General features: G+C 46.5%; 4 protein-coding genes across 10 annotated transcripts; 1 reads left to right on the plus strand and 3 right to left on the minus strand.

Moving 5' to 3' along the window:
• The first annotated feature begins 13,379 nt into the window (after positions 1-13,379).
• Positions 13,380-39,119, plus strand: SUMF2 (sulfatase modifying factor 2). 2 transcript variants are annotated; one of them, XM_029612290.1, is made up of 9 exons: positions 13,380-13,537; positions 19,673-19,829; positions 21,090-21,204; positions 21,639-21,683; positions 23,717-23,867; positions 25,093-25,148; positions 30,374-30,458; positions 35,568-35,733; positions 37,981-39,119. In XM_029612290.1, the coding sequence occupies exons 1-9, from the start codon at positions 13,477-13,479 to the stop codon at positions 38,063-38,065; spliced, it is 921 nt and encodes a 306-aa protein (XP_029468150.1). In that variant the 5' UTR covers positions 13,380-13,476; the 3' UTR covers positions 38,066-39,119. The 2 variants fall into 2 exon arrangements, with proteins under 2 accessions (XP_029468150.1, XP_029468151.1); XM_029612291.1 differs by lacking the exon at positions 13,380-13,537 and adding an exon at positions 18,582-18,834.
• Positions 39,120-39,227: 108 nt separating this feature from the next.
• Positions 39,228-82,354, minus strand: PHKG1 (phosphorylase kinase catalytic subunit gamma 1). 6 transcript variants are annotated; one of them, XM_029612289.1, is made up of 11 exons: positions 82,153-82,351; positions 81,557-81,847; positions 74,255-74,384; positions 72,109-72,284; positions 68,990-69,044; positions 64,313-64,378; positions 63,448-63,611; positions 61,085-61,175; positions 43,221-43,374; positions 42,593-42,718; positions 39,228-40,097 (listed from the first exon to the last, which is right to left on the minus strand). In XM_029612289.1, exons 3-11 carry the CDS (start codon positions 74,335-74,337, stop codon positions 39,846-39,848), a joined length of 1,167 nt encoding a protein of 388 aa, XP_029468149.1. In that variant the 5' UTR covers positions 74,338-74,384; positions 81,557-81,847; positions 82,153-82,351; the 3' UTR covers positions 39,228-39,845. The 6 variants fall into 6 exon arrangements, with proteins under 6 accessions (XP_029468149.1, XP_029468145.1, XP_029468144.1 ...); XM_029612285.1 differs by having other exon boundaries at positions 39,846-40,097; positions 82,283-82,354; XM_029612284.1 differs by having other exon boundaries at positions 39,846-40,097; positions 81,557-81,715.
• Positions 82,355-98,003: 15,649 nt separating this feature from the next.
• Positions 98,004-116,073, minus strand: CHCHD2 (coiled-coil-helix-coiled-coil-helix domain containing 2). Its single transcript, XM_029612422.1, has 4 exons — positions 115,834-116,073; positions 108,264-108,513; positions 99,003-99,159; positions 98,004-98,266 (listed from the first exon to the last, which is right to left on the minus strand). Exons 1-4 carry the CDS (start codon positions 115,881-115,883, stop codon positions 98,256-98,258), a joined length of 468 nt encoding a protein of 155 aa, XP_029468282.1. The 5' UTR covers positions 115,884-116,073; the 3' UTR covers positions 98,004-98,255.
• Positions 116,074-125,578: 9,505 nt separating this feature from the next.
• On the minus strand, positions 125,579-128,319 carry NUPR2 (nuclear protein 2, transcriptional regulator). The gene is made up of 2 exons (XM_029613750.1): positions 127,946-128,319; positions 125,579-126,047 (listed from the first exon to the last, which is right to left on the minus strand). The coding sequence occupies exon 1, from the start codon at positions 128,194-128,196 to the stop codon at positions 127,966-127,968; it is 231 nt and encodes a 76-aa protein (XP_029469610.1). The 5' UTR covers positions 128,197-128,319; the 3' UTR covers positions 125,579-126,047; positions 127,946-127,965.
• Positions 128,320-143,110: the final 14,791 nt, after the last annotated feature.

Raw genomic sequence — 143,110 nt, forward strand, 5'->3', positions numbered from 1 at the left:
CTGCTTCATCTGACCATCCTTTGTCTCTCTCCTCGTCCAGACCTCAGCCTTGCTTGCCACTGCTTCCAGACTGCCGCCAGTCCTGATCCCAGCTTGCTTCAAGAAGCCTTTTCAGCCTTTGTCCTGGACGTGGTCCATTCAGGCTTCGGCCTGCTCTCGGGCGCCCTCTGTCAGACTGTGTTCCTATTGGCGCCCGAGTCTCCAGGACTCCATCTCGTCCAGTACAGACTGAAAACTACATTAGTTGCTGCTTCTGGGCTGACTTTGAGCCACCCATCGATGACCACTGATGGAGGCCACTTAAGTCCAGCCGGCCCCGGCACCCAAAGGCTCAACCCGCAGGGAATGAGGGTTGGTATTGGTGAAGTACCAGCCGGCCTCCATCCATCAGCCCTCTCTGCCTACCGATGGTGGGGACCCCTAGGATCCCTCCTATGGGTAGCATCAACCCCACCTTGGCCCAAGGGTCCACCTCTGGCACAACACATCAGGGACCTCTGGAGATGAGGACATCAGGAACGTCTAGAACATGAAGCATGGAACATCGGGTACTTCTGGACCAGGAACATCCGGAGACTGGAGCATCTGAAGATAGGAACATCTTGAAGACAGGGCAGATGAGGAAGCAGGAATCGACGAGAGCCCAGGACATGGAACGAAGATGAAGACGAAGGATCAGGAACCACAGAAGAAGACAAGGGAATTCCCATAAAGAACAGAGTGCCTTGAAGAAGCGAGGAAGGATCATGGAAGTCTCCTGGATTGACGAGTTGGAACAGAGAATCCAGGAGGTGACTAGCTCCTTGCGAAGGCAAAGACAGACTGACAGGCTGAAGAGGAGAAGCCTCAGGAAGGACTGCCCACCATGGGCCCTTTAAATGAGGAAGAGAGGCGCAGCTGCGCACCTAGGAAGGAGGCAGGACCTTGGAGAGCGGCATCCATGCCGAGAGGGAAGGAGCAGGCCCAGACATCAGCAGCTCCCTGCCGTGAGAAGAGGAGCTCTGCGGCGGCCTCTGGGCTGCAGAAGAGGATGTTGGTGGGGGCCTCCCGGCCGCGGAGAGACGGCGGCGGCCTCCAGGCCGCATGAAAGATTGGCAGCAGCTCCCAGGCTGCATGGAAGGCAGAGGTGTTGGCGGCTGGCCTACTGTGGACACCGGAAGCAGAGGAAATGGCGGTGGCATCCAGGCCACGAGAGAGTGGCTAGTTCGGCGGCAGCCTCCAGGCCGCGAGAGGAACGGCAGTCAGCACTGATGACAACAGCAGCCTCTGGGCCATGCTGCAAGGTGAGAGGCTGCTTGTGGGCCTAGCCCGCAACAGCATCGTAACAGAAATACTATAGTTAAAAGCCTTCCAGGATCATCGGCCGGTAGAAATGCTATTCAGATAGTCAAGGCGATCATAGAAGAAAGAAAAGACTCTAACGTTGATGTTATCATCCAATTGGGAAGCAACAACCTTGCTAGAAACAGCATCCAAGTGGTACAGAGAGATTTCCAGACTCTGGCGAAGCAGATTAGTCACATGGAGAAGACTATTGCCTTTTCAGAAGTGCTACCTGTTCAGGGAAAGAGAAGCTAAGCCAATCAGATAAGGAAGAAAGTTTTGGATATATTGGGGGCTGGGGCCATGTATAGAACAGTAAAAGGCTCTATGTCAAAGATGGCTTACATCTGTCTGTGGCATGAAACAAGATCCTAAGAGATAAATTCAAATCCTATGCAATAAGGCCTTTAAACTAGATAATGGAGGTAGTAGAAGGAAATTAGAATGTCACCCCCACAAATACAAATACAAAGGAAATGGGTGAAGGGGATAATAAAAGGCATCTGAATAAGACCCAAAACAAGTCCAAGAAAAGCATTAACCTCAGCAAGAAAAGCTGGAAAGGTATAAGCACAAATGCTCATAGTCTGGGCAATAAAATCCCAGACCTGCAAGCCCTAATGGCAGAGGCGGACTTGGACATGGTTGCTGTCATGGAGACATGGTTCACGGAATCTCCTGATTGGGATAGGGCCATACCGGGCTATAACTTGTTAAGGAAGGACAGAGAGGACAGAAAGGGGGGAGGAGTAGCTCTTTATGTCAAAAACAATATCCAAGCAACTGAGCTGCAAGGAAGATGGAGTAAAAAAGAAGCATTATGGGCCGTCCTAAAAAAGATGATGGTGCATCCATTTGTACTGAAGGGGTTTACATGCCTCCGAATCAAACGGAAGAACTAGACAGAGATCTGGTTGAATACATACAAAAGGTGGGAAAGAATGGAGAAGTGGTGAATGTTGGAGATTTTAATCTGCTGGATGAAGACTGAAGAATCCCTTCTGCTCAATCTAACAGAATTAGAGAGATAGTGGATGCCCTGCAAGGGGCTGTGTTCAAACAAATGGTAATGGAACCCACGAGAGAGGGAGCTGTACTCGATTTAGTGCTCACTAACAGAGATAAGGTCTCTAATGTCTGTTCAAGAAATATAAAGGATCCTAATAAGAGGAACATAAGGAAGAATATCTAATGCAACTGAGGAAGGCAAAGAAAGTAATCAAAAAAGCAAAAGGTCAAGCGGAAGAAAGGATTGCCAAAGAGGTAAAGTGAGGTGACAAAACATTTTTCAGACACATCAGAGAAATGTCCAAAATAGTATAGTGAAACTGAAAGATGAAAAGGATCAATATGTGGAGAGAGATGAAGAAATGGTGGAAATATTAAACAAATACTTCAGTTCGGTGGAGAAGGACCATCGCTAGTTAACAAGAAAATGGAGGGGTTGGAATAGACAAAACTCCATTTACAGTGGAGAATGTATGGGAAGAGCTAGGAAAACTGAAAGTGGACAAAGCCATGAGGCCTGATGAGGTTCATCCCAGGATACTGAGGGAGCTCAGATATGTGCTGGGGGGTCTGCTGTGTGACCTGTTCAATAGATCCCTGGAACTGGGCATGGTGCTGAGTGATTGGAGAAGAGCGGTGGTGGTCCCGCTTCACAAGAGTGGGAGCAGAGAGGAGGCTGGAAACTAAAGGCCGGTTAGCCTCACCGCGGTGGTGGGAAAAGTAATGGAGACATTGCTGAAGGAAAGGATAGTGAACTATCCACAGTCAGAAGAATTGCTGGACCTGAGGCAGCATGGATTCACCAAAGGAAGGTCCTGTCAGACAAATCTGATTGACTTTTTTGATTGGGTGACTAAGGAATTGGATCGAGGAAGAGCGCTTGATGTGATTTACTTGGATTTCAGCAAAGCTTTTGATACGGTCCCACATAGGAGGCTTGTGAATAAAATGAGAAACTTGGGAGTGAGTGCCAAGGTGGTGATATGGATTATAAACTGGTTGACAGATAGAAGACAGCATGTGATGGTAAATGGAATCTACTCTGAAGAGAGAACGGTGTTAAGTGGAGTGCCGCAAGGATCGGTGTTGGGACCGGTTCTGTTCAATATCTTTGTGAGCGACATTGCAGAAGGGGATAAAAAGTAAAGTTTGTCTATTTGTGGATGATACTAAGATCTGCAACAGAGTGGACACGCTAGAAGGAGTAGAGAGAATGAGATGTGATTTAAAGAAGCTTGAACGATGGATGAAGATATGGCAGCTGGGATTCAATGCCAAGAAGTGCAGAGTCCTGCATCTGGGGGTGCGGTAATCCAAAAGAGCTGTATGTGATGGCGGCGAAGGGCTGTTGTGCACGGAGCAAGAGAGAGACCTTGGGGTGATAGTGTCTCGCGATCTAAAGACGGTGAAGTAATGTGACAAGGTGATAGCTGAAGCTAGAAGAATGCTGGGCTGCATAGAGGAAGAGTAACCAGTAAGAAAAAGGAGGTGGTGATGCCCTTGTACAGGTCCTTAGTGAGATCTCACCTGGAATACTGTCTTCAGTTCTGGAGACCGTGTCTCAAAAGGAACAGAAAAAGGTTGGAGGCGGTCCAGAGAAGGCTGATAAAAATGGTGGGTGGTCTCCATCGAATGACTTATGAGGAGAGGTTGAAGAACCTGAATATGTATACCCTGGAGGAGAGGAGGTGCAGGGGGGATATGATACAGACCTTCAGATACCTGAAAGGTTTTAATGATGCACAATCAACAACAAACCTTTTCTGTTGGAAAGAAATCAGTAGAACTAGAGGTCACGAAATGAAACTCCAGAAGGACGACTCAGAATCAAAGTCAGAAAATATTTCTCCACAGAGAGGATGGTAGATGCCTGAAATGCTCTTCCGGAGGAGGTGGTGTAGACAAAATGGTGAAAGATTTCAAAGGGGCATGGGATAAACACTGTGGATCCCTAAAGGCTTCAGGATGGAAATGAGGAAAAGAGTGCATGGGGGTAACTTGCTGGCGTGGCGGTTACTACCCTTACCCAATAAACCTTCGTACTGTTGATGCAACTTCATTATTGCTCTCTGCTTTTACAGCAGGGGGAAGAGGAAAAGGGGAATTAGATTAAGACAGCAACCAACAAGGCCACTGGATTTTACGGTCGGTGAAAACAAATAAGCATGGGGGTAACTTGCTGATGTGGCTGTTACTACCTTTAACCAATAAGCCTGATACTTTTGATGCAACTTATGTTCTTATGTTCTGCCATCATTTTCTATGTTTCTAAAGAAACAGCCACCCGAGCAACCCAGAAAAAAAACCCCAAAAAGAAAGGTCTACTTTCCTGTTTCTGGGTGCTCCTGGATGCTGCATATGGCCGGAATGGGTGAGAGGGCCTCAGGGGAAGTGAGGGAGCCAGGGCCCCTGGCTTTCCCTCTCCCTGGAATCAAGGGTCGAGCCTAGCAAGGGATCTCTTACCCCCTGCTTGCCCTGCTCAACCACAGGGATGGCCCATGAAGCAGCCTAACACCTCTGGGAGCACTGTCTTCACTTCTTCTGTCTTCTCTCTAAATCTATTCTATCCTAAAACTATAACTTCTTCTGTATTTTGTTTGTTTTTTTTAAATTAAGATCAGACTGCAGGTTTGCACACCTGCCATCTGCTGGAGGCAGAGAAATACTGAGGCACTGCAGGTGGCACTCTCGGTTAAGTAGCAGTGCCTGAAACGTTGTTATTGTTTGCCTCTACCTGCTGGTAGGGATGCAAACCCCACTTGTCTGGACTGATCTGGGATATGATTAGGAACTGGGAATGGGCATCTGTGTGGGGCTTTCAGGTCCTAGGGTTCTGGATCCTGCCTGGACCACTAAGGCCCAGGGTACTTATTCTGGGGCTTTTGGGAACAGATGTTGTTGAATTTCAACTTTCTATGGTCTTTGGGGTCTGGGAAACTGGGGCAGGGGCAAAGGGTGCAAAGACCAGGGCTCAGTCTTTCTGTTCTAGCTCATGTTTCTATACCACCTTCCTCACAGGAGACCCAAAGTGGTTTACAACACATCATGTAATAGCACTAAAACCGATACAGCGGAACAGAATAAAAATAACATCACAGTGTAAGACAAACAATACTATAAAAGCCCGAATCTCCAACCACCCCCTTCTTCATTCCAGCAACACCCTCCTAACTCAGCTTTGCCCAGCTCCTTACAAACATAAAATAAGAAAACAACTCCAACCTACACCGAGGAATAATTCCTCCTGGTCACTCCCAAAGAGCTAACACACTGGCAGCTTTTCATCAATAACAAGAAAGCAGCAGGGTTTTTGTTTTTTTTTTCAGAAAATGATGCAAACAAAAGGAAAAATATAATGACCACTTCCTTAAAATAAATCAACAGTTAAAATATTAGGAACAGAAAAACGAGAACAAAAAGTCTGCTATAGGCAGAAGTCTTTTCAGACGTGGCTGTCTCCAACCGGTGCTTTCTACAAAGGGAAAAAGAAAACAAAGTTTGGGTCAGGGACGAGAGCCTTTGGGTGTGTTTTAGAAAGGGTGGGCATCGGTTTGTAAAAACGTACAAGAGGAAAATTCCTCGATCACCCTGCTGCGGACTGCCTTTCCTGACGCAGACCAAACCTAGCCTGTGCCCCCTTCATCTGTACTCCTCTGCCTCATGTCCTCATGTTATTTATTACTTATCTCTCCTATTCTCCTCTTCCGGCCCTCCATTCCCTTCCTTCACCCTCCTCTCCCCCCCCTCCCTGTCGCCACGTCCAAAATGTATAATTTTATTGTATGCGACACTTAATCTCTTGAGTTAACACATGCAAAATTGGTTTTTCCTCCCTACTTACAAGTTTGCTCCAAAATGTATAATTTTATTACACAAGTTTGCTGTACATTGCACTTATAATAATTTTACTGCTTGCTATCCACTAATCTCCTCAGAGTTTTTTTCATGTAAAAATTGTTTGCGACTTCTTATCCCCCCCCCCGAGTAAACTCTCTGTAAAATTGGTTTTCCCCCTACTCCGGCATGATGTTCCGATGAATGTCCGTATATAAAAATCAATAAATACCCTTACAATTTTGCATTATTCCTTTTTCAAAAACTCATTGATCGCTATCTATATCCTCCAGAGTTTTTCTCATGTAAAAATGTTTTTTTTTCCTATTGTGCATATAAGTTGGCTATTTATTTATTTATTTATTTAACAGTTTTTTATACCGACCTTCATAGTAAATTACCATATCGGATCGGTTTACAGATTAACAAAAGGGAAAAACAACAAGAGTAACAAATCCACGTAAACGAAAGATAACAATGAGTAGGAATAAGTCAAAAATTACAATCAACAAGGGGAGAGAACTTGGAAGCTTGCAACAAGCTGGAAGGAAGATAGGCCGGTAAAAGAAATTTTACCATAGAAAGTACAAGTTAAAAACTTAGACGGTGTTTTAACCTTAATGACTCAGAGTCCATTTATTCCTTCATTGAAAAATGGAGTGCCAGACCGAGTAGCAATGAAGGCCAACTATTGATTGTCTGGTTCAGGGAAGGCTTGTTGAAAGAGCCAGGTCTTAAGTCCTTTTCTGAAAGTTAAAAGGCATGGCTCCATTCTGAGGTTTAATGGGATACTGTTCCAGATCGATGGGCCTGCTATTGAAAAGGCTCTGTCTTTGGTCATAGCGAGGCGTGAGGCTTTAGTGGGGGGAACATTCAGAGTGCCTTTGTACATGTCTCTAGTTGGTCTGATAGAAGAATAGAGTTTAAGAGGTATTTCCAGGTCAAGTTGAAGTTGATGATGTATAGTTTTATGGATTAAGGTGATTGATTTGTAAAGAATTCTGTAATTTACTGGTAACCAATGTAGATTCCTGAGAATGGGTGATATGTGATCGTGGCAGCTGGTACTGGTTAACAATCTTGCTGCCGCATTTTGAATCATCTGCAGCGGTTTAGTAGAGGATTTGGGAAGTCCTAGTAGCAGGGCGCTGCAGTAGTCTATTTTGGAGAACAGTAACGCTTGGAGGACTGTCCTGAAGTCGTGGAAGAATAAGAGAGGTTTAAGTCGTTTTAGGACCTGTAATCTGTAAAAGCAATCTTTCGTTGTTGTGTTGACCATTTTCCTGAGGTTTAGTCGGTTGTCTAGAATCACCCCAAGATCTCTCACCTGTTTACATGTGATGTTAGCGTTGAATGATGTTGGTTGATGGATATTATCATTTGAGGAGATGAGGAGAAGCTCTGTCTTAGAAGCGTTAAGGACCAAGTTTAAGCTATTGAGTAGATTGGTGATGGAAAGTAGGCAGTTATTCCAATGGGTGAGCGCTTTTGCTATTGAATCTGTTATGGGGATTAGAATCTGTACGTCGTCTGCGTACAGATAATGAATTAGATTGAGATCTGTTAACATTTGGCAGAGGGGGAGGAGGTATATGTTGAAGAGGGTTGGGGATAAAGAAGATCCTTGTGGTACGCCAAGATTAGATTTTGTTAGGGGAGACTCTTTATTATTGATTTTGACTTTGTAAGTCCTATTACTGAGGAAGGACTTGAACCAGTTGTACGCAGATCCCGAGATGCTGATATCTGCTAGACGATCCAACAGGATGGTGTGATTGACGGTGTCGAAAGCCGCCGAAATGTCTAACAAGACTAGTAAAAAGGAATGTCCTTTATCTAACCCCATAATAATATGGTCTGTTAGTGAGATGAGGAGGGTTTCCGTGTTGCGTGATTTCCGGAAACCATATTGCGAAGGGTGTAGGATCTTGTGGTCTTCCAGGTAGTCAGAAAGCTGTGTGTTTACCAATTTCTCCGTTAATTTAGCGACGAAAGGGAGGTTAGAGATGGGTCTGAAATTTGCTGGAACATTTGGGTCTAAATTGTGTTTCTTGAGGAGGGGCTTGAGTGAAGCGGTTTTTAGGATGTCTGGGTAGCTTCCTTGGGATAGGAGGCTATTTATTATACTGGTCAGAGGTCCTGAGATCAAGTTAGGGATTAGAAGCAGGAGTCTCGATGGGATGTTGTCAGCTGGATGGCTAGCAGGTTTCAGTTTATTTAGAAGGGATTCAATCTCTTTGGTGGAGATTGATTCGAAACAGTCAAATTTGGGTCTATTTAGAGAATTGGAATTCTCACCTGACTTTAGGGGGGTTGTATTTGTAGGAAGGAGGGCGAGGGTATTTAAGATCTTCTGTTGGAAGTAAGAAGCGAGTTCTATAGCTTTTGAGAGAGCTTGTTCATCTGGAATAGGTGGTGAGGTTGATTTAGTGATTTGTGATACGTAGGCGAATAAGGCCTGGGCATCGTATTGAAAATGGTGAATTTTGTTTGCGTAGTATTCCTTCTTTTTCTGTAGAATGGCGATCCTGTATTGATTTAAGAGTCCCTTGTATGATGAGAGGGTTGTTTTATTTGGGGTTTTGCGCCATCTATTTTCTTTCTGGCGTAAATCCTGTTTCATTCGTTTCAGTTCCGAGCAGAACCAAGGTTGGTTTCCCTTTTTTATTGGGTTGAGTGATTTGGAGATTATTGGACACCATTTATTTGCGACTATTTCCGTAATCTTTTGCCAAGAGGATAGTGCTGAGTCCGGATTAGCTAGGTCTAGGTTGGAGAGTTCTTTGGATAGCTGATCGCCGAGTATGTCAGAAGGACATGTTTTCCTGAATTGAATGGTAGAAGTGTATGGAGAAGCGTGTGTCTGTTTGTGTGTGGAAAAGGAAGATTCTATTAGGAAATGATCTGACCAAGGGATTGGTGTACAGGACGGTTCTATTGTGCAAGTGAAATTAGAATTGATGAATATTTGATCCAGGGTGTGACCAGCTTTATGTGTGGGGCTGTTGATGGTCTGAGTGAATCCCATCACGCCGAGGGTGGTGAGGAGAGCTTCACAATTGGTAGAGCGAGGTATTGCATTTGTTTGAAGGTTGAAGTCCCCCATAATTATTGTTGGGATGTCTGCATTAATATATTTCACGATGGATTCTACGAGGGGTGATGGGTCCGTTTCTAGAACTCCCGGGGGAGCGTAGACTAACAGAATTTGTAGTTGTTTAGATTTGACTAGACCCAATTCTAATTTGGATTCTGTCTTGATAGTATGCGCAGTCAATCTGAGTTCTTTCTTCGTGGCTAGAAGAAGTCCGCCTCCTCTTTTATTGAGTCTATGGAAGGTGAAGATGTCGTATGTCTGAATTGGTAGTTGATTGGTTAAGGCAATGTCCGAGTTTTTTAACCAGGTTTCTGTGATGCACAGATGTCTGGGTTGCTATCCAAGAGGTAATCATTGAGGATATGTGTCTTCTTCGTTAAAGATTGCGCATTGATGAGAGTTACTGAGAGTAGCGTGAGGCCTAATAGTTGGTTCAATGGTGATGTCGTAATAGGGATGATTCTTTTTTGTAAGCTGTTGGTGATGTTAGTTAAGGGGGTTCGCCTTTTGTTGTGGATGATAGGGATATTAAAAGTGAGCATGGTGAGAGTGGTTCTGGTAGGTTTGTTTTGAGATACGGATTAATTGGGTCCGGGTTTGGAGGCCCAAAGGAGTGAGTCTGTAGAAATTCAAGAGGTGTCTGAGGGTGGGTGAGAGAGAGGTGTCTGTCTGTAAGGGTAGATGTTTGGATGAGAATGCTGAAGGTATTTGTAAGTTAGTGGGTTTGGCTGGTAGAGTGCTCTGTCCTCTGTAAGCTTGAGTGGTTGCCTGACTGGTTGCTGGGATGATTCTGGTCACAAGCAGTTACATCGAAGACTATTATATTCCGGCCTCCGATGATTAGGTTGATAGATAACATGCTAGAATGGTAGTTGGGTAGCTTCGGTTCCTTTGCTCTATTAAAAGGCCTCCTATTGGGAGGGATGGGTCTCGGGCTGGTCCCACTAATAGGGAGTGCACTAAGGAGCGCACAAAGGAGCAGGCTCCTTTGTCGAGCTCCTTAGGCGCGCGACGCTAGGCGTCTCTCAATTTAAATTAGGAGGCCAAATCAGGGCTGTCCCCTGATTGGCTGAAGGTGGTCGGCGTGCCCCTCGGAGGCGGAGGGAGGTGAGACGGATGTCGTCAGCGTCTCGGATTCGACGGAGGCCGGCGGGGGCTGCCTCGTGGTCGGGGTCGGAGGCGGCCGTGGGTAAGTGAGAAATCAGGCCTTACCCCGGCGGGTCTCCGGCGCCGATCGCGCAGGCCCTGCTTCACTGCTCCGCCGTGCTGCGTGCTGTGTCCGGAGGAAGAGGGCTCGGCGTTTCAGAAGAGGGCTCAGCATCCGGAGGAAGAGGGCTCAGGCGTCTCGGTTCGACGGAAGCCGGCAGGGGCTGCCTCGTGGTCGGGGTCGGAGGCGGCCGTGGGTAAGTGAAAAATCAGGCCTTACCCCGGCGGGTCTCCGGCGGGTCTCCGGCTATATATATTGCCCTCCGAATTTTACTATATACCTGCCTGTACCCCCTTCCGGTACTGTTCCTTTTGCCTCATTCTGCCTCTTTTCGCTGCTGTCTCTCCCTCTCTTATCTTCCTCGCTGCTCCCCTTTCCCCTTCCCTGTTTTTTGTACTTTTCCGCCTTTTTCAGTTATGATGTAAACCGGCGTGATGTTTCCTACGAATGTCGGTATAAAAAAGTTAATAAATAAATAAATAAATAACCGTGGTGTCAGCAGCACAGGCAGAGGGGCATGGAGGACCAGGCCCCAGATTCGCGTTCTCCTCTCCTCGGACACCGTTCTTCAATGCTACCTTGTGCAGCGTGCAGCACACTCTCACGATGTCTGTCTCGGGGGGGGAGGTGCACTGCAAGGCCTCCCCTCCTGCCATCCAGACAGCGGAAGCGACTTTTCAGCGCCATGAATGTTTTCTCGATTGCGTGTGCCTCGGTATTCTCCTTCCGCCGCCAAACGTGGCTTACGTGGTACAGGGGTCAGAAGCCAGGGCTTACAGCCGTAGCCAGCATGTCCTAAGGAACAAAATAAAAGCACAGCAATAAAGTGCCTGCGCTCACTTTATTCAGGCCCATCGCTAGGCCAGCCATCACCCTGGATAGTCTGCAAGCTAGCGGCCAGGTAAGAACTCCAGGGAGCTCCTGCCGCCACTGCGGCGAGATGTAGCGCCAGTGACCCACCCATCGCCCGCCCACTTCCCATACCCTAGCTGTGAGATGTGCTGGGCTCCTGGGAGGCAGAGTTGTTGGTACTCAAGGGAAAAGGGGTCTCCACACCACCGCCACAAAGTATCTCGAAGACACGGCACCCATTCATGTGCAGTACTTACCCAGCAGCCAATCCACTGCCGTACTCGCAATTCGGCAAATTCTTTTGCCAGTGCCAACTGTGCAAAGATAAAGGCATCACTGAAATTCCGGGGAACGTGGAAACCACATTCAGGATCTTCATGTGGGCATCACCCACAACTTGAATGTTCATGGAGTAAAAATGACTGCGCTTCTGGAAGCCAATTTCCCGCCCTTCTGGGGCTAGCAGAGCCACAGGGGTGCAGTCCATAGTTCCCAACACGGGCATGCGAGCAAGGTCAAAGAAAGGCACCCTTACCTGACGCAATTCCATCACTTGCCAAGGGTAGCAAATGTGGCGCTGCATCTTCTTGCTCGTCGCCCACGGAATTTGCTGAAGGTGACGGGAGGAGACGCGCGGCTCCGCAGTATTCTGCTAAGGAGCCGGAGACAAGAAAATGCAGGACCCCCCAAAAGCTTGAGCAGGCCCGGAACATCGGGTCGGTGAGCCAGGGGAAGATGTAAGTCGGCCCTCAGCACCTGGTACAGGTCCAAGGTCAGCTTTCCGCTGAGCCCGTAATGGCACGCTACTTCCGCTTCTCGGATCCCGGGGGGCACACCGCACGGGCGGAATATCTGTCTGCCCTGCTCGCGGCCCCAGCCCAGATCCGAGTCCCTTCCAGCTTCCTCATTGGCTTCTCTCTCGCTTGCAGCCCGAGCCTCTTCCATGTACCCCCTTTGCGCCTCTTCTCACTTCCTGGCCTCCAATTTCAGGCACATCAGAAGTACAAAGATGGAAAAATAGTTCATGTTCCCCCACAAACAGGCCGATTCTGTACAGTGCGCTCAGGCTGAGCGCACCATTAGCCCCATTTGGACAGGTGTTTTCAATGCGCTAGCTTTACCCCTTATACAGTAAGGGGTAATAGCGCAAGGCGCGTCCAACCACCCCAAAACTAATAGCGGCCTCAATGAGCCTATTAGTAAGTCCCATGCATACAGAAAGTAAAATGTGTAGCCAAGCCGCACATTTTACTCTCAGAAATTAACGCCTGCCCAAAGGCAGGCGTTAATTAACGAAAATTAACAAAATTAACAAGGCAGGCGTTACTTAACGAAAATTAACGAAATTAACGCCCAAAGGCAGGCGTTAATTTCGGCCAGCACCAGGAAAGTGTACAGAAAAGCAGAAAAAACTGCTTTTCTGTACACCTTCCGACTTAATATCATAGCAATATTAAGTCGGAGGCAAATCTGCCCACGGCCTACGGGTTGGAAAACAGACACTCACTTGAACCGGTGGCTGTCAGCGGGTTCAAAAGCCAACACCCAGGGGCTGATTGGCCAAAGTGGCCTGGGTGCACGTTGGGAAAGCGGGCACTCGCCTCAGAGTGCCGACTTCTCCCACACATTTTACTGAATCGCCCGAAAAGCAGAAGATCCAGCAGAGTGGTCACAGCAGCAGTTCTGACTCACGCACACTAGGCACAACTTGGTGGAATGTGCGATTAACTTCACCTTCCAGCCCCTGAAGTAAAACATCTGCGTTAAAGTTAACGCCATCTCCTACCCCGGAGTAAACGCGCGTTAAAATCCACCTTACAACCAGTACTTATGTCGTGCATAGCCTTTTGGGTTTTTCTTACATATGCTAAAGTCTGCTAAACCTTATTAACATATTCATTAATATACGGAGAAAGTGTGCGCTATTTCACAGCAGTTGCCGGAATTTGGGCTTAGCGCACGTGCGCCAAAACCCGAAGTCATATGGAAGAACGCACTAAACCTGCGTCCTCCACACACGCCCCTGCCCCGGAGGTGGAGCCTATTTTTAAGGCCGGGTTTCCCCGGCGCTGCCGAAGTTGGGAAGGCGGAAGCTGTAGGGCGGATTGGTGCTTTTAGTTCCGGATGTCCTCCTCCTTTGTGGTTGGAGGTGACCATGCTGGCTGGGCTACTGCTCGTCCTCTGCTGGTCTGTGCCCTCGGCTCCGGCTCAGCGAGGTCAGTGCCGGGCGATCGCCTCTCTCTCCCGATTCCTACCAGAATCATCCTCGGCTTTCCTCCCCCACTTTTCGAAACGGCCCGGTCCAGCCCAGGATGGCTCCTCCGCAGGGATACAGGGTGTTTGGCAGAACCGTAACCCAGAGCCGGCGAGGCTAAAGCTGAAAAGTTCCCTTCCGATCTGTCCCGACCCCGACCTTCCCCTCCCCCGAGGGAGCGGAGACCTGATCTTGGATTTTGTGAAGCATCTGCGCCCTACCCCAGTATCCAGGGAGCCCCCGGATCGGCTCTGTTATTACTCTCCAGGGCTGTGACTCCGACCTGAGAATTAGTGAAATCGCTCCGACGGTTTCAACATCTGTAAAATGGTCGGAGAAAAAGAGAAGCAGGATTGGGACTTAGAAGATTAGTGTAAAATGCTGGCACTCTTGTTTTTCTGCACAAGCTCCCCGATTTATCTTGCTTAGTTCACTTGTAGTTCCTCCAAATTGGTTATGGGGATAACTGCTTAACACATGGGTTAACGCCATATCGCATGCGATAATAGCATTAGCACACTGGCGAACGCCCGCTGCCTCGGCATGCGCACAGGCCACTCTCCTGGGCGCGCGATTCAGGAGGGTGGCCTGTACAAATTAGGGCCCGCGGTAAAAAGAGGCGCTAGGGACACTAGTGCGTCCCTAGCGCCTCTTTTTTGACGGAAGCAGCGGCTGTCAGCGAGTTTGACAGCTGATGCTCAATTTTGCCGGTGTCGGTTCTCAAACCCGCTGATAGCCACCGGTTCGGAAACTGGACCCCGGCAAAATTTTTTAAAATTATTTTAAACTTTTAGGACCTCCGACTTAATATTGCCATGATATTAAGTCAGAGGGTGCACAACTGCTTTTCTGTACACTTCCCCGGCGCTGGCAGAAATTAACACCTACCTTTGGGTAGGCGCTAATTTCTGAAAGTAAAATGTGCGGCTTGGCTGCACATTTTACTTTCTGTATCACGCGGGAATAACTAATAGGGCCATCAACATGCATTTGCATGTTGCGGGCACTATTAATTTTGAGGGGGTTGGATGCGCGTTTTCGACGTGCTATTACCCCTTACTGAATAAAGGGTAGAGCTAGCACGTCGAAAACGTGTGTCGAAAAGCAGGGTAACAGTGCGCTCCACTGTACTGTATCGGCCCGTGTGTGAATGCAAATTTTGGGAAGGGGTGGGATTAGGGAAGAGTTTGGTTGGGATTTATGAAAATGAGGGGCAATATCGCACTGTGCGATAGCATAACGCATGCTATTGCATGGTTTTAATGCCATATATAACCACACCTTTTTTTCCTGGTGTTAAGTTGTGCAATTTATTTTATTTATTTATTAAGGCTTTTATATACCGAATTTCTTGATACAAATCAAATCAATTCGGTTTACAATGAACTAAGTAGAATATACAATTAACCAATCAACAAGAGATACAGAGCATACAGTTACATTATAACAAGGAAGCCTTAACTTGGAGTAGGAAAATAAAGAAGGGGTGAACGGAGCAATAAATATATAAAGTGTAATAAAATAGAATAAATACTATATACAGTGGAGGGGGCTAGGAGCCAACCTCTCTTTAATGGATATTAGGCATGAAAAATTTGGAAAAGTTTTGTTTACAGAGATGTGTGGTGAACAATTCTAGATCAGGCAATGGAGTTTGTGGTGGGGAAGGCTTGGCTGAACAGCCATGTCTTTAGTTTCTTTTTAAAAGTTGTTAGACAAGTCTCCAGTCTGAGGTCCGGAGGCATGGCGTTCCACATGGAAGGGCCTGCGGTAGAAAAAGACCGGTCTCTGATGTTTGCGTGGTGCACTAATTTGATTGTAGGAACGTGTAAAGATCCCTTGTAAGCATCCCTTAAAGGCCTGGCTGTCAAGTGCAGTCTGAGAGGATGAGACAGATCAAGCGGGGTTTGATGGTGGATATTTTTATGAATGATTGTGAGAGATTTATGGAGGATCCGGAAGTTTACTGGGAGCCAGTGGAGATCTTTTAGAATAGGAGAAATATGCTCTCTCCGATTGGTATTTGTCAAAATCCTTGCCGCTGCATTTTGTAGCAGCTGGAGCGGTTTAATGGTAGAGGCTGGAAGACCATGCAGGATGGAGTTGCAATAGTCGATCTTAGAGAACAGAATGGCTTGGAGGACGGATCTGAAATCGTAGTGGAATAGGAGCGGTTTGAGTTTTTTGAGTACTTGTAACTTGTAAAAGCACTCCTTAGTAGTGTGTTTTATAAAATGCTTTAGGTTAAGGTGACTGTCGATTAAGACTCCAAGATCTCTGGCGTGTGATATATGTGGAATATTTTGTGATTGGAGAAGTATGGGACTACCTTCTGGAGTAATTAGTAAGAGTTCGGTTTTAGAAGTGTTGAGCACAAGGTTGAGGCTGGATAAGTAGTGGTTTATAGTTTGTAGATGAGCGTTCCATAACTTGAGTGTTGAGTCCAATGATTTGGATATAGGGATTAAAATTTGAAGGTCATCTGCGTAAATATAAAATTTGAGTTTGAGGTTTGAAAGTAGGTGGCAGAGGGGGAGAATGTAGATATTAAACAGGGTGGGTGATAGGGAGGAGCCCTGGGGGACGCCAAAAGGAGCATTAGTATGAGGTGATTCCATGTTTTTAATTTTTACCTTATAGCCTCTATTACTGAGGAAAGATTCGAACCATCTGAGGGCTGAGCCTGTAATTCCTATGTCTGAGAGTCGGTTTAGGAGGATGTTGTGATTTACCGTATCAAAAGCCGCAGAGATGTCGAGGAGGGCTAAGAGAAATGACTGTCCTTTATCAAAACCAATATATAGTTGATCCAGGAGGGAGGTGAGGAGGGTTTCCGTATTGTGTTCTTTTCGGAAACCATATTGTGACGTGTGAAGTATATTGTGGTCTTCTAGGTAATTTGAAAGTTGCTTATTTACAATTTTCTCCATGATCTTAGATACAAATGGGAGATTTGATATGGGACGGTAATTGTTGAGGTCTTCCGGGTCCAGGTTGGATTTTTTGAGTATGGGTTTGAGCGTGGCCAATTTGAGTGCGTCCGGGAATGTTCCTTGTGTAAGGGAACAATTGATGATATCAGCTAGATATTTGGATATGTATTCTGGGATGAGGATCAGTAACTTGGAGGGTATTTGGTCCAGTGGGTGGGTCGAAGGTTTCATTCTTTTTATCAGCGATTCTACCTCTAAGGTGTGGGTTGAATCAAAGGAATCCAATCTTATGTCTGAGTTTGGTAGGAGAACTGTGTCCGGAAGAGTAGGATTTGTGTTGACAGGTAATCTGGCCAGGGTATTGGTGATTTTATTTTGAAAGAATAAGGCCAGGTCATTGGCCTTTGATTGAGCTGTATCGTCAGGGATGTTAGGAAGAGCTGTTTTGGTCAGTTCCGAAACATAGGAGAAGAGGGCCCTCGCATCATACAGCATATCGTGGATGCGGTGAGCATAGAAATCTCTTTTTGTTCGAAGTATTGCTGATCTGTACTGGTGGAGAGTAGTTTTGTATATGGAAAGAGTGAGGGGATTAGAGTTCTTCCTCCATTCTTTTTCTTTCCGTCTTAGATTTTGCTTCTGAGTGCGGAGTTCATTAGAGAACCACGGTTGCTTATTTTTATGGGAGGGGTTTATAATTTTTTTGACATTGGGCATAGTTCGTTAGCTATCATTTCAGTGATGTTTTGCCATGAGGTGATAGCTGAATTGGGATTTGAAAGATCCAAGTTTGGGAGATTTCTGATCAGGGATTTGCCAAGATCTTCTGAAGAACAAGTTTTCCTGTAGTATAGAGTTGTAGGCTGATGAGGTGTGGTCAATCCTGTCAATGACCTGAAGGTGCCCGACATGTGCCCGACAATGTGCCCGACATGACCATAATGCAATTCATGTTCAATTTTTTTTAATTGCATTCCGGCCTTTTCTAGATTTGAGAGGCGAGAAGGAGTAGAGAGCGAGCGAGCGCGCGCACGCACCTTTGGGAAGGTCGTCACAGAATGCAATTATTTATATGCCTATAGGAGGGGCAATTAATAGCTGAAGGTGAGGTGTTGGTGAGATTTCTACTATGTTCTCTCGCTTCATGGACTCTTAACAGGGTACCATCAAGTTAGGGCAAGAAAGCATAATACAAAACTTCATCTTTGTGAGACTTTTCTCACTCCAAATAAACGTCAAATCTTCACTGAGGTGTACTGCGCTGTTCATGAAAAACTGGCTCCTAAACCACCACTAACACCTTACCTTGAGCTATTAGCTGCCCCCTTCTGTAGAGATCTAAATACTTGGCTACTACGAGGGCCTTATAGATAGTCTCTCTCTCTTATCGTGAGATGTGAAATAGGAAGTATGGTGGGGTGCAAAACATTTACTGCACCATGTGATACTACCTATGTGAAGCACTATGTTACTGTATGGCACAGTAATTCTAAAAATTACCCTAAACACTCCCCTTTTCCTTATCGTGGGTGTTAGGCCTGCGATATTACTGCATTTTGATGAAGCTAGGGGTTGGACTTTTAGAAAAAGTCCTGGTACTGCTGTTGTGATGAACAAATACGGCTGTGCATATTATTGTGTCAGCCAGAAGCATCGATGCATAGAGGCTGTACTTTCTATATCTTTTAATCTAAATATATTTTCTTGCATCATAGCACAACAATTAAAAAAAAAATGTTAGAGCTATAGCGATATAATGGAAGGCCAGGTCTGTGAATGCCAAGTACAAAAAGTGAAGCAGACATAGTGTGAGATCTTTTAAAAATAAGAAACAATTCATATTGATCGGGAACAAATATGTACAATTGCTTCCTCACGTGGCTAGAAGTATGGTGCTTAACTATCCTTGATTTACTATGTTGCAGAATGTTTGCTCAGAGAAGAAACCATTATTAATATTGTGTAATTTTTAGATACTCCTTGCTGTACATTTTTTTTCCCTTGAGGGGTAAGGGGGTTTGTGGGAGATGGGATATGCAAAGGTGGGGGTGGGGGGTGATGAAAACGAAGCAAGTCACTGTTAGCTCGCACAGTTCTGGTGCACGTCAGAGTCACAAGTGCACCGGTGTTGGATGTATTATTCTTGCTTACAGTAAAACATTTTAAAATAAACACCACCACCACAGAAATGAAGCAGAGATCCATAGAAAAAGGCAGATGTTGAAGACGGGGGCCCAAGGCAGAAACTAAGGAATGTGCCCCGCCAGTGCCAGGCACCCTGAAGCCCTGCCTCAGTGATCGCTCAGCTTCACCAAGGGCACCCTGGGTAATTGCCCCGCTTGCCCCCCTCCCCCAAAAAAAGGGTCAACCTTGATCGCAGATCATCTCTGCTGTTCATGTCTCTGTGCCTGCCTCCTTTTTCAAATTTGGATGTGCTTTTTGACCCCCATCACTTCCACTCAGGGCCCTGTGCCATGTGTGAAGATTTACATTGTATGGTACTCCCCAGTCTCCCCCCCCCCCCCCCCCACCCCTCGAGCCTCCTAGCATGACTCCCTCTTGTTCTAGAACCTCTTTCTACCCCCAGATTCTTGCCCCTTGTGCTTTATTTATGTCCTTGAGGTGTTTGAAATGCCTTTAATGTCCCTCCCCACATACACCTTGCAGGGCCTCTCAGGGACTTTGCACAGTTCTGGTGATCCTCTCCGGTCTGCTTGTGCTCAGCCACCCGAGGACATGGACTCCTGAACTGGATGCTCCCGTTCCAGGCCAGGCCTCGCCGATGACTTGTTCAGATCTTGCTGCAGGTGGGGGAGCTGCCTCCTTCCTAACTTGCCCTATTCCACAGACCAAGCTTACACTGGAGCAGCAAAACCTGATAAGTCTATCAACCCCCATCCTCAAGTTAAGCCACTCAGTTTTTTAATCTATCAGGACCCCTAGGCTCTGGAATTCTGACAGGGACCTGGTGCCGTTCAGGGGTATCTCGGAGGCGCCTGGTTTCCCTTTAACACATCCCTTCTCTCCCTCCCCAAACCGCTTGCAGTTCTGAACCTGCCGGCGAGTTTTGCACGAGTGCCTGCTGTGAAGTTCTCTCCCCGTTGGCCCGTGTATTTTAATTCTCAGGCCTCTGCTTTGTTGTCTGCATGTGCCGCGTCCTGCAGCTCTCGAGCAGGATGAGAACACGGTGCGGCTGCCTGGCGGCACTTTCCAGATGGGGACCGATTCTCCTGATGCAAAGGACAGAGAAGGGCCCGTCAGGAGGGTGACGGTGAAGGATTTTTCTATCGACAAGTTTCCCGTCACCAACAAGGATTTCAGGTGAGGACCATGCCTCCAGCCCGTTTGGCTTTCAGCAACCGGTACAAACCTCAGGGCTGTTTCAGCACACGTAAACGGAGGATTAGCAGGTCACCGGGGACAAGCTGAGCCACCCCCTATTTCCCCCCTACCCCCCTTGGATTTCTAGACGACTTTGGACTCTCTGAGAAACACAAGGCCACAGATCCATGGTGTAAAACCAGGCCCTGCCCCTGATACCTTGTGGCTGGCAGCTGGGTGGTCAAAAGCTAATGGTTCACTGTGAGACCACAGTCCGGGGGTCTGGAATATTACTGAGCCGCTTAACTGGCAGAATATCTGTAGATAGGAAGGTTCGGGATGTGCGGGGCTAGGGGCAAGTGGTCAGTGTGGCGCTTCTGGGGGAAGGAGGCCAGCGGCAGAAGGCAAGCTGCTGCCCTAAGGAGGTTGTCATGTGGGGCCTCCCCATGCACCGGCCCCACCTTTCATTTTTCATTCAGTGAGGCAAGCAGAGAGCTGCTTTGAGCATGGAGCCTGGGGTGCTCGCGCTGGCCACGCCCCCCTCCCTTTCCAGGCACCCTTGCTTAACCTGTGGCACTATTTCTGCAGGAGAAATAAATATCCCCCCAACTGATCTGAACGTCTTAACTGCATCCTGTAGAGTTTAGTCCCATGTGTGATTATTTTTTTCTTTGGTTTTTTTTTTTTTGCACACTTGGTGAATGATAGCAGCAAGCAGGGGCTCCCCAATGTTTTTGCAAAGGCTACCGTTTATTTCCTTGCTAGAGTAGTAGAGGTTTGGTTTGGGCATCCAAACATTTGAGAGAAGTACACAGTCCGAAAATGGGTCCCATGACAATACAAAGTCATGAAAAACCGGGCACCTACAGCTGTCTGACATTAGCTTTAATTGTTAACAACATTCATTATTAATTTTGAAGACCAGTGTTGAAAGCAAGACTGGTTCTTGGAAGAAATACATGGAATTTTATCTTCATGTATGTCATTGGAGAAAGAGATTAAATTGGGATCCCAGCTGAGATACTACTGGGGAGAGCCAAAAATAAAGAGCAGGAGAAATCGCTTACCTGTAGGTATTGTTCTCTAATAACAGCACGGCTGTGCCTGTGTTGGATGCTGTCATGTGACCGCCCTGTTGGTTATGAAAGAAACATTTTGTTACAACCCTTGGATCCCGGCACAGGTAAAACACGGGTGTCCTTGTAATCTGGAGAGCTCAACTTCATATATTTGCGCCCCCCCCCCCCTCCCCCACCTTAGGGAGTTTGTGAGGGCGACGAAATACAAAACGGAAGCCGAGGCGTTCGGGTGGAGTTTCGTCTTCCAGGACTTTGTGTCAGAGGAGCTGAAAAAAAAAGTCTCCCGAAAACTTGAGGTAAGGGTGGTCTTCAGTTTCCAACTAACCCTAGAGGTAATGTGGCAGGGATATGATGAAATCTTTTTCCAAACCAATTAGCCACCTCTGACCGGCGTTGGCTCTAGCTTTGAAAGTACAAGTTGGAAAGAATCGAAGCGATGTGCAAGGGATTCTGTTAAATTATCCCAGGTTCCCACCGGGGATTTGACAGGTCTGTGTGCGAGGTGGGATGTGTTCGGTGGCAGAACCTGGTCGAGCGGCGGCCGTGCTGTCTGACTCTGCAAAAAAAAAACCGCCTTCCAGTCTGGCCTTAGCTTCTCCTTGTTTACCAAGGGTGTTGATTATTTAATCCTGCAACTCAAATCTCTTAAAAAAAAAAAAAAGTACAAAGTGTTTTGTTTTTAATGAGGTAATAATTCTCTTTTTTTGGGGGCATGGGGGTTGATTTTTAGTCCGCTCCATGGTGGCTGGCTGTCGAGAGAGCTTTTTGGCGTCAGGTGAGTGGAGTGGAGATTGTGATCTTATCATAATTGCAAAATAATAAAAGAATTGGAAACTAAATTACAATTCGGCGCCGTCTGTCCAGACGGGGGTATTCCGGTAATGGATTTTTCCCAGATAATGGGAGTTTTCTGGTAAGAGAGAAAAATGACAGAGATGGGGTGGAACCTAAGAGTGTCCAATTTATCAAGGCCCGAGCTTCGAGGACCACAGTCCACGTTGTCAGATGCATAAAGTGCAGTGCAGGAGATAGGTGAATTTATATGGCAATGGGTGGGAGAGTGGGATACAGAACAGAGAGAGGGCGCACTGAATAAGGCAGGGCAGGATGTGAACAGGGAATGTGGATAGTCCAGCCTAATGATAACTGAGCTAAATGTGAAAAGACAGAATGATCTGAGAACTGTTAATTTCATAGGTAGTTGTAGTGAGCCAGACCTAGGGTGATGGTGTTAAGTTTTATTGGATGAATTCCAATTCTGCAGTTCTGGCTGGAGTGTCCCTTTTTTAAATTCCTTTGAAGGAGCACTGCAACCTTAAAATTCAGAAAGAGAATGCCCTGGGAAGGTTGATGTGTTCTCATTTACCCCAGTTGTCAGTAGGCTGAACTATAATCTGGTTAACACAACCTTTCCACGCCCTGTCTTCTTCGGTGTCTTCTCTCTGTTCTGTATCCTTGCCCCTCCCCAGCCCCTGTACTGTCATGCATCTGACAGAGTGGACTGTGCCCTTGAAAGCTCAGGCCTCAGTACATTGACCACTTTCAGGCCAATACAGTACAGTGCGCTCCGGTGGAGCGCACTGTTAACCCGCGTTTGGACCCGCGTTTTCGACATGCTAGCTTAATAGTGCGTCGAAAACGCGCGCCCAACCCCCCCCAAAACTAATAGCACCCGCAACATGCAAATGCATGTTGATGGCCCTATTAGTTATTCCCATGCAATTCAGTAAGTAAAATGTGCAGCCAAGCCACACATTTTACTTTCAGAAATTAGCGCCTACCCAAAGGTAGGCGTTAATTTCTGCCGGCACTGGGAAAGTGCACAGAAAAGATGTAAAAACTGCTTTTCTGTACACCCTCCGACTTAATATCATGGCGATTATTAAGTCAGAAGTTTCAAAAGTTAAAAATTAATTAAAAATAAAAAAAAATAAATTTAAAAGTGGCTCACGGGTTGAAAACCGGATGCTCAATTTTGCCGGCGTCCGGTTTCCAAACCCGTGGCTGTCAGCGGGTCTGAGAACCGACACCGGCAAAATTGAGCATTGGCTGTCAAACTCACCGACAGCCGCTGCTCCTGTCAAAAAAGAGGCGCTAGGGACGCGCTAGTGTCCCTAGCACCTCTTTTTACCGCGGGCCCTAATTTGAATAATTTGTTTTATTGAATCGCGCGCACAGGAGAGCGGGCACTCGCCCGCTCTCCTGTGAACTTTACTGTATCGGCCTGTTTATAAGGTGCCACCTGCTCTGTCATTTTTACTACCCCTCTGAAAATTCTGGTAAGAGAATTTCAGATAATGAGGTTTTTTTTTCCCAAATAACAGACCAGGGCCTGGGGATCCGGTGAGTGGATCTTTGAATAAACCATGCTTTGCTGTTTTGAATCAGTTTTTATGTTGGTTGCCTGTAAATTGTAACCACACCGTCTGCACAAGCTCAATTTCAGCTTCTCTTAATATGCTATGCAGGCCTGAAGTAATTCTCTATGTCTCTGGCTGCAGGCTGCATGGTCCAGATCAATCCTTATTCTGCAGCGTTTCTCAGAAAATTACTTTAAAAATTGTCATTTTTAAGGAGCCACTGTTTTTACATTCATAGCCACGTGTCTTCCTCCGTGGCATTATAGCACGGGGAGTTTCTTCGCCTCGTGCGGTTGCTACAAGTGCAGAGCTTTCTACCACAGACCAGAGCCCGCTGAAATTTTAAAAAACGGGGAAAGCAAATATGATTAGAAGGCGTTTTTAACAGCTCTAATTAGTAACTGTAGAAACATTGGCTGATAATCTGTAATTGGCACTGCGTCCTTAGCCCACAGGCCCTGGATCCGGTATAAAGGACCGGCTGGAGTATCCCGCGCTGCAGGTCAGCTGGAACGACGCGCAGGCCTTCTGCCGCTGGCGGGGTCGGAGATTGCCAAGCGAGGAGGAGTGGGAGTATGCGGCCAGAGGCGGGCTCCAGAGTACGAAAGAAAATATATGTCTTGCATTTGCTTTTACCTAATCCGGAAACAAAACCTGTTAATGTCAGTTTAGCGCAGGTTTTCAAAATAAATATTTAAACGCAGTCTTTCCAACTTTTTTTTTTTTCTTCATGAAGTTTTCTAGGCCTGTTTCAGGTGTTCGGGTGCCTCTGACGACTGGAGAAGGGCCCTCTGAGATTCCAGAAGCACCTGCACGAGAGCAGACGGGGCGAGCTTTGATTTTTCTTGCTTGGTTCAGTAAAAGATATCACAGTGTCCTGTCTGTCCTAGGTGTTAGGGTGTATGGAGGGAAGACGTAAATTGTACAAAAATCACAAGTCAAGTGAGGTCACTTATGAAACCAGCACCTTGGCGGGGAAGCTCTTGTACAGGCAGAGGCCTCAGACTTCTATGGCCAGGTTCAATGGTAAACTGTAATCCAAATTTGATTCATGAACTTGTGACCTGATGCTTTCATTTGTAGACTGATGTGGCTGGATTCAGATTTGCTTTAATTTAACAACCCTCCACCCCCCCCCCCCCCCCCCCCCCCCAATTTGTGTCAGCGAGAACAGAAACATTGTGTGTGTAGAAATGTATTCAAGCACTGCTCGGAGCTCTGATGTCAACGTCCAACCTAACATGAAGCCTCAGGCTGATGGCCGTAGGGGCTATGCACAGCCATAACCAGTCAAAAACAGCTTCAAAATGGGATTTTTATGTTACAAAATTAGCAAAAAAGTATCTTTGGAGATAATAACCTACTAGATGTATTTATTTATAATGTAAGTGTCTAGTGTTACATTGTGTAAGTGAGGCAAAGCTATATGGATTTTTTTTTTTTTTTTTTTTTATCATCTGAGGTTCTGTTACTTGATGATCCATTTCCATGATTTTATGTTTGTATTTTTATATTTGATTTACTTGTACATTGAATTTGCTTTTCTTTACTTAGAAAGGCAATCATTCAAGTTAATAAACTAAATTGTATGTGATTTCTAATTGATCGTAAACTAAAAATACTGAAAGGCTTTGATTACTCGTGCACTGGCACCCTCTGGTCTCTGAGCCAGGCCCTTCTGTGATCAGCATTTAGATCTTCGGCTGATCTTCTAGGTCAGTTCAGGGAGAAGGATGCAAAAACTGGAAGAGATTAACACCTAGAAATGTAACTTTTTCTGACATTCCTCTCTTTTTTTTTTTTTTTTTCTTTCTTTCTTTACAGATAGGATATATCCCTGGGGAAGCAAGTATCAGCTGAATCGCACAAACCTGTGGCAGGTAACATTCTTCACAATGCAGGCGGCTGTTCCCATCCAGCACAGACCGACTTTCAGCACAAGTGTGTTTTGTGCACATACTGATCCGAAATCAGATCTGATTGGCTGATTCCAAGCTTCAGTGTAAACATCATATCCTTCATGTTTTATTTTATTTTCCTTCACTGGGGCTTTAAGGGAGAGAGCTCTCAGCTGATCTTAAGTGGTAAGGCTTTTGAGTAGCCTTTCCAGGGACAGGGGCTGAAAGTACTGATCTCCAGTTGCCATTTGTAAGTAGAAGCTATTGAAGCAGGCTTTCGTGCTGACCTGTGAGTAAAGCTTCAGATCCTCTGATGGTCCCTGTAGTTGAGTCCCATAGTTAATACAAGTTGTAGAGTGTCTGTGTGTGTTATGGTAGATGACTTGGCAGAAAAGAATCTGAGTTTCCTAGCGTGTAGCTAGATGGACTCAGGACCAATAGGTTATGCTTCCCTGCCAGCAGATGGAGACTGAGTCAGGTTTAAAAGCTAATGTCACCCTATATACATCTCTGCAGTGACCTCAGCCCCTCAGTATTTCTCCGTCTCCAACAAATGTGGACGTACTTTCTCTTTGGGGATCGCTGTACCTTTTGGAAGAAGAAATTCGACTTTTAAATTGAAGAGAAAATTGAGCCCCACACTCCTGCGGTGATACCTAAAGGTCCCGTCCCCCCCCCAGTTGAGAATTCCTGAGCTAATTTCCAAGATCCCTCAAGAGTTGCGCCAGTTCCCTGTGTGGACTTTGCTGCTTAAGCAGCTGAAAGGCAGAAGGTACAGGAAGCCAAGCGGATTGGTGATGGCTAAAGCCCTCTCCCCCTGCAGCTGGAGACAGACTCCTGTACTCAGCTGGTAAGCACTGAGCCCAGATACATAAAAAAAAAAAAGATGGATTTACCTCCCGATTCAGAGACGTTTGGAGGGGTTTTGGTAAGACTTCCTCCAGCCTCCTTGCTCGGCATGCCATACCAATGTTGTTCCTGATCCCATTGGAGTAAGGGGAAGTGAGCTTCCGAGTGGGTTGAGTGGCCTCCCGGTTTAGAACCATATCAGACCATCTTACATTTTTTCCATAGAGACGAATTGCCTGTCCTGGTTTCCCAGACCCTAAAGATGCTGGGAGTTCCTGGGGCAGACTCTGTGTCGGAACCAAAGAAGAACCCCATTCTGATTTCCCTATGGAAAGTCTCTTGCTTCTTTCCAGTACTGGAAGCCATCCAGGAGTTGATTGATCTGGAATGGGATGCCCCAGAAGCAAGTTTTAAAGGTGGACTAGCATTAGAAGCTCTATACCCACTGGACCCGGCAGCGAGAAAACACTTGCGTTTCCCTAGAGTGGATGCACTGGTCTGTGCCATCTCTAAGCGAACTATCCCAGTGGAGGGAGGAGCGGCCTTAAAGGATGCGCACGATAGATGGATGGACTCGCCCTTAAACAGGCCTTTGGTGCAATAGCAATGACCTTACAGATTGCTTCTTGTTGTGCTCTTGTAACTCATTTGTGCCTGCTCCTCTCTCTTGGGGGTGAATTCGAGAGCAGTTATGGAACCCGCCGTCTTAGCTGATACAGGTTAGGACCTATTCTGTACATTGGCCAGAGGAGTGGCCTCAGTGGTGGCAGCCAGAAGACAGCTATGGCTGCAGAATTGGTCAGCAGACGCAACCTCCAAGGCAAATCTCACAAAGATGCCCTTTTACGAATTGCTGCTCTTCGGAAACAAATTGGAAAAGCTGGCCAGTAAATGGAGTGAATCTCCAATTTCCCAGCTACCAGAAGATAAGAGAAAGCAGTTACAGTGCCCCTCACCTATGAGGGGCTGATCCAAGGGCTTCCAGCGCTTTCACCCCTACAGAAACTAGACATTTCATAGGTCTCAGTCCTTTTGGAGCCGACATCCCAAGATCGGGGCAGGCACGGGTTCAAGTTCACCCTGACCCCCCCCCCCCCCCCCCCGCCAAAAGAAATTTTGACTGACCCTCAGAACAAGGAGTTAGGGGGTCAACTGTCCCTCTTCTACCAATGGTGAGTCGAGATCACTTTGGACAAATGGCTACTGGAGGTCATATGAGAAGGATATGCGCTGGAATTTCACAGCATTCCTTGGGACAAATTCATTATATCTCCATGCCACTCCCAGCTCAAGAAACAGGCAATGGAGATTGCCTTATTAAGGCCCCTCAGTATAAGGGCTATAATCCCAGTACCTGTCCCCCAGGAAAATATGGGATGTTATTCCATCTATTTCATTGTACCCAAGAAGACAGGTTCCTTTCATCCTATCCTGGACTTCAAGAGCATCAACAGACATCTACAAGTGATTCATTTCCGCATGGAAACCCTATGCTCTGTGATAATGGCTGCACAATAGGGTGAGTTCTTAACTTCCCTGGACCTATCCGAGGCCTACCTTACATATTCCAGTTCTTCAAGAACATCAACGTTTCCTATGCTTTGCAGTACTAGATCACCATTATCAGTTTCGGGCACTGCCCTTTGGCCTGGCCACTGCCCCCAGAACATTTTCCAAGATTATGGTAGTTGTAGCAGCAGCATTGAGAAAAGAGGGAATCCTGGTGCACCCGTACTGGTTGATCCGAGTAAAGTCCATGGAAGAGTCTCGGGTGACCTCCTTGCTTCAGGAACTTGGTTGGGTCGTAAACCTGGACAAAAACAGCCTCTAACCCTCCCAGTCCTTGGAACATCTGGGAGTCCAATTCGACACCAAGCAGGGCAAGGTCTTCCTTCCCACTTCAGGGATAAGGAAATTGATGTCCCAAGTGAGTTGATTGAGGAGCACGATACGACCGATGGTGTAGACCTACCTTCACGTTCTCGGTTTAATAGCAGCAACCCTGGAAGTAGTGCTGAGGGCGAGGGCACACAAGCGACCACTTCACTCCCTGCTGTCATGCTGGAACCCGCAGTCTCAGGTTTCTACTTACCAATGGAAATATGCTCTCGGCTTCAGTGGTGGCTGCAGGATGCTCATCTGGACAGGGGTGTCCTGTCCTCTTCGAACTGGCAGGTCCTCATGATAGCCATGAGCCTCTGGGGCTGGGGAGTTCACTGTCAGGAACTGATAGCCCAGGGATGTTAGACCAAGGAGGAAGCCCTCTGGAACATAACCCGCCTGGAAGCCCAGGCAGTCAGATTGGCGTGTCTACAATTCAGTCTCATACTCCAAGGTCGGACAACGCAAAAACAGTAGCCTACATTAAATAATTAAATAATTACGCTGTCTGTTAAACAATTACGCTGACAAGTCCATTACAGAGAACGTTTAACTCTCTATTATTATTTATAATGGTGATATTCAATATTTAATCGCAGGCTTAATTGGCGTCGATATTTGAAGTTGGCTATAAACAACTCGGTACCGGTGTCATAATCCAACTATAGCTTTTACCTTCCCCGTTACACTGTTTTATTCCAGATATTACTTAAATCGGAATATGTGCCATAACTTGTCTCACGATGTTATATAAGTTGATAAAAGTTATATAAGTTGATCCATATCTTATTTTTTCCTTAACCTTGTAATTTACTATGGATAGCAGTTGCTTCCTTAATTGTAATATGTTGTTTTACCTGTAAACCGGAGTGAAGGCATCTAGCTAAACTTAGGTATATAAAAGCAAATAAATAAATAGATAAAAATAAAATACATTAATCACCAGGGTGGAACCAAAAGCCAGCAAGTGTCACAGGAGATAGACCTTCTTATGGAATGGGCGGAAATACATTTCCAGATGATCTCAGCCTCCCACATCGCAGGAAAAGACAACGTCAGAGTAGACTTTCTAAGCAGGGAGAGTCTGGATCCAGGAGAGTGGGTGTTGTTGGCCAAAACCTTTCAGCTGGTAGTAGATCTCTGGGGTCTCCTGTCCATCGACTTGCTGGCTGCACCTCACAACGCGAAGGTTCTCCGGTTCATCAGTAGCAGCAGAGATCAGTGGTCCCTGGGGATCGATGGTCTCATTCAGACCTGGCCGGAAGAGGATTTGCTGTACATCTTTCCTCTCTGGCCCCTGCTGGGCAGGTTCATTCGCAGAATCAAGCACCACAGGGGATTAGTCGTACTAATAGCTCCAGTTTGGCCCAGGCATCCATAGTGTGCAGACATGCGGAGACTCCAGGTGGAGACCCCCCCCCCCCCCCCATGCCTCCCACCACACAGGGACTTGCTACAGCAGGGACCGGACCTTCACAAGGATCCCACTCTATTCTGTCTTACGATCTGTCCCTTGAAAGGGCTCGCCTGATGAAGTGAGGATATTTGGCGGAAGCAGGAGGGTAGGGATGGTTTGCTTGCAACTTTCTCCTCTCTCTTTCACACTGGCTCTCAATCACACACACATACACATGCTCTTTCTCACTTATATAGGCTCTTAATTACACATTTACACACATGTCTGTCATTTCACACACACATGCTGTCTCAAACAAACTCATTCACATACATGCTCTTTTTCTCGCACACAGGCTCGTTCTCTCTTATACACACATGTTCTTGATCATACATACACATGATCTCACACACAAAGGATCTCAGTCACACAAACACACACTTTCACACAAACAGGTTTTCAGTCACACACATACAGGCTCTCAAATCACTCACTTACATACACGCTGTCTCTCTCACACAAACACACACACAATCTAAAACACATATGCTTGCTCACTCACTCTCTCTCCCTCTACTGAACTAGCAGCAGCAGCCACTTCCTCCACTTCCAGCCCTCATGGTCTCGAGAAAGGAGTCCTAGCGGCCACAGGGGCTGATGTTGCTCTTCTTTTGCTCTGCCTTGCACTGCTCATTCTTCAGGCCACGCCTCTCTTCTAGGGGCCGATGCCCGCACTAGCATGGTCTCTTCTTCCCATGCTCGCAGCTGCTGCATACCACTTCCCTTCTGGGCCGCCGCACGGGGCAGGAAGAAGAGACCATGCTGGTGCCGCTGACTGCAGCTCTCCTGCCACGTTCCGCCCTGGCTATCATCATTTTAAGCCCGGGTGGAGGATGAGCTCTTATTTCGCTGGGGCAGGGGGAGCAGCTGGGCCAGCAGGGGACCGGGAAGTGTGGCGACACACCGGTTGAGAACCGCTGCTGTAAAGGATTTGGCGGTTGCATGTTGTGTCCTGTTGGGATAGGTCTTTGTGTCTGTCCTGTTGTTCCATACAGTAACACTTGTGCCTGTCACATCCCAGGGGACCTTCCCGGAACAGGACACTGCAGACGACGGATACCACGGAATATCTCCCGTGACGGCTTACTCCCCGCAGAATAACTACGGTAAAGATTTCCTGCCCTTGCCACAACAATTGCAGACTTTAGGCAGGAGCTGAAGATATGTGGACCTATCAGTTTTTTGTTTTTTTTTAAAGAATTTGAGAGGAAAAATCGTGTACTGTTGTGTAGGGCTGATCACCTACTCAGGGCTTGTTGAACTTGTTTTGCTGTTCTGCTTTTTCAAGGTTTCCTTTCCATTGAACAAGACCTGCCTCCTGTGCATTTATTACCTGGAGGTATTTAAATGTCTCATCATATTTCCTCCAAGGCAGTCTCTCAACCTAGTCTCTCACCTAGCCACTCGGGTTTTCAGGATGTCCAGAGTGAATAGGCAGGAGAGAGATTTACGTGCATTTCGGTTGTTATCTCGGGCATATTCATTGTGGATCTCCTGAAAACCTGAGTGGCCAGGTGTGTCCTGAGAGGCTGAACTGAGAACCCCAGCGCCAGGGTTATACATGTCTAGTTCTTTATGATGAAGGCGGCTGACCCTTTCAGTAGCTGCCCTCTGGTCCGACTCTCTCTGGTTTATACTGGTTTGAGGGTGCAATCTGTAGAAGTGTACACAGTATTCCAGATGAGGTCTCACCAGATGCTTATACAGGAGCAGTAGCATCTCTTTTTTTTTTTTTTTCCCTGTTGGCTATTCCTCTCCATTTCCATCCTAAGTGTCCTCCTGACTTTTGCCATTGCCTTATTCCACCTTAAAATCATTAGATAAGATCATCCCCAGATCCTGCTCTTGTTTTATGCACCGAGGAGCTTCACCTCCCCTATACTGTACTGCAATCACGTAACCAGTTAGGTTTTCAGGATATCCATAATGAACATGCATGAGGGATTTCCATACACTGGATCTCATGCATATTCATTGTGGCGATCCTGAAAACCCAACTAGATAGGTGTGCCTCTAGGAGAAATTTCGGAAACAGCTGTTCTGCTCCCTTGGGGTTTTGTAACCCAAATGCTTGACCCTGCATTTTCTAGTATTAAATCTTTAGCTGTCAGACCACCATTTCTCAAGTGGCAATAGATCCCCCTTCATGTTTTCCTCACTTTCCAGGGTGGCAGATTTTGGTATTGTCCACAAAAATGCAAACCTTCTTGATACCCCTTTCCCGATATCGCTTATGAAAATATTGAACAGAACCGGACCAAGGAGTGAGCACTGCAGCACATCACTGGTAATCCTCCCCATCTCCTTTCCTCGGTGTGAACTCCATTTCCCACTACCCTTTGTAACCTCCCACTCAACGAGTTTCTAACCTTATCAATCACTTCGGGGCCCATACCGAGGGTGCTTGGTTTGTTTATAAGTTGCCAATGCAAACTTGTGGCCTCACTGCAACCCAAATACACTACATCTAGTGCTCTCCGCGAGCCAACTCTGTCACTGAGTCAAAGAAACTGATAAGATTTGTCTGACGAGATCTCTCTCTAGTAAAGTCATGCTGCCTTGGCTCTTGTAACCCTTTGGATTCCAGAAACGGCATTATCCTCTGTTTTTAGCAGGAACTCCATTCATTTACTCATCACAGAGGTCAGATTTAACCGACCTGTAGTTCCCAGCCGCCTCCTTACTTCCACTGTTACAAAGAGGAACCACCTGGCCCTGTCTCCAGTCCTCTGGAACCACTGCTGACTCTAAAAGGTCACTGGAAAGATTAGCAAAAAATGCAAGAACTTCCCTAAGGTCCCCCAATACTCTCTCATGCATCCTGTCTGGCCCCGTCGCTCTGTCTTTTCGTGGTGCTCGCTCCTTCAAAGCACAGTCTTGGACTGTAATGGTATTGGCCAAGCTCAGTCCTTCAGACATGCACCTTACGCTCATGCATGTACACATTCGGGCCGATCTAATAAAGCAGCGCGGGACAGTGTTGAGCGCCCACTTTCCTGTTGCTGCCCAGACACCTCTCCTGGGCACGTGATCAAATACTTAAATGAGGGGTCACACTGCCAAGGAGGCACTAGAGACAAGGGTGCGCCCCTAGCATCTCCTCGGCAGCGGGCGCCCAGGAGAGGTGGCTGTCAGCAGGTTAGGACAATGGACGCTCAATTTTACGAGCGTCCCTTTTCCTAACCTGGCTGCCGGGACACTTTTCATTTTTTTGCTTTCTGTCCTTTTTGTTCTTCTGACTTAATCTCGCCATGATATTAAATCGGAGGAAGGTCAGAAAAGCAGTGTTTTCTGCTTTTCTGTACACTTTTGGGCTGCTCAGAAATTAACACCTGCTCTGGGCAGGCGTTAATTTCTGAGAGTAAAAATGTGCAGGCCGGGCACACATTTTTTTTGGATCGAGGGAGAATAGCCAATAGCCTCATCAATATGCATTTGTATGTGATGAGTGCTATTAGTTTTGTGGGGGGATCGGACGTGCGTTTTGGACACGCTAATCCCCTGATAGAATAAGGAGTTGTGGGCATGCGTCCAGACGCTGGGCGCACTGCATTGGATCGGCCTGTTTGAGTATAGACATCACTCCAAAAGCAGGGAGCTTGGTCTTTGGGCAGCCATTTAGAGACCCACGTTTGTCTGTGGCAGCTCAAAAAGTTAACAAGGACGTTCCCTGTCCATACCCGGATCAGTCCAGACTCCTGGGTTTGCCTGCCTCCCAGCAGATGGAGTCAGAAAGTTTCACAGGCACCACCTCATAACCCGGTGTGCCACCTGCAGCTCCTCAGTATTTCTCTGTCTCCAGCAGATGGAGGTGAGGCAAAAACTGCGGTTCTGAACCAACCCCCCTGGTTGTAGGTTAAAGGGACGAGGAGGGGACCAACCCCCCTGGTTGTAGGTTAAAGGACGAGCAGGGGTTGGGAACCCCAGTTTTGCTCCTTGAGGCACCGGGGGTGACAGCGGGTAGTCCAGCTCACTCCCCTTCAGCGAGGGTTTTGAGCAGCCTCTCATTTCTTCAGGGAAGTATCCTTTATTTTCTGGTTTGGTTTTCTTCCCTCTCTTGTGCCTTTGTTTTAATAAAGTTTAAGAAAAAAAAAAGGAGGAGGGGGCCGCTTAGCAGGCTGCCTGCCCGGATGAGGGATTCGGCGGAAGGCTGCAAGTTAAATCTTTTCCCTCCTGTTTTTACCCTCTCTGCGCTCTTCCCTCCTTCCCCGCGGTTACCGGCTCCTGCCACTCGGCCCGCATCTGCCATGCCATGCCTCGTGCAAGCCATTGTTCATGTTGTGGTGGGCGTCTCTCGAGCCTCGCGTAGGCCAGCTGGTGTGTCCACTGCCTCCCCAGGGGCGGACGGATCTTTAGGGGACGCCGTGGCAGCAGCAGTGAGGCAGTGCAGCCCTGGACGGTTGCCAGCTGCTTCAGAGCATCAGGCCGACCCATTCCCTCTCAGCGTGGGAACGGTGGCCATTTTGAGCTCGTTTCAAGCAGCAGAGGAAAGGGCAGCTGGGGACGGGGATCTCCCGCCTGCCAATTTAAACCTGGGGAAGGGGGGGGGGCCTTTGGGGACCAGTCTGGAGAGGATTCTGATTTCCAGTAAAGGGATTTTGGGGGGTCCTTCCGGTTTTTCCCCAGACTTCATGCTCTTGATGCACCAGGCTTTTTGGCTAGTAGGGCTAATAGGAGGGGGGGCTCCCAGGCGCAGTGTGTCTGGAGGACCACCTAAGAAAGTGCCCAGGGGGGGGCGGATGCGCTGGTGGCTCTGAGGATTCGTAAGGTGCAAGCCCCTGTGGTACAGGGGGTTGTGCAGGATGTTTCCTCGGAGGCGTCTGACCTTGGAGATGGTCCTTGTGATGTTTCCCCTCCCTCAGATAGTCTGCATCAAGAGGATGAGGCTGGCCAACTTTCTTCTGTGGAGGGGAATAAACGAACCCACCTTGGGGGATCCCAAGGTGGTTTCGTTTATTCCAGCATGAGGAATTAGCAAGGGACGGGCCCCTGAGATTGGGTCATCTACCAAATCTTCTGCAGCAGAGCCCTATATTTTTTGATCAAGCGGATCGCTTTTGTCTAGCAGCTTGGCTTTTGAAAGGAGGCAGTTGAAGAAAGGCTATCTGGAGGATATTTCTACTCTGCTGCAAGCTCGTAAGGCCTCTACTTCCTTGGCGTATGTGAGGGTTTGGAGGGTCTTTGAGTCTTGGTGTAAGGCACAAGGATCTGATCCTCGCTGAGCTTCGGTTGCCATGATTTTGTCTTTCTTGCAAAATGGCCTCAAGAAGGATTTATCCTTTAATTCCCTAAGGGCCCAGGTCTCGGCCCTAGGATGTTTGAGGGGCAAGATCCATGGTTCTGCTCTGGCTGCTCATCTGGATGTGGTGCATTTTCTCCGAGGAGTGAAACATTTGCGACCCCTGGAATATCAGTTGTGCCCTTCCTGGAGCCTAAATTTGCTTCTCAAGGGCTTGTGCGAAGCGCCGTTTGAGCCACTTAAGAAGGCCACTATGAAGGAGCTAACCTTAAAGGTGGATTTTTTGGTGGCGATTTGTTCAGCCAGGCGAGTGTCTGAACTTCAAGCGTTGTGCCTGTGAAACTTTCTCTGTCTCCATCTGCTGGAAGGGAGGCAAAACCCAGGAGTCTGGACTGATCCGTGGTACTACAGGAACGAAAATTAGCAGGTAAGAACCAATTTTCCATTTCAGTCCAAGCCATCCCCCATCCTCACGAAATGAAAACCTCATGTAGAAAGCAATCACACAATCCAGAAAATGACAAACTAATGGTGACTGTATTGCTACGGCTTCGCTCCTGTAGGAGGCGCGACTAACCCTCACCCCAAAAGGTCATTCTTACAGTGACTAATGCTGGAAGGTGGGCCAGAGGGGAGAAGAATGTCCTTTTTGGGGAGGTGGGGGTGGGGGGGGGGGATACAGCAGTGCAGCCACCGTTAGTTTTGTCATTTTCAGTCATTTGGGCTCTTTTCCTGCTGAACGGAAGCAGGACTGAAATGTTAACTTTTTTGACCCGCCACAGACAAAAGCTGCTCTTTCGTTGGCTGCCCAAAGACCAACTTTCCCCGGGCCGATGACCTCCTTACCACGTACAGGGGGGGGGGAGGGGGGGGGAGGACTGCCGGAGTCTGGCAGTGGAGCAGGGCTCTTGGCCGTTCTTTTGCGGAGGAACGGATCCCGTGCTGTAATAATAATAATTTTGGCCGTGTTTCGCAGGCCTCTACGACATGCTGGGCAACGCCTGGGAGTGGACGTCGTCGGAATACATCACTCCGGGGCGTGTACAGAGGCAGGGCGCCCAGAAGATGTACGTGCTGCGGGGAGCGTCTTGGATTGACACAGTGGATGGATCTGCAAATCATAAAGCTCGAGTCACTACTAGGTGAGTAAAGGAATCCCTTTCAAGTTGTTACTCGGAAGAAGGGTTCGGGTGCCAGCCACCCCCATGCAACAGTGGCCCCTTAATGGATGTTACATACCCGTTCCACTTTAATTCAGTCTGTGTTTTATGGGCAGCAGGGATGTGCCTATTTTTCCTCATAAAGCCCATAATGACCTTCCCTTCCCCCTCCCCCGTTGTGATATACTTAAAGGGCTGTCATAGTTTGAATATAAATAATGGTAGCTTTTGTTCTTACCTTTGAAAAGGCCAAGGATTCCCATCAATCCTTGTTTTCCAGGGAATATAGTTGGGGGGGGGGGAGGGGAGAAGCACATTTAATAAAGGGTCCTGCAGCCAGTCAGATGGCCTGAAGCCTGCAGCCCAGGCCCAAGGTTAAGATGTTTGGGGAGTCTGGTCTGCACCCTACTTTCTGGAAGAATATGTGGCAGCTTCTCTCGCTCTCCCTTTGTGTGCATCCACCACAGTCTGCCGACGTGCATATCTCAATGCCCGAGAGTTAGCCTCGGCAAAATCCGGGACCTGACTTCAGTGCCAGGAAAAATAGTGGAAAGTGTTCTAGACATCAAAATCACAGAACATATAGAAAGACATGGTTTAATGGAACAAAGTCAGCATGGCTTTACCCAGGGCAAGTCTTGCCTCACAAATCTGCTTCACTTTTTTGAAGGGGTTAATAAACATGTGGATAAAGGTGAACCAGTAAATGTAGTATATTTGGATTTTCAGAAGGCCTTTGATAAAGTCCCTCATGAGAGGCTTCTAGGAAAAGTAAAAAGTCATGGGCTAGGTGGCGATGTCCTTTCATGGATTACAAACTGGCTAAAAGACAGGAAACAGAGAGTAGGATTAAATGGGCAATTTTCTCAGTGGAAAAGGGTAAACAGTGGAGTGCCTCAGGGATCTGTTTTGGGACCCTTACTTTTCAATATATTTACAAATGATCTGGAAAGAAATACGACGATTGAGATAATCAAATTTGCAGATGACACAAAATTGTTCAGAGTAGTTAAATCACAAGCAGATTGTGATAAATTGCAGGAAGACCTTCTGAGACTGGAAAATTGGGCATCCAAATGGCAGATGCAAACAGAATGTTAGGAATTATTAGGAAGGGAATGGTGAATAAAACTGGAAATGTCATAATGCCTCTGTATCGCTCCATGGTGAGACCACACCTTGAATACTGTGTACAATTTTGGTCGCCGCACCTCAAAAAAGATATAGTTGCGATGGAGAAGGTACAGAGAAGGGCAACCAAAATGATAAGGGGAATGGAACAGCTGCCCTATGAAGAAAGACTAAAGAGGTTAGGACTATTCAGCTTGGAGAAGAGACTGCTGAGGGGGGATATGATAGAGGTGTTTAAAATCACGAGAGGTCTAGAACGGGTAAATGTGAATCGGTTATTTTCTCTTTTGGATAATAGAAGGACTAGGGGGCACTCCATGAAGTTAGCATGTGGCACATTTAAAACTAATCGGAGAATGTTCTTTTTCACTCAGTGCACAATTAAACTCTGGAATTTGTTGCCAGAGGATGTGGTTAGTGTAGCTGGATTCAAAAAAGGTTTGGATAAGTTCTTGGAGAAGAAGTCCATTAACTGCTATTAATCAAGTTTACTTAGGGAATAGCCACTGCTATTAATTGCATCAGTAGCATGGGATCTTCTTAGTGTTTGGGTAATTGCCAGGTACTTGTAGCCTGGTTTGGCCTCTGTTGGAAACAGGATGCTGGGCTTGATGATGGACCCTTGGTCTGACCCAGTAGGGCATGTTCTTGTAGGGGTTGTCCTTCATCAATGTGCAGGCCCAAAGGGGTTTGTGTGGTCCGCAGGTCTGTGATGTGATGGAGCATCCCCATTTTGCCACGTCGGGTCTTGACCTGCCAACTTGGGTACAGAGGTGATTTAGGGCATCCTTGTCTCCAAGCCTGCAGGAAGTGGCTCAATCACTCTCACACCCTGTCTAATCCCAGCAACAATAATGCACTTGTCATTTGGTTTACAATCCTTTTCATCTTCTTTGATCTTTCTATAGCTGAGGGTGGGATAATTTTAACATGAATGATACTGTGGAAAATTTTGTAGAAGTATTTTGGATTTCCCTGACCTGCATACCTCACACAAAAAGCAGAGATGATATTGGTCAGTCCCAGGAGCTCTAAACTGGAAAACATTTATCTTACCCTTAATGCTGAATATTTTGTTGTCCGCACCCTTTTGTGTAGGATGGGGAACACGCCAGATTCAGCGTCGGATAACTTGAGCTTCCGCTGTGCTGGCCACTGGCAGGAGCCCAGAACGGACCTATGAAGCAGAGAGTTGCCGGCCACATCCTCCTTCTCCTGTGGAGATGAGAAGTAATATTTGCACTGCCGTGTTTTCTCAGCTGTTTGAGACTGTAGCCCTGAGCAATAAAAGGCACAACTTGTAAGGCTCTTAACAATGATCACAGAATACAGCAGTGTTTAGATCTGTTAATTCCGTTTTCCTGTTTTTCCACTGTTCCCTGGGTGCCTGGAACGTCTCTCACCACACAGAAGCTCCAAGGGTCATGGTGTATAGGGAGAAATTTGCAGCAGTGCCCTAACCTGAAAAACTGCCTGTGCCGCTTTTAAGTCCGTACAAAACAGCCTGATCCCTTCATTGCTTCTCTGGTGTGGGATTGTCACCACTTTTGGGAGCAGGTTGCAAGGGGGTGGACCTAGCTGGAGCCTGGCCATCGCTCAATCTTTGCCCCCTCTCACTTCCTGCAAGCTGGTACTTCTAAGAAAATAATGTAACCCTGAGAATAAAGCCTCAGGCCCTTCAGCGGTCCCTGCACAGGCTTTGGGTAGGGGGGTCCTGTAGATAATTATTAAAATGTATATCCCCCACACTCCACCTTTTCACTGCAAGTTTCAGTGCGTGTGTTGCCATAAAAGAAATCCAAGCAGATAGCTGCGTTAGCTTGACCGTACAGAAAAAGCAGGACAAAGAGAGACATCAGTGGGGGACTTACATTTTATAATAACTGCCACCATACTGAGACCAAACAGCACATTCTGTACTTACCCGAGCCATTGACCAGATGGGTGATTTATAAATGCAAGTTTTTAACTACATTTGAAAGCGCTTTTCAACTGCTTGTGAGTAAAGTGTAATAAAACTATATTTTCCACCTTGAAATTCTGATGCTAATGAGAAAGAAACTGGTTTATTGTGTGACCAGGGGTAATCGAGTTTCAGAGCTGCAGCTGTTTCGTAATCCAAACGAGGCAGTGATATCTGGACTTTATCTGAGCCATCCTAAGGAATAGAAATGTTGCTGGAAAATCAGTGCAAAAAAAAAAAAAGGTATACAAAACACATTAATTTATCTGTCAAAGGTTTTACTGCTTGCAAAATCTGATCATGGTACAGGCCAGGTATTTGTTCTGCGATTCTTGTAGGTCTGTACAATGCAGTAACTTTATAATCAAACTCGCGTGCCACCAAGAAAAAAGAAATAAGATTTTAAGAACTGGAACGAGTTGATTGGCTCACAGTTTTCTTTTACTTTTATAAATGCAAATGCAATTTGAGGGGAAAAGGTAAAGGTTAAGGGTAGCACTGGGAGGTGGAGGGTGCGAGTAAGCGAGCTGCATGCACCCAGCCAATCAGGGTCAAGGAACAATCTTGCCCAGCCAATTAGCATCTGCCCCTGCTTTCAAAAAATAATTTGTCATTTTCAGTAAGGGGGTGCGGAGCAATTTTCAAAGTGAAACTCCCCACAGACTTTCCCTTTGAAAATTCCAACAGTAGCAGGTATTCTTTACCCCACATACTTTACAGGCCCTAAACCCACCCCCAGTGCCACACCTTTTCCCTCAGTGTGTATACCTTTACCTACAGCCAGAAGCAGGGCAAATTTTAGAGGAGATTTTCCATAGAAAAACACCCATGCCTCCATAGAAATTGCTGTGCAGATTGCCCCCATTAATCTTCGTTTAAACAAGTATCTTATTCTTTAAATAAAATTTCAGTATGAAGGTCAGGCAGTGGCTTTTGTCCTAACCCATTTTCTCCTAGGCTGAAAGGCCGAGCTTGGGTAGAGTTTGGCTGTAGAGCAAAGTTAGAATAGCTCCCCTTCCTTGGCCAAGGAAAGCAGGATGGCCTTGGGTGTGTTCTCGAAGAGCGCGGCCCGGTTCTGCTGCTCTCCCTTCTTGACCCAGTGGCCGTAGATGCGGAAGGCGCAGGCGTCGATCAGCTTGCGGATGGGCTTCATGGCATAGGGGTCTCGGATGACGATCTCCTTGGTGACGGGTTTCACTCGCCGGTAGTATTGGTAAATGCGCACGGAGGCGAGCACAGTCAGGCAGACCACCTGAAACAGAGAGGGGGGATCTCTGATGGACTGTGGGTTTAAAAGGAACCTTCTTTTGAAGCAAAATCAAAATGGCAGCTGCACAACACATACCGCTAATAAGTATTTCATTCAGTCCTTTACCAATTAAAACCCCGGCACTTCCATCTTTCCTGCCATCACTGCATCGATGATAGCACAGCTTTTCGATTTGTTCTCAGATAGGTGAAGAGCAGTGGCCTTGGAGCAGTTGGAGTAAGGGACTGGAAAGCGGGGCTGAAATCTCACTTGCCCCATGGACACTCCTTGAGACCTTGGACAAGTTGTTTTATCAGGTACAAATTTAGGCCTAGATTGTTCATTCCCCTATAAATATTAGCGGAATGAAGAGCCGTGGCCAGAAAAGGGCCGGGGGGGGGGGGTGGGTGTGTGGGCGATAGTGTGCACTCGGCCGCATCGTGGTGGTGCGTTTTCTCCCGCCGTAATTGCAGCTACGGCCCTCACTATCTCCCCCATCGCGACCCTGCAAAAGGTGTAGCTATTTCCGGCGCTACTGCCAGCGATAATGTGTAAAACATTATCGCCCACCGCGCTTCGGGACCAAAATTTTGTTAACCCTGCCCTAACCCCTTTTTTACTTCCCTCATTTTAATTTTAATGTCGCAATGCGGTCGTCATTGCGTGCGTTAGGGCGGTGTCACACGCAATAACAGCCCATTGCGTTTTGTTAGCTTTTTGGGGCGGGGACGTGTAGCTGAATTTATAATCAGGGCTGCTGGTTTTTCGAGGCCATGGGAAGGGCCACAAAAATTGGCCCCTCCTATGGAATTGGCCAAGCCTGGCCAAATTGCTACAGGAGACCTGGTACTCTCTCAAAACAAAAGCTCTGGCGGCAGCGGACAGGGCGTTTTCCTCTCTCGCGCCCATCCGCCCCGGAGGAGAAACATTGGTGGCAGTGGGACAGCACAATCTACCGCCCAGCCTCGCATCCCATCACTCGCAGGATCCTGCTGTGAACCGGGAGGACCAGGACGGCAGCCTTGCTTCACTCTGGGCTCGTCTTCTTCCCTTCCAGGCCCAAGCATCACGCTTTGAACCGTGTGCTTCAAAGTGCGTCGCTTGGGCCTAGCAGGGAGGAAGAGGAGGTGCTGCAAGGCTACTGCCCTCTGCTTCCTGTTTCACTGCAGGAGTGAGTGAGTGAGTGAAGGGATCCTGGGGCGGAGGGAAGGAGGGAGTATTGTGATGGGGGGGGGGAGGATGAACCAGGGTAAATGAGGGGCTCATGGGAGGGAGTGAAGCAGTACGAGAGATTTGGGGGAGGATGTAAAAGCAGAAGAATGAGGGAATTAAAGGGGGCTTTGGAAGGGGGAGGGGCAAGGGAAAGAGGAATGGGGTGCGATTGTGGGGGCTGTGGCTTCTTCACCTCATCCCCAATACTATTCCTTTCTTCCCACCTCCCCATCCATGAGCCTTCCTCCTCCTCTCCCAATCCTCCCTCTTCACATTCCCCTTCCTTATCTTCCCTCTCCCGCTGCTCCCCCATCCCTTATCTCCCCACCCCTTCTGCCTAAGATTCCATCTTCATTTCCCTCCTCTTACCATTCCCAGATCCCTTTCCCTCCTTTCCCAGCCCTCGTTACTAAGACCCCATTTTTTCTAATAAAGAACTAAATAAATGAACTGACAGCTAAATTCCAGTAGGCTATTAAGCTAGCCTGCTAAATTGGGGGCCTAACTGGGAGGAGTGGAGTTAGCTGATGATCCGATATTCAGAGTTAGCTGGGTTTCTTATCCGGCTAAGTCTGTTCAGGCCAAGAGCTGTCTTCTCCTTAGCTGGCTAACTTTAAGATAGACTGCACTACTGAATATACCTCCAAAGTTAGAAGAATAAGTTTATCTGGCTAACTCTGCTATCTGGACTGTCTAGATCTGTACTTCATAAATACTACAGAATATTGAAAAATCTGCCACCCGTTAGCTTCATTTGAAAAGGTGAGCTAAAAAAATCCCAAAACTTGAAATGAAAAATGATCTCATTGGTATGTGGCGGTTTGATTTTGCAGGGGGTGGTTTTGATAGCATTTTTTTTTTTTTAATGAAGGTGGCCATACTCTCTCAGTATATCTGGATTGCTCAAAATAGCATCTTGTTCACTTCATTACTCATCTCTCCTAGAATGTGTTTAGTTTAGTTTTTTTTTTTAATTCCATCTCATTTGGAGATAAAAGGTTTACATCCCCCTCCCTCTGTTTTGTTTTTAAATGCCCTTCATTGCGTCCCTCCTCCAAGCCTGCTTTGGGTATATCAGGTTTGACACTTGAGGAGCAGCACCTCGGGTAAAAAAGACTTTAAGATAACAGGAAAGGGTAATATCTCCTCAGACACTAAATACAAGTCAGAACACAAAGGGGACCTAGCGATGGATTTTGATGTAATTAGCATCTGCATTGCTACCACAGCGTTTCTAAATATAGTCTGAGGGGAAGGGGAGAGAGACCTGGAAGCATTTAGGGTACCTTAAATTTCCGGTAAGGACTGAAGTGCCGCACTTCCTCCACCACGTACTGCTGGAAGAAGGGATGTGCCAGAGCCTCCTCGGCTGTGTACCTCCTGTCCGGATTCACCACCAGCAGCCGCGCTATCTGCGGAGAAGGAAATCCATTAACATGCACAGCCCCCACCCCCCCCTCTTTATGACCTTAGATCAGTGGTACCAAAACTGGTCCTCATACTCTCTTTCTCATCCCACCCCCCCCCACCCCCCATATCGTTGGGCTTTCAAGATATCCGTAACAAATATGCATGAGATATTTGCCGGCCCTAATTTAAATATTTTAGTTTACTGAATCGCGCGCACAGGACACTATATCGGCCTGAAAAGGAGCCAGGAGGAAACGGCCCCCACCCCTCCCCCACCCCTCCCCCAACATTCCCACCAAAACCAAAAATTTTTTTTTGTTTCCTAGCATTCAGCTTTCTTTGGGCTTTTAGGTCTTTGCCAACTTGCGACACTTCTGTGCCGCAGGCTGGCAGCCTCTCCCCCGCCACGGCATCTGAATCCTAAGAGAGGTACTTGGGGGCAGGGGGAGTGCGCTATGGAAAGCCAGGTGACCTTAGGTATAGGGCGCGGTGCCGGTTGCCTACCAGATCCTTGACGGTGTCCGACCTGTCGTCCCACTCCGGAGAGCCGAACTGGTAGTCTCCGCTCATAATCATGCGTAGCATTAGCATCTGCTTTCTGTGCCAGAAGGGAGGGGAGCCAGCCAGCAGGGTGTACATGATCACGCCAGAGCTCCACCTGCACTCCAGAGAACAAAGCCGGCATGTGACTAGGCCTTACCAGGACGCACGTAAAAGATAGCTCGGATCTTCAGAATACCAAATTCTCCGGCTACTTGCTTCAGTTGTGCCCTTCTTGGATCTTATTCATGATCCTCCTCTCTTTTTTGGTCCAAACATATTTTCCTAGCATGTAGACAGATGGACTCAGGACCAGTGGGTTTATGCTCCCCTGCCAGCAGATGGAGATGGAGTAAGGATTTGCCCATGGAGTGGATATCGATTCCAAAAGATTTACGGGTAAGCCGTCATCCAGTCCCTAGATCAGGGCATCTATAATCTTATTGGGGTTCAGTGTTTATGATTGATTGAGTACAGTTACAGTTATCCATTTTTAATCAAGTTTTCTCGATAGTATGTCCACAGTGGCTTTTGAAGAGAATACTGAAGGGTTGAGGTCACTGCAGGGGTGTAGCTAGGGTGATGTTAGCTTTGAAACCTGACTCCATCTCCATCTGCTGGCAGGGGAGCATAAACCCACTGGTTCTGAGTCCATCTGTCTACATGCTAGGAAAATATGTTTGGACCAAAAAAGAGAGGAGGATCATGAATAAGGGTTATATTTACTGTGACGTCACAGTAAATATAACCCTGCAGTGACCCCAGCCTGCCAGTATTCTCCGTCTCCAGCAGATGGTGGACGTACATCTCCCTGTGGGGATTGCTTTGAGCTTTTTGAAAGGAGAAATTTTAAATTCTAAATTCAGGAAAAAAAAGCCCCACTCTCCTGTGGTGATACCTAAAGGTCTTTCCCCCAGTTGAGAATTCTTGAGGCGATTTCCATGGTCCCTCAGAGGTGTGCCTTGGTCCGGGAGCTGGGTTTCCTGGTGTGGACTTAGCTGCTAGTTCAGCTGAAAGGCAGCGGGTGCAGGAGGCCGAGCTCAGCAGTGACGGCAAATGCCCTCTCCCTCTGCAGCCGGAGACCCTCTCAGTACTCAGCCAGTAAGCGCTGAGCTCAGGTAAGGTTTAAAAAAAAAAGGAATAAGTTTTACATGAGTCAGAGACAGAGGGGTTTCAGGGCTTCCTCCGATCCCCGTTTTCGGTGTGCCGTGCCGACATTTGTTCCCGCTCCCGTTGGGGATGGGGAACTAGGCAGCCTGGTGGGTTGAGCAGCCCTTGGGGGGCTAGGTCCCACACTTAGGCTTTTTTTTGCATGCTGTGTGCTAGGCCGCAGCAGCCATTTGTACATATTCTGCTGCCCTCTACAGGCCGTCGGTGTGCGCAGTGTGTTGGCTCTGCACACACGTGTGCTTGGTTTTTGGGCACGCTTTTTACATGCACAAACTTTTTTTTTTTTTTTTTTAATTAATAATTTTTATTGAACAGAATGCAATAATAGCGAACATTCATATGTATTACACAAACATAGCAATACACCGCACATCAACTCAATAGCAATGTAATCATATTCACATATGTGCATAAATAAAAAAATAATAAGTAATAACTGCTATAATGGTCTGAAGCATATTCCTCATCTGGAGTCCATACACAATTTGAACAATAACAATCACTGTTCCTTATCCCTTTTGTGAAGTCCCCCTCCCTTCCCTCACCACCTTCCCCCCTCTCCCCCTCTCCCCCTCCCTCCCGCACACTCTAGTCAACAACTCATGTGGGTTGTGATTATTAAATGATCTTTCACCTCACGAGCACCGTATCCCCCGAGGGCTGTTGGTTGAGAGTCTGTTACGGGTATACGTGGAACCAAGACAGGTGACCACTTACCTTGTCTCGAGAGACGCAGCGGATGTCAATCAGGAGTCAGCCAGCAGACAGGGTGGTCCAATAAGCAGTCCAGGTCTGTGTAAACAGAAGATTACAATATCCAAGAGACGATCCGGGTCAGGGCTGGCAGCAGGCAACGATAATCCAAGGTAGTCCAGGTCAGGGCAGGCAGCAGGCAGCAGGCAATGATAATCCAGAGTCAGTCCAGGTCAGGGCAGGCAGCAGACAAGAATAATCCAAGAGGCTATCCGGGTCAAGGCAGGCAGCAGGCAACGATAATCCAAAGTCAGACCAGGTCAGGCGACAGCAAGCAACAGGAATCACAGCAAGCAGCAAACCAGAACTACTTGTGGCCGAAGCAGCGAAGAGGAGAAAGACTCTCTTTAAATACCCAAGCCTTCCCATGCAGAACAAGACCTCCGTCAGCGTCTGACGTCACAAGGGGACGTGGCCTCATCCCGATTCGCGCAGAGCCGCACCAAGGAGGAAGTCAGTCTCGGGGAGGAACGCCGGTGCTCGGGAGCTCTCTTGCAGGTAACAGTACCCCCCATGCAAGGACCTCCTCTCCTCTCCCTAGGTCTGGGCTTGAGAGGAAAACGCTGATGGAATTTCTTGAGCAGATGAGGTGCCTGGATATTATGAACAGGCTCCCACGTCTTCTCTTCGGGTCCAAAGTTCTTCCAAGAAATTAAATATTGTAGTTGTCCCCTGCATCTTCTGGAATCCAAAATATCCTCAACCTCAAATTGATTATCATTCTGTATGAAGTGCGTAATAACCGTCCTCCTTCTGGAGGGCCAAGAAAAAATTGCAGGTTTGAGCAGGGAAATGTGGAAGATGTCATGAATGCGCAGAGAGGAAGGTAACCGCAGTTTGAAGGTTACAGCATTAATCTGCTTCTCAATAGGGAAAGGCCCAATAAAGCGAGGTGCAAACTTCAAGAACGGCATGCGCAATCAAAGATTGCGCGTGCTCAACCAGACGAGATCTCCTGCCTGGAATCGAGGGGCCGGAGTTCTCATCTTGTCCGCTTGGACCTTCATTTTACCGACATTCTTTAATAGTAATGCTCGTGTCTCTCTCCATAAGCTAGTTATATGGTATTGTTGACAGCCGGACATATAGAAGACGTGGCCATGGGTAACGGGAGCCGTGGGTGTCTTCCAAAAACAACAAAAAAGGGGGACCTCCCCGTAGCTTGAGCCAGATGATTGTTGTGACATATCTCTGCCCAAACCAACAAAGAGGCCCAATTATCTTGTCGTTTATTGACATAAGATCGAAGGAAAGTCTTTAAGGATTGATTCGTACGTTCTGTAAGTCCATTAGTTTGAGGATGATAGGCGGAAGAGAATTCAAGCTTAATCTTTAGAAGTTTGCACAGTTCTGTCCAAAATCGAGCTGTAAATTGCACACCCCTATCCGAAACAATGCTAAGAGGTAGACCATGCAGGCTAAAAATGTGTTGAATGAAGAGTCTAGCTAGTTCTGACGCAGAGGGTAGTCCTGGAAGTGGAACGAAATGAGCCATTCTGGAAAAGCGGTCTATCACTACCCATATTACAGTATTATTGTCTGATGTCGGAAGATCAGTGATAAAATCGGTGGCAATGTGAGTCCACGGTTTGGTGGGAACTGGTAACGGTTGAAGCAGGCCCAAGGGCCTCCGCCTAGGACTCTTCTGGGCTGCGCAGACAGAACAGGAATCTACATAAGCCTTGATATCCTTTTTCCATTGAGGCCACCAATAATGTCTAGATACCAGATCTCTAGTACGGGAAATCCCAGCGTGACCTGCTAATTGTGCATCATGTGCCCAACGCAGCACTTTTAACCTCAGACATTTGGGAACCACAGTCTTACCAATGGAGACCGTAAATGTAGCGGCGAGCAGAATTTTTGCAAGGTCTATTATGTATTGGGGAGGTTCAGGCATATCATCAAGGTTAAAGCTTCTCGAGAGAGCGTCCGCCCGCAAATTCTTTTGTGCAGGTCAAAAATGGAGGACAAAATTGAATCTGCTAAAAAAAGTGCCCACAGAGCCTGCCGGGGATTTAACCATGTGCTTTCGCTAGGTATTCTAAATTTTTATGATCTGTATAGACAGTTACAGTATGTCGGGAACCCTCTAGGAGATGACGCCATTCTTCAAAGGCTAATTTTATGGCCAAAAGTTCCCGATCTCCAATGGTATAATTTTTCTCTGCTGATGAAAATTTTTTTGAAAAGAAGGCGCATGTCACCAATTTCCCATCGTCCGTTGGCTGTAATAAAACCGCACCAACCCCCACAGCAGAAGCGTCAACTTCAAGAATAAAAGGTTTGTTGGAGTCGGGACGCCGAAGACAGGGGTCCTTGATTAATTCCTTCTTTAATTTAAGAAAGGCATGAACAGCCTCTTCCGGCCAATTCTGAATGGGTGCTCCTTTCTTTGTGAGAGCAGTCAGAGGAGCCACCAATGAAGAAAAATCTGGAATAAATTGTCTATAGTAATTAGAGAATCCCAGAAATCTTTGTAAAGCTTTCAATCCTGTAGGTTGCGGCCAGTTCAAAATGGCTTTGAGTTTATCCAGGTCCATGGATAACCCTTTATTGGAGATAATATATCCTAGGAATGGTAACTGGTTCTTATGAAACATATACTTCTCTAATTTGGCATAAAGTTTATGTTCTCTGAGGCATTGAAGAACCTGTCGCACATGCTCCTGATGTTGTTCCATGATGTCGGAGAATATTAATATATCGTCCAAATAGACAATAACATGAGAATAGAGAATGTCACGAAATATATCATTGATCATGGCTTGAAATACGGCAGGAGCGTTACAAAGTCCAAACGGCATTACCCTGTATTCATAATGTCCATCATGCGTATTAAAGGACGTCTTCCATTCATCCCCTTCTCTAATTCTAATTAGGTTGTAGGCCGCTCTTAAATCCAGCTTAGTAAAAACTTGAGCTCCTTTAATCGGATCAAATAATTCTGAAATAAGAGGAATAGGGTATCTATTCTTCCTGGTGATATTGTTTAACCCCCGATAATCAATACAAGGTCTTAAAGTTCCATCTTTCTTCTTTACAAAAAAGAATCCTGCCCCAGCAGGTGAGGTGGAAGGTCTTATAAATCCTCGTGCTAAATTCTCCTGAATATATAGAGTCAAAGCTGCTGATTTGGGTTCAGATAGGGCATAAATCCTGCCCCTGGGAGGACCTTCCCTGGAAGAATGTCGATAGCACAATCGATGAGGTGGTAGTGATTCTGCCTGTTGTTGGCTAAAGACATCTGCGAATTCTTCATAAGGAGCGGGAATAGGTGAAGAAATCTGTGTATGGTGGATTTGACAATTCTGAACTTTCTTTAAACAGTTCTGAAAACAGAAGGGGCTCCAACTAACCAATTGTAGAGAAGCCAAGTGCAGTCGGGGTTGATGCATTCGTAACCAGGGTAGACCCAATATCACTTGGTTGACTGAAGATGGGAGAACATAAAGTTGAATACTCTCTTGATGAAGAACCCCAGAACTCATAAGGATGGGTTTGGTAATCTGAGATATTCAAATGCCCAGAGGCTGTCCGGATACAGAGGTAACCGAAAGAGGAATGGGTAACGACTCCACAGGAATTTGATGACTCTTTACCAGGCTCTTCTCTATGAAATTGCCGGCCGCGCCTGACTCTATGAAAGCCTGGAATGTAATAGGTTCCTGTTTAATGGCGATGGTTACTGGAATCAGTAGCTGGGGAGAGGGGATAGTGGGACCCAGGGAGGCCTCTCCTACCCGACCTAGGTCCGAGAGTTTCCCGATTTGTTGGGACATTTGTTAACGAAATGACCTGCCCCGGCACAGTACGTATATAGATTTCTCAGTCTTCGCAGTTGACGTTCCTCCGGAGATAATCGGAATCTGTCAATCTGCATGGGTTCATCGGTGTTAACGGGCTCCTCAGACGGCCGTGGAACTACAATAGGTCATTGAAAGGTTGGAGCCAACCGAAATGTTCTACGGTTGGCCGAATGTTCTCGTGCTCTTTCTTGAAACCGTAAATCCAAACGGATGGCTAAGCGGATAAGTTCCTCCAGAGATTCCAGGGGATCCCTGCCCGCCAATTCATCCTTTATACTTTCCGACAATCCTTGTCGAAAGATAGCGGTGAGACTGTCCTCTCCCCAAGCGAGCTCCGCTGCCAAGGTCCGAAATTGAATAGCATATTCACCCACTGAGCGAGAGCCTTGTTTGATCTGTAGTAAATCATTGGCCGCTGAAGTCGATCGTCTCGGTTCATCGAAAATGAAACGAAATTCTTTCAAAAATCTGTCCAGATTGTTAAGGATGGGGTCATCTCTCTCCCATAAAGGCGAGGCCCAAGCCAGAGCTGAACCCTCCAGCAAAGACAAGATGAAGGTAACTTTAGTCTTATCTGAGGGGAACGAAGATGGCTGAAGTGAAAAGTGCATTCGACACTGTGCAGAAGTTCCGTTGAAACGCGGTGGAGGAGGTAGACGTATAGGGTTAAGTGAAGCATTGACGGAGGCTACTGAAGTTGCAGGTGTATGTGCAATGGCATCCATGCGGGCGACTAGCCGGTCTAGGACTCCAGTAATTTGATCGAGAACCCCCTGCTGTTGTTGTAGCCGGGACGCCAAACCGGGAATAGCCTGAAGTGCGATCAAATCAACTGGTTCCATGGCTTCGGCCAACTGTTACGGGTATACGTGGAACCAAGACAGGTGACCACTTACCTTGTCTCGAGAGACGCAGCGGACGTCAATCAGGAGTCAGCCAGCAGACAGGGTTGTCCAATAAGTAGTCCAGGTCTGTGTAAACAGCAGATTACAATATCCAAGAGACGATCCGGGTCAGGGCTGGCAGCAGGCAACAATAATCCAAGGTAGTCCAGGTTAGGGCAGGCAGCAGGCAAGAATAATCCAAAGTCAGTCCAGGTCAGGGCAGGCAGCAGACAAGAATAATCCAAGAGGCTATCCTGGTCAAGGCAGGCAGCAGGCAACGATAATCCAAAGTCAGACCAGGTCAGGCGACAGCAAGCAACAGGAATCACAGCAAGCAGCAAACCAGAACTACTTGTGGCCGAAGCAGCAAAGAGGAGAAAGACTCTCTTTAAATACCCAAGCCTTCCCGCGCAGAACAAGACCTCCGTCGGCATCTGACGTCACAAGGGAGCGTGGCCTCGTCTAGATTCGCGCGGAGCCGCGCCAAGGAGGAAGTCAGTCCCGAGGAGGAACGCCAGCGCTCGGGAGCTCTCTTGCAGGTAACAGAGTCTGCCTGCACAAACTTTTTTACTTGCTTAATTTGGTGCACAGGTTGTACTTGCGCCTTGCTGCTTCAGGCGCAGTCCTCCACTTCCCCCATTTCTGTCCAGTCAGACCCTCAGCTGGTGGCTCCTCCCTCTTCCAGTCCAATGCTTAAGCATCGGGGCTCGCCTTGGCTCCCTGCGGGTGTTCCTGACAGGAATCCGGATGGTACTGATAATGAGATTAATCTGGATTCCCTGGAAGATGAGGAAATTCCTCCAGCGCTGGAACCCTATCGAACCATGTTGTGGTTCTTTCATAGAGATGAAATGCCGGCCCTGATTTCCCAGACCTTGAAACAGCTGGGGGTCCCTGGTTCGGATGCTATGTCAGAGCCGAGGAAGAATCCCATTTTGGTTTCCTCACGTAAAGTCTCTTGTTTTTTCCTGGTGATGGATGGATGCCATTCAGGAACTGATTGATCTGGAATGGGATGCTCCAGAGGCAAATTTTAAAGGGGGTCGGGCATCGGAAGGCCTGTACCTCCTGGATCTGGCTGTGAGCGAGAGTTTCCATTTTCCCAAAGTGGATACTCTTGTATGTGCCGTGTCAAAGCAGATGACTATCTCCGTAGAGGGAGGAGCAGCCTTGAAGGATGCACATGATAGAAGGATTGAGGCTAATCTTAAACAGTGGCGATGACTTTACAGATTGCCTCCTGTTGCGCCCTAGTGGTGCAATCTTGTCTGCTTCTCTCTCAGGAGGTTGATGAGTCTGGAGGAAATTCCAGAGCGGTTATGTAGTCTGCTGCTGCCTTTTTAACAGACGCAGGCTGTGATATGGTCCAGATCTCAGCCAGAGGAGTGGCTTCGGCTATAGCAGCCGGGCATCAACTCTGGTTGCGAAATTGGTCAGCTGACACAGCTTCTAAAGCTAATCTTACCAAGATGCCCTTTAAAGGCTCGCTCTTGTTTTGTAGCGAATTGGAGAAACTGGCCAGTAAGTGGGGCGAATCTCCAGTGCCTTGGTTGCTGGAGGATAAGAAACAGCTACAGCGCCCCTTTGGTATGAGGGGTCGTTTCTGGAGTTCCAGGCATTTTCCTCCCTACAGAGGAACGACCTTTTAGCGGACTTGGCCTTTTGGTAGGTCTCAGTCCTTTCATCCCCAGCAGCCCAAGAGAAGAGAGGATTCAGGTGGTGGACCTTCCCAAGCTTCCCAATGAAGGTTTGCCGACCCACCTTCTGGAACAGGAAATAAAGGGATGTCTCTCTCTCTCTCTTTTATCGGAGGTGGGTCGAGATCATGTCGGACCAGTGGGTCCTGGATGGATCATGTTCATGGTGTCCCCTTGCCACTCCCTGCAGAAGAAGCAGGCAGTGGATTTCATGCTTCAAAGGCTCCTCAGACTGAGGGCTGTAGTTCCAGTGCCCACGTCTCAAGAAAGTGTGGGGCGATATTCCATTTATTTTGTTGTGCCCAAGAAGGAGGGCTCCTTTCATCCCATCTTGGATCTGAAGAGGGTCAACCGTCACTTGAAGGTGATTAATTTTCAAATGGAAACCTTTCACTCTGTGATAATGGCGGTGCAGTCAGGGGAATTTCTGACCTCCTTGGACCTATCAGAGGCTTACTTTCATATTCCCATCCAATTGGAACTCCAACACTTTCTATGCTTTGCAGTGTTGGGGCGCCATTATCAGTTTCGGGTGCTGCCTTTTGGTCTCACCACCGCTTCCAGAACGCTTTATGTGGCGCTTTATGTCCGGGATGGCATAGAGTCCAACAGGATAAACATCCTGCATGAGACTAAATACAAAATTGAATCTTTAATGGTAGAAATCCCTTGTGTGTCAGGGAAGACTACAGTGATAGGGGTATACTACCGTCCACCTGGTCAAGATGGTGAGATGGACAGTGAAATGCTAAGAGAAATTAGGGAAGCTAACCAAATTGGTAGTGCAGTAATAATGGGAGACTTCAATTACCCCAATATAGACTGGGTAAATGTATCATCGGGTCACACTAGAGAGATAACGTTCCTGGATGGAATAAATGATAGTTTTATGGAGCAATTGGTTCAGGAACCGACGAGAGAGGGAGCAATTTTAGATCTAATTCTCAGTGGAGCACAGGATTGGTGAGAGAGGTAACGGTGGTGGGGCCGCTTGGCAATAGTGATCATAATATGATCAAATTTGATTTAATGACTGGAAAAGGAACAGTGTGCAAATCCAAGGCTCTCGTGCTAAACTTTCAAAAGGGAAACTTTGATAAAATGAGAAAAATTGTTAGAAAAAAACTGAAAGGAGCAGCTACAAAAGTAAAAAATGTCCAAGAGGCATGGTCATTGTTAAAAAATACCATTCTAGAAGCACAGTCCAGATGTATTCCACACATTAAGAAAGGTGGAAAGAAGGCAAAACGATTACCGGCATGGTTAAAAGGGGAGGTGAAAGAAGCTATTTTAGCCAAAAGATCTTCATTCAAAAATTGGAAGAAGGATCCAACAGAAGAAAATAGGATAAAGCATAAACATTGGCAAGTTAAATGTAAGACATTGATAAGACAGGCTAAGAGAGAATTTGAAAAGAAGTTGGCTGTAGAGGCAAAAACTCACAGTAAAAACTTTTTTAAATATATCCGAAGCAGAAAGCCTGTGAGGGAGTCAGTTGGACCGTTAGATGATCGAGGGGTTAAAGGGGCACTTAGAGAAGATAAGGCCATCGCGGAAAGATTAAATGATTTCTTTGCTTCGGTGTTTACTGAAGAGGATGTTGGGGAGGTACCCGTAATGGAGAAGGTTTTCATGGGTAATGATTCGGATGGACTGAATCAAATCACGGTGAACCTAGAAGATGTGGTAGGCCTGATTGACAAACTGAAGAGTAGTAAATCACCTGGACCGGATGGTATACACCCCAGAGTTCTGAAGGAACTAAAAAATGAAATTTCAAGCCTATTAGTAAAAATTTGTAACTTATCATTAAAATCATCCATTGTACCTGAAGACTGGAGGATAGCAAATGTAACCCCAATATTTAAAAAGGGCTCCAGGGGTGATCCGGGAAACTACAGACCGGTTAGCCTGACTTCAGTGCCAGGAAAAATAGTGGAAAGTGTTCTAAACATCAAAATCACAGAACATATAGAAAGACATGGTTTAATGGAACAAAGTCAGCATGGCTTTACTCAGGGCAAGTCTTGCCTCACAAATCTGCTTCACTTTTTTGAAGGAGTTAATAAACATGTGGATAAAGGTGAACCGGTAGATATAGTATACTTGGATTTTCAGAAGGCGTTTGACAAAGTTCCTCATGAGAGGCTTCTAGGAAAAGTAAAAAGTCATGGGATAGGTGGCGATGTCCTTTCGTGGATTGCAAACTGGCTAAAAGACAGGAAACAGAGAGTAGGATTGAATGGGCAATTTTCTCAGTGGAAGGGAGTGGACAGTGGAGTGCCTCAGGGATCTGTATTGGGACCCTTACTGTTCAATATATTTATAAATGATCTGGAAAGAAATACGACGAGTGAGATAATCAAATTTGCAGATGACACAAAATTGTTCAGAGTAGTTAAATCACAAGCAGATTGTGATAAATTGCAGGAAGACCTTGTGAGACTGGAAAATTGGGCATCCAAATGGCAGATGAAATTTAATGTGGATAAGTGCAAGGTGATGCATATAGGGAAAAATAACCCATGCTATAATTACACAATGTTGGGTTCCATATTAGGTGCTACAACCCAAGAAAGAGATCTAGGTGTCATAGTGGATAACACATTGAAATCGTCGGTGCAGTGTGCTGCGGCAGTCAAAAAAGCAAACAGAATGTTGGGAATTATTAGAAAAGGAATGATGAATAAAACGGAAAATGTCATAATGCCTCTGTATCGCTCCATGGTGAGACCGCACCTTGAATACTGTGTACAATTCTGGTCGCCGCATCTCAAAAAAGATTGCGATGGAGAAGATACAGAGAAGGGCTACCAAAATGATAAGGGGAATGGAACAACTCCCCTATGAGGAAAGACTAAAGAGGTTAGGACTTTTCAGCTTGGAGAAGAGACGACTGAGGGGGGATATGATAGAGGTGTTTAAAATCATGAGAGGTCTAGAACGGGTAGATGTGAATCGGTTATTTACTCTTTCGGATAGTAGAAAGACTAGGGGGCACTCCATGAAGTTAGCATGGGGCACATTTAAAACTAATCGGAGAAAGTTCTTTTTTACTCAACGCACAATTAAACTCTGGAATTTGTTGCCAGAGAATGTGGTTCGTGCAGTTAGTATAGCTGTGTTTAAAAAAGGATTGGATAAGTTCTTGGAGGAGAAGTCCATTACCTGCTATTAAGTTCACTTAGAGAATAGCCACTGCCATTAGCAATGGTTACATGGAATAGACTTAGTTTTTGGGTACTTGCCAGGTTCTTATGGCCTGGATTGGCCACTGTTGGAAACAGGATGCTGGGCTTGATGGACCCTTGGTCTGACCCAGTATGGCATTTTCTTATGTTCTTATGTTCTTATTTTCCAAGATTATGGTGGTGGTAGCAGCAGCCTTGCGAAAATAAGGAATCCTGGTGCACCTGTATTTGGATGACTGGCTGATTCGAGCCAAGACTCAGGAAGAGAGCTGCCTGGTGACACACAAGGTGATCTCCTTATTGCAAGAGCTTGATTGGGTGGTAAACCTGACCAAGAGCAATCTTCAACCATCCGAGTCTTTGGAGTATCTGGGGGTCCGGTTCGACACAAGACAGGACAGAGATTTCCTACCAGAAGTTCGGATCCAGAAATTGATGTCTCAAGTGCGTCAGTGGATGAACACCATACGACCGATGGTGTGATCCTAACTACAAGTACTCGTTTGATGGCAGCTACCCTAGAAGTGGTGCCATGGGCAAGGGCGCATATGCATTCTCTTCAGCACACTGCTATCTCGTTGAAACCTGCAGTGTAAGGATTATGCAGATCAGTTTCACTTGCAGATGGAAATCTACTCCTGCCTCCAGTGGTGGTTGCAGGAGAATCATCTGAGAAAGGGGGTTCCCTTGACCTCTCCAGCCTGGTTGGTACTCACGACAGATTCGAGTCTCCACGGTTGGGGGGCTCACTGTCTGGAGTTAACAGCCCATGGGCGCTGGAATGCTGAAGAGTCCTGCTGGAACATCAATCGCCTGGAGGCCCAGGTGGTACAGCTGGCAAGCTTGCAGTTCAGCCACAGGCTGCAGAATCAAGCGGTTTGCGTGATGTCAGACAACGCGAAAACAGTGGCCTATATCAATCGCCAGGGAGGAACCAAGAGCCAGCAAGTGTCGAAGGAAATAGACCAGCTGATGGAATAGGCAGAAGGTCATCTGCAGATTTTCTCGGCCTCTCACATTGCAGGAAAAGACAACCTAACAGCAGACTTTCTCAGCTGGGAGAGTCTAGACTAGGGAGAGTGGGTGTTGTCAGCCGAGGTGTTTCAGCTGATTGTGGATCGCTGGGGCCTTCCATTCCTAGACCTGCTGGCGACTTCTCAAAATGCAAAGGTTCCTCGCTTCTACAGTAGCAGGACAGATCCGTGATCCTGGGAATAGATGCTCTCATACAGGTCTGGCCAGAAGACAGATTGCTTTATGCCTTTCCTCCATGGTCCTTGCTGGGCAGGACAATTCGCAAGATCGAAGGCCACAGGGGGTTAGTACTCTTGGTGGCACCGGACTGGTCCAAGCGTCCAAGGTATGCAGATATGTGATGAATCCTGGTGAAGGCCTCCCTTTGTCTTCCGCAGCACATGGATCTGCTTCAGCAAGGACCAGTTCTTCACAAGGATCTGATTTGATTCTGTCTTATGGTTTGGCCCTTGAGAGGGCTCGCTTGTTAAAGCGTGGTTATTCCTCTAGAGTGATTGCCACTTTACTCCGCACTCACAAGTTCTCCACTTCCTTGGCTTATGTGCGGGTTTGGAGAGTTTTTGAAGCCTGGTGTGAGGAACAAGGTGTTCCTCCTTGTAAGAACATAAGAACATAAGAAAATGCCATACTGGGTCAGACCAAGGGTCCATCAAGCCCAGCATCCTGTTTCCAACAGTGGCCAATCCAGGCCATAAGAACCTGGCAAGTACCCAAAAACTAAGTCTATTCCATGTAACCATTGCTAATGGCAGTGGCTATTCTCTAAGTGAACTTAATAGCAGGTAATGGACTTCTCCTCCAAGAACTTATCCAATCCTTTTTTAAACACAGCTATACTAACTGCACGAACCACATTCTCTGGCAACAAATTCCAGAGTTTAATTGTGCGTTGAGTAAAAGAGAACTTTCTCCGATTAGTTTTAAATGTGCCCCATGCTAACTTCATGGAGTGTCCCCTAGTCTTTCTACTATCCGAAAGAGTAAATAACCGATTCACATCTACAATTAAGATCACTCTCATTCTGGATTTTTTGCAGGATGGATTGAATAAAGGCTTGGCCCTTAATTCCTTGAAGGTGCTGGTTGCGGTCTTGCCTGTTTCAGAGGCCTGGTGAATGATGTTTCCTTGTCATCTCATCCTGATGTGACCTGTTATTTGAAAGGAGTGAAGTATCTTAGGCCTCCCTTGAGGTTACCGGTTCTATTTTGGAATCTTAATTTGGTGCTGGACGTTTTGGTGGCCCTATGTTCCAACCACTGCATAGCCTTTCCTTACAGTTGTTGACTCTGAAGACTGTGTTCTTGGTGGCTATATGTTCTGCGCTTCGGATTTCTGAGTTGCAGGCATTGTCTTGCCGGGAGCTGTTCCTTCAGATGACTCCAGGGGCGTTACAACTGTGTACTGTTCCATCCTTCTTGCCCAAGGTAGTCTCAGAATTTCATTTGAATCAGTCCATCTGGAGATCTCTGTGTGTTTTCGAAAGACGGACTGCCTGTTTGTTCTCCATGGTGGGAGTAAGCAGGACACTCTGGCTTTGCGGGCTACCATAGCTCGTTGGATTAAGGAGGTGGTCACAGCCGTATATGTGGATGCTGGAAAGCCTTTGCCTACTCAGGTTAGGGCTCATTCCACTCGGGCTCAGGACGTGTCATGGGTGGAGGTTAGTCTGTTGTCTCTCGTTGATATCTGCTGAGCTGTGATGTGGTCCTCCTTACACACTTTTTCCGTATTTTATCGTCTGGATGTGCAGGCCCGGGAGGATGCAGCCTTTGCACGTGCAGTGTTGACTGGACCGCGGGCAGCCTCCCACCCTGTTGGGGAGTAGCTTTGGTACATCCCATTGGTCCTGAGTCCATCTGCTACATGCTAGGAAATGGAGAAATTACTTACCTGATAATTTCATTTTCCTTAGGGTAGACAGATGGACTCAGCTTCTCGCCCTTGGCTGCTGCATGAGTGGGTCAATAGTCCTCCTGTGGGGGCTCTGGGTCCCAGGGGATTACTGGTAAGTGTTCATCCAGTCCCTAGCTTGGGGTACCTAGAATCTTACGTGAATTCAGTGTTTATGGTTGGTTGAGTATAGTTCTGGTTATCTGTTTTTAATCAAGTTTTTTGCTAGTCTGTCCACAATTGCTTTGGAAGAGAATACTGGCAGGCTGGGGTCACTGCAGGGATATATATATACTGTGACGTCAGCTTGCTCCAGCTCCATTTGCTGGCAGGGGGGCATAAACCCACTGGTCCTGAGTCCATCTGTCTACCCCAAGGAAAACGAAATTATCAGATAAGTAATTTCTCCCTCTATTTTATTTGTTCGCTCTTTCGGATGTGGCACAAAAGGCATGGCCTGTCCCCTGCAGTATTTAGATATCTTTTTACCAGTTCCACATTTTTGCCCCACTGTGCTATCATCGTGTGGGAGGCATCATCGGTTTACTGGGGGGGGGGGGGTTTCTGATGAGGACCAGCGTAGGAGCAGCCCTGATTTAATTTGATTTATAGTTGTACTGCTGAAGTGACCAATTTGGAGGAGCTTGCAAAAAAAAAAAAAAAATCGTACAGTAACATCTCCTCAGCAATAAAATAATCAGGGAATTTGTTTGTTTTAAATGTAAACTTGAATTATCTATTTTTTTTCTGTTAGCACTGCTACTTTCTCCATTCTAAACTAGCTTATCGTTGTCGTCATAGATGAGTACAGAGTCCACCTAAAGTGCTAAGGATAGCTGGCACAGGATTATTCTGAAATAGCCCGAAATGCACTTGGGTTTGCTGTGTTAACCGTTGCAGAGTGCAAAGTCCTGGATTTCTCAAACCCGGGAATCCTGTGTACCGTGGGCCCAGAATGCCATAATCTCCCTTCCCTTGCTGTGCTACAGAGCTTGGCCCTGATATTTTTCTCTGATCTGCAGCTTTTAGCCTTACAGACGCTGTCGCTGTAATCCAATCCCTGGGTTTTGTTGCCATTTATAAACCAGAAGGTTCTGGCTGAAATAAATAGCCAGGGTTGGGTCTTCTTCTGCTAATCAGCTTGCTATGAGGTTTTGTTACTTCTGTTTACAGATTACAGCTTGCCGAACCTCCAATCTATTCCTATCCATTTCTGATTGCCCCTCAGAAAGATTTAATCATTGTTGGTGTGATCCCACCACACACTTTTGAGCTATGGGGGTTAGTTCTTTTCTAGGAGAATAAGGCATAAGTGGGCAGACAAGATGGGCCAATCAGTCTTTATCTTACTGAGTAAGATGATGTACAGTTTCCATCATCCATTATGACATTAAATGCCTCTGTATTTAATTTCATAATGCCTCTGTATCGCTCCATGGTGAGACCGCACCTTGAATACTGTGTACAATTCTGGTTGCCGCATCTCAAAAAAGATATAATTGGGATGGAGAAGGTACAGAGAAGGGCGACCAAAATGATAAGAGGCATGGAACAGCTCCCCTATGAGGAAAGGCTGAAGAGGTTAGTGCTGTTCAGCTTGGAGAAGAGACGGCTGAGGGGGGATATGATAGAGGTCTTTAAAATCATGAGAGGTCTAGAACGGGTAGATGTGAATTGGTTATTTACTCTTTCGGATAGTAGAAAGACTAGGGGGCACTCCATGAAGTTAGCATGGGGCACATTTAAAACTAATCGGAGAAAGTTCTTTTTCACTCAACACACAATTAAACTCTGGAATTTGTTGCCAGAGGATGTGGTTAGTGCAGTTAGTATAGCTGTGTTTAAAAAAGGATTGGATAAGTTCTTGGAGGAGAAGTCCATTACCTGCTATTAAATTCACTTAGAGAATAGCCACTGCCATTAGCAATGGTAACATGGAATAGACTTAGTGTTTGGGTAATTGCCAGGTTCTTATGGCCTGGATTGGCCACTGTTGGAAACAGGATGCTGGGCTTGATGGACCCTTGGTCTGACCCAGTATGGCTTGTTCTTATGTTCATAAAAAGCTCCTGCTAAAGAGGCCGGCTCTACGATCGAGCAGCAAGGTTGCCTGCTGCCACATAGGAGACCTGGCTTCAGCTCCAGATCCATGCCTCTCAGCTGAGGCCTGCCACTGTGATGGCCAGGCTGCAAAGGGGAGCGGAGGGCATAACCGAGGGAAAGTGCCAGGCACCAAAAATATTATAAATGGCAAAGATATTTAAAAAAAATGTTGCTGTGAAAATAGAGGAAAGTAATTAGAAGGTGATCTATGCTACTCTGTTTCTGGAGAAAAAGATATGTGTTTGAATTAATTTCACAAATATGTTTCCTCCTACTGTAATCTTAGAATTTAAAGAGAGATTACAAGTTATCTACTGCAATCCTGCAGATATTTTTTTGAACCTCAAAAGACCAACCTGTAGATTCAGTTGATCAATGGCTTAAAGTTGAACAGACTACTAACCTTGAAAAGTCGTGTTTCAGGCTCACAGTCAGTAGTTTCAGATATTAGAACCAGGGCTGTTTAGGTCATTAAATAAGTTCCTAGATCTTTTTTGTATGTTTTCATGGTTCCCTTGCAGCTTTTTATATTTTTCACATTCTGTAAAACTGTATGGTATGTCATTCTCATGGTATAAAAAAAAATAAATAAATAGGCATTCCGCACCCCCTCCCCCCCCCAAAAAAAAACCCCAAACAAACCACAGATGGAATTCCATTTTAATATACCTGAAAAATCTGAGGTTTCAGACCCCAGTAGGTTCATAAAGAATAAAAGCTGATGAAGATCCCCTGCATGAACCCAAAAAGTCAGGTTTTCAGATATTTAACATGTAATTTTTATAAAAGTGCCTGGTCCAGATGGATTCCATTGTTCTGTGACCTATTGGGCTTACATTTACTCAACCATTGACCAAGGTTTCTATGATCTGCTCTCCCTTGGGGTTACAGTATCATACACGGTGCCAGCAGTAGTCATGTTTTTTAAGCTTCAGTATAGTGCTGATACCCCAGCTAAATCACCAGTGGTACCGATACTCAGGTTAAAGTAATCTCGGGCATCATACTAGCTTATAAACAAGTAAAATACAGCCAACTCCAAGCCAATTGAAAAGTCCATAACATATTTTTCTTTTTTTTTATTGAAGGCTATGACATTTTGCCTTTTGATTGATTTCATGTTTGAGAAAAAGCACAGCATTTGGCAAGAGATTCAAAGCAACCAATGTCCTCACTCATCTCTTCTGTCTTCTAACCTCCCTCCTCCCCCAAAGAAATCTGTAGGGCATTTTCAGGACATGACCATTTACGTCATACAACATCCACCACAAACAAGCAAAGAGATTTCTACTTACATGTCAACTTCCTTTCCATAGCCTGGGTGGTACTCATCCATCGAACATTGTAGAATCTCAGGAGCTAAATAGCCAGGAGTGCCACATATTTCTACAAGAGACGTGAAGGATGGTTTTCTATAGTTTTTAAGAAGCAGAATTTGAAAGAGACGCACGAGGAAGGATTGCAGAACATCATATGTACATGGAGCAATACGAGGGCAGCAGCCAAGGGGATGTTGGCCATGATTGCCTTCCCTGGACCACTGTCCTTGTGACTTTGCACTCTCTTGCTGACATCATTAGGGCAAGTTATAGAGTTGAGGCCCACTGCAGAGGCTAGACACAGCAGGTGGGTCGCTCTTTGGGAGCGAACCAGAAGCACCAGGTGCCATTGCTAGATGGCAAGTGCATGGAGTTATATTTTTGGAAGAGTACTCTGTTTTTTTTTTATATTGCATTATTATAATTGATACCATATATGCATATATTTTTATTGTTATGTGCTGGGGACTGCTTTGGGTCTAATATGAAAGAAAGCAGCATATGAATGTAAGAGAGAGATGTAATGCAATGCCTTACCACTCCCTTAACACCCACTCAGAATTAACCCTGTGGACACTTGGAGGATCCTGCCAAGCATGGGCTTACCTTCACCTGCGCATGTGCAACCTCCTACCTGCCAACTGGGTTCCTACTTGCAAGTACCCCACCCACAGGCTATCCCATAATGATTTCTAGGGACACTGACACCCTACACAACCCAAGGGGGTCAAACAGGAGGTAATATCCGGCTAACTTTAGTGGGATATTCAGTAGCACAGCAGCACTATTCAATATACCCAACTATAATTATATCTGGCTGACTTTAAGATTATTCTATGGCATAGTCAGAATTAGCTGGATAAATTATCCAGCTATCTGTGAATATCGGGATTGCTGGATAACTTATCCGTCTAATTTAACTGTTCCCCAGAATGCCCCTATGTTCTCTGGCTAAATTTTAGCTAGAAAATTAGTTCTCTGGCTAAATTTTAGCCAGATAAGTAGCAAAAATATTCAAAAGTTGGCAGTTCCTAGAAATGTACCTACAGATTAAATACAGCAAACACTGGGATCATGGACCAGTCCAGGATAGAGCTAACAAACTGAAGAGTTTATTAACCTAAAGCAGAAAATTTGACTTGAAAAAAAAGATTAAATTTGCAAACAGTAACAGGTAAAATGCTAAAAATTCTTTCAGTAAACACTAACTAGACCCTTTTCACTGTACAGAGTGCCCGGGGAGTTTAGGAAAGGGCTGTCCATATGAGCTGGAACAGGATCTTAACAGATATGTGGTCTCTCTGTACTCCCAGACAAGACTGAAGGACCTGTCACACAAAATGAAAGCACAAAGTACTAGCAATAGTTTTCAGGGCCATGGCACTGCAGGATGGTAGTCTTACAGCCCCCTAAGGGTTCTGGGATTTAGGCTGTTCAAGTCTTGCCCTTAGTCGAGCAAGCATCCCAAAGCTCAGTTTGAATTACAGTGTGGTAAAGGTCAAACAGCACCTGCAGGCCAGCTCAGAAGTAATCAACCCTCTCCGGGGAAAACACGGAATCACAGTGCACATAAAACTCTTGTTTTGCCATAAGAGTGCTATAGAGTTTAATACACTACCATCTTGTAAGTGCTTTCCAAACAAAATTAATAATTAGTAGACACCTCAGGGGTGGAAACCAGGCTGCAACTTTTCGTCAGAACTTTCTGAGAGAGTAGATGGAGAAAGAAAGATTAAGGAAAATGCCTATAGGTTAAACAACTCAGCAAAGGGCCACTGAATAGATTTGGCCTTGGTAACATAAAGCTCTTTGAGGATTAACAGCTTTTGTTCTAACCACAAACCTACACTACGGACCCCCAAATGCTTAAATTTCTCATGAGGCTCTTTTTTTGTTTTTTTATATAACTATTTGTCTTTCAGCTCCCTTTGGAGTTACGCCTCTCACCATCTTTAGTGGTTTTTTTGGTCGGATTGGCCACCGTTGGAAACAGGATGCTGGGCTTGATGGACCCTTGGTCTGACCCAGTATGGCAGGTTCTTATGTTCTTATTTTTCTCTAAAATTGAGTTTCCAGCCCAGCTGCCGCTTTCCTCATTCTTGATCGCTACCCGTCCTGAGCCACACCCTGAATGCCACCCGAGTGCATCACTGTCGCACGACGGCCGGGATTCCCTCCCCTGCCCTCCTCCAGCTTGCCCAGCTCCCTGCCCATCCAAGGAGCAGATGCCGGCTTCAGGAATCAAAACCGAGATTCTCTTGCCCAAGCCGCGGGGGCCCAGCTTCCCTCGAAAAGTTTTACTGCACCGTGAGTCGCGATGAGGAACGGGGCAGGCCTACCTTTCAGTTTTTCGCCCTCGGACAGCTGGCAGGAGAAGCCGAAGTCGGTCAGTTTGATGTTCTTGTCATCATCCAGCAGAATGTTCTCTGGCTTTAGGTCCCGGTGCACTATGTTCAAGGAATGGAGGTAAGCGACCACGTCCAGCAGAGCTCTCATGATCTTTCTGAAGGGGATGGGGGGAGTAGGGGAAGAAGCACAGCATCCGTCAGGCTTGCAGTTGCCACAGCAGCCGTCCCAGGCCTGAATTTAGATGCAGGCCAACTGCCTAGGCCAACAGATTTTCAAGGCGTCAAATGCCCAGGCCAAAGAGGACCGTGTACTGGTGTAGCTTCAAAGGGCCCCGCCCTCTCCCCTCTCTCTGGCTCTCCGGGGGGGACCTGTCCCCCCCCCCCTCCCAATTCTGCCTAAGGGTGCCAAAATCTTAAATCCGGCTCTGAGCAAACCCTGGACTTTTTTGGCACCACAAACAAAGCATGCTGATGTTTCAGTTATGTTGAATTTTGGGGGGGGGGTTTGTCTATACTGCAGCTGGCAACAACTGGGACATGTTCAACCAGTGGAAGATGTCTCCAAGCTCCTAGTGCTGCGTCTTCAGAACAAAGCCTGAAACTGAAATGACAGAAATAACAACTTTGTACTCGGCTCTGAGTAATTCTCAAGGCATACAGTGCTACATTTTAGCACTATGCATCTACAGGAAGGCACTTCAGCCTTGCTGAGGGAAGTCGGCCAAGCTGAAGTGTATATTTAAATAAAAGTTTCCATAATCCTGAACAATTTGGGGTTAAAACCCATCCAGCTGCAGGCATCTAAATTCAGAAACAAGAGGAAGAGAAAACCATGGACATGTTTCTTCATACTAACCTTGTTTCTTTTTCGCTCAAGGTAACTTGCTCAGTGAGGTAGTCAAAGAGCTCTCCTCTCTTCATCCTTCCCTCAGGGAGAAAAGAGAGTTAAAGGTGCCCCCAAATCTGAACGGCTCCTTAAAACCACGGGAGGCTGCAGCCATGGAAAAAACTTAGGGCCTCCCTTTATCAGAATCACAGAATCTACATCACCGTGTCTAGAGCGTAAGGAACATGCCAAGGAGAAGGACAAAGACCACCACCACCCTCTCCTTCCAGATGTGTGGGAGACTGCTGTGGAGGAGTGCCTGATTGTGGCCCATGGTGAAACAAGGGTCAACAAACAAGTGGGCGAGGCCTTTTTATTGGACCAACTCAATGCATCTGTGGCCCAGGTTTCCAGAGCTGTGCTCCCTTCATCAGGTCAGTGAAGGGTTGGCGCAATTACGCTGAGCGTAAATGGTACAGAGCTGGCCAGGCTTGTACTGTGTCTTCGCTGACCTGATAAAGGGAGCAGAGCTCACGTCGATTGGTGAGGGATGTATTGGGTTAATCCAATAAAAAGGTCTCATTCACAACGTGTTTGTTGACCTTTATTTCTAGAGGTTGAGGTGGACTAGCACACAGCCATTACATTTGATTGCATCCGTGAAAGCGAGATCCATGAGGACTGCAAAAGGCCACAGCAGCCCGCTAAGCCTGTCTGTGTGCTTGTGTTCTTATCACAGAGGTCTGTGCAATAAAGAATGACGACTGTCTTGGGACTTGCACAGTGTCTGCCAGACACGTGTATGTGCTTTTATCAAATAAATGAAACGTTTACATAAAGAGAGAGGGCTGCTCCAGTTACGGGTTGACACAAGAGAACACTGCAGTGATACGGGGTCTCTGACTGCTACATTTAAGCAGAGGAGGCCTCAGCTTCTTAGGGACCTAGGACCGTCATCTGGGGCCCATTAAAGGTTTACATTTGATGACCTATAAACAAGTCAGAAAAATTTCAATTTCACTTTGTCCTAAGCATGAAACTGCAATGTTGTAGTGTGGATCTTTTTAAAATTCTTTGGGGGGAGTAGGTAAATAGTTGAGTGTTAAAATGCAAACAGAGCCACTCCCTTGCAAAAAAACTTCACTCCCAAGAGTCGACCTGCTCTACAGGTCTGTCAGTTCATCCCATCACCTGTAGGGCGTTACCCGTTGGGGGCTGCAAAACACATCCATGTGCTTTTTCACCCTTTCAATGCAATGGGCTCTCTTCTCATCAAAGCTGGGCAAACGGGATGGGCAGTATGGTGGTTATCTGCTGACACGTTGTATGTTTGTAGACTGTGAGAAGACAGCTGTGCTGCTTTAAGAAGCAGGTGGATGCAGGATGTGAACAGGTATAGCACAGAGAACTAAAAAGATCATCTGGGTAGGAGAATCATCTAAGAAGCAGAGATGTCAGAGCCTATCATTCATTTCAAACAATTTTTTTTAAAGCTCTTTTCAACTGGCATTAAAGAGTTCACATTCAATTTAAAAGTTTCTCTCTTACGCAGCCTCACAAGACCTAACTGGTGTCAAAGTTTGCACAAGTTCTTGAAACCCCCAGGGACACAGGCTGAGCAACTTGTAAAAATAGAATCCACGTGGATCTGCCAAAGGTTAGTGAAACCTAAGCGCGCGCACACACACACACACACACAGGGGATCACCGTGCCAGGGATCTGTGCTGGCGGCAAGCCCACCTCTCAGCCAGCTGGGCAGTCGGCTTCCAGGGTAGCCCTCTGGGCCACCACCAGGTGCCAACACACGACAACCTGGCTTGGAGTGGCTAGGTTAGCGAATGCCCAGCATTCCAGGACTGGTCACAAATGCCATTCATAGATCCTTCCGGGAAATGCTGGTGACTCTCACCTTCTGTACCCGGGGTGGGGGCTGGGGGAGCTGAAAGTTTACACTTCACACACCCGGACTCTGGGTCTGTGGGTAAGAGAATTTACGTCAACAGCAGCAGCTGCCCAGTCTTTCACTCTGTAACTGACCCCCCCCCCCCTCCCCTTCCCTAGTGAGAGAGCATTCAAAAACAGAAGGAGTCATTTTGATCCGTGGGCTACTTATTGTAGGAAAGCAGTAAAGAATTGTCATCGGGGTATTTTTGTCTGGTTTTATTTGTTTAAATATGTTTAAGTTCAAGAAAAGAAACTTGGATACAAAATATATGTAGTGGAGGAGGGGGGTAGTGTAGTAATCGATTGCACAGGCCAGCAAAACCAGGAAACGCCGGCCCTTCACTGATGTTTACTAATTGCCTTCCCGCCTGCTCTATTGCTCTAACTGGCTACCTTGGGCATCACTAGAGATAAGGACCCCCCGGGTCCCTTTCCTCTGTGGTGACCACTAGTTCTTCACCTCCAAAAACGTATTTGGCCTTCTGCATCCCAAATGCATGATTTTGCTTTGAGGTGCCAAACCCTTGCCCATTCTTCCAGTTAATCTCCCCTGGCATGCCAATTCCGTTGCAGAGCTTCATATCACCTGCAAACAGGCACGCTTTCCTTTCTAGCCCTCTCTCATAAAGATACTGGATTGGGCCATTGCTAGGCTAGACAAGAACCCCGGGCGTCTCTCCTTGTAATGACGTGGCCCAAGCCTTGCTGGGGAGTCCCCCCCCCACTTCTGACAAAACAACCAGCCCATGACTCAGCCGCTCGTGAAGTGGCCAGACAGGAGCTGACGTCCCCTGCTGCTGTAGCGATGGCGGCAGCCTGACACTCCTCTTGCCCGCCCCTTCCGATGGCTCTAGAGCCTAGTTCCGATCCTTGTCATACTCCACCGATTATTTTCCCGTCACCTACAACAGACCCTCCCTCCCCGAGTCCTGGTGGTCAGTCTCTCACCAGTTACTATGTCCTGTTCCACAGCATTATTGTTCCTCCATTTGAAGTTGTGTTTGTTCATTTCTAGGGCGTAATAAAGTGCCTCCTATCGGTCTGGTTGAACTACAGCTACCCAGCTCCAGCTGGGTAGCTGTAGTTCTCTCTGCGTTGTCTAGCTTCCCGGCTGACTAGGCTAAGAGGCTGGAGGGGAGAGAACCGGGGTTCACGGATGGTATGATTTGGAAAGCTGCCAGGCTTTAGATCACAACCTAGCGGCGCTATTGTTTTATGCCCCCAGGGAAAATAGTATTAATAGCATTTGTGGAATGCACCCCATACTGACTCACACTATTAAAACATGGTGGCAGGCTGGTACACATTTGGGGAACTTGGATGGTAAGCTCTTGCCTATCACTCCATTGCATACTAACGCTCACCTTTTCCCTATTACTTTCTCTCTCAGGAAATGGAGTTATAGCATAAGGCAGGTCTCTGTTTCATAGGGCGGATCTGGAAGGGTTGGCTATATTACTCTTTTGAAGAGCTAAGAGGTTGATGTAACCTGTCAGCACATAATTTTTTAGGCTGTTATCTCTCTCCGCAAGAGGAACCTTTTGGAAAAGTGGCTTCCTCAGCCACAGTTACTCCAGCAGGGCATTACTCAGATTTATCGCCTTCTGAGGTTTGGCCGTGCAGAATTTGATACAAGCACACGGTTAACAGAATGGTGGAATGAGGACCTTCAACTACACTTTGATGAGATTGATAGCTAAAATATCCCTGTGCAATAAAAGCTGGGACCTAGCGTGCAAGTTGCTTCACCCCCAGTTTTCTTTTCCAAACAGTTTAGCCTGCTGTGTTGGCGGGGTGAAGTTCCTTAGAAACACACCTACATACGTGGTGGCACAGTGTGCATGCGGCATCTTTTTGGCACGGGCTGGCTGAGAAGATAAAGGATACTACTGGGATCTCGCTTAACTTTTCACCAGCAATTTGCCTATTAAGAGTGTGGGGAGATGTTCAATTGGATGAAGTGACTCAGAAGTTGGTGGGCCACTGTCTGCATGCTGCCAGAATCTCCTCAGCCTTGCTCTGGAAATCTTCTCCATCAGTGTCGCATTGGCACCAGGTGCTTGCTGAAAAGGCAGTCATGAAAAGCTTCCCTATAGGCTTAGGGACAAAAGGGAATTATATGAGAAGATTTGGGGGTCCATCCTGGACCTGGAGGATCTTTCTTTATTTGAACTTGGGGGGGTTTTTTGTTGTTGTTTCTCATTGTACTTTTCGACTTTTCTCATTCTCTAAAGTTTTGTTCTCTATATGACGGTGCCATATTTGTACTTTGCACTGCTACTTACTTTGCTTTGGGAGTTTATTATTGCCCCCCCCCCCCCCATGCTTCTTGCATCGTCTGTTTTACTGTTTACCGTGTGTCTTAAATAAATAGTTTCAAAAAAAAGCAGTCTGTCACCCAGATCATCATTTCGCTCCCAGCTCTCAGAAAAAGGACAGCCACGCTCTTTCCATACTGCCGACTTGTTATGCAAAAATGATTCAAATAAACGTCCTCTGCGGGTGCTTAAGGGCATTTAGAGAAAGAGGCTTCCTCCTTGGCCTGCAAGAGTACTAGCCACCCTCCTGGCAAGGGAAAGCTGGGTGGCCAAATTAAAACCGGGCGCCATGAAAACAAAGAATAAGAATTTGGAATGTACCGGCAGAGAAGAGTTGAAGACTAAAGGCAGCCAACATGACAGGAGAATATTCTGATACTGAATATGTGGAAACCCACCCCCCTCCCTCCATTAAAAAAACAAACAAACCAAAACTCTACTTACAGGTCAAACACCAGAAAGAAAAATGTGTGAGATTCATAGGTGTCCTTTAGCTGAACTGCAACAAATCATCAGAGAATGGGTTAGGCTTGACTTTGAGTCATCACAAAACAATCAATATAGGGTCTACCACAAACGAAGAGGCAGTATATCCGGTACAAACCCCGAGTTCCTTGTATCCGGGCAGGTGCTACTCAGACACTGCCGCTAAACCAGGACCAGATCAGCCGGCCCATGAATACAACAGTACACCCGGCTAACGCTATGCGGGAGGGCGTGGGGAGGCGCTTCCAGTGACTTGGAACAGGAGTGGCGGCTGGAGCAGAGAACTCGCAAGCCCTCTTGTGGCTAGGTTGTGTTTCCAGCCGTCCCACTGGCTCTGCCTACCCTTTTATACCTCCCCCGCCCCCAACCAGCAATCCCGAAGCAGCAATACTTGGTCTCCACCATGGAAGCTGCCTCGTAGATAGGCCACCAAAAATGAGTAGGTGAACCTGCCACCCCAGAGGTGGCCGTGTGTCTGTTTCTGGCGTAATACAGCTGTAAAGCCCAGTGGGACAGAAGACTCCGCATGCTGTAAATGCAAACTCCTGTCAGTCCCTGTGTCACTGGGAGATATGGCCACGTATTTATTTATTTAAAGAATGTATAAACCACACTTCTGTCCACAGCTCTAGGTGGCGTATAATATGACAATCTTAAAAACAAGTAAACTAGTATTTCTGCACCTTATCAGAAAAAGTTGCCTGCCCTGTCTGAAAACAAAAAAAAAAAATCTCATTGTCTTTTGCGGTTTAAGCATGCCCTAGCACAGTGATGGCGAACTCCAGTCCTCGAGTGCCACAAACAGGCCAGGTTTTCAGGATATCTACAATGAATATGCAGAAGACAGATTTGCATGCACTGCCTCCATTATATGCAAATCTATCTCATGCATATTCATTGTGGATATCCTGAAAACCTGAGCTGTTTGTGGCACTCGAGGGCTGGAGTTCGCCATCACTGCTCTAGCATGATATAGCACATGCCAAAAATCAGAAAAACAAACAAAAAACAAGTAGTAAACAAAATGAAAGAAATGGTTTTCCCATGCACAGCCCTAGTGTCAGAAAGTAAGGACCATAAGGCCCATCGTCTTTCTATGTTTGTCTTTCTTGCCCTAATACTTGATCCCTATCTTTGCCCTCACATGCCCGCAGCTAAGGATCCTCTGTGCTTATCCCACAGTTTCTTGAATTCTGTTCCTGTTTTGGTCTTCACCACCTCCGTCGTGAGGCTGTTCTGGGTGTCCCCCAGCCTTTCTGTGCAGAAATGTTTCGTTTAATGATTGATTTGTACAGAGGGATTCTTACTCCCTTTATTCCTTTTGCACCCTAGCGTTCTTCTGCCTCTGGCCACTGCCGTGTGGCACCCACAGGGATCCTCAGAGATGATCATCCCACAGAGCCTCTCCCGTTTGGGAAACAAAAGCATCCATTGCCCCCTCACATATGGCACCAGGGGGGTTTCTGTGCCCCCCCCCCCCCCACATGTCATTGCCCAGACCACTCGATCCCAACCCAAGTCCTTTTCCGCTCTCTCTTCTCTTCCCCTCCAGCCTAGATAGCAGTAGAAGAGCTGCACTGCACACTCCCTGACTTTTCATCCTGCTGTCCGCCCATGCTTGCATTTCAGTCATTTCTGTATCCCCCGAATGGGCTTTGCACCCTGGGTGGCTGCTCCTCTTGACACCCCCACTCCCCCTAGTTATGCCCTGCCCTAGACTTTCTCTCTTTTGCCCCCTATCCTGCCCTCTAGTACCAGATGAGGTAATTTTCCACCAGGAACTCTGGAGTATATACATCAGCAGCTGGAAACTTGCATCAGCAAAATATCCCCTCGGGATACGTTTTGCACCAGAGCTGACTCAATAGCAAAAGGGAACAGCTGATGCCAAGGGTTTTGTGAGAGAACTACAGCGTGTACAAATGCCATTCAAGCCAGTGATCCAAAGTCAGAGGGCTCTGACAGGCAAAAGTGGCCAAGAAAGTCTCTCCATAGGTTATACAGTTACCAAAATGTATTTCTGGCCTAAGACATTAATATGAGTTTCTGCAGTTTCATGCTAAAGGTGGCCTGGGATGAGCACAGTCAGCCCTTAGTGGTAAAGGAGTGAAGGTGAAACCAGAGAGCAACCGGGGTCCATGGCAAATGCAACAGGAAAGGGGCAGATTAGCTGGGCTTTCCAGTCCTTGTCTCCCCACGCCATGATTCTCTTCTTGCCCAAAACAAGTAACGAGCCAGTACCTGTTCATCAGGACGGGCAGATCCAGCCCTGGTCATTACACAATTCCCCTAAGTGGAACCAAGCTCTAATGTAATGATCTGGTGCCACCACCAGGTGGCACTGGATCAAAATCCGGTCTAAAACAGCCCTAACTGCTTCCAGAGAGGCAGGAGGCAAAGGTCCCGGCACAGCAGCAGGAGCCCAGCTGGTCAGCCCGGGTACAGCAGGGCCCTTCTGTGCTGCGCTGTAAAGAAGACCTATTTGGGAATCTGGAGGACAGGATCAGAAAATCACCACCTAAGGTATTGTCTGCTAAGGGTGTGCAGGGTGGTTGGGGTTTTTCCCCCCTTTTAGGGCTTTTCACCTTTTTTTTTTTTTTTTAAACAAAACCAACCCTCACATCCCCCCACCCTCTGCACCTTACCCCTCTGTAGGTCTTCAGGGGGCAGAAGCAATCCACACTCACTCCTGCCCCATGAAGACCCTGAATGAGGTAAAGACGTATGGGGGACGGGCTTTTTTCATTTGGCAATGAGGATCCCTTTAAAAACAAAACAAAATTGTTTGGTTTTCATTTTTGTTTGTATAAACTAAAGGCAGCAAAATAGTGAAATGTCATAGAGCTTTCCCCTTTTGTTTCTGCTATCCACATACTAGAGTCAATTATTGCTGTGTTACGCTGTACATGAGGGACCGAGAAATTGACAGGACTGCCTCTGTTTCTAGAGATCAGTCGCACCACAGAGAAGCCTGCAACCAAAGCTTGTGCCTGAAAACAAAAAAACAATTAAATAGGCAAAAAGATTCCCTCTTAGGTGCTGCCTGCATCCCCCCCTTTCCCGTCTCCAGGGCTTACTAGCGTTGATGTGCTCTGAGACCTTCCGGAGGATGTCTATTTCCTTGACGGTGGAGTCCCGCAGTTCCTTGATCTGCTCTGACGTGAGGTGGTCTCCGGTGATGTCTATAATCTTCACCGCAAACTGCTCCTGGGTGGATCGGCAGACGCAGCGCCGGACAACACTGCTCACCCCCCTGGAAGAGGCAATGAAAAGGGGTCAGGCCGAGCCCAATGACTGAAGCCAGAAAAAAAAAATGAAAGAGAAAAGCAGCTTTCTCCCCTAAGTTCAAATTCTTTCAGGACGTGCAGATGAGCAATGCAAAACTGAAGGGGATTCAGCTGTTCTAGTGCAGTGGGGTATTTGCCTCCCCACCCCCACCTTGAGGTCCGCAAACAGGTCTGGTTTTCAAGATATTCCTAAGGAATATGCTCGAGATGGATTTGTATACAACTGAGGCCGTGTACACGCAAATCTCTCTCATGCATATTCCTTAGGGCTATCCTGAAAACCCGACCTGTTTGTTGCCCTCCAGGGCTGGGGGTGAATGCCACTGTTCTGAGGGAACCTAACTGCCCTATTTTTTTCTGGAATCGATCGCCATCCGGACAACCAAAAAAAACTTTTCAAAATGAGCTGAGCTCTGTTTCCCAGAGCTGCCAAGTGACCCAATCCAAGGAGGGAACATTTTGACCAGTCCTGGTTAATGGACCTGCATCCCAGTGCATTGTGGCGTTTGTAGTTCCCACTTTGCCCATTTGAAATCTGTGCCACAGGTACTAGGATGCATCAGGATGAGGCTGTCAGAAATTCAGGACTGATCTAAAATCTAGAGCTGGCAGCTCTAGTTTCAGTATGCTCCTTGTGATAAAAGAACAGGCTAATCCAGTTCTGTTTTTCACCCTCGCTGCCTGCACGAATTTGTCCTGAAATCATGTCACAAATCCATGCTGTAAAATCAGGCCCGGATCTGGCTGTCCTAACATACCAGCGCTAACAAGCAACTGAATATTCTATGCATAAAACAACCTAAGGGCCACACAAACTGTCCCTCAAAGGATGTGCAAACCTTTAGCTACTGGAGGCCTAGGCAGTTCTGTTTCCAAATCCTCAATGAAGTTTCCTGCCAGTCATTGCACAAGAGTGACACCTATTGGCCAGGCTCAGGCTATGCAACCACTTGCTTTCTGGACCGTGGCCCTGATGCTTCAATGGCTGCTCTAGACAAGGGAGAGCTGAAAATGAGAGCAAACACTCAACTACTTCTAAATGAAGGTTCATGGCACTGTGGATCCCAGCAGAAGCTGTTTCAAGGTGAGCTGGGAACTCAAAACCTTCAGGAGGAAACTTCCAAGTCAAAAAAAAAACCAAACACAAATATGTATGTGGGATGTATGCAGCGCAAGGTATAAAGGAGTCTAGGATGGTGCCTTATTAAACCAAATCCAGCAATAAAATAGACAAGTGAAACAGATCACAAAATGGCTTTTGTGTATGGTGGTTATGAGCCAGACACACCACGCTCCGTCCTCCCCACGAAGGTGGGCCACAGAGAGCGCGAGGAGGGGCAGGCACTGTGAGCCCAGGAAACGCACAGCGCATCTGGCTGCAGAGGCCATGAAGGAAGAATAACTCTCACCTCCGGAAACTGCTCTGTGCCTCCCAGGTAATCGGATGCAAGGGTAGTTGGCGGTTTTCTGAACCGTAGGCGTGCACAGAGGGCCCGGGTTTTGCCCTCCTTGCGAGATCGTATTCCTGCAGATAGGGGATGTCCAATAGAGCAGTGTCTCCCTGGGGCACTTGCGCAGGAAATGGGAGAAGCCGGAAGGCATGGCCCCTCCGTTCTGCCCCCGGGAACTCAATAGGGACTACAGCTGCTAAGCTAGGCCCTCTCCCAGCCCCCGGCATCCTCACTCCCCCTGCAGGAGAGAGGGCACTTAGGAGATCTTGCTTTATGTTTTTCCTGAGCCCGCTCTCTCCCCCCCACCCCCCAGGATGCCTCCCAAAAGCTAACATAACCCTGTGTTTGAGAGAGAAAGAGAGAAGGGATGAAAAAGGGAGGAGAGCGAGCACATGGGAAAGGAAAAGAGACGGTTTAAGGGCCTAAATAAAGCACACCAGTTCCACAGCATCCTAGCGCCTAGGAAAGTACTGCAGATCGTTTACCTTCCTAGAATTTCTTTTGGGTCATATTTTTCATAAAACTCCTTGGCCGACAGCCAGTCTGGTAACTCTTCTTCCCGTGTCATGCTCTGCTTCCTACCAGTGGAGACCCGCGGGCCTGAACGTGATCAAGCTAAGGTAGAAACACAGAAGAGAAAACTGGACGCTGCAGACATAAATTATATATATATATATCTTATTCTCCATTCCTGTGTCCTCCTCCCCATGTTCCCAAACCCAGTCCTGGAGAATCCCCAGTGCATCTAGCTTTCAGGATCTCCACAATTAATATTTGCATACATTTGGTTTGAATGAACCAAGTTAATTTGCTTTTTTTTTTTTTTTTTTTAGGTAAAATAATCAGATATATAAGGGGTTTTTGAGGGCAGGAGCTGGGAACCCACCCTAACTCAATTAGGTCCTTAGGCTAAGGGAAGGTTAGGCCATGGCTGAATCTTTCTGTGCCACTCATGAGGGCTGAGGTGAGAGAGGAGGAGGTTGCCTAATCCCCCACCAGACAGGACAGCCAAGGTCAGCCATTGCGATTACATATTAGAACTGATTCTCGATGTCTCCTGACCATAGTTTAGTTCAGCAGACCTGGTTGAAGGACATTAAACTAAAATATTCACCAAAATGAAAACTCTCCGCTTGTTATTAGAGAGAGAAAACATTTGTGAGGGTAGAACACTGGTCCGATCTCGAGATTAGCTAGCCACCATAAAGCAAAGCCCGCGGCTCAGTGGCAGTGCTTATACACTGTTATATAGAAGGACCTGGGTTCAAGACCCAGCTCTGGTCTTCCACTCCTTAAACTGTGGAAAAGGAAAATTGTTTATTACCTGCTAATTTTCGTTCCTGTAATACCCACAGATCATTCCAGACCAGTGGGGTTATATCCTCCTACCAGCAGATGGAGGCAGAGAACAAACTTCGAGGCCCAGCTATATAACTCTAGTGCCATCTGCAACTCCTTAGTATTGGTCGATGCCCAAGCAACAAACCGTTGAAAATAGCTTTTAAACACCTATTCACCCTGAAAGGCGAACATCCAGAAAAAGGAAAAACAGGAGGGTTGGATTCCCCTAAGGTTGGAAACCCTACCCCGACTCCGTTAATATTGGTAAAAAGAGCACTTCCTTCAAAATTCTTCAACACAGTAGCTCCCCTAAAAGACAGCCAATCTTTCGGCAGCCACATCTGGGCGGGTCTCTGGACTGATCTGTGGTATTACAGGAACGAAATTTAGCAGGTAAGAACCAATTTTCCTTTCCTGTATATACCCAGATCAGTCCAGACCAGTGGGATGTACCAAAGCCACACTACACTGGGGGGATCCCGAAAGATCCACTCGAAGCACTCATTCCCCAAAATTGGAGTCCTCCGGCATCTTAACATCCAAGCGGTAACGCTTGGAAAAGGTATGCAGAGAGGACCAAACTGCGGCCCTACATATCTCCTGTGGCGAAACCAGCTGGCACTCTGCCCAAGAGGCCGCTTGTGCCCGTGTCGAATGTGCTGTCAAGCCAACCGGGACGGAGCGGCCATTGCAAATGCATGCTGAAGCAATGGTATCCTTCAGCCATCTAGACAGAGTGGCCTTGAACACCTTGTCCCCTCGTCTAGGACCACCAAACAGAACAAATAAATGATACGATTTCTGGAAGGAATTGGTAATCTTCAAAGAGCGCAATAAAATCCTTCACACATCCAACAACTGCAGGTCTCTATCTGTTGCTGAATCGCGGGACCAGTCTGGAAAGCCAGGGAGCTCTACCGACTGATTAATATGAAAGGTGGACACCACCTTAGGCAGAAAGGATGGCACCGTGTGTAAGGACACTCTGTCCGCTAAAATCCACAAAAACGGATCCCGGCAGGACAGGGCCTGTAATTCCGAAACGCATCGCGCTGAGCAAATAGCCACTAAGAAGACTGTCTTCAGGGTCAGGTCCTTGAGAGAAGCCTGACCCACTGACTCAAAGGGCGGTACACACAACGCCCGTAGGACAAGGTTCAAGTTCCACTCTGGGCAGAGTTTCCGAACAGGCGTCTTCAAATGCTTGACTTCTTTGAGGAAGCGAACCACATCGGGGTGGCAAGCCAGGGATATGCCATCTATTCATTCTCTAAAACATCCTAGGGCAGAAACCTGAACTCATAGGGAATTATACGCTAGGCCCCTGGAGAGCCCCTGCTGTAGAAACGCCAGAATATGAGGGGCGGACGCCGACTCTGGCCCAATTCCCTGTTGTGCACACCAGGACTCAAATACTGACCACACTCGCACATCCGCCCTGGAAGTGGACGGGCGCCTAGCCTGTAGCAGTGTGGCAATCACCGGCTCTGAATACCCCTTCAGTCACAGACGCCGCCTCTCAAAGGCCAAGCCGCGAGAGTGAAGTGATCCTCCCGATCTGAGAAGATAGGGCCCTGGCGCAACAGGTTCGGTAAATGCACCAGCCTTAATGGTTTGTCTGTGGCTAGCCGTATCAGATCTGCAAACCAAGGGCGATGTAGCCATTCCAGAGCCACCAGCACTACCTGACCTCTGGACTGTTCCACTCGTCTGAGGATTCGCTTGACGAGAGGCCAAGGAGGAAAGGCGTACAACAGAATCTCTGTTAGCCATTTGAACACCAGGGCGTCGAGGCCTACCAGTCCCATCTCTTTCCATCAATTGAAAAAACGTATCGTCTTCGCATTGAGGCGGGTCACCATGAGGTCCAACTGGGGAGTCCTCCATCTGGCACAAATGAGGTTCCACGCCTCTCTGGACAGCTGCCACTCCCCTGGATCCAGCTGTTGCCTGCTGAGGAAGTCCGCCTGGATGTTGTCCATGCCTGCCACATGTGAGGCAGAAATGCCCTCCAGATGGTGCTCGGCCCAGGCGAAGAGGAGATGAGCTTCTCGGGCTATGGCAGGGCTCTTTGTACCACCCTTGCGGTTGAGGTACGCCACCATGGTGACGTTGTCTGAAAATACTCGAACCATCCAACCCTGCACGAGATCCAGAAATGCTTCCAAAGCCCTGCATACAGCCCTGATTTCTAGGCAGTTGATGGACCAAGCTTGATCTGATTCCAGCCATATGCCCTGTGCCGCTCTGCCCAGGCACATCGCCCCCCAGCCTCGGAGGCTGGCATCCATGGACACTACTACCCAGTCTGGGGTTTCGAGGGGCATTCCTCTCTGGAGATTGGAATTCACCAGCCACCATGCCAGGCTGGATCTGGACTGCGAGGCGAGGGGCAGCTGAACCTGATACTGCTCCGACACTGGACTCCATCGGGACAAGAGGGCTTGCTGCAACGGCCTCGAGTGAGCAAACGCCCCTGGGACGAGATCTATTGTTGAGGCCATAGATCCCAGTACCTGAAGATAGTCCCAGGCTGGAAGAATCTGTGTTTTCCACAAGCAAATCACCTGCTGTTGAAATTTGCGCCTCCATTCTTCTGTCAGAAACACCCAGCCCAGACGAGTGTCAAAGCGAGCCCCTAGGTATTCCAGGACCTGGGAAGGAACCAGGTGACTCTTCGCAAGGTTGATCACCCACCCTAACGACTGCAGCATGTGGGTCACATGACGAATAGTCCGCTGACAGTCCTCTTCCGACTTTGCCCGGAGGAGCCAGCCATCGAGGTACGGGTGCACCAATACTCCTTCCCGCCGAAGGGTTGCTGCAACTACCACCATAACCTTGGTGAAGGTGCGGGGTGCCGATGCCAGCCCGAAGGGGAGTGCATGAAACTGGAAATGCTGTCCCAGGATCGAGAACCACAGGAACTGCTGATGATTGCTCCGGATCGGGATATGGAGGTAGGCCTCTGTGAGGTCCATGGAGGCGAGGAACTCTCCCTTGTGCACTGCCACAATCACCGTGCACAGGTTCTCCATTCGAAAACGTGGGACTTTAGGACTCCGGTTCACCTATTGGAGGTCCAAAATGGGCCGAAATGTCCCCTCTTTTTTTTTTTTTTTTGGCACCACAAAGTACACGGAGTACCGTCCAGCCCCTTGTTCTGCCTCTGGAACTGGAACAATGGCTTGCAGGCTTATCAGACGACATAGCTTGGTTTTCACCATGGCTCGCTTGTCTGGGGAAGAACAGCATGACACCAGGAAGGCGTCTCTGGGCGGGGTGAGAAAATTCTAAGGCATAACCCACGCAGATCACCTGTACTACCCACTGGTCGGTTGCAATTCTTGCCCACTCCTCGTAGAATTGGGACAGCCTTCCCCCTACCGCCGTCTCCGGGGTCTGGGTGCTCCTAATATCATTGGGAGATTTTGCGGGCTGCAGTTCCCTGGCCGGAACCTCCTCTCGCAGCCTGGTTGGGTACCAGAAAGGACTGCTGACGTCCCGAGGAAGGCCTGGATCCAGAGGAAGTGGAGGAACCCCCTCTTCCCGACTTAGATCTTCTGGAATCTCTGACCTAGGTCCTTGGGGCAAAGGCTTTCCGAAAAGGCTTTCTATCCTCTGGGAGCCTATTCCCTCTGTATTCTCCCAGTGACTGTACCAGCTGGTCCAAGTCCTCACCAAACAGGAGCTTCTCCCTGAAGGGAAGGTTACATAAACATGCTTTAGAAGAAGAGTCAGCCGACCAATTCCGGAGCCACAGCAAGTTATGGGCCGCTACTGAAGAGGCCATGGAACGCGCCGAAGTCCTTACGAGGTCATACAGGGCATCCGCCGTATAAGCCACTCCTGCCTCCAGGCGTGCCGCCTGCGCCTGGGACATGGTTCCCGAGGTGGACAGATCCTGTGGTAGCTGAATCCAACACAGAGAGGCGCGCTGCATCATACTGGCACCTACAGCCGCTCTGAGGCTCAAAGCTGAGATTTCAAAAAGGCGCTTCGGGTGGATTTCCAATTTTCGATCCTGGGCATCCTTCAGGGCCGCTGAACCTGCCAGAGGAATGGTAGTTTGCTTAATAATCTACCTTGGGGGTCCGAAAGGACTGCAAATGCTCCTCTGATAAAGGAATCAGCTTGGCCATGGCCCGTCCAACCTTGAGGCCGGCAACCGGGGCATCCCATTCCCTGCTGCTAAGCTTCTGTATTTTCTTAGGAATTGGGAAAGCCGAGGGGGGTCCTCGCAGCCCATCCAGGACCGGGTTGACCCCTTCGCTGTCCGAATCCTCCTATGACAGTTTGAGCCCTAATTCCTCCAGCACCTGGGGAATAAGGGGACGCAATTCCTCCTGCTTAAATAGCTGAACCACCCCGAGGGTCAACATCCCCCCCCCCCCACCCGGGGCATCCAGCAACAACGGGTTGTCCCCGCCGGCCTCTGGGTCCGGATCAGGGTCAGAATTACCCTGGGCCGTGGCTGCCCGAAGGCCCGGAGAAGGCATGACCTGAATCTTTAGACGCTTGGCAGAACCACCAGCGCTGTCCTGAGACCTCCTCTTTGCAGCCTTCCTAGCCAGGAAGGCCTCATGCATTAGTAGCACAAACTCCGGGGAAACACCATCGGGTCCCATATCCTCGCTACTGGAATCCGAAACTGTATCCTTCGGGTCTCCCTGGCCCGGTTTCACCACTGCTGACGAAAGTGGGGAAAGTGGAGAAAGCAGAGGGGACTTCCTTAGCCTTCTTCCCCTGGGTAACCTTCGACCCCGGGGGGTATATTCCTAGGCTTTCTAGGCTTCTGACCCTTGGCAGAAGAGCCCTCTCCCCCCCCCCCCCCCCCCCCCCCCACAGCACACGAGGCACAGAGAAAGTGAGCATCCAACTCTAAAACCAGGCCACAGGCCCTACAAACCTTCACCAGGGCACTTTCAGACATGGCAGTCCTTCCCCCAGCTCCACTGGGTTACCAGGAGGAAGAAATCTGACTAGCTGAGTCTAGCACAAAAAATCAAAATGGCTCCCAGCCTAACCCAGGCCCAACTGATTAAAATTCCCAGGAACTCAGAATGTCTGCCCTGAGGCCAGAATATTCCCAGGAGCTACTTCCCCACCTGAGGAGGCTCCGGGCCCTAGGATGCTCCTCCTCCCCCAGCAGAGCACTGCCTAAAACGGCAATCCTCAGAGAAAAGCCCCTGCAGAGAGAAAAACTGAAGGCAAGAAAATATATTTTTTTAAAACTCAGGAAGTAAGAACAAAAAAATCCCCACAGGGGTACTTTCCTTTAGGCGGTGCTGGAAGAGGGCTTTGGGTGGTGGAGGGAACTAGTCCCCTGGCTATCCAACTCCCGGAATCCAAGAGCTCTACAACCGGAGGTATCCAACCCCCCGTTCGCCCTGCTCCACCCAAGGGATGGCCTGCGATCGGAACCTCACACCTCGGGGAGCCCTGCAAAAACTCAGTCCAGAGCTGCAGGCTGCATGACCACCATCTGCTGGAGACAGAGAAATACTGAGGAGATGCAGATGGCACTAGAGTTATATAGCCGGGGCCTCGAAGTTTGTTCTCTGCCTTCATCTGCTGGTAGGAGGATATAACCCCACTGGTCTGGACTGATCTGGGTATGTCCAGGAAAATAAGTTTCTACAGGTCCAGTTTAAACACGGCCATCATCGTAGGTCTCAGACTAATCCTGTGTTCAGTCACACGTCTTCTCTGCCATTATGGAATATGAGTTTCTCTTGGTTAAACAGAAAAGGTGAAGAGACTATAGCCATCCAAAACAGAGAAAGCAGCATGAGAGCCCCAACCCTTACCAGAAAGAGAAAAATGCTCTAGCATAAAAAAAAAAATAGAATAGCCAAATAAAAAATACAAAACAGTTTGTCTAGTGATGAGGAAAGGCATTCTTTGGATGGTCCTTGGAATCCCAGCTGTCTTCATTTAAGCGCGAGCTCCCTGTGCAGGCGGATGGAGGGGCTTGATCAGTGAGCCACTGTGAATGAGTGTCTGCCCCCCCAACCTTGCTCAATGCAAAATGATATAAACATCTTAAGAAGCAAATAGAAACAAATGTGTTCAAATTCCAGTTTCTAAAATGATGCCATTACAATTTTCAGATTCTAACATGCAAACCAGTGGATCTGTTACAACTCCCCTGAAACGAGCCCTATCTCTGAAGCCGTCAGCAAAGGTTACCCAGCATCAACTCTTTTACTGACATGTACCAAAATATTTCTCCTTGTATTTCAAGATGCTGTTTGTTTGCAAACACATACCAAGAAATTCAGAAAGATTACGCAGCCTTTGGATAACCAGAAGCTTGAGTTCTGTATACTATACCCAGAGTTAGACGCGCTGTTTTCAGAGTGCAAACTATTTCTAAGGTTTAGAACCCTGGTCTTCTGTTTCGACACAGACGCTTGACACACCGGGTTGCTACTTGACCTTACCTCTTTGGAAAATAATCACGTTTCTACTACAGCGATCCCAAATGTCCCAAGAACGCGACAGACGTAAAGAAATGGAAATCAAAAGATAGAAGCCAATGCCTGCAGGGCTGGACTAGAAGTTTGAACTGAAGTCACATCAGGATCACCATGTGTCGTGTGCTGGGAATCCAAAAATAAGCTGTTATGCCCCCCATCTGGAGACCTGCCAACAACTTAGGCATGAATGTACAGTGCAGGCTACAGCACTTTTCCCTTCAATTTGTTTTGGATGCAGCAGCACAAGGATGATCGCTAAGGACGAAAAAGGAAAGCCAAGACAATCAATTGCTGCACCATATATCATTTTTTTCATTGTGCAAAATTAATCCAAGGGGATAGGCTTTGGTGCACTCTCAGAAGTCCCCATATTACTAGCACCAGTTATTATTTATAACATTTATAGTCACCTTCTGTTAATACTATCGATCAAGGCAGATTACATGCACAGTTAAGGAAGCCTTCTCTGCAGTAAACAGTTAGAAATACTGCCTCAGTAGGCTTTTACTATGCCTTAAGGATCACTTATGTTAAACCCTTACACAGCACGGCTTTTGTACCTCGGTGGTCAGTGCATGGTAGAAAACATGCATGGCTAACTGGTGGAAGGAGCCCAGGAACGTGCCATGTCCAACCCCAGGTTTATGCAGATCAGCCCATTTGGTCGACTTTCCCCAAACAGCTCCTCACCAGACACTTTCTCTGCAGACTACGTTCAGCGTTGTGGCATTCTAGTTTGAGTTTGCTGACCTACACAAGCACTCCCAGCTGGCTGAAGGGGAATAAAGGGTTTATTTATATATCTGGATCCTGGGAAAGGCTCTATTTTAAGCCATGTAGGGAAAGGCCACAACTTAAGACATTTTGCTGAGCATCTTACACCCAAGAACCAAGCTGCTTCTCACAGCGTTTGTTGGGAAGAGACCACCGCCCTGTGGCTGAAGGAGAAACACCAATTCCATGCAACATCCCTGAAGTTTCTGAGAACATGGCGACACAGTTTATAACTGCCTTTATCTAACTGCCTTTATCATCAGTTGCTTTATTTATTTTTTTGGTGGGAAGTTGTTCTGCATGACTATGGTTTAACCTACCGCCGAAGGGAAAGGTGGCTCTATGAATTAGGAATTTACTGACCTAAAGGGGTTATTTACTAAACAGTTTGTCTCCTATTTTGTGCCTATGGGGAAAACCCTTAGTAAATCAGGTATTAAGTTTGGTGTCGTAACCACACCAATTTTGTAGGACATGTGTAAGGTGCGGATGAGTTTGACAGATTTTTTTTTTTAATTCTATGCATGCCTACAGACTAGGATCCCAGAACGTAGGCTCCTTTAGTTCTGGGCAGGTAAAACTGTGCCTTGTAGCTCCAGTTATGGGATTTCATAATGGAGTTTGGGACACTCTGGTAATAACAAACAAACAAATTCCCTTTTAATTAAAACATATTTCTCAGAGTAGGTTTTGACGTTTGTTACAGCCCACAGCTAGCTTCAGTAGCCCAAGGAGGTGTATATATCTAAGAAAATGAAAGGAAAATTGGTTTTTACCTTGTAAGTTTAGTAGGTCCAGACAAGTGCATTTTGCATCTCTACCAGCAGATAATAAAAGCTTTGAGGCACTGCTACATATCTGAGAGTGCCAGCTGTAGTCCCTCAGTAGTGACCTGTACCCAAGCCAAACAGAGTGAACACTACTGAACTACCCCCTGCCTTCCCAGGGTGAACGTCAAACCAAGGGTTGGAGCTCCCTGACCTGGAACTCTTACATGAATCCCAAGGAACAACCAAACCTGGAAACCCTTTTTAGGCTCCGACTATAAACATACAGAAAGACATGATTTAATGGAACACAGTCAACATGGATTTACCCAAGGGAAGTCTTGCCTAACAAATCTGCTTCATTTTTTTGAAGGGGTTAATAAACATGTGGATATGGGGTTAATGTGGATAAGGGGTTAAGGGGTTAATAAACATGTGGATAAAGGGTTAATAAACATGTGGATAAAGGTGAACTGGTAGATATAGGGGCGGATTTTAAAAGGAGCGCGAATAGCCTACTTTTGTTTGCGCTCCAGGCGCAAACAAAAGTACGCTGGATTTTAGTAGATATGCGCGGAGCCGCGCGTATCTGCTAAAAACCTGGATCGGCGCGCGCAAGGCTATGGATTTTGTATAGCCGGCGCGCGCCAAGCCGCGCAGCCTACCCCCGTTCCCTCCAAGGTCGCTCCGAAATCGGAGCGGCCTTGGAGGGAACTTTCCTTTGCCCTCCCCTCACCTTCCCCTCCCTTCCCCTACCTAACCCACCCGCCCGGCCCTGTCTAAACCCCCCCCTTACCTTTGTCGGGGGATTTACGCCTCCCGGAGGGAGGCGTAAATCCCCGCGCATCAGCGGGCCTCCTGCGCGCAGGTGCGCGACCTGGGGGCGGGTCCGGAGGGCGCGGCCACGCCCCCGGGCCGCCCCGAGCCGTAGCCACGCCCCCGGAACGCCGTGCGGTTCGGGCCCGCCCCCGACACGCCCCCCGACACGCCCCCTCCGAAAACCCCGGGACTTACGCGAGTCCCGGGGCTCTGCACGCGCCGGTAGGCCTATGTAAAATAGGCTTACCGGCGCGCAGGGCCCTGCTCGCCTAAATCCGCCCGGTTTTGGGCGGATTTAGGCGAGCAGGGCTCTGAAAATCCGCCCCATAGTGTATTTGGATTTTCAGAAGGCGTTTGACAAAGTCCCTCATGAGAGGCTTCTACGAAAACTAAAAAGTCATGGGATAGGAGGCGATGTCCTTTTGTGGATTACAAACTGGTTAAAAGACAGGAAACAGAGACTAGGATTAAATGGTCAATTTTCTCAGTGGAAAAGGGTAAACAGTGGGGTGCCTCAGGGATCTGTACTTGGACCGGTGCTTTTCAATATATATATAAATGATCTGGAAAGGAATACGACGAGTGAGGTTATCAAATTTGCGGATGATACAAAATTATTCAGAGTAGTTAAATCACAAGCAGACTGTGATACATTACAGGAGGACCTTGCAAGACTGGAAGATTGGGCATCCAAATGACAGATGAAATTTAATGTGGACAAGTGCAAGGTGTTGCTGTAGTTACACGATGTTAGATTCTATATTAGGAGCTACCACCCAGGAAAAAGATCTAGGCATCATAGTGGATAATACTTTAAAATCGTCGGCTCAGTGTGCTACAGCAGTCAAAAAAGCAAACAGAATGTTAGGAATTATTAGGAAAGGAATGGTTAATAAAACGGAAAATGTCATAGTGCCTCTATATCTCTCCATTGTGAGACGACACCTTGAATACTGTGTACAATTCTGGTCGCCACATCTCAAAAAAGATATAGTTGCGATGGAGAAGGTACAGAGAAGGGCAACCAAAATGATAAAGGGGATGGAGCAGCTCCTCTATGAGGAAAGGCTGAAGAGGTTAGGGCTGTTCAGCTTGGAGAAGAGACGGCTGAGGGGGGATATGATAGAGGTCTTTAAGATCATGAGAGGTCTTGAACGAGTAGATGTGACTCGGTTATTTACACTTTCGAATAATAGAAGGACTAGGGGGCATTCCAGGAAGTTAGCAAGTAGCACATTTAACACTAATCGGAGAAAATTCTTTTTCACTCAACGCACAATAAAGCTCTGGAATTTGTTGCCAGAGAATGTGGTTAGTGCAGTTAGTATAGCTGGGTTCAAAAAAGGTTTGGATAAGTTCTTGGAGGAGAAGACCATTAACGGCTATTAATCAAATTTACTTGGGGAATAGCCACTGCTATTAATTGCATAAGTAGCATGGGATCTTCTTAGTGTTTGGATAATTGCCAGGTTGTTGTGGCCTGGTTTGGCCTCTGTTGGAAACAGGATGCTGGGCTTGATGGACCCTTGGTCTGACCCAGCATGGCAATTTCTTATGTTCTTATCAGCATAAGTTAAATCAGTCTTTCATAAATCAGGGGCAGGGCCTCTGGACTGATCTAGATTACTTCAGGAGCAAAAATTAGCAGGTAAGAAACAATTTTCCTTTCCTGTTCGTACCACAGATCAGTCCAGACAAGTGGGATGTACCAAAGCACCCCTATACTGGGTGGGCATACGAAAGACCTGCTCTCAAACACTCTTGTCAAAACTCAGCTCTCCCAGCACCTGAACATCCAACCAGTAATGCCCAGAGAAAGTGTGCAGCGAAGATCATGTAGCCGTCTGATAAATCTCTTGTGTCGACACCAACTGACACTCAGCCCAAGAAGCCTCCTGTGCCCTAGTAGAATGTGCTCACAGCCCCTCTGGAATCTTTTTGCCCTGCAAAGATAACCTGGAATAATAGCTTCCTTCAACTAACGAGCAATAGAGCTCTTTGCAGCCTTATATCCCTTCTTGGCTCATCAAACAATACAAACAGATGATCTGACCACAGGAAACTGTTGGTGACCTTAAGATACCGCAACAGCACCCGATAAACATCCAACAAAGGTAGTTCCCTTGCTTCTGGCAATTCCTTAGACCAGAAAAGAGGAAACCATCTTGGGTAGGAATGAGGGTACCGTGCACAAAGTCATGCCATCATCCTTAATTCTCAAAAACGGCTCCCTACAGGACAAAGCCTGCAGCTCTGAAATCCCTTTGGTTGAGCAAAGCACCACCAGAAAAACCACCTTCAGGGTGAAGTCCTTTAGAAACACCTTCTGCAATGGCTTGAACGGAAGATCACAAAGCATTCACAGCACTAAGGTCAAACTCCATGCCGGACACATTCTGCACACTGGCAGCCACAAATACTCGACCCCGTTCAACCAGTCGTCCAAATATGGGTGTACCAGGATTCCATTCTTTCTCAATGCTGCCGCAACTACCACCATTACCTTGGAAAAGGTCCTGGGAGCGGTGGCCAGACCAAAGGGCAGGGCCCAAAATTGAAAGTGGCATCCCAAAACTGTGAACCACAGGAAGCACTGATGATCTAGTTGGATGGGAATGTGAAGATACACCTAGGACAGATCCAAGGAGATCAGGAACTCCGACTGCACCACCATTATTACCAAGCGCAATGTTTCCATGCAAAAATGCTTCACTCGCAGATGAAGGTTGACACCTTTGAGGTCCAGGATGGGACGAAAGGAGCCCTCCTTCTTTGGAACAATGAAATAAATGGAATATCACCCCGTATTTTCTTGAGACGCGGGCACTGGGATCACAGCTCTCAGACTGAGGAGCCTTGTCAACGTAACCTCTACCGCCTGCTTCTTTTGCAGAGAGTAGCAGGGAGATGCCATGAACACGTCCCAAGAAATACTGTGAAACTCCATTGCATATCTGGCTCGTATCACCTCCAGGACCAACTGATCCGATGTGATCTTGACCCACCTCTGATTAAAGAGAGACTACCCCCTATCTCCAGTTCCTGGGGGTGAGTCAAAAAAACCTTCATTAGGAGGGTCCACCACCCGAGCCTGCATCTCATCTGGGCTGTCAGGGACAAAAAGACTGAGACTTACTGAAGGGCCAAGTCCTCTGAAAGGTTGCTCCTCTATAGGGCCGAAAATGCTGGGTTCCTCTAGCACAACCTCTCATGATAAGGAAGCGCTCTGTCTGTCTTTTATCTTCTAGCAAACGAGGAACCAGAGATTCGCCCCACTTACTGGCCAGTTTCTCCAACTCACTGCCAAACAAGACTGAGCCATGAAGAGGTAATATGGTGAGATTAGCCTTGGAGGTTGCAGCGGCCAACCAATTCCTCAATCATAACTGGCTTCTGGCCACCACAATCACAGCCACCTCTCTGGCCAAAATGCGGACCAAATCACTACTTGCATCAGCCAGTTCCATAACTAACCTGGGATTTACTCTAGTCATCAACCTCCTGGGAGAGAAGCAAACAAGAGCGAGCCACCAAGAAGCGATCTGCAAGGACATTGTCACAGCTTCAAACGCCTGCTTTAGGATAGTCTTAAACTTTCTATCATAAGTATCCTTCAAGGCCACTCCTCCTTCCACGGGAATAGTGGTCCGCCTGGAGACTGCACACACCAGTACATCTACCTTCGGCAACCATAAGCACTCTCTCATGTCCTGAGGGTATAGGCCTTCCAAAATCCAACCCCCTTTGAAATTAGCCTCTGGGGTACCCCACTCAAGATCAATCAATTCTTCAATGGCTTCCATCATAGGGAAAAAACAAGAGGCTTTATGCAAGGAAACCAAAATAGGATTTTTATTGGGCTCAGAAACAGGATCAGCCCCAGGAACTCCAAGCATAGTCAAGGTCTGGGAAATCAAGGCTGGCAGTTCATCTGTGTGAAAGAAATGCACCATAGTTCTATACAGTTCCAATCCAGGGGGAATTTCCCCATCATCGAGAGGCAGGATTGGCATCATCCATGGCATCCGGACCACCAGCCAGAGGAGCCACTGTCGCCTGGGGGTTACTTCGGCAAGGAGCTGAAGGTCCAGGCAAGGTGCTCATCTGTGCCTCTGCAATAGGAGCATGGGACAGAACAGAGGGCTGCACCTAAAGAAATGACTGTAACCCCTGGAAAAATTCTACCCACAAAAAAGTAGAAGCATCCAGACCGGGAGGTATCTGAGCGGTACTCACTGAGCTACCATCCCCACACTCAAAAAGATATGCATCTAATAGTTATGCACTCACCCCGGCGGCAACAGGAAGGCGCACAAAAAAGAAAGCGCCGCACAGTGCTAGAAGTACAGTGACATAAGCATTCAGCCACTAGGTGGTGCTTAATGTGGGCACTGAAAGGATAAGGCTTTACCGTGCCCAAAAAGGACACAGTGAGATGCACACACCAAACTGACAAGCCTGTAGAGGTCAGCCTAATAAAGCAGGCGAAAAGCCATTGTGGCCTACCACACAGCATGCAGCAAAAGCCTTGGAGAGGGGCATCGCCTAAATAGCATGTTCAACCCACGAGGCTGCCCACATCCTTCAACCTCCCATGGAGTGGGATGAATTTCAGAACGGCACAAAGACCAGAAGGAGGAGGACGCCCTACAAGTAAAACCTTCCGCTAAGGTCTTTTTTTTTTTTTTTTTCTAAACTTACCAGCGCTCAGCCTTACCTGGCTGAGCAGAGTCTCTTGACTGCGGAAGGAGAGGGAATTTGCCATCACCACCTCGCTCAGCTTCCAGCACCCCACTGCCTTTCAGCTGCTCAAGCAGCTAAGCCCTCACCAGAAAACATTTACATTTATTAGGTTTATAGACTACCTAACACAGAATGGTTTAGGCGGTTAACAATTAAACACAAATAAAATAATTGAGAAAAAGAAAACAAAATGACATTAAAAGCATAAAAGAATAGCAAATGAAAATACTGTTTCAAATCATAAAACTAAAAAATAGGCAGATTTAAACAAATGGGTGAGAAGACCTTTGAACTTTTTAAGAGAGTCACATTTTCATATTTCGAGTGGGAGAAGATTCCAGAACATAGGTCCGGCAATGGAGAAGGAGCATTCGCGTGTAACATAGAGGTGTGCTGCTTTTGGCGAGGGGACTTCGGGAAGGAGGTGCTGTGATGAGTGTAGAGAAGGAGTGGGTTGGTAAAATTTGAGTAAGGAGTTGGTCCATGGACAAGAGACGTCATTCAGAAGTTTATATATTATCATTCTCACTTTATATTTGATGCATTTGGATATGGATAACCAATGGAGATGACTTAGAGTTGGTGTAATGTAATCTGAGCATTTGAAAGACAAGAGTGCTATCTAGAAAAACACCTAAACTTTTAATTTGTTAACTAATGGTAAATGTTGCAGTATTGATGGAAATGGTGGTCTGTGATATCTGGAATTATGTTTTTGACATGTTTAGCAATAATTTGTTGTGATCCAACCAAGATTTTATTGAAGAGAAGCAAATATGATGATGATCCATAGTGTTATTCCAGGATGGACAGATGTGGATGAGAAATTGAATATCATCTGCATAGAGTTTATAAGCTTCAGTCAAGTGTGAGAGAATCTTGCATATGGGTGCTAGATTGATATTGAAAAGCAGAGATGAAAGTGCAATTTTAACTTGTTGAGAGCGATTAGTGAGGTAAGAACAAAATCAATTGAATACTGTGCCAGATAAACCAATTTCTTGCAGGTGCTACAATAAAATAGTGGTCCACGGTGTCAAACGCTGAGATGTCTAATAAATAAGTATGTATTGATGGCCATTGTCAATGCCTTCTAATGGTGTCAACAAGAGAAAGTAAATATTGAGTATTGAGAGCCTTGCTAAAGCCAAATTGATGAGTGTCAAGGATTTCATATTTCTCTATATGATCTGATAATTGAGTTGAAGCCGAGGACTCAAGAATTTTTGAAAGAAAAGACAAGGAGGAAATTAGCCTATAATTCAATAAGTCAGAGGAGCCACAATTAGATATTTTTTTAAAAGAGGTTGGAAACTGCAAATTTTAACTTATCAGGGACATTACCTTCTTTCAATGAGAGATTTATTAAACATGTGAAAATGGGAACTAAAGATTCCTTGGCAGATTTAAATAAAGCAGTGGAGCAATTGGCTTGTGGACACATGGTAGTGTTAGATTTGGCAATGTGATTTGTGATCTCTAGTAATGAAACAATCAAAGTCTGACTATGATGGAGCGGTAGAGATAGCTTTATTTAGGTACCATTTTGGAGTGTTTGCAAAATTTAGTTAGTTATTTGATTTTCAAATTGAAAAATTTGAGAAACAAATCTGCAAATTATTAGGAATTTGAGAATTCAAGGAAGATTGGTGAGACGTTTGACAATATTAAATAGGGTTTTAGGATCATAGCCGACCTGATTGATGAGGTTTGAATAGTTTTTTTTTTTTTGCTTCTAAAATAGAAATTTGATAAGTTTTGAGGGATGCTCTAAAAGCCTTAGCAAGATTGGAAGATGGATGTTTGCACCGTGCACGTTCAGATTTTCTCAAGATTTGACAAGTAGTTTTAACCTCAACAGTTAACCATGGCTGGGATTTGAATCATTTAGACGACACGCATTTAAGAGGGACAAGTTTATTGAGAGTTGTGAGAAGAATCTCTTCCCATTACGTGACATTTGATATGTTATGAAAGGAGACAATTGATGTGGCTTAAGTGATGTTAGAAGAGAAAATATCCGAATCAATCTTACTGCGTTTGGAAAGATTAATAGATAAGAGAAGTGTTAGTATCTGTGTAATGAAGACAAAATTGAATCAAACTGTGGTCAGTCCAGGGAACTTGATTGAGCGTCATAGAAGAAACTGAGAAATGGTCTTAACAAAAACCAGGTCCAGGGTGTGTCCTAAAATGTGCATTTGTTGAGAAATTGACACCATCCAAGTGAATCCATAATGTCAAGAAATAGAGGAGTATGGTTATGAAGGAGAGAAATCAATTTAAAGATTAAAAAGTCACCAAGGATGATCATATTGCTAAGATTGGTTTTTGAGAGCATTAGTTATTAAAAAAAAATACAGTGAAAGATTTGCATTTAGAAGGAGCATACACCAGGCATAATAAAACATTATCAATAATTAACATTTCCAAAGATGAATTATGTAAAAAACTTTGTTTTAACATTCCAGGTGTTTTTATAAATCACTAGCAAACCATCACCTCTCTTTTTTTCTGACAAGGGTGTAAAACAAATTAATAACCAGGAGGGGATATTAAATTAAGAGTGATGGCATCAGAGTCTAATAAAGGAAAATTGGTTCTTACCTGCTAATTTTCGTTCCTGTAGTACTACGGATCAGTCCAGACTGTGGGTTGAGCCTCCTGTCCAGCAGATGGAGACAGACCAAAACTGTAAGGGTATCCCATATCAGGACAGAGCCTACCCTACATCCCTTCAGTATAAAACACTTTCAAAGCAGATATAACTCCCCAAGGATCAAGCAAGTAACAAGAAAAAAAACTGATAAATTGTACAATTGAAAGAATTCTGTATGAACAAAACACTCTTGGATAAAGTTTTATTTCCATTTTCATCTGTAAGATGCTTCCGGTGCCTTAAGTAATAATAGAAAAACTCAGGTAAGCGGAAAACTGTAAAGAAAGAACCTTCGAGCGGACGTAATAGATCTAGCACAGGAGGTTGTCTGGACTGATCTGTGGTACTACAGGAACGAAAATTAGCAGGCAAGAACCAATTTTCCTTTCCCTGTATGTATCCGGATCAGTCCAGACCGTGGGATGTACCAAAGCTTTCCTAAATAGGGTGGGACTGAGACAGTCCCGCCCGAAGGAGCCAAAAACTGGAGCCTGTACATCAAGATGGTAATGACGAGCAAAGGTATGCAGAGACTTCCAAGTACCTGCCCTACATATTTCCTGCTGAGAGACCGATTGACTCTCCGCCCAAGAAGTGGACTGAGAACGCAAGTGGGCCTTTAAGCCTTCCGGAACCGGTCAACCCTTACAGATGTAAGCTGACGCAATAGCCTCCTTTAGCCAACGTGCAATAGTGGCCTTTGAAGCTTGTTTACCCTTATTTGGGCCACTCCACAGGACAAACAGGTGATCCGAGACCCGGAACTCATTTGTAACCTGGAGGTAACGCAGCAATACCAGTTTCACATCCAGGTGCTGTAGATCACCCCCAGACGTGTTTGCTACGTCTGTAGAAGTAAAGGCCAGGAGTTCCACTGACTGATTAACGTGAAAGGAAGACACGACCTTTGGCAAGAAAGAGGGTACAGTCTTGATGGATACCCCGAATCAGAAAAACGTAGAAAAGGTTCCCTGCACGATAAAGCTTGGAGCTCTGAGACCCTTCTGGCGGAACAAATGGACACCAGGAAGACTGTTTTGAGAGTCAAATCCTTAAGTGTTGCCCTCCGTAGAGGTTCAAAGGGAGCTTCACAGAGAACCCGGAGAACCAAGTTAAGACTCCATGAGGGACAAGTAACCCGTACCGCCGGATTCAAGTGCTTGGCCCCCTTGAGGAAACGGACCACATCCGGATGAGCCGCCACTGAGTAACAGTCAATGTTATCTAAGAGGGAACCGAGAGCAGAGACCTGCACCGCAAGGAACTGAAAGACAAACCCTTCGAGAGACCGTTCTGGAGAAAGGAAAGGACCTGGGAAACCAGAGCCTTACGAGCAGACACTCCCGAAGCGGCACACGCATTTTCGAAAACCTTCCATACCCAGGCATAAGCAAGAGAGGTAGCAGGCTTCCTGGCCCACAACAGAGTGGATATAACTTCTTCCTTATATCCCTTCTTTCTCAATCTCTGCCATTCAAAAGTCAGGCCGCTAGACAGAAGCAATCCACCTGATCGGAAAATACAGGACCCTGCCAAAGAAGGTGGAGAAGATGCCCAAGGCTGAGAGGACCGTCCGTGGTGAGATTCACAAGGTCCGCAAAACATGGTCTGCGGGGCCATTCTGAAGCCACTAGAATGACGGGACCGTGATAAAGCTCGTTTCTTCAGAGCACTTTGTCCACTAATGGCCAAGGAGGGAGCACGTACAGGAGAACATCATGAGGCCAGGGGAAGACCAGCTCATCCACCCCTTCTGCTCAGTGTTCCCGTCTATGGCTGAAGAACCTGGGAGCTTTCGCATTGTTCATGGTGGCCATCAAATCCAAGTGTGGGGAACCCCACCTGCGTACGATCAGATTCATCGCTGTGTCTGACAACTCCCACTCGCCGGGGTCTAACCGCTGGTGACTGAGGAAATCGGCCTGAATGTTCTCCTTCCCCGCAATGTGGGAAGCAGCTGACTGCACTAGGTGACGCTCTGCCAAGGCAAAGAGCTTGCTGGCTTCCAGAGCCACCAGGCAACTCCTGGTGCCTCCCTGTCGATTGATATAGGCTATCGTGGTGGAGTTATCCAATAGGACCTGAACTGCCTTGCAATGGAGTAAAGGAAGGAAGACCTTGAGAGCCAGGCGTACTGCTCGATCTTCCAATCGATTGATGTGCCAGCGAGATTGGACCGGGGACAAGTACCCCTGAGTAAACTGGGTCTGGCACACCGCTCCCCAGCCAGAGAGGCTGGCGTCTGTTGTGACAACAATCCACTGTGGTGTTTGAAGGGACATTCCCGACAGAAGATGGGCAGGCAAGAGCCACCACTGCAGTTCGACGATGGTAGACTCAGAGAGCGGGAGGGGCATCCAAAACTGTTCCGATTCCGGCTTTCAGCGGGATAGCAAGGCTTTCTGTAACGGATGCATATGCGCAAACACCCAAGGAACCAGATCGATAGTGGAAAAAGGTGCGCATTTGGCCCCTGAGTTTGAGCGCTCGCGCATCTGGAAAGAACACCTTGCCGACTCTGGTGTCGAATCACGCCCCCAAAAATTCCAGTGTCTGGGATGGCTGACGTTTGCTCTTGGGAAAGTTGATGATCCACCCCAGGAAAGTTAGACAAGACAGGCACTTGCTGACCGCCAGCTTGCAGAGGGACTCCAATTTGGCTCCGGTGAGCCAATCGTGCAGATAAGGCTCATCCGAGCACTCCGTCTCGACGAAGAGAGGCCGCCACTACCACCATTACCTTGGTGAAAGTGCACGGCGCCGTGACGAGATCAAATGGAAGCGCTCGAAACTGAAAATGTTGGCCCAGAATCTCGAACCGGTGATACTGCTGATGGTCGCGGCGAATCGGAATGTGTAAGTAGGCCTCCATCAGATCAGGCGAAGCCAGGAATTCTCCAGAGCGAACCGCCGCTATCACCGCCCTTAGGGTTTCCATTCGAAAATGGGGAACCTTGAGGGCCCGGTTGACTCGCTTGCGATCCAAAATTGGATGAAAGGAGCCCTCCTTTTTGGGGACGGCAAAGTAAATGGAATATTGGCCGGACCCTTGTTCCTTCACTGGGACTGGGACTATGGCACCCAATTCCAGCATCCTGCTCAGGGTCTGGTTGACTGCAGGCCTCTTTCGACTTCCGGTAGGTCTCGAGCAAATTCTAATGCGTAGCCTTTTTCTATCACCTCTAGGACCCACTGATCAGTCGTTATCTTGGCCCATTCCTCGAGAAATAGGGACAGTCATCCATCTAAGTTTAGAACGGAGGAATGGACCCGGCCACGTTTCATTGGGAGGAGGATTTTGTGGCCGAGTGTTGCTATTATCCCGGGTCAACGTCCTCGAAAGGAATGAGACCAGGATTGGGGTCTGGAAGCATTGCCTCCCAGGAAGGACACCTGTGCTCTGGTATTAAAGTGACATTGCCCCCTGAAGCGAGTGCGGGAGGGGAAGAAAGCCTTAGACTGTTTTGGGCGGTTCTCCGGCAGCTTATGAACCTTATTCTTCCCCAGAGATTTAATAAGCTGCTCTAGATCCTCACCAAAAAGCAATTGACCCTTGAAGGGGAGAGTGTCCAACTGCGCTTTAGAAGAGGCATCTGCAAACCAATTTCTCAGCCAGGGGAGGCACCTGGCCGAGACTGCAAAGACCATGGCTTTGGCTTGCACTCGTAGATCGTAAAGGGCATCCGCCCAGTACGCCAACACTCCTTCTAGCCGATCCGCCTCTGCAGACTGGAGGTCTTGGGTGCCGAGCAATTACTGAACCCACCTAAGGCTTGCCTGCTGCATGAGACTGCCGCAGATTGTCGCCCAAACTCCCAAGGACAAGACCTCAAAGATACGTTTGAGGTAAAATTCCAATTTGCGGTCCTGGACATCCTTCAAAGCCGTTGCCCCCACCACCGGGATTGGTGGTGTGCTTGGTAACCGCATAGACAGAGGAATCCACCTTAGGCATCTTAAGCATATTCAAACAGTCCTCAGGGAGAGGATAGAGCTCGTCCATAGTCCTATCCACTCTGAGTCCTGCCTCCAGGGACTCCCATTCCCAAAGAAGCATCAGCTTGTGCATAGGATGGAATGGGAATGTACATGGAGGTGCCCTAAGTCCCGCCAGGACTGGGTCCATGTTAGCAGGCATTGCAGCCGTAAACGTATCCGCGGGGGGGGGGGGGACGGACGGGGGGGGACCTCAATTCCCAGTTCCTGCAATATGAAGGGAATAAGCGGTTCCAGTTCCTCCTTTTGAAATAAACAGAGAACCCGTGGATCGCCCCCCTCAAGGGAGGAGGGGGTTTAGGAAGCAGAGGATCAGCATCCGGATCCAGAATAGGGGCCGGCGGTGGCAGAGGGGGATCCGGATCACCCTGACTAACGGTGCCCTGTCCCTCCGGGGCCTTTGGAGGATGCGGAGGAGAAACGCATGGTTTTTAGGCAGGGGAGGGTCCAGGGAGTCCTCCTCCTGTAGGCTAGCGAGATAGGATTAGTGCATAAGAAGCACAAACTCTGTGGAAAAACGAGTCTTGGACTTCCGGGGGGGGAGGCTTAAATCCGGTGGAGAAATTAAAGAAATCGGGCTCACCTTGCTCCTGCAACCACGATTCAGCATTAGAACCTGTTTCCAAAATGGCCACTGTTCCCGCCCGTTTTTCGGGTCAGGAACAGCCTGGCCGCACAGTGTGGAGCTCACCATCGCCGAAGGTGCCAAGGAGGGACCCTCCCCACCCGGCACAGAGGCCGCTGCGGGAGAGCCGCGTGATAGGTTCCCTGCAGGCCTTACAGCGTGAGTAGAAAAAAAAAAATTGCTGTGAGAAATAATCAGCTGAGCTGTGCTGTGGCCGGTCAGCGGAGGCAGCGACTGAACTCTGCATGCTGCCAGAGCTGTCCACAGTACGTACAAGACTTGCTAAATTATAGCTCAGAGTAAAAGTCGGCAATGCCTCTTTTTTTCACCCCTCAGTTCAGCAAGTGCAGGGGGAAACTCTCTCACAGGCCCAAAGGCACTTTCCCAATAGTGGACAGCTAGCCAAGGGGAGTGCCTGGACCACCAGAATCACCCCAAAAGGTCACCAGGAATGAAGAGCCTAGGCTGAAAAATTCAAGGGGCAAGCCTCCCTAGGCTCCCAGCAGAGCAGAGACAGAACTGTCTCTCTGAAAGAAAGTTAGAAATCTTTCAATTTTTATTTATTTTTTTAAATATAACTAAGAACTAATACTTGCTTGATCCTGTCCAGAAAAAGAAGATCCCCACAGGGAAAATTAAGGTAAGAAGGGGAATCATAGGTTCAGCAGCCTGCATCTGCTGGAGTCAGACAAATACTGAAGGGATGTAGGGTAGGCTCTGCCTTGATATGGGATATCCTTACAGTTTTGGTCTGTCTCCATCTGCTGGATAGGAGACTCAACCCACGGTTTGGACTGATCCGGTTACATACAGGGAACCAAGATTCTGTGATACAACAAAAGTCAATTTGTTCACAAACAATAGTATTGTGAATTAGTAGAAACTTGGTCCTCACTGATTGAACATTGAGACTAAATAATATACATGTAGAGGGAGGGGCACAAGAAGTTTTATTAAGACAAATCATCAAAAGAGTACGTAGTAAGCGGGATGAATGAAAATGCTTACGAGAGCTACTGGGCCAAGGCACACCTCTGAGGGATCATGGAAGTCACCTCAAGAAATCACAACTAGAGGAGGGACCATTTGTTATTGCCACAGGAGAGTGGGGTGGTAATTTTATTCCTTAATTCTCCTTCTTAAAATTGAAACCCCCATCCACCATCTGCTGGAGACAGAGAATACTGGCAGGCTGCAGGGGTATATGTACTGTAACACCAGCTTGTCCTGTCTCCATCTGCTAGTAGGCATGCATAACCCAATTGATCTGGATTCATCTGACTAGACACTAAGAAAGTACAGCATTGATAAGGCAGCAGCATCGAACAGTGAGGAAGCTCCTGATCCTCACAGCTGCTTGTCTGTGCTCTTCCTTTCTATACGAACAGTAAAAGGAAGATCCCATGTCTCGCTATGCTCCTGGGTTCCCAAATAGAGAGAGAAAAGGTGTTAGGATTTTTAATAACCAGGGACAAAAAAAAAAAAAAAAAAACCTTTACTATCAGCAAGAATTCCTATAATCCCTCAACCCTGCTCTGCTGTACAGTAAATAGCATGCTATTACACTTACTCTATATTTATTGCTGTATTATGCTGTTCTACTTCATTTCTATCCAAAAGTTCATATGCTGGGACCACCCCTCTGTAAACCAGTAATATGCCCTACTACGGTTGGAAACAGCACACACTACACCCAAAGCTTTTAACTATTTGAATACCTACTAAAGTAGTCTTTTTTTTTTTTTTTTTTTTCAGGATATCCACACTGAACATGCAGGAAAATATCTGCATATAACAGAGGAAGTACAGGTATTGCTATATTTTAGTGTGTCGTATTTTAATCTTTATGAACACCCTTTTGATTGTTCTTTTGAACTAGAAAGTGGTATATAAATTTTAAATAATGCATATTATGGATATGCAGACAACTGACAAGGATGTACTGAACAATAGGGTTATAAACCCCCTGCATTAATCTTTCATTTATAAGACACAAAATGGATTAAAAAAAAAACCCAAAACCACACACTTGATAGGTAAACATTTATTTAACACACCCATAATAAACCCATATGGCAGTCTTCTCTTCTCCGTGCAGCTGAATTAGATTAGGTGTTCTAGTTTGCCCATTCTTGACTGATGTTTTTGGGCACAGGACGTCAGACACCCCCCCCCCCCCCTTCCCTCGATCTGTGTTTATTTCAAAGAGAAATTTGAAACATTGATCAATCTCAAATGGAATTTTCTACAAATGTCTTCTGTAGTTTGTTCTGAAGAGCTTTATGACAAGCCTGGAAAGAGAAAAAAGGGTAGCAATGACACACTGTATATTACTAACTAACAGTACAGGCTATGCTGATTTGATCACAATTAGCTGTGTACATATCTACTGACAAGATAAGTTATTCTTTAATTACAATCTAAGCTCTACTAAATATGCATGCCATAGCTGTGTGGCACATCAAGATTTTAAAGGTTTCAGTTTTATTTTATTTATTTATTTTATTTATTAACTTTTATTTACCGACATTCGTGCAGCACATCATGCCGGTTTACAAAGAACTCAGGTGGGTGATACAATAAAACAAAAACAATGTACAAAGAATAAATAACGAGATAAAAACAAAACGCATGGAATACCAAAACTTTTCAAAATCCCCCCCCCCCCCCCATTACACTATTTTCTAGGCAGTCACATCCACGTTATAAACTATCAATTTCAAAAGGAAAAAAATTTTTTTTTATAAGCTTGAGTTACATATGTATCTTAGCTGTAAATAAGATTAATGGAGACAAAATATCACATGTAGATGTTAATATTCTCAAGGCAATACCATGTATTTTCCAGCATCAAGAAGTCCAGCTCAGACTGCTCAAGAAAGACCTAAACTCACACTTTTCAGTTGTAACAGCTAGAACTTGACTACTGGAAAGAAATCCCTCCTAACAGGTCATGTGCTTTTTAAATAGCCCTGCAGCAGAACGCATGCATCTGTGCTGATTAGTAGGGTTGGATTCATTACTCACCATTAGCTAGCCTGCATTGTTTCAGCACCTCACTGAATCCCTCACATAGTTTGAGGTCACTCTGGTTCTGTGCACACTCTAGGAACTGTTTCATCTCATATTGACAAGGGCTATACTGGGACTGCTGTTGGTACACTGCCTGAGCTGGAGGCGGCTCCTAGCAGAACAAGAAAACAGGAAGTGATCATTTGTATTTTGGTCTGAAAGATGAAACATTTACACTTGAGATCCAAAGCATCCTTTGTTCAGTCAACAATACTTCTAAAGCAAGGTTGGCAACATATCCATCACCCTTTCAGTACAGGTGGATGACCCTTCCTAAATCATGGAAGGGCCATCATCAGCATCACTTCTCTAAGTACGTACCATTTTTCATACAAGGAAAACAAAGAACAGTTGAAGTTTAACTGGAAATACAGGTTCTTGACCTCCTTCTCCACCTACCCAAACTCTATAATGTCCCATCACCAATTTATCTTATTTTTCTATACCTTGGAAAGAAAAGACCAACTTGTGAAACTAAAGGGTAACAGACAGCGGTCATTAGCAAGATATATTCAGAAAAAAAACCCAAAAAACAAACAAAAACCAACCCACACAAACAAACAAAGCAAAACCTAACCAAAAACCATTGTGTGTCTCCTCGCTTTACTTGCTTTTTTATGGATATTTTATTTTCTTTGGGGGGGGGGGGGGTAGGAGAAGGAGCAGGATTCTTATTTTGCTCATGTCTGTTTTAGTTGAGGGCTTTTAAAATATTTTTTGTTTTTGAGTTTAAGCACCAGGTGACCTGACACTAGGGATTTTTCCAGTTCTGGAAATAAAGTCCATGTACAAACAAGTCAAGCGTCTGGGGGGAGAGAAAAACAAAACACGCTATACTACTCTAATCAGAAAAGCTCAGCTTCACTGATCTCAGTCAAAAAAATAAAAATACCTTTAATGTAAACTTTGAAAACTACTGGCAATTTGTGAAAAACTCCATGAAAAGCTCATATGTTCCATAATGACCAAGCAAGGTGCTTGGTCTTCAGTTATGCCAAGATACATAATGCTTGGCATTATGTATAATCTTACAGGTTCAAGAGTCACATTGTTAGAAATAAAAAAAAAATGCTTATACACAAACATACGGGTCGATACAGTAAGGACGCGTTAGAAAGAGTGCGGCAGTGCCAGGCACACCCTCGTTTGCTGCATGCACAGTTCTGATCACATACCGCTCGATACTCTATTTAAATTGCTTGCAAATGCAAGCCACGTCTGTGAAGCGTTAGGCCCGTGCAATCTATTTTACTGTATAGGGCAGTATACAGCGCCTATACAGTATCCTGGGTGCGCTGGTACCTGTCATTTCAAATGTCAGGCACCAGGAAGTGGATCCCAACTTTAACCCACGAAAACCTAAAAACCCCTCCTCCCGAAGCGGCTCGACATGTGCCAACTTACCTTTTGTTGCTTTTCAGCCCCTTCCCTTCTCTGCTGCCCTCCAGAGGGGGGCAGCCGGCGGAGAAAGCGGCTTGTAGCATTCCCCCTCCCGCGCAGGTCCCGGTTCTCCTGGCTTGGCCCTCATCAAATTGTGAAGTTAGGTGAGAGTCGACTGTTCTGTGCCCTCTCCAGTCACGGCGCGAGAGGAGCGTACTTTCATTGGCCTGAGCACCCGTCAATTTGGGTGCTCCAGCCAATGAAAGCACATAGACAGGCATGCTTTCATTGGCTGAGCGCCCGTCAATTTGGGCGCACATGGACGGGCACGCGTGACGTCACGGCGTGCATCACGCATGCCCGTCTATGTGCTTTCATTGGCTGGAGCGCCCAAATTGACGGGTGCTCAGGCCAATGAAAGTACGCTCCTCTCACGCCGTGACTGGAGAGGGCACAGAACAGTCGGCTCTCACCTAACTTCACAATTTGATGAGGGCCGAGCCAGTAGAACCGGGACCTGCGGGAGGGGGGGGGGGGGGAGAACGCTGCAAGCCGCTTTCGCCGGCTGCCCCCTCCGGAGGGCGGCAGAGAAGGGAAGGAGCTGAAAGCAACAAAAAGTAAGAAAGCAACAAAAAGTAATGTCGAGTTGCTTCGGGAGGAGGGGATTTTAGGTTTTTAGAGGTTTCCTTTCGGGGGAAAGTTTGCCGCCTACCCTTACCCCTGCCTCTAACACAGGGGTAAGGGTAGGCGGTAAGTTAACAGGTTAAATGCGCAGCAAAACAGCAGGGTAAAATAGCGATAGTCTGGGTGCGCGCGTTACTGTATGGGAGGGAATAGCTAATTCGATCATTTACATCTAATATACATGCCGCGTGCGAAAGGGGTTACCCGTGGATTTAAAGAGGCGGTAAGGATGGGTTAAAGGGGATAGTGTATCGCAGGAAGGGCTAACGCGGCCGGAAGGTGAGTAGAAAGCGGGTTAGGAGCGAGGTAACAGCGGCCCCACTTTACTGTATTGACCAGATAGTAATGACAGCAGAAAAAGACCAATTGGTAAATCCAGTCTGTCCAGCAAGCTTCTTATGGTAATAACTGCTGCTCCAGGCAGGTTACCCCAAGCCTCTTAAGGGTAGTAATATTTAGATTCAAAACCAATAAACTAACAAACCCATAAAGTTACAGTTGGCAACATTTTTTGGGGGTGAGCAGCCTTCTTGATAATTCAGACAATGCTGCTTGAACTTTCTTCACTTTTGGATGTGGCCATAGAAGCAGTCCTGTGCTGTACCCCAGTCTGTAAAAAGGTCAAGGCCCCACGTTGGGTGTGTCTGAATCCAATTCTCCTTGTTTCACCCTACTATCAAAACAGAGTAATTATGCCTTGTTAAGGATATTAGCAACTGCTGCGCCATGAAGGTCACTGCCAAGCCTGTTTAAGTTGTAGCAGAAAAGTTACCTCAATTCTTCATTTCCATTCTCAAACCAGCAGAAATCCCCTGCGTTTGTCCCAAGCCTTTTGAATTCCATTACAGTTTTTCTTCACCTCTTCCAGCAGGGCATTCCATGCATCCACCACCTTTTAGTGAAGAAATATTTCTTGACATTGTTCCTGAGTCTTCCCCCTTGGTTTTACAGCTTCCTTTCCATCAGAAGAGATGTATTTTTCCTACATCAATCCCTTTCAGGTATTTGAAGGTCTGTATTATATCTCTCCTGTCTCTCCTCTCTTCCAGAGTATACATATCAAGATCCTTCAGTCTCACCTCATATGGCTTTCCGTGCAGACCCCACATCATTTTGTTTGCCTTGCTCTGGATCGCTTCCATTCTGTTCCTATCCTTTGAGATGAGGTCTCTGGAACTGAACGTGGTACTCTACGTGAGGCCTCCCCAGTGATCTGTACAGGGGCATTATTACCTCATTTTGCCTGCTGGTTATGCCTCTTTATGCAGCCCGGCATCCCTCTAGCCTTAGCCACCACCAAATCATCAGGCACTATCACCCCAATGTGTCTCTCTCAGTCCTTGCATGTCACTTTCACCCCCCAACACATGGTTCCTTTGGACAGATGTGTCCCACATGCAGGACTACTTCTTGGCATTAAATCCCAATTATCAAGCCTTCGACCACTTCTTGAGCTTTCCTAGGTCACTTCTCATTCTCTCCACTCCTTCAGGTCCACTCTATTGCAGATCTTAGTGTCATCTGCAAAAAACAAAATTGTACCTTCCAATCTCTTCCGCAGTATCACACAGATCCAGTCCCAAAACAGGGTTCCATTTACCACCAGTCACTGGCATCTGTCAGCCAATTGATAATCCATTCCACCTGCTTGGGACCCACTTCCAGGTTTCTCATTTTATTTGAGCCTTCCATATGGACTGCATCAAAAGCCTTGCTGAAATCCAAGTAAACAAACTGCTCTTCCTTGATTCAATTCTCAGTCACCCAACCAAAATAAAATCCTTTAGATTTGTTTAACAAGGCCTTCTGCTGGTAAAACCATGTTCTTGGAACCTGTGACCCACTGGACTGGAGATTGTTCATTATCCTTTCCTTAAGCAGTCACTCCATTAGCCTTAACCTTGGTGATGGGAAAATTAACACCATGTTAGACATATTACAAAACCAGCTATATGACTTCTTGTATTTATGCAGTCACTTCTCTGAGTTACTGCTTTAATTTGTCTGATAAAAAGTAGAGTACATTAGACAGCTTTTGCTGTGTTTTGTGGGCCTTTTGAGAAATTGTCTGGTATTGGAAGGTTGTAAGCGTACAAATATATCAAACACACTTAACCCTTCCAATATCCAAAATTTCTCAAGATAGTATGAAGAGCCTACAACACAAATAAAAAGCAAGAGACAAAAAAAGTAACAAAAAAAACCCCCACAGAAACCCAAATAAATATAAATTGAAGAGAATATTCTCTTCAAAAACGTTCTATGATATGAGTTGATATGAGCTAGGTCTATTTTTGCAAATGAATCTTATCACTTATTTAAAAGTGCATTCCAAAGGGAGACAAGTAGTATGGATTTGAGGATCTTGATAGTTGAGACTACCCAATCTCTAGTGAAAAAAAGTAAAAGTAAAAAAGCGGAAGTATAGGTTGAAATTTTAAAGCAATCTTTTGTCTGTCTAAGCATGGCGAGTTCACACATTCCATGGCATTCTGGACCAAATTAAAGAGTTTAAAAGGGATGGAGATTAAGGTTATGTATAAGCTGGATGTCCAAGTCCATTGTCTAAGGCATAAGAAAACAGCTACATTTGACTCAGATGAATCATCTGGAGAGGAGTCGTTCATTTTTTTTTTTTTTATATCAACCTTGCTATGTCCAGTCAAATCACAGATGTCCATAATGATCATGGTGTGCATGCACCCTCGATAGGTAGATGCATTTGCTTAACATATTAAGCAATGGGATATTTCTCAGGTAGAGGCTACAGTTTGAGAATTTCCTATTTTGTTTCAGATCATTTTCAAAATGGAAAAAGTTAAAATTCCACCAAAATTTCCCATATTTATATTAAAAAAAAAAAAAAAAAAAAAAGAAGTTGCTAGTCGGGCTTAGGCCCAAAGCTAGGGCATAGGCCGAGACCCAAAGCAGGAGCCCCAGCCTATGCCCAAGTATGACTGGCACCTCAGTCGAAGCCTGGATTTCACCTAGGCTGAGGTCCAACAAAGGGACAAGGGCCTACACCCAAGCACAACACTGGGGTCTTGGCCTAGGCTGAGACCCAAGCAAAGGCCCAGGTGTGGGAAGTTTCCCCGATGCCCTCCCCCAAATACATACAAAATCAGATGCTGCATCCTGGCCTGGTCCCGAAACCTGGACACAGACCAAAAGCCAGGATCTGGCTCAGACCCAGGCCCAAAGTCTGGGCCTCAACCTCTGAGCTGCATCACCAGGACACAGCCGGGCCTGGGCCCAGGCATCAGGTACAGGCCTCAAGCCTAGGCTTTCTGTAGGGCCTAGGCCAAGGTCATGGCAACCTACTGCAGCCTAGGCTTACTTAAGGCCAAGGCTTTGGGACCAAGCTTCGAGGCTTGGGCCCTCGCTGTGGCAACCTATCGCAGCCTGAGCCTACACAAAGTCTCAGCTTGGGCCTCCCCAGGATTATTCCGGCCCCAACATTTTTCCTGCTGGAAGGAGTGGTGGGGCATGAGAGGTCCCATTCCCCCCCCCCCTCTTTTTTTTTTTATATAAAGAAGCAAACATTATACTAAACAAAATTCATGGGACCCCTCCCCCCCCAAAAACACAAAACAATTTTTCCCCCCTTACCACAACTAGTATGTAACCATTAAGGACATTGAGGCGGATTTTAAAAGGGTTACGCGCGTATATTACGAGCATAACCCTGAAAACCCGCTACTGCGCGCGCCGAGCCTATGTTGCATAGGCCCGGCAATGCACGCAAGCCCCGGGAAACATGGAAGTCCCAGGGCGTGGGTGGGCCAGAGGCCTCTCCACTCCCACTGGGCCCGGGGATCGCGCGCAGGCACTTGGCCGGCGCGCGCAACCTACGCCTGCCCAGAGGCAGGCCTAATAATTAAAAAATAAAGGTTGTGGGGGGACGGGGACGACAGGGAAATCCATTGAGGCTCCCCTGGGGCTCGGCACACGCAAGGTGCACAAATGTGCACCTCCTTGCATGCGCAGACCCTGGATTTTATAACATGCGCGCTGCAGCACGCACGTGTTCTAAAAATCGGGCGTAGATTTGTGCTCGCTGAGTTGCGCGCTCAAATCTACGCCCGAGCGTAGCTACTAAAATCTGGCCCATAGTGTTTTTGGTGGAATGGCGCAAATTCCTTGTTCTTATTTGCTACCTAAAATCCATTAAAAAAAAAATAGTTTTCCTTCACCCACCTAGTACATCCAATTTGGGTTTAGTCTCGGAAACTGTCAAAACTTGTGGACATGCTTTACAACCTCTTGTTCTAAAAGCACTTTCATGTGAATGCGACTTCTCATTTTATTGATTGCAGTGTGTACATTTATCTTCTGATGAAGTATGGTTAGTGAGTTTGGCAACAGAGTCCTTATATTCTAATTTTTCCAACAAAAAACAATTATGGTTATATACAGGAATGTTTGGACTCACATGATTTACCAGTTAGCGTCCCTATGCATTAGCAGCATAAATTCAAAATAATTTTGGTTGAGAACTAAATGGGGAAATTTACATGCAGATTACAGGAGCCATGATATTTTAGGTCATTGACAATATTTTTATGGTGTGCTATGATATGAAACAGGACTTTTTGTATTCTTTGATTTTTTTTTTTTTTAATATTTGTGACCCTAATTTAAAGTTTATTTATGTGATGGGTCAATGGGTCACCTTCTTGGATGTGGGTTTGCTTTGGATTTGTTACAACTTTATATAGTAAGCCAACTAATCAGTTTATTACATTATGACAGCTTTCATCCCAAATATCTAAGTGACAATGTCCCTGTGGGACAATTTTTTTGCCCGTGAGTTGTGCACTATTACAAAATTTAAAATGGTTGGAATGCAGGAACTTTTTTTGCAACAGAATTGTCATGCACATATTGTTTGGAGAGCTTATAAACAGGCCTTATAACGTAATCACAGATCTTTTTATGAAACCAGAGAGGGAGGGTTCCAATCATATGATATGCGTTCTACCTTATATGCTGTATACTTCGAAGGTTGCACGATTATTTAAAAAATCACTGGCCTCCTTTACAGGTTTACAAACTCTAAATCAATTACCTTTGTCATAAATGTACATGTAATTTGTGATCATTTTGTTTCATCATGTTTGTCTAGTAAAATAATGGATAATAGGGTTCCGGGTCACTATAGCTGTAGGTGCTGTAAACAGTTTGTACTTTGCCTCTTTCAGTTTTTCCAGTTTGTTCATCCCTGTACTCGGAAGAGGTATACTCTGTGCTCATACCACTTGTGAGTCAGATTAAATCTCAGGGACAAAAAATTAAATATATGTGGGAATACTGTGGAGGTAGTTAAAAGTATGGAACACTGCAGTGCAATATGGAAGAATCAATTGGAAGCACCATTAACTTCCCAGTGGCTTGAAGGGAAACTTGTTTATCCTGAGTTTTTGTTCTTTAGCAGATTATTAGTGTGAAGAGCAGAAATACTGATCGCCTGCACCATGAACAAAGATGGATATCTGAATTGAGATCCAGCAAGTATAATTGCAAGACTGAGTGAGGTGTATTTAAAAGTTTGTCCTCTGTTTGGCTGAATGTTTACCTGTATATGTGTATATATGTGTGATGTTGATTGATTGATTTGAATGCACATTTGGAGACAAGACTGAATTGTCTCTATATCTGGAAATATTGAATACTCTATGGTAAAAGGTTTGTTGCCTGGTTTGTATGGTAAAATAGGTAGTTTATAAGTTTTTTCTTTTGCATTTTGTTACAGTGGAGACACTTAGTGGCCTTCAGTGATTTTTTCCCCTGAAGCAGCCTTGGGGTGAAACATGTCAAGTGATTTGTGCAATTTCAATAGGCAACACTCTGCTGGAGTTCTCTTGCAATCTACTAGATAAGGGAGCCCTGACCGACGTGCCGCAAATGCGCAGTAGAGAGCAGCTCTACCGCGCATGCGAGCACGTCGGCCAGAGCAGAGCGTGCCCAGAAAAAAAAATGGCGCCTGCTCCTTAGGAGCAGGAGCGGCGGCGACGGCAGCAGCAGCCACCATCAGGAGCGGCGGCGACAAGCAGGAGCAGCAGGAGTAGTAGCAGCGGCGGCACGCGCACGAGGGAGGGAGGGAGGAGCAGTAGCAGTGGCGACGCGTGCGCGGGAGGGACACCCCCTGTCTGCTGGTTGTGGATGAGCTGAAAGGGGAGGGGAGTGAGTGAGGAGAGAGTGAGGGGGAGGGAGGAGAGAGTGAGAAGAGGGGTGAGAAAGGAGAGAGGGAGAATAGAGGAGGGAGGGAGACTAGAGGGGGGAGGAAGTGGGAAGGAAATGGACCGAAAAATCTTTTTTAAATGTAGCCCGTTGTTATGGGCTTAACGGCTAGTGTTATTATATAAGATCCCACTAAAATTTCACTCATCCTCTGATTATAACAATGTCAACTTTTTCAAAGAACTAGAAAAAAAAAAAAGATATGAGACTCCAACCATAAGTTGGATTGGCTGATTTGTTTTCCTCCAAGACTAATTGCTTTGTACCAACTAAAAGAAACAAGTATGAGACTAAGATACCTGCTAAGTTTCCATCTTTAGTGGATTATACCAATCTTTGCCATGACTATGAGAAATAAGCATTAGCTCAAGTACAAGATGAGTAATAAATATGAACTTTATGAAATAATCTTAGATTTTCTGATTTCTTTTTGAGCTCATATTTTGGACTGCAGGAGATTTGAGAAAATTTTTGAGGGGACTATTTTACAAATTTTGTATTTGTCTGAGTTTGATTTTTAATGTGATTTTGTTTGGTGTATTTTTTGTCTTTTTGTGTTGGTGCATTTGTTTTGTGTTGTGGGCCCTTCACTGTCATGAAAAAACTGTTTAAATATTGGAGGGTTAAAAGTGTTTTTGGTATATTTTAAATCTGATGTTTTTGGGTTTTTTTTTAAAGATGGATGGAAGAGGTGTATGTCCGTATTTGAAGAGTTGTGGATATATTTATCCTTAGATTTTATGGTTACCTATTCCTGAATGTATTTTTTAAACCATTAAAACTTCTTTAAGAAAATTAGTTGGTTCCCAAAAATGTCTGTTCTAAAGACAAACCATAGCTATAATAGTTTAAAAAAAAAAAAAAGAAAGAGAAAGAAAGAAAAATAAAAGATAACAGATCACTTTTCCTAACCTGGTAAGTGACATCTGGTCTTGCAGGTTCTGAATTACCTCCTCCACCAAAGCCTCCTGTAATAGCATGGCCTAATGTGTGACCCACAGCTGAGCCCACTGCCACTCCAGCAGCTGTTGTGGCCATTTGTGCCATTAGGCCAGGCTGCCTTGGTGCCACTCCTGCAGGAGCCATTGCAGAAGGTGGAGGCGCTGTTGGTACAGGAGCATGAGCAGCAGGTGCTGTTCTCACTGGTGGTGGTGGTGCCCGGCTGCAGAAGAAAGAGTATAAATGCACGTTATAACAAGTCTCCAAAAATAAAAATTAACAGACTAGAAACAAGTGCAGAAAGTAAAATGTTTTCTTAACACAAATTCAGAAGTCAAAAACAGTGAATCAATTTAAAAAGGAAAATTGGTTCTTACCTGCTAATTTTCATTCCTGTAGTACCATGGATCAGTCCAGACCCTGGGTTATGTCACCAATCCAGCAGAGGGAGACAGAGAAAGATTATACTGACTCTGACGTCCGTCAGTATTGAACGATATCAAAGCAGAAAATCTAACCAATAACACTAACTGGCTAACTAAACTCTATAACATACTTCCTACTCACAAATCCTAAATGGAAGCAGAATCCTGAGGAACTGTCAAGATAAACAAACATTGAAAAAAAGTAGACAGCATGAAATGCGGTTTAAAACACCAAGACAGCGAACGAGCGGACTCTCCGAAAAAAAATAATTGCTATACACAGACATAAAAAGGGTGGGCCTCTGGACTACAGGAACGAAAATTAGCAGGTAAGAACCAATTCTCCTTTCCCTGTAAGTACCTGGATCGATCCAGACCCTGGGATGTACCAGAGCTGTTCTATATGGGGTGGGACCCAGAGAGTCCCGCTCAGAGAACACTCAGAGCCTGAACATCCAAACGGTAATGACGAGCAAAAGTGTGCAGAGACTTCCAAGTCACTACCTTACAAATCTCCTGAGGAGAAACCTGTTGCCACTCCGCCCATGACATAGCTTGTGACCTAGTGGAATGAGCCCTCAAACCTTCCGGAAGATCCCGACGAGCCAGAAGATAAGCTAACCGTATACTCTCCTTTAACCAGCGAGCGATAGTAGCCCTGGAGACTTTATGACCCTTACGAGGACCATTCCACAGAACAAACAAATGATCTGACTTTCGAAAACTGTTGGTAACTTCAAGATAACGCAACAGCACACGTCGCACATCCAGTTTCTTGAGATCCTTAAAAGAAGGATCCGTACGATCTAAACACGTAAAAGCCGGAAGCTCTATCGACTGATTTAGATGAAAAGAAGAAACAACTTTGGGTAAAAAAGAAGGCACAGTACGTAAGGAAACTCCCGTATCAGAAATTCTAAGAAAAGGCTCCCTGCAAGACAAGGCCTGTAACTCTGAAATTCTACGTGCTGAGGAAATGGCCACAAGAAAAACCACCTTCAACATTGTATGCTTGAGGGGTTCAAAAGGAGCTGAACACAGAGCCCTGAGACCCAAATTCAAATCCACGCAGGACAAGGGTTCCGGAACGGAGGACGTAGATGCTTTGCACCTTAGAGAAAACGCGCCACATCCGGATGCGCTGCCAAAGATAATACACGTACCTTACCCCGAAAGCATCCAAGAGCTACCACTTGGGACTCGTAAGGAACTGCAGGACAAACTTTTCGCTAAGCCAGTTTGCAAAAAAAGGACAAAATATCCGATATGGAAGTCTGCACCGGATATAATCGGTGTTCCACACACCAAGATTCAAAAACTCTCCACACTCTCACATACGCCAATGATGTAGAAGGCTTACGAGAACGCAATAGAGTAGCCACCACAGCATCGTAATAACCTTTGTTCTTTAACCGGCGCCTCTCAAAAAGCCATGCCGCTAGATAGAAGCGATCAACCTCTTCCAAACAAACGGGACCCTGAGACAATAGGCACGGTAGATCTCGAAATCTTAGAGGACCGTCCATCGTCAGACTGATCAAATCCGTGAACCACAGACGACGTGGCCATTCTGGTGCCACTAAAAAATGTCGACTCGTTGTACCTCTATCTGACGCAGGACCTTGCCGATCAGAGGCCAAGGTGGAAACACAGAGAAGAATGTCCTGTGGCCAAGGAACGACTAGAGCGTCTACTCCTTCAGCTCCTCTTTCGCTCCTGCGGCTGAAGAACCGAGGGGCTTTGGAATTCTGGAACGTTGCCATGAGATCCATTGCTGGTCTGGACCACCTGTTGCATATCATCTGAAAGGCTTCTTCGCACAGTTCCCAATCCTCCGGATCGAGATGACGACGACTGAGGAAGTCGGCTTGGATGTTGTCTACTCCGGCGATGTGAGAAGCCGCTATGCTGAGCAGATTTTGTTCCGCCCAGGTGATCAGCTGTTGCGCTTCCCGCACAACCAGATGGCTTCGAGTTCCTCCCTAGCGGTTGATGTACGTTACTGTGGTCGCATTGTCGGAGAGAATCCGCACCGACTTCCCGTGAAGGAGAGGATGAAGAGCCTGCAACACTAAGCGTACCGCCCTGGTCTCTAACCAATTGATCGACCACTGCGCTTCTTCGCTGGACCACAGTCCCTGAACAGATGTTTTCTGACATACCGCTCCCCAGCCTGAAAGACTGGCATCCGTGGTGACTACAGTCCACTCTGGAATCTCTAGAGGAACTCCCCTCCGTAGCTTGTCCGCCTGTAACCACCAATCCAGACTGGATCGAGCCTTCCCCATAAGGGGAAGGCAGTATTGTTCCGAAACCGGATTCCAGTGGGAAAGCAATGCTGACTGTAGTGGCCTCATATGCGCAAAGGCCCAAGGAACCAATTCCAGAGTGGATGTCATTGAACCGAGGACTCTCAAATAATCCCATATACATGGTATAGGAACGGACAATAAGTCTTGGATTTGTGCTTGCAGCTTGAGAATACGTTGCTCCGGTAAGAACACTCTCCTGAGAAAGGTATCTAACAGTGCGCCCAGAAAGGAAGGAACTAGATGGCTCTTGTCCTCATTGATCGCCCAACCTAGGGATTGCAAGAGTTCGATGACTCTGCTGACCGTTGAGCGACAAAGACTCCGATTTCACCCGAATTAACCAGTCATGCTGAGTTACGCTGCCACCACAACCATTACCTTGGTAAATGTTCTGGGAGCTGTGGCTAACCCGAACGGGAGAGCCCTGAATTGATAATGCTTAGTGAGAATGCAAAATCTGAGAAACTTCTGATGATTGGAGCGAATGCCAATGTGAAGATAAGCCTCGGTGAGACCCAGAGACGCTAGAAATTCTCCCTTGTGTACCGAGGCCATGACTGACCTGAGAGAGTTTCCATTCGAAACCTGGGAATCCGTAGGCAACGGTTGACTCTTGAGGTCGAGAATGGGACGAAAAGCTCCCTCCTTTTTTGGAACGATGAAGTAAATTGAGTAACGACCTTTCAGTTGTTCTGGAGGAGGAACTGGAATGATAGCTCCGAGATCGCAGAGACGCTGCAAAGAGTCCTTTACTGCCCGACGTTTTTACAGGAAAGAACATGGGGAAACCAGAAACCGGTTGCGAAGTCGCCGAACAAAATCTAAAGCGTAACCTTGACTCATCACCATGAGAACCCACTGATCCAACATACATTTAGTCCATTCTCCGTAAAACAGACAGCCTGCCTCCTATAACCGGAACCGGGGAATGGACCGGTCCTATCTCATTGGGTAGACTTTGCTCCACCTGCCGCTTGGGAATTTCCTGGTCTTCCAAATCGGCAGCCACGAAAGGACATAGGCCAATTTTGCTGCCTGCCTGAAGACTGCTTTGCAGGTGGAGCCGATGGACGAGAAGAACGGAATCTTCGACCAGATCGAAAACGAGAGCGGGATGAGAAGGAACTTAAGAGGTCTAGGACGATCCTACGGTAATTTGTGAATCTTATTCTCTCCCAAGGATATCATATCTTCCAAATCTTTTCCAAAGAGTAATTTTCCCTTAAAGGGCAAAGCTCCCAACTGAGCCTTTGAGGATGCATCAGCCAATCAATTCCTCAACCAGAGGAGCCTGCAAGCAGACACTGATGACACCACTGAGCGAGCCGAAGTCCTAAGAAGATCATATAAAGCATCTTTGCTGTAAGTAACATTAGCTTCCAATCGGCCAGCTTGCGCTACCTCCTCGTCAGAGAGGGAAGAATTGTTTTGCAACGACTGCACCCAACGCAGCCCTGCTCGCAAGGCCAAGCTGCTACACATAGCCGCCCGCACACCTAGTGCAGAAACCTCAAAAATTCTCTTGAGCTGTACCTCCAGTTTACGATCCTGAAGGTCTTTAAGGGCCGTAGCTCCCATCACTGGGATAGTTGACCACTTAGTGACAGCTGACACAGCGGCATCTACCTTGGGAAGTTTCAAAACTTCCAGGGCCTCCTCCGGTAACAGAAATAACTTGTCCATGGCCCTTCCTACCTTTAGACTAATTCAGTAGTGTCCCACTCCCGGTACAAGAGGTCAGTGAAAGATGGAAAGGAAATGACGTCGTTGGATTCCTAATCCCAGCAGCACTGAATCGATATCACCCATCCGAGAATCCTTCTTTGGAGCTTCAAGACCCAATTCCATTAAAATCGACGGGATCAAAGGACCTAGTTCCTCCCTCCTAAAAAGGCGCACCACTTTGGTATCATCCCCGTCCACTATGTGAGGGGCAGAACTATTGCCCTGACCAAGATCCCCTCCGAGATCCACATCCGGCAGGGACTTGTCTGGAATATCCAATGGGCCCTGTTCGGAGTCATCCGAACTAGAAATCATGGAATGAACCAGCCCTGAGCGAAGAGGACGCTTTGGAGCTGGTACAGAGCCAAAACCGCTTGACCTCGAACATTTGGAGGAGCGGACCTTCGGACCCTGCCCAAAGGAGCTCTCTCTGCCCCTCCTTCGCTCCTTCTTGGACTTGTAGGTCTTACAGAGAAACCTGATAAAATCTCCTGAAAAGGATGAAGAGGAATCTGAGGAATCCGACATCCTCGAGGCTCTCCTCATCCAAGCCTACTGCAGTCTCGCACGGCTTGTCCCCACCAGGAACTGCCGGCTGCGGTGACAAGGGAGGCAGATCAGATGCTCCCTGCATGGCCTGCTGTGTTGCTACTCGTATGGAACAGAGCAAAGCTTCTGTTCCTGCACTGCAGCCAAACGGATCCGAAGTAGGAGAGCAGCCGCGCGAGCCTGTCGACTAGTCTCCTTCGTGGCCAAAATAGACGGGCCTTCCCCACCAGGAAGGCAAGCAGAGCAGAGGCTCTCCCTTGAGAGCCGTGTGACGCATCCCCACACACGCGGCAGGCAGCATAGAGAAAAACAGCACAAAGAAAAAGATTAAAAAAAAATAAAATACACCCAGACGCAAAAAAGGACAACTGACGGAGCCGCCGAGCCCTGAATAAGCGAAAAGAAACCACAAAAAAAAGCTGCTGACAGAAAGAAATAAAAAATTATATATTTTTTTTTTTACCTGACAAAAATGCCACGGACCCCAGGAGCTGCTCCAAATAGGGTGAGTGAGCCGGGCCCCCCGGTATCACCCTGACCAGGAGTGGTTGCTGGGTAAATAACCTCCCCAACTCCGGCAACCTCAGAACCAGGAGGGACAGTCCGTTCAGGACCTCCTGGGAGGCAGTGAAGCGGCTGCTGAGGAAAGCTAGATCGCTGAACTTACATTTTTTTTTTTTTTCAATCTTAAAGGAACAGTCTCAAAAAAGACCTAGCAACCTTACTAAAGAATTCCTAAACAAACAAGAAAAAAAAAACTACCACAGACTGCAGGTTAGGCACATCCACCTCTGCTGGGAGACAAAGAAATACTGACGGACTGCAGGTGGCACCCCAGGGTATACGTCAGAGTCAGTAGAATCTTTGTCTCCCTCTGCTGGATTGGTGACATAACCCAGGGTCTGGACTGATCCAGGTACGTACAGGGAAAGTGGTGTTTTGTCAGCTCTTATACATCATGCTAAAATGGAAAGGCAGACAGACAGCATTTTCCATAGGGCTTGTAGGTGATCTGCGCTTGGTATTTTATCTCAGCCCGCTGTGGACTGAGGAAAGTCAGGGCCATGTCTTCAAGTTGTTTCTCCTGGCCTACAAAAATTAACTCTCATCCAACATCTTTCAGCAGGGCTTTGTCCCTTCCTACTCCTTGTCACATGCTTTATGTCATCTAAATTTCAGTAAATGAGTTGGAGAGTTAGGCTAGCTGCCTTCAGGCCTCACTAGCCAGAAGGGCCACAAACAGAGTGGATTTTCAGGATATTCCTAATAAATATGCATGACATCTTTCTCACACTGCCTCAATTATATAAGTCTCTCATATGCATATATATATTGAAAAGGCTGACATATGCGGCAGAGGGGGGGGGGTGGGGGTTGTCCCAAGTAGCAACTACCACTGTGTTAACTGGTCAGATTTAACCTACTTTCAAAAGGACAAGGCAAATTACGAAGTCAGTGTGAATTTTTGTCCCTAATTATTTGTATTCAGTGGCCTATCCACACCAAGTTTTCAGGCTACAACACAGGGACATGAGAATTCTGTTTAGAAGTCACTCATGTGCACAGACTGCTGCAGGTTCTTGGTGAAGCTTCTTTTATGCTTTTCCTGGGCTGATGCATGAAGATCTTATGCATCTTATTAGAACTGACCTGAAAGTCAAACTGGCTGTAGATTACAAAGTTACAAGAACTGGTAACCGATTTAAGTTCATCCATATAATTCCCTCCCAGAAAAGGGCAGACAGAGAGGATCCTGTTAAGTGTATTTATCCAATACCAGCTTTTACAAACTGGAAACCACAAGCATAAAGCTCAACAGGAATAAAGGCATAAATGGCTCAGCCTACCCTTTTCTAGCATGGAACCGTGTGGTCACTCTTCAATTAATGACTCCAAATCATGAATGAGATTTTCTTATATTAACCTAGATCTTAGTACCAGTTTAGGTAAACTATATACATAGTTACAAGAGAGAGTATGGAAAAAAAAAAAAAAAAAGAACCAATGGAGCCTACTTTCCAACACATGCACATCCGTAACTTTCACATATACGTGGGTTACAACAAAAGCCTTGCACCCCCATCATGTCCTAAAAATGTGTTGGGGGGGGGGAGGGGGATAGAAATAGGACACCAAGCATTAAAAAATCACTATGCACAAAGACACACCGAGCTCATGTATCTTCTTTTCCTTTTAAAAGCAGACTTTAAAAAAAAAAAAAAAGGGGGGGGGGGGGGGGAGAAAACGACCGGTTAGTGCATTCCGAGTTCTAGTGACCCTAGTCTATCACAATCTTCCATCGCAGTTACTGAAATTAGACAGCCCCGAGCATGTGACAAGTAAGAGGATGACGAAGCAAACATTGGCCAGAGATGATTAGCCGCAGAGAAGGGGGAAGACTCGAGCGCAGGGGACGAGCAGGGAGCTGGCGGGCCAAGGCCTAACACCAGGAGCAGCTCCCTCACCCGCAACCCAGCAGAAAGTGCTGGAAGCCGCGAGGCGGCCGCTCCATCTTCTCCGACTCTTCCTCACCTGGCTGGAGGAGCCATCCTGGATGTGCGGCTCCGGCTACCCCGAGGCATCTTGGACCTGCTGGTGCTGAAAGTCGATCTCCGGCGGGCAGTAAAAAAAAAAAAAAAATTTACGTTATTTCAGCTTGAGCTATGGCACCGACCTGCGTCCACCTCCGTCTCCAGCACCACTATCCCCTTAATTGCGTCAGCTGCCGCGCGCACAACGCTTACAGAATCTTTCATCAACCAATCAGAACTCAGCCCTTTGACCTTCTGTTATGCCGTTTCAAGCGCCGTGAAGGTCGCTCGGAGACGGAAACAGGCGGAGCTAATGCGCAAGCGCCAGCACCATCTTTTCGAAATTACATTGCATGCTGGGAATAGTATTATTATTTCGTTATTCTATTGTTTTTTGCGATTCATGTTCCGTCCCATTTCCTGCATTTGGGTATATTTTATTCTTTCATCGCTTATTTAATTAATATTCTATAGGCAGAGGCATGCTTGATTTTTTTTTTCTTTGCTGAGCTATTTCAGCTTGGCTGCTACTACATCTTCTGGTAGGTTATGCCTTTAGGACAGGGGTCAGGAACCTATGGCTCTTTTGATGGCTGCATCTGGCTCGCAGACAAATCTTTAATAAAAAAGTAAAAATCTAACAAAATCCCCCACCCTCCTGATGCCCCCCCAAGACCTCCAAAATTAATTTACTACAACCCCCACCCTCCTGACCCCCCCCCCCCCAAGACCTGCCAAAAGGCATCAGGAGGGTGGGGGGTTTTGTTAGATTTTTACTTTTTTATTAAAGATTTGTCTGTTATTAAAGATTTGTCTGTGAGCCCTGGACCCCCGCTGGATCACCAGGGACTTTTGGCAGGTCTTGGGGGGGTGGGGTTTAGGAGGATGGGGGGTTGTAGTAAATTAATTTGGCAGGTCTTGGGGGCGTCAGGAGAGTAGGGGGTTGTAATAAGTATGGCTCTCACGGAATTACATTTTAAAATATGAGGCATTCATGGCTCTCTCAGCCAAAAAGGTTCCCGACCCCTGCTTTAGGAGCTTGATTTGCCAACATTCTTTTATTCTTCCTCTATGGAAAAAGACCTTGACTGATAAAACCTTGGCTGTGCTACTAGTACTATTGTCAGGAATACTGACAATTGCTATAATTAGGGTTGCCAACTTTTCCACAGACCAGGACTGAACACTTGAAGACTGGGGGAGTAATCACAAGGAGGCATGTTTGTTTGTTCCCCCTCATTTGCATACATTTCAGATCATGCATTGTTTGTGGGCTTTGCCCTCAGAAAGCCACAAATAAATTGAATTACTATTACAGTATTTATTTTATTATTTTTATAATATTATTGACATTGGATCTCAATTGAGATATCACACCGGTTTACTTTCAGGTGCTGTAGGTATTTCTCTATCCCCAGAGGGCAATGGAGGGTAAAGTCACAAGGAGCAACTATTGCCCTGACCAAGATCCCCTCCGAGATCCACATCCGGCAGGAACTTGTCTGGAATATCCAATGGGTCCTGTTCGGAGTCATCCGAACTAGAAATCATGGACTTGAACCCTGGTCTCCTGGTTCATAGTCCACTGCTCTAACCACTAGGCTATTCCTCCTCCTCTTTATGGTAAAGTATGGTAAACTTAAAAAAATAGGATGTACTACCAGCCCTCAAACAGTTAACAAAAGGCAACACTGAAAATATTACACCAGACCCTAAAACACCAATACATTTCCTATTATGGAAAAAGAACAAACCAAACTGCAATAGATTCCTACACACTGGGGCCTCCTTCCACTTCACGGCATTCTAGCAGCGCACCTGGCGCCTCTCTCGTCTTCAGCCGCAAAAGGGATGGACTCTGATTGCAGCTGCTGGGCAGCTTAAAATCCTGTCCACAGGTGCAGGCTTCTTTCTTTTGTAGCTGATTGGTGCTATGCAGCCACTGCTGATTGGAAAGTAGTCAGAGATAGACCACCCTTTGCTCCACCGTGTTTTACAGTATCCAGTTACCATTGTAACCATACACTGTACAACCGGCTCCAAAACTGGGCTGTTTGGTCCAAAACCAGGCAGTTGGTCACCCTAGCTCTAATGTATACTATACCGAATCATCGATTGATAGTATTTTCATACTACATATTGTTAAACTTTTGGGTTCTTCGCCCCTTGCTTCCCCTGACATAGCATTCGATGACATGTAACAAAGGAGGGTTCATGCAGGGAAAGTCCAACACACTTTATTTTGTATACCCACTTTTAACAACAGTAGTGTTGCAGGCAGAATCTGCTTACTCAGTTTCTTGATCTCACTGTTGCCCAGACAAGAGGTGTGTTTTAGTTCTGTATTGCACTACTGCATACTATAGGCAAGAGGGAGAGCTCACAACAGCTATACAAGCCCAGAGTTCAAACCCCCCTTCCACTTCCCCGGTTCTGGGGGTTAGTGTCATATAATAGAAATGTTCTATTGTTTATTCTCTTAAAACACAAAAAAGCAGATCCAGTAACTTAGTCTCAGTAGTTTAGTTGCACCAGCTTCAATTCCCAGCTCAGGTTTTCTTTTCTCTGGGTCAAGTGGGGCTGGGGATATTGTAGAGCAAGGGTGGCCAACTCCAGTCCAAGAGCCACAACAGGCCAGGTTTTAAGGATATTCACAATGAATATGCATGAGATAGATTTGCATACAATGGAGGCTCTTGAGGACCAGAGTTGGTCACAATGATGATGTCACAAGGACTGGGGTTAGGAAATACCATCTCAAAAACAGGGCAGAAGCTGGATCTGTCTTCTGCTAGCTAGCCCCCTCTCCCGCAGGTTGAGCCCATTGGCTCTGAGGGCCAGTAGGACTTGGGTATGCCAGCGGAACATCATGGTGAAAGCTGGGCTGATCTATCTAGCCAGCCCTCTTCCCCACAAGTTGAGCCCTTGGGTGCTGGGAACCAGTAGGGTTTAAATGGGCAGGCTGAATAAGATGGTGAAAGAGGGGCAGACGGACTAGATGCAGAGGTCTGGGTGTAGGTATACAGACAAGGAGCCAAGGTCAAAGACTGGAACAGGCAAGGACAGGATGCTGGAACATGCAAGGGACTGGTTACTGGATATTGAGACGGCTGAAGACTGGATACTGAGCAGGGACTGAGCTGAATACAGAGAAAGGCTTGGGCAAGGCAAAGCAGGGAAAGGATAAGGAGACTGGGCAGGGCAGGAAAAGACTAGACAAGGACTGGACTAAACAAGACAGACTAGGGCAGAACTGAGACAAGGCAGACAAGGTTAAGAATAGACAAGAACAACACAGAACAGAGAATGCAGAAGGGCAAAGGCAGCAAGGCTGGAGGCTCAAAGGTCACTAAGCAAGGTAAGGCCTAAGCCTTACCTTGTGGCCCAAATGCCACAAGATAAGGCTAGGACCAGAATAGGCCACAAAGCTAGAGCAGGGAAAGGCCTAGATGTGCCCTTGGGCCTTCTTGCTCTGTGGCCTAAAGCAAGGTTCTGGCAAGGCAGGGTTAAATGGGGATGGTGCAGGCAAAGCTGGAGATGAACCTCACCGAGGACCTCTGTGGAGAGGAGGCTGCACCACAGGTGAGTCAGGTGGCCAGAGTAGATAGCTCTGGTAGCTTGGAACAGAGCTCACTGAAGGCCTCTGCTGGTGGGGAAGTGACATACCAGGCCGGATCAGGGTTTGATGAGGCTATGCAGCAGATGAAATCGATAACAGGTGATACCAAGTGGCTGGAGTTAGGGGCCCATAAGTGCATGGTTCACAGCCAAGGAATGTGTGCAATATCTATGCTGGATGACTAGTTAAATGGTTATTAGAGAGGCAGATGTTTATAAGACCTGTTTTCTTGGAAATTTTAATTTAATAAAAAAAATGGTGTCCCATAGCTGTGTGTTGATATGTTCTGTTGAGTAGGGTTGCCACCTCCAGTTGAACGTAGGCCTAGAGGTTTCATGACATAATGGCTTTAAGAATCGTTTCCTGATCCGCTTGAGAGCAACTTACCTGCACTGTATCTCCCACTACTGTTTTATTTATTAAAGGATCATCGTACAAGATCCTCCTCTGCTTTTTGCCTCACGTCAAGCATAAGTTCTAACTTATGTTCTGTCATATTCTGTTTTATAAGGTCCATTTCATTCCTGGTGCCAGGCCATGAACTTCAGCTGATCTCTGGCTTTCCCTGTGACTAGGGAGTCTCTCTGCTTATTATAAACTTTCCCTAATTCTGTTTTTGGCTCCTCCATGTCCCTTGGGAGGCCTCTTTGTAAAAGAGTACTTTACTGAAATTTCTCCTGCACACATACACCTTGGAGCCTCATATTGTGAGCTCCTCTTCTTTCCTCTGAAAATGATCATTGGTTTCCTATGCCCGATTTACACCTTTGGGAGACAAACCTTTTTTTATGAGCTGAGAAAGGTCCCTTGTTGGCCTTTTAACCAAGACCCTTGTACAACAAGGGGGCTAAAATCCTGTCACCAGCCATAATTGGGAAAATATTTACATTACATCCACCAATAAAGCACAAGGATTAAATGTCCTTATTAAAAAAAAATTAAACACAAACTGTGCATATCTTAGATTGGTTGTGTACACAAAGTTCAAGTATGTTACATAGATATTACAAATTTCACAATAGATCTTATTTGGGGGTTTTTAAGTGGGTTGATGGTTCTTGTATGTTTTAATGCCTGCTTAAATGGTTTGTGTATTTGTTCATTCCATCCATTTCTTTAAAAATATTGTATACCAAAATAAATGCATTCAAAATGCACTAATTTAACTACAGAAAATTAAATAAATGTTATTGTATTTACCTAACAAAGGGCCTGATTCACTAAGGCTTTTCTCCCATGCTGTGCCTGTGGGAAAATTACCTTGAAGAATCAGGCCCAAAACTTGTAGCTCCTGTAACTGAAAATAATTGTCCATTTTATCTTTCTCCTTAAATCTCAACACGTTGAACATTTGATGGACTAATCTCCAAGCAATCCTAAGAAGCCAGCAACATGATTAATCTGGTTCAGCATTCCATATTATTTAAGAATTCCCTAGGAGTTTTTCCCCAGGCCTACTTAGAACAGGGTCCTGGAGCTTCGCTTTTTAATTCCGGGAGACTGCATGGCAATTCTCTAATTAAAGTGGATGGGGTGCATTTCTTTCTTTAAAAATTCATATGTACTGCTTTTTAGTTCCAAACAATCAAAGCAGTGTACATCAAGATAAAAATCCATTACATAAAACACAGTAACAAATAATCAAACACACCTTATTAAACATACATCTCTATTTTTCCTACTCAGGGGTCGATGCAATTAAGTACACCCAGCCTAGCACACTGGTTTGCGCATTTTGGACGCACTAGACTAGCATCAGATGCAATAAGATTACTGCGTCCAAAACACACGCCCAAACAAATGCATTATCCGATGGTGCCCATCACATGTAAATTCCATGTAGATGAGGCTATTAGCTATTCTCTCCCCCCCCCCCCCCCCCCCCCCGATATAGAGATGCTGGGCATCCACCACACACTTTTTAATATGGCAAATTTAACTCTAGTCCTGGAGGTGACATAGTCATTCCATAAGTCCAAGGGCTCATGAGAAATGTAAAAGATTACAGTCCTCTGTGGTTCCTCCTACTTAGTTGTGACATTTAAATTTACTGCTTGCAGTATTGAAAAATAAATGTATATTGGCTTGATTAAAAAAAAAAAAAAATATATATATATATATATTCTTCTGGAAGCATAGTTTGGATGTCCATAGCAAGGGCATCTTCAAGGGGCTTAACTATATTCAGCAACCTCAGCAAAATCAGCAAGAAGCAGGATAAAAACGGATGCTTATATTGAGCGCCTGTTGCAATTGTGGGCGTTTCGATGCATTTGAGTGCTAGGGACGCACAATTCTCGCCAGCGCATCTTTTTTTACGCAGCCCCTCATTTAAATACTGCCTCAAGTGTCCAGGGCATGTGGCTGCGTGTGCACTTGGAAAACGGGCACTCAATACGAACGCCCGTTTTCAACATGCATCTTATTGCATCGGCCTCTCAGTGTTATAGAAGCACCGTGGACAGAGATAAGCTAGGGTGGTCACATCGCATGGGCCCAACCATGGGCAGGCAGCATGAGCTGCTGAAAGGAAGAGTGAGCCGAGTGGGGCACAGGGGCCCCACCTCCTCCCTACACTAATCCTCCCCCAATGTAGCTAGAACCACTCATTGTCCAGCTGGCCTACAAGCCGATGTAAATCAGATGCGCTAAAAACACGCCTCCAAACTAGACGCCCTTTTTTTTAAAATGCGTACAATCACCTTTCCTGGGCACTCAATGCAATAGGCAAATGAGCCTCTGCGCTAAAAAAGAAGCGGGAGAGATAAATTGTGCATTCCTAGGGCGTCCATGGCATCAGGTGCCCAGAAGGGGCTCTGAATGGGCTAGGATAACAGACGCTGAATTTTACAAGTGTACATTTTCCTAAGCCGACCGCCGGCAAGACTTTTTTTTTTCACATTACTTTTTGTGGTTCCTTCAATTTAATATCGTATTTTCTGCTTTTCTGTAAAATCTTTGAGGCTCTTCGAGACTTAAACACCAGCTCTGGGGCTGACGTTAATTTTTGAGGGTAAAAATGTGCGTGTCGGGTGCACATTTATTTTTCACATAAGGGGGTGATAGGTAATGCCTCGTCAACATGGCATTTACACGTGATGAGTGCTATTAGCTATGCACTGGTTTGGACGCACTAATCCCCTTATTGCATAAGGGGTTATGGACGAGCGGCCAACCATGGGTTAACTTGTGCACTAGCCTGAGCGCACAGTATTGCATCACCCTGCTAGAGAAGAGTGGCAGCTGGGTGTGTTAGGTCTATGAAAAGCCATACATTTCATTACTGCACATGGCCCCTCTCCAGGCTAACGACTGCCCTGCACCCCCCGACAGCATAAATAAGACCACTTATAATATCACCTACCAAGGAAGGGAAGGCTGGCCCTAGCTGTTCTGTATTAATGAGCCCAGTTTCGTTGATACCACTTTAATAACACATATAACAAATCCCTTAATCATCACAGAATTGAAACCAGCAGACTAGATACCTAGGGTGGAATGTCAACATACTTGGGTGGCTAAGCTAGGCTTGAAAATGCCTAGCCAGCAGTTGTTCTAGTAGTCTCTCAGTAGTGCTAGAAACTACTAGTTTTTCCCTAAGTGCCCCCAGGAGGGGACGCAGAAGAAAAGGCTGAGGACATCAAGCCTGCTTTCGGTAGCCCTGCTCTGAAGATTCAAGCAAATAAGTCAACATGCCTAGGTTTTTTTTAGATTCACTCCTTTCTTTTTTTTACCTAATCTAACAATTTTTTATATCTTCACATTTCTGCCACTTTTCTACTCAAGTCAGACAAGTCCTTGTGCAGAGTCCATCTATAGGCATGAGATCTTTCCTCACAGTGGCCTGATCAGGATGTGCTAAAGGCCAACCATGAAAAGTGCTGGAAAATACAATCCATGCATAAACATGTGACATTGCCTTCATCTTGGAAGTAATAGATGGGCATTTTCTATAAGAACATAATATACTAGCAACTGTACCTGTTTTACGCCCGGGCGGCGAGCCTTTTTATTGGCACATATGCTCTTAATTACATTTTAAATTATTAAAGAAAAAAGTTATTAAAGTTGCAGAATTTTAAATATTTTGAGAATTTCCCTAGAAATTCACTGTGTCCCTTCCACATTCACACACCCTCATACAGGCTCCCTCACTCTCTCGCACACACACACACATCCCCTCATATAGGTTCCCTCTCTGAAACCCACACTCAAGCATCCCCCGCTTACCAGTTGTCTCTCGCACTCCCTCACACCCCCTTTCCTCTCGCAAACACACATTCTCTCTCACCGGCATCCCCCTCCCCTCATATAGGCTCCCTCTCTCTGAAACCCCCACTCAAGCATCCCCCCACCCACCCTCTCTTATCTCCCATGCTCACTCACACCCTCCCCACCCCCCTTACCAACCATGCTGTCACCCCCCCTCTCACACACACATTCTCTCTCACTGGCACTCCCCCATGCTCTCTCCCCCACCCTCCCCTCCCCAACACACATTCTCTCTCATCGGCATGCTGCGGGACCCGCGCCATTTGCGGCGAAGATAAAGACCTAGGCATGCTGATCGCGGCACATGGGGCCTTCCCTTTTCACCGCAAATGACGCGCCGGGCCTTCATCTTCGCCGCGGATTGTATGCCACGGGACGTGCTCCATTCACAGCATGCCAGGGGCTCCTCTGCTATTTTCTGCCTGTCCCGCGATGGCCGCTGTCCTTCTGGTTTTGAATAGTCTTCCGGCGAGGGAGGAAATCGGTGCGGTGAGGGAGGAAATCTGTGGGAAGGAGGAATTCTGCGCAAAATCTGCATTCCGCAGTAGCGCAGAATTCCCCCAGGAGTACTCTTGTAGCTGGTGTGACATGGTCGCTGTACGGCGTGTTTGAGCCACCTGCGCCATCTATTGGCTGGCTGGGGAACATGCGTGATCACTGATGGACACACTCCCAAGCCCGATATATTATAGATTACCGAATGGGGGACAGACCAAGGGTCTATCAAGCCCAGCATCCTGTTTCCAAGTGACCAAACACTAAGTAGATCCCATGATACTGATGCCAGTAATAGCAGAGGCCATTCCCTAAGTCAATTTGATTTATAGCAGTTAATGGACTTCTCCAAGAACTTATCCAAACCTGGGTTTAAAAAAGGTTTGGATAAGTTCTTGAAGGAGAAGTCCATTAACTGCTATTAATCCAGTTGACTTAGGGTATAGCCACTGCTATTACTGACATCAGTAGCATGGGATCTACTTAGTGTTTGGGTACTTGCCAGGAGTCTTGTAGCTTGGATTGGCCACTGTTGGACACAGGATGTTGTTATGACCATACCACCAATTTTTAAATATGTTCCCCAAATTCACTTTTTACCTATTTAATATGCTTTGTTCAGGCTTTGCATGAACCAGTTTGACCTTCAGCTGTCTACGCTATGCAGTTGCTTTTCATATACCTGCAGGGGGATCTCCTGGAGAGCCACTCTTCAGCTGTCCATGCTGTGTTCTTCCTTTATACGTACCAGTGTGATACCGATGAAGATCCGCTCTTCAGCCATCCAAAGTTGTAGTCATAGTTGACTTGAATAAGTGACTGCAAGAGGTTTTAATAAGGGGCAGCAAAGCAGGATCCTACTTTCCTTGGTGTCATAACTACTTAAGTGGCAACGTAGAGGGCTGCTTCTGAAAGTTTAAACAACGAGACCCCTAAGTAATGAATAAACTATTTTGGTCTTTATCTGCTGCCAGTCATGTAATTTAATTACAATCTAAATAAAGGTGGTGGTGGGGGATCTTAAATCATTGTTGCTTGCTTTTAATTGCCAACTGAATTATCAGGTTTTTGGATAGCTGTGCTGCTGCTTTAAGAACCTGGACATGGCCTCGAATGTATTGCAAGGACTTCTGAAACCTCCTGTGCAATGCCACAGGAAGCACCACAGATGAAGTGGCTAAAAGGCTAGACTCTGGCTGTTTAACAAGATTTGCGGCTTTCTAAAAATCAATTTCTTTTTTTTCCAGGAATGTTATGTGGTCAGGATGTGTTCAGAACAGCTATTTAATGGCTCTCTCTTATCTGCCTTCAGTGGACTGCAACATGCTAAACAATCGATGAATAGAAATCGATGCACAACTGACCTTTGCCATTTCATGGCAGGAACATCAGTTTAATGAAGGTATGCTTGAACGTCATACAATACTTTTATTGTTTTTGTTCAAGTAAAAGTAACCATTTTAGATTAAGGTATTGTTCGCTTCACAATGCAAAATACGCATGGAAAGGAAACCAATTTCAAAGCTAGCAAGCAAGTATAGCAACAGATCCAACCTAAAGGAAAAAAAAATCATTTTAATTTTAAAAACTTTGAATCTACTACTGTTTAATTGAAGGCAGCAGGTGTGCAGAGGAGTGGGCACACTTTGTTCTTACTGAAGCTACATGTAACTTAGTGTCTTGTACTTGAGCGCTGGAACAGGACATTGGAGGAGTACTCAGCTGCATGCTCTTCTACAAACCCCAGTGCGCTTAGTAAGAGAAAAAGAGAAGACACCGCCAGGAGAAGGCAAGTCAAATGTTTAAATCCAGGCCCGCCATCCTCCATCCTGTAAGAAACAGAGCACATTCATCCCATTATTCACAAAATACCTTTTTTTTTGCCAAATAAACATACTTTTAAGACTTTTTTTTTTTTTAAATAGAATGATAAATTGAAATGCAACATACAGGGAAAGTGATTTCAACAAGGAACTGCTCCATATCTTGGGGATATTCCATAAAAATCCAATTCATGGATCCACTGAACAGTTCAGGATACTAACATATGGTATTCACCGGGAAAAATCAGCCAGTGTACAGAGCAACAAAAATCCAGGAAGGCGACATTATCAGTGCACCTATATTAGCTGAGACATATTTTCTATGCTGTAATCTTCCTAGTTTGTATAATTATATGCATAATCAAACATACTTGCAGGAATTAATGGTGTTCTAAATGTTCACAAGTCAAATACGTGTGTGAGGATTTACACTGCATTAAGAAATAAACAAAAATCCCAGTCAAATATACTTGCAGGAGACTAAAGAGGAAGGGATTCCAAATTAAGCAATGCATTTTCTCCCAGTTTATTCCTCCCTCCTCAGTGAACATGCCCAGCTTCTTTGCTGGTCCAGAGCTGGAGAAATCTCAGACTATAATGAACCTCTCAGTGCTGTGCTGTCCTTTCTGCCAGCAGGGGTAAGCCACAGTAGCCACCAGCCAGCTTCTTCCTCTTTGAAGAGGAAACTCAAATCTCTGCAATGCTACAGCTAAGCCACAAAAACTGTTTTTTGTTAAAACCGTGGCTTACACCTAAACATAATACAAACAGAAGAGTTGAATTGAAACCAGTGGTAATTTAAGCCCTTTGTGTGCATCCAATGATGGTTCAGATGTACCAAGATGTTTTTTCCATTTTGTGTTTATGGGAAAGATGCTTAGTATGTCCAGCCCCATGTATCTAACTAATATGTATAAAGCCAATATTTAAACATTTTGAGGGGGAGATTGTAAGTCTTGATATGATATATATGATATAGTGGGTACTCAGAGGGTTTCTTCCCCATTTCTACCATTGTGGTCCAAAAATAGCCTTATCCCTACACTAAAACACGCTCCCCGCCCCGCTAGAATCAATCTTCAAGAACAAGCAGCGTCAGCAAAGTTAGTGCTTTTTTGCACTACAATCCCTACTCTCTGCTAGTTGGAACTATTTGTGGTTCATAAGTATAATGTTCAAGTTGATATAGTTTGAACCTGGTACAAGGTTGCTATTTTGCAATAAACAGTTTCGTTTCTGCAAAGTTTTCGCAATGTTAGAGATCGTTCTCCAGCAACAGTAGTTTATTCAGCTGCTCGCTGTGTTACTCTTCCCAAGGGAGGAGTCAAAGCTTTCAAACGTTAAAAAAAAACATCTGACAAATGTCCCTCCACCCAGAACAACCCAAAAACCATTACTTCATGGAGGCAAGAAAAAAAAAAAAGCTCACCTATTTCTGCCAGATTAGGCAATTTTTGCATATGAAAACGCTGATAGACAGTAGGATCCCAGAAAAACAGGATAAATTGCAGACGAACAACCTAAACCATTTCAAATCCAAAAAGGGATTTCAATTTTCGACTACAGAACTAACTATACCCAAAGATCACAGGGGAAAGTACCTGCAATAAATGAGCTACAAATAATTACTAAATAATTCTCTCTCTCTCTCTCTCTGTAGAAATAAGATCATAGGCTCGCAAATTTCAGGCATGCATCGCAGCCCCTAGTTGGTCGACTTGCTATTGTCGCTTTTGCGAAATAAGCTGCGCAGCAAGAGCATGGCTTATTAAGAAGGAATCGAGCAGCCGGAACGGGCACCTCGACGTCCCTGGCCGCACACGCCAAGCTCGCTAAATATAATAAAGGAAGAAGCAGGCTGCGGCGGGCCCCGGAGCCTGGCGGTGGCGGCGCCGTCGTCTCACCGTGCCGGGGCAGCGCCGCCCTAGGAGGACGAGCTGCGGGACCTGCGGCGCTTCAGCTCGCTGTTGTGCAGCTTCTCCTCGATCTTGCGCTCGTGCCCGGCCGGGACGTGGCGGTTCGTGTGCAGCTCGATCTCCTTCTTGGTGCGGCCCTTGCCGCCGGCGCCGCAGCCGTACTCCTTCAGGTTGTAGTAGTCGTACTCGTCGTAGTGCTCCGCTTCGAAGTCCACCAGGGTCTCCACCTCGTTCGACATGATCGCCGGGAGCTGGCCGGGGCGACTTTGCTTTTCTATTTTTTTTTTTTTCCTCTTGCTTTCTTTCTGCCCTCGCAACTGCCGGATCGCTGGTTCCCTCCCCCGCTCCGCCTCCCGCTTCTCGGGCCCCTTCCCTCCTTCCTTCCCCTCCAGGCCGCCGCCGCCTGTAAACAAAACGCTTCCCCGCAGCACGTGCTCAGCCCCCCGCCCGGGTTTGGTCATCGGAGCTTTGTGACGTCGTGGGAGGAGGAGGAGGACGAGCAAATGGAAAGTTTGTGCACCGCGCAGCAAGTGGGTCCTGTAACGGGCGCGGGACGTGGCCTTTTTAACTCCTGGGGGAATTCTGGGCAAAAAAAATAAATTTAAAATTCCGCAAACTTTATATTGGTCAGAATAACACAATTTGCACGACAGTCTTTAAGTAATTACATTTTAAATTATTACAGAAAAAAAGGTTATTACTTAAAGTTGCAGAATTGTAAATATTTTGAGCAGAATTTCCCTAGAAATTCACTGTAAGAGTGTACCTTCCACATACATACACACACACCCTCATAGAGGCTCCCTCACTCTCTGGCACACACACATCCCCTCACACAGGGTCCCTCTCTCTTGCATACACACCCACACAAGCTCCCTTTCTCTTTCACACATACATTCTCACACAGGCTACCTATGTCGTTCTCTCATGCACCCCTTCACACAGGCTCTGTCTCACACATACACAATCCCTTCACACAGGCTACCTATGTCTCTCTCTCATGCACCCCTTCACACAGGCTCTGTCTCACACATACACAATCCCTTCACACAGACTAGCACCCTCACATACACACAATCCCTTTTTCATACACATAAGCTCCCAATCTCTCACACACATACACACTCCTTCACAATCTCCTCATATAGGCTCCCTCTCTCTGAAACCCACACTCAAGCATCCCCCCACCCACCCTCTCTTACCTCCCATGCTCTCTCTCACACTCTCCTGCTCTCTGTCACCCTCCCCTCATACAGGCTCCCTCTCTAAAACCCACAAGCATCCCCCCACTCCCCCTCTTACCAACCAAGCTGTCTCTCACCCTCCCCCACACCCCCTCTCTTCATGTAGGCTCCCGCTCTGAAACCCACACTCAAGCATCCCCCCACCCACCCTCTCTTACCTCCCATGCTCTCTCTCACCCTCCCCACCCCCTCTTACCAACCATGCTCTCTGTCACCCTCCCCTCTCTCACACACACATTCTCTCTCACCGGCATCCCCCCCCCCCCCATGCTCTCTCTCACACCCTCCTGCTCTCTGTCACCCTCCCCTCTCTGACACACTTTCTCACCGGCATGCCGCGAGACGCACTCCATTTGCGGCGAAGATAAAGGCCCGACGCACCATTCGTGGCAAAAAGGGAAGGCCCCCGTGTGCCGCGAACGGTGCACCGGGCCTTCATCTTCGCCGCGAAGGGAGCGTGTGCCGCGGGATGCGCTGCGTTCGCGGCATGCCAGGGTCTCCTCTGCTATTTTCTGGGGGAGGGGGGGGGAATTCTGCGCAAATTCTGTGTTCCGCAGTAGCGCAGAATTCCCCCAGGAGTACCTTTTGGAGCATAGATCCGTGGAAAGATAGCACATGAGGAGCTGGTGCCTGCTACTCCCTCGCTAGCCATATGGCCCTATTCAAGTGCCACCTGAAAACGCATCCTCTCGGGAGGCTGCTTTTCAATCTTGGACCTTGGCTGATTTCAACCATGTTTTCTATAATTACAGTTTCTACAATTATAATAAATACATTTCCTGAAAGCTTTGAATTTGTCTTGTGTATGTGCAAGCCTGGTTCATGAGTATTAGATGCTCTAGAAGAAACTTCAGCCTCACCCCCATCCCCACCCACTCCTCAGCAACCCCAAAAATACATTCTTCCTCTTCGCCCTTCATCTGTCTCCCCCTCTATCCCCAGGACCATTCTTGCTCCTCTCTTCCTCCATCCCCTCACTCCTAGGAGCATTCCTCCTTCCACTATCTCTTCTACCCAGCCCCAGGAGCATTTCTCTTCCTCTTCCCCATGCCTCAGGACCCTGGGTGTGCTGAACAAGCAGCGGGGGAGCATTTTCATCAGTTCCTATCACCATGGGTGATATCTTTGGCGCACCTAGAAGTGAAGCTGTGTCGCAGTGTTACTGAAAGCCGCAGCCACCATAGAAAGCCACAAGAGCAAGCAAGGTAGAAGGACTGATGGAGAACACATTGTAAAGCTCCCATTGCTATGGCAAGGCTTTGGTCCTAATTCATGCCAATCCAGTCCAGTTCTGCCAACGCTGCCCTCCAAAACTGTGCTGCTGTAGGCAGTGGCCTAGTGCTTCCATCAGCCTCGGGTCCGGTCCAACTTATTTGCTGCCGTTTGCAAACAATTACTGTGCTTCCCCCCCATCCCCCCCTTTGTCATTCAATCTCTGTCCTGGGTCTGTCAAAAAAGCCCAGCTCCTTCCAGCAACCTAAAATTGTTAAAAAATGACACCCCTCCCCCTCTGGATCTTCATCTCCTTCCCCAGGATCCATGGCCAGTGCAAGAGTATTAGGTGCCCTAAGCAAAAATAAATTATAGCCTTGCAACTCACCCCAGCCCTCTCCCTGCACACAGTTAAGAATTATAATAACAGATTTTACATGAAAAAGAACATTGCACTGTTGTGGTGCCAACAGTACAATGTTGTGGGTGCAGAAAACCCTGCAAAAAAAAAAAAAAAGACACTTGAAATCTACACAGCATTAGGGCTATTATAATGCGTGTTGGGTATGAGCCTGACCCTCAGAAAGCCATAAGTAAACTGAAGTACAATATACTAAACCTCCCATACCCAAAAAACACACTAACAGCCAGCACTGAAACAGTAACAACCAGGGGCGGATTGGCCTATCGGGGATCGGGCATCCCCAGTGGGCCGGTCGCTCTAGTCATGTGGTCTGCCGAGCGCGGCTGTGACAGAGCCGCGCTCGGCAGACCACGTGGTATCTCCGGGGGGGGGGGGGGGGCCCAGCTGGGGCGGCGAATCCCCGGGCCGGTCATCATCGGGAATCCACCCCTGGTAACAACACTGCAAATATTACACCAGGCCTTGAAACATCAATACATTTCCTATTAGCAAGACAAAACAAGCCAAGCTACTACAGATCCTTACATAGAAATTACACAATAGTAAAATACTTCTCCACAGTTACACAGAGAACACAGACCTTCATAAATACGGAATTAAGGGACAATAACGTATAAATGCAACATGCAGGCAAAAACTGAACTGGAACTGCAAAAAGTCAGACTGTAGTTTCAACAGTGTAAAAACAGAACCATCAGCAATTCTTAGACATAAAATCAAGAAATAATAAATATTAATTATAATAATAAAAATAATATTGCAAAACAGCTAATGATTAGAAGATCTAAATTAAAAACTAATATACAATTTTTTTTAAATTTCCCAAACACCAATAAAATATTTTAAAACAGCAGACATCAAATAACACCCCAAAATTAAAACAAATGAGGATTTAAAAAATTCATGTTCTCCATACCTAGAAACTTTTGATTTCCAGTCACCCAGAGATTGTCATGGATTAGTGGGAATGGGGTGCCCACGCTTCCTCTCTCTCACACAGATATATATGCTCTGACTCACACGCATGCTCTCTCTCACACGCTCACTCACTCCCTCTCGCATATATATGCTTCCGTACACATGCTGAGACACACACACACTGTCCTTTACCTCTGGCTACCTTAGCCACACCAAGTTCTACCTCCTTGTTATATGTAACTTTCGCTTCTTGTTAAATGGTTGATCAATGTTATCCCCCTTGTTATATGTAAACCGATTTGATGTGAATTCTTCATGAAGGTCGGTATAGAAAAGTGTTAAATAAATAAATAAATAATATACACAAGCTCCATCTCTCTCGCGCACACATCAGTTTCCTCTCACACCCACCAGGACTTCTTTAGCTCTTCTTTGTTTGGGATCCACCAGCACTCCCAGCAGCCCTGGGTCCTCCTCTTCTTCACTTGGGCCGTGTGGTAGGTTGGGATTTGCTAGGAAGCCATGGAGCCTCGTTCTCATCTCATCCCCCTAGCAAGCTGGGAACTGTCAGACAGACATGGAACTGCCTGACAGCCTCACAGCTTTGTCTTCTTCTGACCATCTGGTGAATTGTGAACTGCTGGGTGGCCTGCAATCTTGTCCTCATTTCGGCTGCTCGGCAGGTTGGGATATACTAGGAGGCTCCACAGCTTCCCTCATTTTGGCTGTGTGGTGGGTTGGGAACTGCCATGCAGGTGGCAGCCTTGTCCTCATCTCTGCTGCCCAGCAGGCTGGGAACTGCCTGAAGGCCTATGGTCACCTGATGGATTGGGGGTCTGCTGGCGGTGGAGGTGCTCTATTCAACTCAGCCACCTGTCCCGCAGCCTCCTCTTGACTTAGGCCCCCAGTGGCCCCTAGGCTACCGCCCTGTCCACAGCTTGCACAGTGGGTTGTGCCGGCCCTGACCAGCCCTGTCTATGTGTGACTACTTTGTAAGCTCCATAGTGAAGAGATTGGCTCGTGTATGTCTGTAAAGCACGGCGTCTCACTATAGAAATGAGAAGTAGCAATAAACGAGAACCATAAGGCCCTTCCAGTGTGCTTAAGGGCATAGTGTAGTTGATAAGGGCTTAGAATGATATAGTCTCTTCCTTTACAGGAATTCCCTTCATCCCAAAAGAGAGTAAATTAACTGGAGGAAAAGGACTTCCTTGTAAGATACCTCAACACTGCTACAGGACAATGTCAGAATCATTGCTGAACTGAAAAGGGACTTTGAAGATGCAGAAACATGAGAATTTTGGGGATTCCAGAGAGAATGGGAGGTGATGATCCAGTGAAATATACATCAACATTTCTGCCAAAGCTAGTGGAAACATTGGTTTATGAAGGACTTTGAGACTGGAAGATCAGAGTGCCTCATGTACCTTGGAAAATCCCTAAAATCTGTGATTCTGTCGGTGAGGCCTCTTCTCTCAGATATTGCAAGCATATGATCTCATGCGTGCTTTATTATAATGTATGTTAATTCACCTGGAGCTGGGAATAGTGCAGGGCATAAGGCTTTTGAATAAATAATAAATATTAGGAACTACAAATATTTACAGAAAGAAAGGCAAGATAATGGAAGCAGAAAGAGTGAGAATCAAAGGCAAAGCATATTATGGAGGAGGAAATCACCGTATGGTAAGACATTAGCAGATTAGCCACACTCATATCCTTTGACATCACCGCATTGATCGAATATTGATTGGAAACTGTTATAACCATCTCAGAATCATTCAGTCTATGGGGGCCATCTAACATATGCAAGCTCGTTAGCAGATATGTTTTAAAGAAATTCTTGTCACTTTTTAGACTTTGAAAGCAATAAACTACATCGGTTGTAATTACTTCTTGTTGCTTTTTTCACGTTTGGTGGTCTTACATTTCCTCCTCCCTATTTCTTCCTCATGGGTCATAATTAGGAAAAGCCCTGTGTTGGTGTCTTATCGCAGATGGTCTTTAAGGTGGGCCCACAGGTCTGCTGATTGCAGGAACTTTTCCCCTTCTGATAAGAAAAGGCCTCCTTCACTTGTGTCCTTCTGTACCACACTTGTGCCAGGAGAGAGCAGCAGACATGGCCTAAGAATTCACAGATTCACAGCCATCGCTTCATGGGGAGGAGAGGAGGGACACCCCTCCCACCCATCCACCCCCAGTGTTTCCCACTGTCCTGGAGGCACACTAAACCATAGTGGCAGGGGCTGGTGTAATACATTCCAGGTTACAAATTGGAGTTACATTTTAGCATGGGTTTTATTTAAATGCGTGCGTTAGAAACAGGGATCCCCCTGGGATGCAGTAAGTTAATGAGTTGCAGATCAAACAGGAGAAAAAAAGAAGCATGCTAAATGAAAAACATGCTAAAATGTGGGTTAACCTGAAAGCACTGCACTAATGCAGAAAAGTGCTTTGAAACAATAGTTAAGGCGGTAAGGGCTTGAAACTGGAAGGAGTGTGACCAAAATGACCTTGCGTGCCAGACTGGCACTGGGCATCCCGACTTGGTTACAATCTTGCATGCAAGGCCATTTGGGCAAGGCAAGTCAAGTGAAATCAAAGGATAAGCTCTCTATGGAGGACACATACAGCCAAATAGTACGTACAGTACCCTAATGACTGTAGTTGCACATTCCAGAGAATTTACCCTTTGATTTCACTTGGCACGCCTTGCCCAAATGGCCATATATGCGAGATCGTGTCTAAGTTGTGATGCCCAGGGCCATTTTTTGTTACACTACTTTTAGCTTCAAGCACTCATGTGTTTTGTTAACTGCATGGTTTGAGGTGAAGTAAAAGTTAACTCACATTTCTAGTGGCCATGATATTTTCTATTGCTGTGCCCATGTGATAGAATGACTTTGTCCACCAGAAATGTGAGTTTATGCCACCTCAGAGTTAATTTTATAACATAAGCTCTCTGAGGCAGGCACCAGTCAGTTTTTTTTGTTTTGTTTTGCTGAACAGCTGGAAAATACACACACAGTGCTAATGTGGGTTCTGTTCAGCTGTTGGTGTCCACCCAGACAGCCTATGCTTTGTTCATTTAGCTATAAGTGCCTTCCCAGAAAGGCTTATTCTTTTATTATTCTTGCCATTCCTTGTCAAAATGGACTTGAATGAGATAAGTTGGTATGCACAGCAACAGTTTCACATGCAATACCATTTTGGCAAGGCATGGCAAGAAAAATAAAAGCATAAGCTCTCTGGGGCAGGCACCTTCAGTTGAACAGTATGACTTTGGTGCTGTGAATTGCACTGTTCAGCTACAGGTGCCCCCTGGAAAGTTTATGCTTTGTTAAATTAGCTGTGGACGCCAAACCCAGAGAGCTTATGCTTTGATTTTACTTGCCATTCTTTGCCAAAATGGCCTCGGATGCAAGAATTTGCTCTCTAGAGTAGACACAGTGTAACCTCCCTGGGGTGGGCACCTACAGTTAAACAGTACGCCAAAGTTGGCATGCACAGTGCTGGTATACTGTTTAGTTGTAGGTGCATGCTCCGAGAGCTTACACTGGAAATTAAACTCCTGGGCCCAAGGTAAAATGAATTCACATTTCTGGTGCCAAAATTATTCTTTTGTTGTACCCAGTCTGGTAGAAGCAGCTACACATTACCTCACTGGGCACAGTAATAGTATAACATGGCCACCAGAAATGTGAGTTAAGTTTTACTCCTGCGCTGACCCAGGAGTTAAATTTCCAGCATCAAGGAAATGTGTTTTAAACTGACTGCCCTTTAAGACACCTCCCTGCATTGCTGGGGAATAGCTAATGCCTTCTTAAATACTAGCGTTAATTTACCGCCCAAACAAATGCATGTTAAAACAGAAGTAAAAGACCTGCGCCAACATCAGCGCCCCTTATTACATCAGCCCCACAGTGAATGATGGCAGACAGACCAAATGGTCCAGCCAGTCTGCCCAGCAAGATTTTTTTAGGGTAGTAGCAACTGCCTTTCTGTATAGGCTACCCCCAAGCCTTCTGTTAGAGTAGTAACTGCTGCTCCGTGCAGGCCACCCTCAAGCAGATATGTGAACTTTAGGTGTAATAGTAAAGTTACCCCATTTCTTCATTCCCATTCTCTAGCCAGCAGGGATCCTCTGTGTTTTTTTCCATGCCCTTTTCAATTCCATGTATTTATTTATTTTCCAGGTTTTATATTGTCATTCTTGTCCTCACCACTTCTTCTGCATCCATCACCCTTCCATTGAAGGAATATTTCCTGACATTGTTCCTGAGTCTTCCCATCATGACCTCTGGTTTTACAGCTTCCTTTCCATCAGAAAAGATTTGATTTTTGTGCATTGTTAATTCCTTTCAGATATTTGAAGGTCTGTATTATATCTCCCCTGTCTCTTCCTCTTTGGAATGGCTAGGAGGAGTCAAAGAGTACACCACCTCCTAGAAGTCTGTCCATTAATTTTGAAAATGCCAATAAAAACCGTTTCAACATAAATATTAAATCAGGCGTCCTGGGGGTGTCAATCAACGCACGTTAGGAGAGCGGGCGCTCAATCGTGAGCTCCCGTTTTTCCCCGCACCTCCCAGGCAGCAGGTAGGGAATAGGAGGGAAGGGGGGGGGGGGGGTGATCCTGGAGCAAACATAGCAAAAGGGATCATTTTGGGGAAGTTAGGAGGAGCTGAGTTGGGGGATCAGCTGAAGGCCATGTGTCTCTGTGTGAGAGAGAGGGAGGAATGGGGGAGGGAGGCAGTGTGGTTGTTTTTTCTGTGTGAGAGAGAATGGATTGGTGCTCTGTGTGAGTGTATATGCCAGATTGAGTGAGAGGTTAGAGAGGGGATGATGCAAGGGAGAGGAAGACTAGAGCATGGTAGGAACGCTGCCTGCTCCTCCTCCTCACTGCAATTCACATTCTGTCTCCATTGATCTTGGCTTCTATTTCCCAAAACTATGGACCTCCGATGCTTTCTACCTCTCCTTTCTTCCCAGATCCTGGACTCTCCATCCTCTTCCCCCATCCCAGATGCCTGATTTCCTTCTTCCCAAACGTCCCCATTTCCGATCCTCTCTCCTTTTCCTTCTTCTCTCCCTATACCCAGTCCTCTCTTTCTCTTCACCCCATTCCTCTCCCCATCCCTTCGATCTCACGCCTGTACTGATACTTGAGATCTTGTTTCCTTACCCAGTAAAAAGAAAATAAATTATATAGGCACAAGCAAGGTCTATAATCTAGTATACAAGATGGAAATGTTTGTCAATGTATGTCAGAATGTTCACCTTTTTTCCAAATAATCTACCCCTGGGCTGCCTCAGAAAACTGTGTGGCTGTGTCTTAGTCCTAATCTTTGTTTTTGGACCTGGAAGGGGTGGAAGGGTACCTCAGTGTCTAGGGCCAGTAAAATCCTAAATTTGTCACTGCTGATAATGCCACTGTTTAGATCCTTGGTGAGGCCTCACCTGGAATACTGTTCATCTCAAAAAGAATAAGGACAGAATGGAAGCGGTCCAGGGAAAGGCAACCAAAATGGTGTGAGGTCTGTACAGAAAGCCTTTTGAATCAATAAACGGGTACCAGGATCTCATAGCTGCAAAGGGGGGATACATCCAAACAAAAGCCACAAAGGGGCTATGGGAATGGAAATCGTCAAAATGGTGGCTAAATACTTAGCTATCCGCACCCAAAAACCCTTGATAGCCCGGCAGGCCCAAAAGACATGCGCTAGGGTGCCCAGTACCATTGAGCAGTGGCCACAGTAGGCAGAGTCGGCAATACGTTGACAATGCGCCATCTGTGGTGAAATATAGGCCGCCCTAAAAATTTATACTGATGTTCCCGAAAATAACTATTGTACGAGATCCTGGCCACTCCACCAAAGCACACATGTAACACTGAAGGGGGAAACCACAAATTCCCCGTCCCCTGTCCAACGATCTGCAAGTGTGGTATAGATCTCCGTCCTCCCCGCTTCCCGTAGGTGTTTATAAAAATAGGATAAGTAAGGCACCCGGTTCCCAGTCAGTTGTAAGGTCGTTTCTAGTTTTTGGAATGTGCTTCGTTGTAGAAACGCTAAGGGTATGGCTTTCAGATAGTGAGCAATTTGGAGGTAAGGAAACGCCGAGGTGCACCCCAGGCCATAATACTCCCGAAATTCAGTAAACGGAAGCGGTTTGCCCTCCTGAGTCAGCAAGTGGCCCAAGAAGGAAATGCCCAAAGTCTTCCGGACCCTGAACACCACTTGCTGGGATCCTGGGGAAAACTCCACATTGCCGACAACTGGCAACAAATAGGCACAGACTCGTGGTATTTGCAATCTCTTAGTAAGATGTACCCATGCGTGTCGCAGCGGACGAATATTTGTAGAATGGGTTAAGAAAGCAGGAAGCTTAGTCGGTTCTACTTGGAGGACATAGGTAAAATCAATAGGAGCTACCAAGGCTCGGTCCACATCTAGATTTGTGTACAAGGGGCTACCCAATACACATTCCCTAATCATCCGTATATTGCTGGCTAAACTGCACAAAGCCACATTTGGCACCCAAACCGCCCGCTCCCCATCTCTCCTGTAACCAAGCTAAGGGGAGACGTGCCCTCTTCCCTCTCCATAAAAATTGACACATATAATGATCTACCAGCACCAAGTCCTTACGCTTGAGCTGAAGGGGCAAACTTTGAAGGAGATATAGCCATTTTGGGAGTATGACCATTTTGTATAAGTGAACCCGGCCACACAGAGACAAGGGTAAAGGCTGCCACCGTTGAAGCAGGTCCCGGGTATAATGAAGAAGGCGGGGGGATATTCAATTGATATACCTGAGCGGGGTCCACCGACAGATAAACCCCCAAATAACGAAAAGCAGTTCCCGCCCACTGTAAAGGAAAGGAATCCCGCCAGCGCTTTCGGAGTGCATCAGGGAAAACCAGCGCAGAGGACTCATCCCGATTTAGCCGAAAGCCTGAGAAACCGCCAAAGTTCTCGAACAACTCCAAGAGGGATGATAGAGAAGGATAAGGTTTCGTGAGAAAAACCAAGAGATCATCTGCAAAAGCAGCACATTTAAAAATTTCGTCACAGAAGCGAACCTCTCGAATCCCAGTATCAGCTTGTAAGGTGATTAATAGGGGTTCCAATTGTAAAATGAAAAGTAAGGGAGACAAGGGTCAGCCCTGGCACGTTCCTCTCAGGATAGAGAAAGGCTCAGACCCCTCTCCATTTACAATTATCGTCGCTTGAGGGTTGGCGTATAACAATTGGACTGCATCGTAAAAAAAAACCCCCCAAAGCCCATTTTCTGCAATATGTAAAACAAGTATGGCCACTCAACCTGATTTAATATTTAATTCGGCTGCCGTGGTAAAAAGGAGGCGCTAGGGGAAATTGTGCACCCCTAGCGCCTCCTCGGCAGCGGGCGCCCAGGAGAGGTGGCTGTCAGCAGGTTAGAAAAATAGACATGCAATGTTATGAGCGTCCCTATTCCTAACCTGACCGCCAGCACGCTTTAAAAAACATTTTTTTTAAAACATTCTCCTCCTTTTTGTTCCTTTGACTTAATATCGCCACAGCATTAAGTTGGAGGAAGTACAGAAAAGCAGTATTTTCTGCTTTTCAGTACACTTTTTGGGCTGCTCAAAAATTAACCCCTGCTCCAGGGCAGGCATTCATTTTGGAGAGTAAAAATGTGCACATCGGGCACGCATTCTTTTTGCATTGGGGGAGAATAGCTAATAGCCTCATCAGCATGGATTTATGTGTGATGAGTGCTTTTAGCTTTGTGGGGGGGTTAGACGTGTGTTTTGGATGCACTAATCCCCTTAGGGGCGGATTTTAAGAGCCCTGCTCTCCTAAATCCGCCCAAATCCGGGCGTATTTAGGCGAGCAGGACCCTGCGCGCCGGTGCGCCTATGTTCAATAGGCCTACTGGCGTGCGCAGACCCCGGGACTCGCGTACGTCCCGGGGTTTGGCGAGGGGGGCATGTCGGGGGCCGGGCCCGAGCCGCGCGGCGTTTAGGGGGCGTCGGCAGCATTTTGGGGGCGGGCCGGGGGGCGTGGTTACGGCCTGGGGCAGTCCGGGGGCGTGGCCACGCCCTCCGGACCCGCCCCAGGTCGCGTCCCGGCGCGCTAGCGGCCCGCTGGCGCGCGGGGATTTACGCCTCCCAGAGGGAGGCGTAAATCCCCCGACAAAGGTAAGGAGGGGGTTTAGACAGGGCCGGGCGGGTGGGTTAGGTAGAGGAAGGGAGGGGAAGGTGAGGGGAGGGCGTTAGAGGATTCCCTCCGAGGCCGCTCCGATTTCGGAGTGGCCTTGGAGGGAACGGGGGTAGGCTGCGCGGCTCGGCGCGCGCCAGCTATACAGAATCGATAGCCTTGCGCGCGCCGATCCAGGATTTTAGCGGATACGCGCGGCTACGCTCGTATCTACTAAAATCCCGCGTACTTTTGCTTGCGCCTGATGCGCCAGCAAAAGTACGCCTATTCGCGCGGTCTGAAAATCTACCCCTTATAGCATAAGGGGCTGTAGGCGCGCGTCCAAAGTGCTGTATTGCATCGGCCCGCTAGTGTATCTATCGACAAATCCAGGCCTGAATATCACCTCCTTTTTCCTTTCAATGCAGCTCAGCATCCCTCTGGCTTTAGCCACCACCATGTCACTTCATTTTGCCATCTTCACATCATCAGGGCTCTCTCCCTGTTTGTGCAGGTCAGTCTTTCACCTCCCCTCTGCCCTCCCCCAACTCCTTCAGATTGCCACATCCTAGATGCATAACTGCGCCCTCTGGCATTAAATCCCCAACCGCCAGATCTTCGACCACTTCTCATTCTGTCTACTCCTTCAGGTGCCTCCACTCTGATGCAGATTCTATATGTTAGCCACAAAGAAACACATTTTATCTTCTTCCCCTTCCACAATATCGCTCACGAAGATATTGAACAGAATCGGTCTTAGATGTGGTCCTAGAGGAAGTCTGCTTATCATTCTTCTTTCTTCAGAATAGGTTCCATTCATCACTACTCGCTGACATCTGCCAGTCAGACAATTTGTAATCCATTCCACCACCTTGGAACCCAATCCCAGATTTCTGTTCCCACCCCCTTTATTTTATGTGAGGGAAATGCACTGGAGTTTCCCTGGCCTCCCCTCCCTCCGTTGTTCAGCACCATGTGGCCGGCCAAAGCAGGGATTATTTTAAGGTTGCCATTGTGTGACACCTTGAGAGCCATTCTGGATTATTCTGTGTGGTTTAATTGGCCACCCCAGAGCAGGTGAGATACTCTCTAGCTTTCCAAGTACAAACTCAGATGTACCTAATGAATCCCTAAGTAAAACCAACCATAGCTCAATCCACTATCCAATGGGAATCTTAAAGTACTTCCAATTTATCAGATATGAAATTAGGTGCAGGGAAGCAGCAGCTGGGGAGGTCACAAAGTAGGTGACGCCTCGTCGAGGGAGTGACTAACTCGATTGTACCTGATTGGCCTCAGTCAGTTCCTCTAATAATAGTTCCAGGCAACCTTTCTCCACTGGCCTCACTTTCCTACCCCTAGAACCAGCGCTGGCCTTTGGGGAGGACGGGCTGAGTGGCCGACCAGGGTGCCTTGAGATACCATTTGAAACAAACACTCACAAACACTTTCACCCCCCCCCCCCCCCAAAAAAAAAATAAATTAAAATAGCACACTGCACAGCACCTACACTTGTTGGATTTTCTTTTCTTTTCATTTTTAACTCACGCTGTGACTGTGAGAAGGAGCATAGGTAATACAGCCTAAAGTGCAGTGGGTCAAGATGTGTTTTGGTGTTTCTGGTGAGCAGCCACATCTTGTGCATGTATTGATTTTCTTCCCAGTTTTGTGTGCATGTGATGTTTTTGTAGCAATAAACACAAGAAACTACATTTTTTAGAACTGGGACTGTTATTTTGCCTTATGTTGTCTCTTTGAATAAACTATAAGGTACGCATATTTTGTATAAAAATACAACATAGGTGGGGATCAGCTGGGAAGAGGAGGGCACCATTGACAATTTTTGCCCAGAGTGGCATTGGCTGTAGACACTTTGAGCCAAAAGTAAGACCATAAATTACACTATAAAACCAGCTATCTGCCAAAGCAGATGCAAATATTAGATAAATTTAAACCACAAGTATTTTACTTTTGACTTGCATTAGGGTATCTGGCTCAGTAGAAGGGCTTCATTAATTAAACAATGATTAAACCTAGAGCCACAGATTATAGCTTTAAGACTATAAAGGAAGAGGGAGCCAAGATGGCTGACGCGTAGGAAGCAAGGAAGGACTGCTATGTCGATCGTAATACCTTTACATAATTATTCTTAAGTGAAATTGTCTCTAAGATGCCTCACACGAAACAAAAGGCCAAACTGAGAGAAAATACCTCTTTAGTGGATTCTATGCAGATGTCTCAACATAAGATAGACAGTTTCTATGTCTCCACACCATTGACGCCGGAAACGAGGGCCGCTGTGAGAGAGGATCAGGAGCAGAGATCCCTTTCACTGGCCGAGGAGATCTCGCATAGTCCTGGAGTGCCGGAGATGCCCCCCCCCCCCCCCCCCCCCCCCGCGCGACCTGCAGGCCGAAGGTGTAGTTGAATCACCAAGGAGTCCAGAGGTAGCCCTAAACCATCGGGTTTAGAGGAGGAAAAGTTGGTCTCACTACACACAGGAGTGGAAAGGGAGAGAGGGGTGACTGTGAAATTGTCTGCAGAGGCCCCGAATGCACTCAGAACATCGAAGTCGGCGCTCCCAAAACTTAATGTACCGGTAGGAGATAACATTGAGGTTATAAACCTAGAAGATGCCATCTCATTAAGTTCTGCAAAAGTTTTCTCATTGAAGAAACCTGCTATTGTAACTCTGGATGCCGTGTGGATTGCCTTGGCTTCTATAGACTCAGCGATTAATGCACTTACTCAAGTATTTGTGGAATCAAATAAGCGGGGTTTAGACATTGAAAAAAGGGTGAACTCTCAACAAGAAAGAATGGATGGTTTAGAAAAAAAACCTGCCATTATAGAGAAGATTCAAACAAATTTAATCCAATTTGAAGATACATCAATGAAGACATTCAAAAAGATTGAGAACTCTTTGAGATTTCTGAATCTGAGAATGTTACATTTTCCTATTGTACCTACCGTAAATCTTCTGTGCTGGATCTTGTTAAATCTTATTTAACAGAATGCCTTAAAATTCCAAAAGAAATTATGCCTATGATAACTAAGGCTTATTATATGCCTAGGAAGCCTGCAAACCCTACTGAAATAGAATTACAAGATCAGTGTCTATTAAATTCTGGAACTAGTCTCATTTGCCTTTGACCAAGATCGCAATTTAGTC

The sequence above is a fragment of the Rhinatrema bivittatum genome, chromosome 8 (genome assembly GCF_901001135.1).
Source record: "Rhinatrema bivittatum chromosome 8, aRhiBiv1.1, whole genome shotgun sequence".
Lineage (NCBI taxonomy): Eukaryota > Metazoa > Chordata > Amphibia > Gymnophiona > Rhinatrematidae > Rhinatrema > Rhinatrema bivittatum.

Bases quoted from the DNA above. Each gene is read 5' to 3' on its own strand.
- SUMF2 (XM_029612290.1), top strand. From the start codon at position 13,477: ATGCTGGCTGGGCTACTGCTCGTCCTCTGCTGGTCTGTGCCCTCGGCT. The intron at 21,684-23,716 runs GTGAGTGGAGTG...CTGCGTCCTTAG, and splicing joins AGAGAGCTTTTTGGCGTCAG to CCCACAGGCCCTGGATCCGG. The intron at 30,459-35,567 runs GTAAAGATTTCC...CGTGTTTCGCAG, and splicing joins CTCCCCGCAGAATAACTACG to GCCTCTACGACATGCTGGGC.
- PHKG1 (XM_029612289.1), bottom strand. From the start codon at position 74,337: ATGACACGGGAAGAAGAGTTACCAGACTGGCTGTCGGCCAAGGAGTTT. The intron at 61,176-63,447 runs GTAGGCCTGCCC...CGTCTCTTGTAG, and splicing joins CGAGGGCGAAAAACTGAAAG to AAATATGTGGCACTCCTGGC. The intron at 40,098-42,592 runs GTACCCTAAATG...TCTCTGTTTCAG, and splicing joins GTCCTTACCGGAAATTTAAG to GTGGTCTGCCTGACTGTGCT.
- CHCHD2 (XM_029612422.1), bottom strand. From the start codon at position 115,883: ATGCCTCGGGGTAGCCGGAGCCGCACATCCAGGATGGCTCCTCCAGCC. The intron at 108,514-115,833 runs GTGAGGAAGAGT...TTTCTTCTGCAG, and splicing joins AGGATGGCTCCTCCAGCCAG to CCGGGCACCACCACCACCAG. The intron at 99,160-108,263 runs GTTAGGAAAAGT...TTGTTCTGCTAG, and splicing joins GACCAGATGTCACTTACCAG to GAGCCGCCTCCAGCTCAGGC.
- NUPR2 (XM_029613750.1), bottom strand. From the start codon at position 128,196: ATGTCGAACGAGGTGGAGACCCTGGTGGACTTCGAAGCGGAGCACTAC.